Genomic DNA, 144179 nt, shown 5'->3' with positions numbered 1-144179 from the left:
ATCCTACACACTTCCTGTTGATGAAATCCTGATGTTAATCCAATGTTGTTAGAAAGGATAAACCAGAATGTAAGCCACTGGTCCGTGTAAACATTATGTTCTTGTTGGGATTCTTAGGTGTGTCAAGAGCTTTTTCTGGAATGGCATGAATCATTTCTTGTCATTCTCATGAAAGACTCTATTTGAGCTTGAACTTTCAACACTTCTCCTCCACAAAGACTCAATACAAGTCCAACATTTTAGGCTGTTTACACCCAATTACATGTTTGTTAACCTAAGCCATCTAGCATTCCCATTATATTGATCGGTTGACTCCTAGTCTATTGTCAGACTTTTTGCTGAGTTTGTGCTGTGAAAAAACACGCGTGTGGGGTAAAGACAATTTAAGGTGCTCAACAATGACAAAAATAAATCTATAGAACGTAAGAAAAAATTAAGCAAAATTAACCCTAACTCCAGATGGTTAAATATCATCAATGTCACCAATACTATTTTAAAAAGGGTATCTTCCTGTTAAAAACTCAGTGTTGTAACTCAACACAGGACTCCTCATTTGTAAGATCTTAGTTGTAATGTGACATCTGGAGGCTGGATGTTGCAACATCAGTGTAGACGGCAGCGGGCAGTTTCATAGTATACAGAAATAATTATGTATTTTATGGTTGTTGAATACCAGTCCATTGTCAGATTTGAAGAGTTCATGTCTTTGGTATCATGTTCAAAGAAATGGCTTTGAAACAAACTTGTTTTGTTTGCAAATTGGTTACCAGGACAAATCAAGTAACTTTAGGTCTGATGTCGTGCATGCATGACTTCGGCAGAAGCATTCCCCGTTTGTCTGTTGTCTGCTGATGTACTAGGTTTACATAAAAAAAAAAATGATGTAGCTGCTGATGTTTTACTTGAATGAAAATACACAGTAGGCAGAGAACTGTATTGGGAATAGTGAAGGAGTAAAGGGTGAAAAGGATAAAGTGGGAGGAAACTGGAGGATAGCGACGGTAGAGAAGGCCACAGAGGCTGAAAATAAGAGACGAAAGTAGCAAAATAGTATAAAGTATAGATGTGAAATATTAGGTTGAGCCAATATTTTCCCATTAATTTTCCCCATAGCCGTTGTTAGTTAGTTCTAACATTATCTATCAAATATTGGAATATAGGCATGTTTTAGGTTTGCAGAGAAAGCACGTGACATTTGCAGAAAAGAGGAGGAATGTGAAGAGGATTAGACAAACAGCATTTAAAGGAAAAGGGAGATGAGAGACGGGTTGAGGAAGAAGGATTGGAAGTGAGAAAGTGTAGGTGAGAAAGAGAGATGAAGAGTGGCAGTTGTGTCCTTACTGCAGAGGTGGTCATCCGGTGCACACAGATTATCGGCCGTGGAGTTGGATGACATGCTGGAGAGGAACACAGATAGGTCAACATTACTGTCAGTTGGAGGAAGAGATCAGCATTACCTCTGCTTAGCAGCAACCCTAAATCCTCTAAGCTTAGACTGAGCGATGCAGCATCTGCTTCTAATAACTAAATACAGTAGTAGCTGGATGAAGTAACTGGTTCGGATTTTAACTGGGCTTTAGGAGCTATCAGTGAAGTTCAGTAAACAGCAGGGCTCACGCCCAGAAGGATATCAACATTTTAGACTCTGTAAATATTTACTATGGCCATTTTTATTGACATTGTACTTAAATACATAGCAAATATTATCTGTGACCTTTTTTATCTGAACTCACACAGCAAATTTAAAAAAGGAGTGCTCAGTGACTTGTTTTCTATGTGTATAGTTAACCAGCTGTCAGTTACATAGATAATAGAGGAGCAGGGATCAGCATTACCATCGCTCAGCAGTAACCCAAAATCCACAAAAGCCTGGAAAGGATAGCCTGGCCTTCAGCAGCCCATTAAACTTCTCAAATCACACACATGATACACCAGATATATTTTATCTTAACATTTCCTTAGAACTGTTAATGTTGCACACCAGTAGTGTTATATTTACCATACAGTATATTGCCATTTTGAATGAACACCTCTGTATAGGGAGTAGCTGAGTTGGTTGTTAGATTTGAGGACGACTTTTTGTCTTTCAAAAATGGTTTGTAGTTGTGAGCTTCAGAGAGAGTCTAGGATCATCACTTCATTGTTTTTCCTAATTAAAACAAACTTGGCAATAAGGCATTTGTCCAGACAGCTAACTGGTAATTACAGACATATTCAGGTGAAAGTCAGCAGCTAAAAGGGATACAAATTGTCCTGGATTCTCTCTGCTTTTTCTTGTTGATAATGTGAATGAGCAGTGTGAGCCAATCATCTTGCTACATCCTGTGTGATGTTGCTACTGCATGTACATTTCGTAGTGATTTATGTAACAAAAAGGCTCTTGAAATAGTAATTTTTTTGTTATTGTTTTGTAATATGCCAGGTTTTTTAGAAACTTTTCTATGCAGGGAAAACCCTTGACACTGTGCTGTTATGGACAATTCCACATCACTCATTCTTATGTAATCAAATGGAAAGGCTCCAATCAGACAGAGCTGCCTAACCCTAACCCTGTTTGCAGGTTGCAAAACTTGAGGTGCACCACACCTTTTTTGTGTAAACCTACAATTTAAAAAAAGAGCAGGGGCGGGTTCTAGCTCACCCAGTAAGAGCGTTTGGCCCGTGTAGGCTGAGTCCTTTGCAGCGGGCGGGGGTTTCGAATCCGACCTGCTGCCCTTTGCTGCGTGTCAGACCCCATTTCTCTCCCACTTTTCTGTCTATCCACTGTCACTATATAATAAAGGGAAAAGCCCCAAAAAATTATCTTAAAATAAATTAAAAAAAGAGCAGCTTACTTCTGCTCACCACCGCAGAAGGCCTGCCTTTCAATTCATTCGAAAAAGTGCTCCGTCTGAATGTGGCCTAACTTTACTAAGAAATGACTATTAGAGAAAGACTGTAACTGTAAATCAAACTCACTCTCTCTCTCTCTTTCTATATATATATATATATACACACACATATACATACACAGTCATGTGAAAAAATTAGGACACCCATGCTAAAGTTGACTAAAAAGAGGAATAAAAAAATCATCTTTTGGAAATTGATCTTAATGCCTTAATTTAAAAAATGAGGAAAAATCCAATCTTTAACGACACCAATTTTCTTTGTGAATGAATAATGTAGCGTAAATAAATAAATGTTCTTCCTTAAAATACAGGGGGCATAAGTACACCCCTGTGTTAATACTGAAATACTAAAATACTAAAATCTGCCTGCCTCTATGGGAATTTAACATAGGGGTGTACTTACTTATGCCCCCTGTATTTTAAGGAAGAACATTTATTTATTTACGATACAGTATTCATTCACAAAGAAAATTGGTATCGTTAAAGATTGGGTTTTTCCTCATGTTTTTAATTAAGGCATTAAGATCAATTTCCGATAGATAGATAGATAGATAGATAGATAGATAGAGATATATATATATATATATATATATATATATATATATATATATATATATATATATATATATGAAGTTACAGGGGAAGTGAGCGTGTACTAAATGCGAAATTTGGTCCTGTGTACTTGAAAGTGTGACCCAGGTATTTTCAAACAAATCTATTTAACACAATTCGTAGATCTTATATTCAGGAGGTAAATCAGGAGGTTAAAAGGAATAGCACATTTAGGGACGCACACTGCTGCTACCTGGATCCCCTGGAAATCGCTATGTACAAGCAGAGGCACGTATACAGTTGTCCTCCTGTTGATCTAATTTGTTTAACAAATGTAGCCATGAGTCTGTCTGTCAGACTGGTAGAATCAGAACACTACTTGCCTGACATTCAGCGGTTTACAATTCACTACCTCAGAATAATAAGGTTCTATCTGCGTTCAGATCAGTTTTGAGATATTGAGGTTTAAAGTTTTAGCATTGGAAATGAATTGTAAATTAGGATTTTTGAAACAGGTCAATTGTAGATAGAACCTTTTAGTTCTAAAAACTAACAGCCGCCTTGGAATTATAAGGTTCTATCTTCAAAAACAGAAAAGGGAACAATGATTATCAAAGAACATTAACAATTTACTTATACATACTGTTGGACTGTTCAATTTATATAATAAAAAGTGTCTTTTTATTGGTTAATATGTTAAATCTTGATGCATTCATGCGCTTACTGTGCAACACAATATTTTTCCAGTGCATAATTTTTCCTTTCATCTTTCTTATTCAAGGTAACAGTAAGTTAAATGTAAATGAATGATTCTAAAAATGCATGGTCTGATGCATGTCAGGTCCTTCCGTTTTATCTTTTAGTCTTTTCAGTAGAAAAGCAAAACGAGTTGAATGAATATTTAAAATCTGTCTTTATTTTAAAGGTTTATCAAATAATTTTTAAACAATTTAAATGTAAAACGCGTCATACAACATTTCATATAGCAATACTCATTTAGATAAAACTGATCAGAAATGTTTTGCTTATGAACAACATATTTCAAAACCAAGACTGGTTACTTAAAATGGATTGAGATACATGCTGTTACTTGCAATGAGGAGATAATCACTACCAAATAGGCTATCTTAACAGGCTATTGATAGTGTGCTAATGTTAATTTAGTAGCCTACATGTAATTTAGCCATCATTTTGAGACAAGCCCTAACCAACAATGGGATTATGTTGAAGTTGGATATGACGTTTGGCAAGGAAATGATGGGATATGACTGAATTTCCACTTGTAGTTGTATTATAGCGTTTGGATTTTGCTGAGGTCAACTTTTAGACTTCATGTTAGGTAATGCTAGCTAACGTTAGCTAACGCTAGCTAACGTTAACTAGCGCTAGACAACCTGGCACCATGAAGAAACAGTATTTGATTGGTCCTTCTGTAAATACAGATAGAACCTTATAACTCCAAGTCTGAGTGTAAGTAGATAGAACCTTTTTGTTTTCTGAATAAAACGCCCAAAATTAATTTTATTTTTAAAAAACACCTTAAATAATGTTCACAAGTTATACCAGAGTAAGAATATGTAAATAACTCAATTTTGACAAAAATGTCAGATAGAACCTTATTATTCTAGGGTAGCGAGACCATTTCACAGTTGTAAACCTAAACATTCTAAATGTGCCCAAGTTGATTTCCTGTTGCAGTGTATGTGAATGACATCATATGAGAGTTAACAAGGGTCCACCAATGGCATTCCATTGAAAAGGTCTATAAGGCCAACAGTTTAGTTTAGCCGTGGACAGTCTCCTTTAATTAAGATAAGATAGACTTTAATAATCCCACACTGGGGAAATTCCTGTGTATATGTGTAATATGTAATATATGCACAGTAAAAGGAGCCGCTTTAACCTCTACGGCTAATTTCCAGCTGTAGCTCCCAGCCAGCTGACAATAGGCATCCTAAAATACAATGATTAACAAATTAAGATAAATTGCATTTCACCTATAATGACAGCAGGTCTAAGCAAAAGGGATTAAGACATAAAAACAAGTGGCACACAAACAAGCAAGCACAGACAAAGGCATTAAAGCAGTACATGCAGTTAAAATAATACAAAGGAGACAAGAGAAAGGAGAATAGTCACAGAGGCCACAATTAAAGCATATACAAGACATAACATGGAGGCAGGCAGCAAAGATTGAGCCAGCAACAATGACTGTCGCACAGTAATGCTACAGGTAGCCTCCTCCCTGATAAAGAAACCGAAACGAGGTCAAGCTAACAGATAATTAACCAGTGTTAAATGTATACATGTTATCAGCCTGGGTAAATATCAAAGTGTTTAGAAAATAAACTTAGTTTAACCACAGATGAGCGAGACAGGCAGCCTCCTCATTAAAATCTGTTTGCTTTGTTTGTAAAATTAATTTAGGTCTGATTGGCCATTACACACATTTTGTGCCTGTTGTGTCTGAATAAATGATGATTTTTTGTTATGTTTTTATTTGGCAGTGACTTCTTAAAATGTGTAACTTGGTCACTGCAGACTGATAAACTATTAGGTTACTTATCGCTTTAAATGAGTTTTATGTGTCAATGAAATACACCAAAACACTAACAACTGACAACTTAGTCCCTTACTTTACTATTTTCTTTGTGGTGAAAAGGATTTATTGAAAAGTTGGCTTTGTCTATTAGCAGCTTATATGTTGTCAGTCAAATAATACTTAAGAAATTGTTTTCATGCCTACCTTGTCCTTTTCTGTCATCGGAAGAACTGTTCAAACAGTTCAACACATGTAATGTACACTACAGGCTGAGGTGATGTAATGTTATTGTTAGCAGTATAGTGAAGACACTTGCTCATGACAAAAGGACACTACAGAACAGGTTCAAAGCGTGTTTTGACTTGTTTCTTGTGGTAAAAATGCAGCATCATCCTCACCTCTCATGGCATGGAAACAATCTTATTATAAAGTTTACTTTCGGTGTGACACATACACACTTCCTTATGAAGTCACAATAGTATGTAAGAAGCATTTTTAGACAAAACACTGTCCTTAACTCTTTAGAAAGAATGTATGTCAATGAACCAGTTTGTCTGCATTGTTCTTTCACATTCACATGTGGCAATTACACCCCTGCATTAAGACATACCTGCATGAACAACAAAAGACGCCATCTCACACCCACACACAGACATGCACGCACACAACACAAAAACAGATACTAAAATATGCTGTTAAAGACACACAGACGTGTAAAATATACAAACAAAACGGTGGGTCAAAACGCACATTAAATGTGTAATGATGAACATCAGATGGGATGATACCACAAACAGTAAAGAGATGCAGAGATAACCATCTACTCTCACATACAGTGCCGTATGTAGATGTGCACTTACATGTACACATAGACACATACGGAATATTGCAGTGCATAGACACAAACGCATATTGTGATATAAACTTTCATATTTTGTCCTGAGATAGATTTCAGCAGGAACGTGTTGAAACAAACGTGGAAATCACATCACAAATGAGTGATTTGGGCACTGTTAAATTGCAGACTAAGTTTCAGTCACACATCCACAGTATTTAATTTGCCTTAACAGTTTTAGTTTTGTTTTCCATCTTACCTGGCCGACTTTTTGCGGTTGTCCAGGTGTCAAACTCTGTGCGCTCCTCTTATCCAAAACGTGTAGTTTGCTGTCCCTGCGAGCCATATAAGTGTAGAGTTGCAAGACAAATTAAAGTCCATCATCTCAGTTTTCATGTTTTCGTAGTCAGTCTGCAGTATACCGTGACATCCAAATGCTACACAATTTCCAGTGAAGATACTGGTGATGTTAGAATCTCTTTCTATTTTGTTGTCATCACCACGGTGTGATTTCTCACTCGTGTCTTTACTATCTCTCTCTCTCTCTCTCTCTCTCTCTCTCTCTCTCTCTCTCTCTCTCTCGCTCTCTCTCTCAGGTTGGCCACACCTCACCCTCCTCCTTGCCACCCTTATCACCTGCACACACCTTGCACTCAGTATTATATTTGCTATTTGCATGTATGTTTGTGTCCCTGTTCATGTGTTTTAATGTGTGCATCAAGTTTACAGACAGCTGGCTGTATTTGTCATCTTGACAGACTTAGGGTTACTAGGTGAAGGTGCAACAGGATGTATTTTTCTGTCACCCAGGACACGTTTAACGTTGTATCTTATAATGGTCGAGGTGAAATACCAAAACCAAAGAACTTCTATACAAACAATTGAATGTACTGTAATGTGATTCCCTAAAGTAACAAAAGGAAAAATGTTAGGAACATTGTCAAGATATTATTAGAATTGTCTTCTTGCTCTTATTGTGTTTTCTCAGTGTGGATAAATTGAGACATTTTCATTAAGTGACCAAAATATGAGGCCTAGAGTTTGAAGTTTACGTGCATCTACTGTAATCAAACAAGTGTACTGTGTGTGTGTGTGTATATATGTGTGTGTATATATATATATATATATATCAGTGTTAATTTTGACAGCAAATTCTGATTTAGTCTTTTGAATAACTAAAAATAAAAAACCATTTAGTTTTAGTCTTATTTTAGTCATCTGAAATTTTTTAGTCTAGTTTTAGTCGACTAAATATCATAAGAGTCTTAGTCTAGTTTTAGTAGACCAAATATTAGCAGATTTTAGTCGACTAAATCTACAGTGGATTTAGTTGACTAAATGTTTCTCCAGAATTTTTGGTCATTGGAAGTATCCATCAGTCTGTTATGGAATGGTATTAAGGTTTGAATATGCAATACAGACACAGATTTAACGGTTCGTCCTAGACCTAGCTCTGACATTTCTGTTGTTCGTGAGACATGTCATTGCCCTCGGACCAGGTGCACTGCAAAACATTAGCGTGTTGCTAACGAGCGAAGTCAACTGAAATCAGCCAAAGCTGTGTAACTAAGACTGTACAACTAAACACAACTAAGTATAATGTAAACAACCTTACTGACAACAAAAAGGTTGGTGACATTAAAGAACGGCTTGTTTATTGCTAAGGCCATATGGTCAAAATGAAATGATTTAATAATAATGTATAACAATAACTAATTTCAGTAGTAAATTGCTGTTGAACCATCAGATGGGAAAAGGACATTTACAATAACTTCAAATGCACCACGAGGCTGTAGTTTACCTGTTTCATTGAACGCATCGTCTCTGTTGTTTCTCCGACGGCAGCTGCAGATTGTTACATCCCGGTGTTGAATCCTCTACAGTAAAACACAGTCACACTTTACACCGTTTAGCGTTAGCTGTCAGCATTTTAACCGTGTTTAATCCAGCTACTAGCTAGAGGTAGGCTAACGTTAGCTGCTGTCGAGTATAGTGTTAACTAGTGTCACGTGCAGCGGTGTTTATGTTTCAGAGCATCAGAGAGAAGCGCAGACATATCAGTGGCACCAGATTTCGGTAGCCAGGGTGCGCAGGAAGAAGATTTTTACAAGTAAATGTTCCAATTAATGATCCAGGCAGAACATTCTCATCTCCCTCATTCATTTTACAGTCCAATGGTGGCTAGAACAGTCAATATGGAATGGATTAATCTGCGTTATTTTTTTTAACACGTTATTTTGACAGCCCAAATATATATATATATATATATAATCCTCATCTCAGTTGCTAAATGAAACCGAGCACAGGTAGAGGATTGTTTTGTTCAATGATTTCGTTGTCAAAGAAGTTTTTTGGAAGGTTTTAGTCTAGACCCTTTTAGAGAAAAGTGTTTCACAATCATGACTTTTCACCTGCTGCATCATCTCCACCCTCTTTCCTTTATAAAGTCAAGCTGGTGCTGACACACCCAGTCCCTGCCAGCACTTTGGTCAGGTTTCACAATAGCCACCACATTGATCTTTATGCATCTAATTTATTTAATGGACCTTCGTGTTTCCCGTATAAAGGTTATACTTGGGCACCCCACCCAGGTAGATAAAATCCAAATTACATTTTCTTTCCCAATCAACAATGTCATTTTATAGCACACAGACCAGCAGCCTCCAGCCCCTCCCCGTTGTGAAGTCGCGCGCCGCATTCATGTCACAGTGTCAACAATTCACTTCAGGCTCAGAGGCTCGAGTAGTAGCACGCTGCTGGTGGTGTTGTGGCTTCCCGTAGGATTAAGTGTACTGATAAACTGTAAAAACACTACGGCCACACCGCTGTGAAAGCTCCCCGATCGTCATTTAAACAGTCGGGTTGTTCAGCCTCTCCGCGGCAGTGTGTCCGCTTGAGCTGATCTATATTTGGAGTTAACTGGAGCTAACCGGAGCTAATGGTTGCTAATGTTCTCTCTGAATAAAACCCGGCATTTCATTAAGTTGGCTGTAAAAGTTTTAAACTACGATTCAAAATTGTTTGAATGACAGAAATCTGTGCAAATGACATCTTAATGAGTGCAACACAGACATGTTTAATACAAAACAGCTTGTTTTAACGTTATTAGGATCCCCAAAACATGGATTAAAACACTTTAAAAAAAATTAATGATCTATAACAACCAAAACGACAAGACTTAACTTTGGATAGCCTTAGTGCCTACGTGGTAGTATATGATATGATGAGTATATGATTTAAATTCTCAACCTGTGAGAAACACTGGACTTACTGTTTTGAGTATTTGCAGTGTTTGTGTGAAATGTCATTTTAGTGACCTTGCGGTTACTTGTACAATCCATCCTACGAAGGCCACAGATGCAATTCTCATTATCAGCCAGTTTTTGTTTGTTGTCCTATTAAATACTATGAAAGTACTGTGGTTTGCTTTGGTTTAAAACGGCTGTATCATACCAATCCTCTCACTGTATTGCTATTTAACTATCTATTTTTCTTTTTTGAGGGCATACCAAATCATAAAAAAGAGGAAGCATTTTTTTGCTTTGGTTGCATAATCATGTTTCTTCCTTTTATTTGAGAGATCTGGATTTTTTTGTGTGTCTGTTTTATAGCCACGTTGGTTGTCGTTTGGTTTTTGAAAAATAATGTTTGTTATTGTTCACGCACAAACGTGTTAGTTTTTCTGACAAGCAACCTTTTTGTTGTTTGCATGACTGTTTCTTAGTCTTCCAACTTTTTTGTGTGAATATAATCACTTTGTACGCATTTGAGTATTTGACTCTGCAAGGTTTTAATCCCACGTGTCTTTTTATGTGTCCGAAGGCAGTTTACTTTAACGCTTGACTGCTGAGGAACACACACAGGGATTTGGCGCCTGATCACATATTCTGGAGGCAACGGTCTTCCCCACTAAAGTACGTTTGTAGCTCATAAATCTAAAATGTAAATGTCTTTAATTTTACCAGATTGCCTTTCCATAATCCTGTGCAACAAAGACAGGTTTATTTTATTCTTGATGTTTGGTGGAACTTAATTTTTCCACCTTCAGTATCATGGTAATATTAAATAAGTTTAAAGGCATTGATAATGCATGTTTTGCCTTGACATCTGATGTGAACTGGAGTAACTACACAATCACTTGATCTTTTCAGTTATGGCCCACATACGAAGCACGTCTGTATATAAAGCACATCCAGGAATGTAGAACCATCTTTTCCCATGCTAGTAATAATTCCTGGGCTAAAACCACTAATCTTGACCACTGGAAATTAATTTGGTGATGTAATGAAGAACACAGTAGGGAAGCAAACATCCAGGCACACTATTAGATTTGTCATTGCACCGCCCTTTTCCTGTATCGTGAATCAAACCAGGTATCCAGATCACTTGATAGATGATATGGGACAATGGAAAACTCCTAAGTCATTCCTCATTAACAGCTGGGAGGCAAGTGTATGTTAAAATTATCAATCGACAGCACAAAGTCACCAGTTTTTCCACATGCCAGAAAGGGAACAGCATAAACAGAGGTTTACGCTGTCCCACTATTGCCACTTATTTTCACACAGATACTGACCGGACAGTAGGAGTTGCTATACAACTACGAAGAAATTATACCTCACTAGCTTCACACATGCAAAAAGTGTAGCTGTGTTTGATGGAGCTCCTGTACAAGCCAGAAGCTGTGCTGCCATGGATTGAAATGTCTTTGCAGCAGTGGGCGATTGCTTCACCCCTTCCAACCCATGTCTCTAGATGTTGAGCAATAAGTATTTGGTACAGTACTTTGAGTAAGTTTGACATTTCTGACATTTAGTTTTCTTGTCCATTGCTGACTTAACTTCACAGGGGTGGGCAGTTAGCTTGGGGCATGGAGGGTAACCCCTGCTGGAGCTAGTTTACACCATGTAAGAATGTGTGTGTGTGTGTGTGTGTGTGTGTGTGTGTGTGTGTGTGTGTGTGTGTGTGTGTGTGTGTGTGTGTGTCCATGCATGTGTATGTCTGTGTGTGTGTGCGCGTGCCTGCGCGCGCACGCGAGTGTCCTGGCTGGGTATCCAGCGCAGTCCTGGTAATGCTGAGACAGACGGTGAGCGGGTGGGTTTATTTTTGGGACAGTGACAGTGTGTCAATGGCCGCAGATGCGTCGGAAAGGAAGGCTCTGAGATACAAGCAAACCCTGGTCAGTGTCTCTCTCTCGTTCCCCTTATGCTTTCTCTCTCTGTCTTTCTATGTCCATCTGTTTTTGTCAACGTCAGCCATTTCTGTCATGCTTATTTCTCTGTATAGTGTGTCCACGTTGTTTTCCCCCCTGGATCACTCATGCCATTCTTGCATGACGCACCTGTATTGGCAGTGCAAACTATGTGCATGGATGGAGCCTGTCTAACTTATTGCGTGTGAGCCTATTAATGAACCACAATCTGTTGTGTGTGTGAGTTTGAGACATGGTGAATACCAATTAGCTGATGTATAACAACAGAGTCATGCACATGGTCACGTAACAGGTGCTTAGACACTGTGCGCCTCCTTTGCCCCTGATCTTGGCATGCACATAAACCATGTGCACAGTGCACACACATATACACACTTTGTCACTGTCTTGCTGTTTCTTTCTTTCCCGGCCGGCCACCTGTTTGCTACCCTTTCTGCGCCTCGCTTCTTAAGCCCTGGTTGGTCTTAACACATCTAGGAATTATTTTTGTGACATGTGTGACACAGCATGTTTGAATGTTGTTTGTACAGTATGTGTGTCCTTCTATGTATGTCTTTGGCTGCGTATGCGTTTGTGTTATTACCTCATTTTGTGTGTAGGGTTCTTGTCCATGTGTGTTCTGAAAAAGGAAACCCGATCATGCTTTTGCAGTGGTGCTAATCTTCACCAGTCATGTAGTTAGATGTATGTTTTCGGGGAAGGCAGTGTGAAGGGTGTCTCAGAACATCTGGAGGATTATCATTATGGCTTTGGGATGATCTGGTATAGAATGTTCTCAGTGTTGTTGAGAGACCAAAAAAAAATAGAAACACTTGTAGGTTGTCAGGCAATGGGATACAATAGCCCTGAAATAATAAACAATCACTTAGTTTTTCGTGAATGATGAATCATTCTGAAAAAAGATGTATAGCTGCAGAGCCTCTGCAGTGTTGATTGGCTGGTATGTGAGGGCTGGTGATCATGGTGACCTATAGAATGTAATGGTTGTTGAAACCCTATTCCTATGAGTAGTCCAGGAAGTGCAAAGTCATTTAACCTGTGTATGTGTGTGTGAGTGCAGTTTTGAAGGCCATGTTGGCTGGGGTAATCCTTATGTTTACTCTGTCTCCCATGGGAGCAGAGCACAGAGCAGAGAACAATAGGTTCGTGTCACTTACTTATTTGTTTTTTCGTAATTATTTTGTGCATTGTGGGTGTCTTTATCTCTGTGTACGTGAATGTTTGTGTGTTCTAATCATTGTATAGATAATAGTCCCTTGAAGATAGATAATTTGATACATTGAGAAAACACAAATAAGTCATAATAATAATAATTATAACTCCTACTGCTATCTGCTACACATGAATGGGGAGTTAGCAGTAGAGGACTGCATTGGGTTTGGGATCCCAGGGGTCCCGTGAGACCTAACACAAATTTTGCGGGAGTGGGCGGTTTAAACAGGGGCTGCAGCTGGGAGCGGGCGGTCCAAAAATAGACCGCGAGTCCCGGGATTTAGGAGCGCTGCTCCTGATCAGTGCTGTAACCGACCGTTAGCTTCGCCTAGCTTGATTTCATTAGAAAATCAGCAACGCACACGGTGCATCCAGTTAAACACCACTCTACTCCCTCTCTCTCACTTCTTTCCCAGGGCACTGAGGGATCCAATCAACAGGGACTTTAACATGAAATCGGTTAGAGAGTGCATAAAGACAGGAAAACGAAAGGAAATTAAACAACCTGAGCAAAACAAACCACAGCCAACAACATGTTCTAAAATAAGTGAAATAAATAAATGAATACAATGTCACTTTGCCCTTATATTGCACTAGAATAACTTGTATTGCACTTGAATGTAATTATGCACTAGAATGTAATTTCGCTACAATATTACCGACAGATGTGCATATTTATTAATACTACACAGTAAAATAACGAGTTTCCCTGCGGGAGGGGAGAAGACACAAAATCAATGGTCAATCTATTGACAATCAATCTAATGTTTGCTGTGCGGGCGGGACCCAACACACAAGCTGCAGGAACGGGCAGGAGCAGAACACACACACACACACATACACACACACACACACTGCGGGAACGGGCGGTAATGGTCAGAAATCCACCGGGAGCGGGCAGGAGCGGAATTAAAACAACAGTATCGTGCAGGGCTCTAGTTGGCAGTCATGTAGAGAATGTATGGAGTTAAACCCTTTTCTATTTTAGAAGACCTTCATATGCATTAGGTTTGACTTTAAGTGACAGATTATAATGGCGGCACTCACATGTAGCTCTGTACAGAGGTATGTTTTCTCATTATTATTTTTATACTGGCTACCCATCAAATTTAGACTTCAGTTCAAGATTCTGCCTACATGAAAGTGCTACTGCAGCCCTACATCAGCAGCAGGTCTCCGAGGTCCTCTGATTAGGGTTTGTTGGTTGTCCCTCGCTCCAGGCTCAAAACAAAAAGGAGACTGAGCTTTTAAAGTTGTAGCTTCTAAAATTTGGAACTCTTGCCCATTGGGCTTGAGCTCTTGGAAAAAAGCAGCTGAATTCCATTTAGACTTTTTTTTTTTTTTAATGCCTTTTATGTTTTTAGCTTGATGTCTGCATTTTATGTCTGTTTTGTCTTTTCCTTGCTATTTTGTCTTTTATTGTGAAGACTTGACGTCTGCTCCTGAAAATAAAAGTCATTGATTGATTGAGTGAATGTAGGGGTGTCTCCGACTAACCATTTTCATTGTCGAATCAGAATTGTAAAGTTTTGCCTGTCTTCGACTGATCGTCAAATCGTGTGGGTGGGGGCGACCGGCGTTCATGGATCATGAAAAGTCAAACTTAAATCTGTCATGGGGCGGTTGGATCTCTTTCCCTACTTTTTAAATTGATAAAAGCTTTAAAGATTTGGGATGAGCAAAACCGTTTTAGAACCTTGCAAGGAAAAGTTGCCGCGGTCTGAACCGTCAGAACCGACCCGGAGGCTCAACGAGCGCCCGCAAGCACAGTATATGGTCGAGCGACCTACAGAGTAACTGAAGAGAGTGAGCGCCGCCAAAATAAAGTAGTGAATAAATAGAGAAATAAAACATCGTTTTTGCCGTTTCATCACTAGAAATGCAGCTGTAGGAAGTATCTAACTATCACTAACGTTATCCACATTCATATTTAGACGCAACAGATTATATCCAGCTACAAAAAAGCCTGAAAGTCGGAAGTTAGGGCGGAAGTACAATGACTCGTGGTGCTATGGAGAAGATACACCGGCTCGGTTCGTCTCATTGGTGTAAACTGGCAGCTTTCAGAACGCTGCGTTGCAAGTAGTTGCAAGTTTACACTCGTCTCGTCCAGAATCTTTGATCTGAACTGGACTTGCGCTGCCAAGATTTAACTGTGAGACTGGCAGTTAGAGCCCGACCGATAAAGGATTTTTAAGATAAATATTTTAAAAAAAAAATCCAGAAACGCGTAACAAAACATAAACAGATTTCCCTAACATTAGTTATTTGTAGTTATTTATGTGTCCTCACTAAAATAATATGATAATGCAGTTTAAAAATAAACTTGTTTGTTTTATTGTCACAACAGAACAGAGGAACATCAAAATATATTAAAGCTCTGATAAATAAAATGTATAAAAATACAAACTTAAGATATGAAACTTAAAGGGTTAAACATGAGCGTTGCCAACAGGGAGGTTGTAGAGCGCCCTCTGGTGGACAAAATATGCAACACCTACACTCAGAAGATGGTTGAAGGGGGTTTCGTCCGTTATTATTGTATTTTTTAAATATTCATTTATCGGCCATTATAAATGCCGATACCGATAGTTTGGAAAATGCCTGATATCAGCCGATCGCTCTACTGGCAGTCGAATCAGCCTCTTTCCATTGAAGCATTGAATATTTGACTATTGGGGATCACCCCTGAGTGAGTGATTGATTGAAAGGTGCTATATAAATTCACGTATTATTATTAGTATTATTTGGATATCAGATGGCCGACTAATGATGTCCAATGGAGTTCATTCTCACAATGGTATATAATCCAGTTTGGATAAACATCATCCCATATCACCATCACGACATCATCAATAAATATCTCTAAACATCTCTCAAAGCAGAGGGAATCCAGCTGACTGTTGACAATATAATAACAAAACAGTAGCCAGGAATCTATCCAAATGTACTGCAGTGCACATTTTAAATTTAAATAATGTATTTAATGTCCAGAAAAATTGCCAAAATAAAATACAAATGAATATACGTTTCCATCCAACTCTTTTATGTGAATATTAGCAGTTGTTAGAGATAGAAAGTTGGTGGTCTAATTTACCTGTCGGATGCCATTAAACCATTGCAGAAGAAGATGGTGAATACAAATATCAGCAGTCAGACCTCAAATGGTGAAAAACAACATGAGATCAAGTGGAAGCTCCAGTGGACGTTTCAGTCACATGCGTCATGTACATTATGATCCAAGTTTGTTTCCAATTCACTTTGTTGTCTTTTGCCTTTATTAATCCACCAACTTTTTCCACCTCAGCCAAGCGTAAAAACCTTTTCTGCGATACTCTTCACTTTTTACATTTTTATTCTGTTTCCACTCTTTTTATCTGTATGATTAATCATTTTATAAACTAATGAATTCATAATTACCTTGCTATGAATCATACATCCGGTTGATTTATGTTTACTGATATTTATATTTGGCAGTTTTTAACGACTACCTGGACAAACTCCGTTCCATCCCTCTTTACCCAAAATCTTTTGACCAGGGCTGGGTTTCAAACCTCAATACTTTTTTTGTACCCACTTAAATGTGTCTATAGGACTGACTGCGTATTATTAAAGGTGCTCTAAGCGATGTCGGGTGCAGGGGTTCGTACGGGTGCTTGAAATCCTTGAAAATGCTTGAATTTTGATGTTGTGTTTTCAAGGTTTGAAAAGTGCTTACATTTTGGATAAAATGCTTGAAATTGTAACTGAGTAGTTTGTTTATTCAATGGAGAAATGAAATGTTGGAGAGCCTAAAATGAAACCTGCTCGTCTTGCATGTGTGACTGCGATCTGCCAGGTGTGACTCCGCCCCCATGAAACCACTACTGCACCATGCCGGGAGGCGATATTACGCAAGGTAACGTAACCCCATTTGTATAATTCGGCTATCCAAATGCCTAACCCCAACCACTCAAGCTGCTTCGTAGGGCGGGTCTTGGTGTGGCCATAGTGGGATTCGTAAATTTGCTGCTGGGAAGTTGTCGTTTGAATGAAAGTTGGCTGGAAGATGAAAAGTACAAATTATGGATTAAACGGGGACAAACTCCACAAGCCTCTTGTAAAGTCTGTAAAAAAGACGTGCAGCTTTTCACAATGGGCAAGTCTGCGCTCTCGAGTCACATGAAGTAAGTTTCAAGTAAGCCAACTGAAGTAGCCTACTGTACCCTTTTACTGTCTATGTACTGTACATGTTAGTGCCTATTTGTTTACGCTAGTAACTGCTAGCTAGGAATTCGCAGGCTAAGTGACTGAGAGTAGGTGTGAAAATGTAATGTTAGTATTGCATGTCCGTTATGGCACGTTCATTTGTGGAATACGCAGTGAACATATATAGCCAAAGTTACATCACAGTAAATGTAACGTTAACTACCCGCAAATTAAAACCTGCAAACGTTAGTCCAGTGCATAACAACAATCGTTGATTGCTGAACAGAAATCGTGTCATACAAGTAGCCTACTGTAAGGTTGAGGATGGCCTTATGCAATATTTACACTATTCCAGTAGATCAATATGTCTTGGCAATGAAATAATTTTTTTTCTCCAATTAATATAGGCTATTTATCAGGCAGGTGCCTGTGCACTGTCAGAGTCTTCTGGGTTAAAATGGAATTACAGGTTGTTGTTGTTGCATTGTCTCAGATTTTGTTCAAACCATGTCTATATCAAGAATGTGTCCCAAAACCAAGGCCTGTAAAATATTTCTGTTCAAATTTTATGGCTTCATATTTTCAGCCCTTGAAATTACTTTAGTTTTACAGCCTGAAAATCACATTATCTGACAAGCAATATTTGGACATTAATATAATGAAAAGTATTATTCATAGGCAGCCCAAACTTTGTAGGGTGGAAGACAAACATGTCAATATGACTGAACCATTACAAGTTTGCATGGCATGCCCTAGATTTGGAAGAAAGTGTGAAAAGACTGACATTAAGAGTAGCATACACTTTGAGCAAAATCTAAGAGGGTGCAGCAACAGTTTTCCTGGATTTAGTCTGATTTGACACAGAATGACCCAGCTGCATGCCATTTGGCTCAAATCCTCCCACTCAGTGCTCCTCTCCATAGCTTCCTGTCTTACTGTATGTTATGTTATGAACCATGAAGATATCTGATCCTTCTGCTATTACGAAACACAATTTTGGCTGTTTATAGCATTATCTCTTTTAATGTGATAAAAACACTAAATAATAATTTTGACTATGTATTTGTATTTAATTTAGGGTGGTGTAAGTTGCTGGACAAAGCTTTAAAATGGACCTTGAAAGTGCTTGAAAAGTGCTTGAATTTGACCTTGGAAAAGGTGTACGAACCCTGTGGGGGACGGCACTTCTTGTTGACGTTCGAAGTATTTTCAAACAAAACGAGGCTAGCTCGCTCCTCCCTCTCTCCTCATCCCGTCCCCTCTCCCTCCCTTCCATGCTTCCGCGCACTAACCCCCCAACCCCCATCCCCAAATCCTTCTTGTCGGAATTTGGCTGGAACGCTGGAATACTGTTTGTTATGTTTGGTGGTGCAGATTGGCATAATTAGTTTTTGTTACAGTTTGTAGAGCCTGGGCTGTCTACAGAGACCGTGTTTTTTTACAGTGTGTTCAGGGGACAGGCAGCTAGCGGATAGTGAGGAGATGTTTGCTGTATGTGACAAAAAATGTTGTAGCCTAAAAAACGCGTGACATCGCTTAGAGCACGTTTTACACTGTTGAGTACATAAAGTTAGCATTGAATGTCTGGTCAGATGCATTATCTTGTTTACTTATTCTCTGATCAGAGGCTTTTTAATGTAGGCAACATTCTTGTATGACTGCTTGTACTTTGACACCATTTAACATTTAATTGAAGACGTTTTCGCTTTGGTTTACTTTGAAAAACATGTTTATAAAGTATAGTATTGTTGGTGCAAAAACTCCTGTATTGTATTAGCACTAGTATTCAAAACATTACAAACGATACCCAGCTCTAGTTAAGACTGCAGAAGTGTCTATGAGCAGGGCACTGACTGAACCCTTCCAATGGGGCATTGCGCTGTACCTGACCCTCCACTAGATACATACATTAGTATGTCTGCGCTGTGTAGGATGGGCATAGGAAACTATAACTGTCAATTGGCAGAATACTGGGGAAACTTGGCTGTTTGGAGTAGTTATCAGTTCATACTTCCTCTCCATAAGTTCTTGAGAGACTAAAAGACAGCTGGAAGGACAGAGTGAGAGAGACGCATAGGAAAAACTGGGGAATATGATGAGGCATTGAAAGATATACTGATGGTGAGAGAGCGAGGGAGAGAGGTGTGGGAAGTGTAATGAAGAATATTGGATCACACCGGTACTAAATTTAGCCCCGAGTAGTGTTTCAGTAGTGTCGGCAGAGAGTAGGGGGCACCGATGGAAGGAGGTAAGTGATTAGTGCAGAGTAGAGTTTCAGAGGGAAAACAGGAAGGTGGAATGAGGTAAAGGAGGAGAGCGTAGCAAGGATGGATTTCTGACAACATAACATACTCTGTGGTGACCATGTTGGAGGTCCTGTCCTGGCCTGCATAGCAGTGAACAGCTGATTGCATTTCGGAACATGCAACTTGGGTGTCTCAAATAGAGATGTTTTAATTTATGTGAATTTGGAGAAATAATTATGTTGCTGCACGATATTTTGTTTCATCGTCTACATTGCGATGTGTGCATGTGCGATAGCCGCTTGATAGAAAAGTAAACTTTCACCGTTCTCCTTTTTTCATGATTGTTACCGGCCGACCCTTCCCCTTTAAGACAGGAGGCATGTGGGCAATGTGTGCATGCTAGTCGACCACAACCTGAAATTTAGAGGAAGCAACATGCATGCATTATTAATCTCATTGACTTTAGCCTGGATTAATATTATATGAATACAATGGTGGCACAAGTCAACCAGTGTGTTTAACTACCTAATTTCCCTCTCTAAAATCACATCAGAAGAGTAGTCACAGCGCTTACTTGCTTTTGTGTTTGTAAAGCATTAAAGGAGAATTCCAGCCAATTTTTACATTAATCTTGATCGCTAGCTACGCGAGTACTTTCGATTAGAAAAAACCCCGACCCGAATCAGTGCAGGTAACACAGAGAAGCTGCAGCTACGTACTACAAGCGTCCCCTGAGCTAAAACGGCAGTGGTCGGGGCAAGTTTTAGAGTGCCTTTGTGCCTCTTAACAGACAAGAGGCACAAAGGACATGTCAGGAATCCTACATGGATTCCTGACATGTCCTGAAAGCACATCCTACTACTGCATGAAACATCTCTTTGAAGGGTCTTGTGCATTTTATTTTAAAAATACTTTTTTGTTTTGCTGATCAACAAGATTTTTAAGCGAGACACATTGTGTGTTGCAATTAACATTGAACACATGAGCACTGCCTACCCAATCAAGACATATGTGGCTTCTATTGTTTGAGTCTGTGTTGGCATTCAGTTAAAGCACATTGTGTATTATAGTGCTCAAGTTTCACTGTGTGATGACTGGCATCTCTGCTCACACAGCATTGCCATCACTGTGTGTGTGTGTGTGTGTGTGTCTGTGTGTGTTAATCCATCCATCTGTCCATGAACCTGCTAAATTAGAAGCTGTTGAAAGGTTACTGCCTGGACGTCTAAAGTGTCGGCACCAGACACAACTTATCAGCTTGTCCGTTGTATTCCTGGAGTTCTATTGTCTGCTGGTGATGTACCAAGAACAGTGTTTCCCACAGAATTGGAGTCTATTTGTGGCATGATTACATGTAACCTGGAGAAAACGTCTTCTGGACCCACATCCTGCTGCTCCGAAGACAGCAAGTATGTTAAGTCTGTTTCTCTCTGCCGTTTTTCCTGCACAGAGAAAGTTTTGGCGCCCCCCCCCCCCCAAAAGAGATTTTAGCTAGTGCCAAAGGAAAATCACGAGCGCCCAAACGTCTGATTTCCAGCAGCTTGCCTCCCTCTTATCCATAGCCGCTCTATACACATGCAGCTGGCGCTGAATTGACTGGATCTGAATGCTCCACTGTAAAGCTAGCGCTAATGGGATCGCTGTTTGCATAGTCAGGTTGTACCGGACTCTCGCGGTGACCATTCTCAGCCTTCTGCCGGTGCTCCGAATGCTGCCTGTCCGCGTGGCGGCCTGCACTCCCGTTGATCAGTATTAAATTGAGGTTTCGTAGTCGTCGCGTTAAATAGCGCTCCATTCTATGTTTTGAAACAGTTGTTTTTAACACCTGATGCGAGCTGTATGGGACTATGTATGAAAACCACAGTTATGAGCGCTTTTTTGCATTGACCTGACTCCCTGAATAAGCTGCTGAGGTGGCGCTGGCAGCCCGCTCCGTCTCTCTGCTGAGCAGTTAAACTTTATTCACACTATGATAGTTCAATTTTTAATTAATCTGCGGTTCACATGCATGCCGAACGGTAGGGGCGGTCCGTTACACTACTGTATCACTGACAATTTATTTATCAGTATTTCAAAATAGAAAACATTAGGCTTTCACCCATTTTTATATTTAAAAGAAAATGAATATGTGATGGGCTGCCACAAATAAATGAATGTATGGGAAACACTGAAGAATATATATGAGCCCTCAGTGCTGGATTATTAGACAATGCTTCAGTAGTGTAGATAAATAAATACGTTGTGATTGTGAGTAGTGGGAATGAGGAAAATAACTCAGGGCTCTAGAGTGCGACCAAAATTTGTAAGGGTGCGACTAAGATTTTTCCTAGGTCACACCGGTGCACCTAACGTCCTCGCATCTGCTGCCTCTCCACGAACAAAGCGATGTCGTTTATATCGATATGGTTTAATGTTGCGTTACATGACCCATTCCTTCTGTAAAGCAGTGCCTGTGTTTGGATCTCTACTTTTACTCTCCGCGCAGCCCCGTCCCCATTCACGCACACACGGCTCCGCTGCTGCTGACATTTGTCTACAGTTTTAATTGTTATTAACACAGCTGTATATTGTTAAGTATGAGAGGGAAACCTGTATTGATACCAGTGTTTCCGCTGGTAACTCTCTGTTATTGCGGCCGCCACGACAAAAAACACATTAGAAGTTATTAAATGCAACTAACTTCAGTTGGTTGAGTAATAGCGTGTGAGACGGAGCCTGCTGGACCTGGGCGAGAGATGTGACCCATGGGCAGAATATCCTAGTTATACAGACATTTCATAGCCTACACAAGACGTGTGTAAGGCCGCTGACCCGCCAAAGTGCATTCGACCCGTGCTGGACCCATTCATAATGAGTCAGTCGTCACTCTGTGAGTAGCATACACTTCAGTCCGTCGCACTCCCCCTCTCTCCCCCTCTGTCTCCCTGTCTTTCTGTCTTTTTTTTTTTTTTTTTAAAAGACTTAGGCCTTTATTTTGATAGGAAAGCTGAAGACATGAAAGGGGAGAGAGAGGGGGGAATGACATGCAGGAAAGGGCCGCAGGTCGGAGTCAAACCTCTATATATACCATCTGAGCTATTCGGGCGTCCTCTCTCTCTTTTAAGCAGTCTGTTATTGTTGTTGAAAACAAGTGAATGAGCTTTCTCAGAGATATATATTTTTTTAAATATGTCCTAGGCTATTTATTTCAGATAACTTTCATTTACATGTGTTGCAGCTGTATATTTTCAAACTGGGAAGGAAACCCTTTCTTTGCATTTTATTTGAATCACAATCTGTTTTAATGAAAGAGTTTGTGAAAAGTGGCTTTGACTTAAAACTGAACAGTTAGCCCACTTTGTAAAAAAATACAGAGCTATATATTGTGTATCGCCATTCAGCGTTAACGGCGACGCAAGGAAAAATTTGGGTGCACCTAAATTTTGTGCTGGTGCACCTAAATAGAAAAAGTTAGGCGCACCAGTGCAACCAAGGCAAAAAGTTAGTCTGGAGCCCTGTAACTTAAGTTAGGTTCTGTGCTGACAAAAGTATAGCTGGCACATATTTAGAATCTATATATTTGTATGGGTATCAAATTCATCAACATGAAAAAAGAAAGCATATACTATATTTTGCAGCTTATGTTGGAGGTGTGTGAGATAGCTTGTGTTTGATGAAACTAATCCAAGAGGGAATCTCCTACTGAAAGAAATATTTGTGCTAGTGAGAAAGATAGATGAGAATTGATCTCTTCCCCATATGTCCCAGGCAATTTTTGTGTAGTCTGTCCAGAGTTGATAAATCTAGAGGCAGAGCCCATGTTTCCACTTCCATTAGAGCTGTTTGGGTCAACACGGGCTCCAGTCTATTTTTAAAATGGACTCTTCTCTGCCAGCGTGCCAAAAGGAGAGTACTATCACACTCTACATTCTCACTTTCTCAGGAACTACCTGTACATGTTCATGTCTAATGAATGAATGCTGGACATTTGCGTGAGATGTTCTTATCCAGACTGATGAATGGATTGGTTAACTTAAATGATTGACAGCTCTATGGGGAGTACCAAGAAAACCAAGGAGGCTCCGGCAGACGGGAGGCCACACGCCTGCTGACAGAGAGACAGATCAAGAAACATGGCAACCATCCCTGCAGCCATGGCAGGACACGACATGGCCGGCGTGGCCATGGTCAAAATGGATGCCACAGTCGACATCAGCACGGCTATCACAGCAGACAAAGGAACAGGCATCAGCCTAACATGGAGGCAGAGGCTGATGAGCCAGATGAGCAAACAGCTGACCTCACGTCCTCTATGAAGAAGAAACGCTCCTACTCCAAATGTAGAGGTGAGCAGTCCTGATTAAAAAAAGTAAGTAAATAAATAGATTTCCTTATTATTTCTTTTTTTTTGTGAGCTTTTGAGTTTTTTGGTTTTGTCAGACTGTATAGCACGGGTGCAGCGATTCCTTGTGACTAGGTTGGGAGAGGACTGGATCTTCCTTGTTCTGCTGGGCATCACGATGGCGCTGGTCAGCTGGACAATGGACTATGCCAGCGCAAAGAGCCTGCAAGGTAAGACTACAGATCCCATAATGCATTGCGGCAGTCATTAAAGTAAAGGAAAAGCTAGTGCAAAACGATATTTGCATTTTTCTCTTCCTCTGTGAATTTACTTTTATGCCTGTCTCATTCCTTACCTTCTGTCTGCTACTTCTGTCTTCTATTCTCTCTCTTGCTTTCCTCTTTCATCTGTTTCTCCTTACTTCATCCTACACTCCTGCTATTTATACTTATCTTTATCTTTTTAATCTATCATTCTTTTGTTTTTCCTTTTTTTTCTTCCACCTCTACCATATCTTCCCTCCCTCCCTCCTTCCCTCCTTCAGCCTATAAATGGATTTATGGGGAGCTGAGGGGGAACATCCCCCTGCAGTACCTGGCCTGGGTTTCATATCCCCTGATCTTCATCCTGTTCTCCTCCCTCTTCTGTCACCTGGTCGCTCCTCAAGCTATCGGTCTGTACCCCCTTCCTCCTCGTGGCTATGTTCTCATCTGTATTTAAGGCCCTGACGCACCAAGCCGACAGTTGGCCTGGTTTGTGCAGTGTGTCCCGTCGGCCTTTTTTCGGTCGATTCAACATGTTGAATTGACGTCGGCTGTTGGCTGAACAGCCAACTCATCTGATTCATCTTGGCTGTTAGGCTTGAAAACGAGAGTGAGGAAATCAAACAAGTGACTGTGACAGGCATACAGAAGGCTCCTTTCATTTTTCATCTCATCTGATCAATCCAATACACATAAGAGCTGTCAAAACTGGTCAAAAATAACGTTTGAATGTTTCTTCTAAAAAATACACAGGTTCGAACGATTGTCTTAGATTTTGGTAATATGGCCTAAGTGGTGTCTTTTCCTGGTTTTAAAGGCTGCATTACAGTAGAATGATGTCATTTTCTGAACTTACCAGACTGTTGTAACTGTTCTATTATTTGCCTTTACCCACTTAGTCATTATATCCACATTACTGATGATTATTTATCAAAAATCTCATTGTGTAAATATTTTGTGAAAGCCCCAATAGTCAACACTACAATATCGTTGCTGTATCAATATCGAGGTATTTGGTCAAAAATATCTTGATATTTGATTTTCTCCATATCGCCCAGCCCTAATGGAGAGTTATTTCCTCTCACGCAGGCGTAGAACGTCCGTCGGCTGTAGTCTCTGCGGTGTGTTCCACTGCTAACTTTTGGCCAAGACAAAGGCGACGAGGGCCAACGAGAGGTCGCCACTAGTCCCCGGCCATCGGCTTGGTGTGTCAGGGCCTTTAGTCTCTGATAGAATGCCTGATTATTAATGCATATTAGACAATGTACTTTTGTATGCAACATCACATTCTAGAATAGTCATCCCTGCAAATCAGTGAATTCAGATGCTGTAACTTTTGATTGGACTGAAACCCAGCTGAGTCTAAGCCCTCCAGGGTGCATGATTACCTATCTCAGGTTCACAAGAATACAAAATAACGTTTTTCACATTATCTCTTACCTTTTTTTCACATGAGGTGATTACTAATAAGCCATTTCTCTGCAAATCAAGAACAAATGGTTTGGAAACGACACTATTTCATGCAGAAGAAAACCCTCAACAAACCAGGAAGGTGTAGCTTCTCTATTTAAGGTTATGGAAGTACTTTAAATTGGATTGTGCATCTGTGTGCTTTTGACATGCTTGGTACTGTCCGGTTGCACCAGCGTCAACAGGAATTTTCCATAAAATGTTTGAATTGTTCTTTAATTCAAACCTCTTTGTCCCCCCTTCTTTCTCAGGTTCTGGCATCCCAGAGCTGAAGACCATCCTGAGAGGTGTGGTACTTAAGGAGTATTTAACTCTCAAGGCCTTTGTTGCTAAAGTCATTGGTCTGACTGCTGCCCTGGGCAGCGGCATGCCTGTAGGCAAAGAGGTGGATGATCCAGATTTTTTTTACACAGATTAATTAACCAACCTCTCACTATACATTTTCACTCAATCTAACAACCAACAGCATCTTTGGTGTGGTGTTTGGTCTTACTGTATGCACTGCTATAGAACATCATTTAATTTAATTAGAACATCATTTAATTTAATTTTCCTGCTCATCTGCTCCACTCAGGGCCCGTTTGTTCACATCGCCAGTATCTGTGCTGCAGTTCTCAGCAGGTTCATGTCCTGCTTCTCGGGAGCTTATCAGGTAATCTGATGTTGAGAAACATTTTCATTTACTTGCAACTTTTAAGTGGGACTATAAAAAAAAAACGTATACTGTATGAGACATTCCTCATCTATATGTTGTCTTTCTGTCATCTCAATCCTCTTCTTCCTCTCTGGATCAGTAGAATCCATACTGTTACACGGACATCCTGACAGTAGGCTGTGCTGTCGGGGTGGGCTGCTGCTTTGGTACTCCACTTGGAGGTACACAGCCCTTTTCTGTTCTGTGTCCCACTCACACATTCAAAATTCACACTCATATGATATTTTATGTCAATAAGAAAAAATGGAGCTTGGGGGAACTTGAAATATCCACCAATTTTTCAGGAAATATCATGTTGTTAGCATGTACTAGTCTTTAGCTTTGGCTTAGTGCATTGCTGCCTGTTTAATTACTGGTTATTTCCTTTCACCAGGTGTGCTCTTCAGTATAGAGGTAACATCCACATACTTTGCTGTGAGAAACTACTGGAGAGGATACTTTGCTGCTACATTTAGTGCCTTCATATTCAGAGTGTTATCAGTGTTCAACAAAGATGCAGGTATGGATTGGAGAAAAGTATTTATCAAGATATTTTGTCATTCAAATGTTGTGATCAAGATTGTGTCACTTTCTCTTTATCAAACAGGCACTAGAGGGCGCCTTTACTTCAATAATCATCACCGAGCAACTCACATCTTTTTAGTGGCACTGATATAATGTATTTACTTTAGGCACATCATGCAATTTCCACTAGGTGGTGTCCTCCTCCACCATGTAGCTGCGGAGTATTGTAATGCCTGACTCAGCTTATGAAAATGTCTTATAAATAATTTAAGTGAGTTCTAGAGAAACCAAGAAATATCTTTTCTCATTTCACTGTGCCAACACTTTCCCATGACCTTCCAAAAGGAAGTTAATCAGTACTTAATAAATATATATATATATATATTTATTTATTTATTTTATTTTTATTTTTTTAAGATTATTTTTTTGGGCATTTTAGGCCTTTAATTCCCTAGGACAGATGAAGACATGCAAGGGGAGAGAGAAGGAGAACGACATGCAGCAAAGGGCCGCTGCGTCGAGGAGTAAACCTCTATATATGTGCTCTACCAACTGAGCTAACCCGGCCACATGTACAACATTTTTAATCTACAGACTAAATAAATATTATTTTTGAAATTCTGTAAATTTCACCTCTTCGCCTTTTCTTCTTCTTTCAGTAACCATCACAGCTCTGTTCAGGACAAACTTCCGCATGGATTTCCCTTTTGACCTTCAGGAGCTGCCGGCATTTGCCATCATTGGGTGAGCGACTAGAAAACTGAGCCAAAGACATATATGGCAGCGTGTGTGTGTCTGTGTGTCTGTCTGTCTTCTGTCTTCCTAATAGACAAGATGGAAAATGTTAATAAGCCAAACTTTATGCAAATGTAGCATTTAAAAACATGGAGAGTCCAATTAATGGTTCACCTCAATAGTTCTTCTCAGGGAAAGAGAGAGACATAGAACATGCAGGTGTGACGAATGAATAGATGACTTAACTTGGCTAATTTAAGTTTATTGCTTTGTGCAGGATCTCCTGTGGGTTCCTGGGGGCGTTCTTCGTCTATCTCAACAGACAGGTGGTGTTGTTCATGAGACGACCCAACGCTATGACCCGCTTCCTGACCAAACAGTGAGTCTCATATTTTTAAAATATTTTATATATATATATATATATATATATTAGGGCTGTCAAAATAACGCGTTAAAAAAATAACGCAGATTAATCCATTCCATATTGACGTTTGACCCGGAGCCGTTCTAGCCACCATTGGACTGTAAAATGAATGAGGGAGACGAGAATGTTCTGCCTGGATTATTAATTGGAAGATTTACTTGTAAAAATCTTCTTCCTGCCAACCCTGGCTACCGAAATCTGGTGCCACTGATATGTCTGTGCTTCTCTCTGATGCTCTGAAACAGACGATACTGGCAAAACAAACACCGCTGCATGTGACGCTAGTTAACACTATACTAGACAGCAGCTAACGTTAGCCTACCTCTAGCTAGTAGCTGGATTAAACACGGTTACAATGCTGACAGCTAACGCTAAACGGTGTAAAGTGTGACTGTGTTTATTGTAGAGGATTCAACACCGGGATGTAACAATCTGCAGCTGCCGTCGGAGAAACAACACAGACAGGGCGTTCAATGAAACCGGTAAACTACAGCCTCGTGGTGCATTTGAAGTTATTGTAAATGTCTTTTTCCCATCTGGTGGTTGTTTTTGTCGTTCAACAGCAATTTACTAGTGAAATAAGTTATTGTTATACATTATTATTAAATCATTTCATTTTGACCATATGGCCTTAGCAATAAACAAGCCGTTCTTTAATGTCACCAACTGTTGTTTAGTACCCTTTTTTTTTTCTTCTTTTCTTTTCTTTTTTTTACTTTCTTAAAAAGTATCGGTTCAGGCACCGTTAATTATGTATGCGATTAATTTCGATTAATTAATCACAGTATGTAATTAATTAAAATTAAAATTTGTAATCGATTTACAGCCCTAGTATGTATGTGTGTGTGTGTGTGTATGTGTGTGTGTGTATATATATACTAAAGGGTGGTATGGCATGGGATCTTAATACTTGAGCACTTAACATTTATTATTCTAATGAATTTTGATTAATGAATTGAATTTCGTTTGGATTTTGATCTTTAGAGATATTTACTAATTAAAATAAATAACCTTTTTTCCTGTTTTCCCTCCCAGCCGGCTGATCTTTCCAGCTGTGGTAACGCTGGTCATCGCCACCTTGACCTTCCCCCCCGGGTTTGGACAGTTCATGGCAGGAGAGGTCAGAGCTCATATATTGTTATAAACAAGGACGAATACAGGGCATGTAAATCTGTTTGTACCTGCATGCAGTGCTGACAGCTACAGAGAGCTGAGGAACAATAAGCTGCAGCAAATGCCACCCCACAAAAGCGAACAGCGGTAACTAATTTACATGTTTTAAAACACCACTACTCACAGATTATTTATGTAAGAGTACACTTGCTTTAAAACACCACAGAACAGTTGTGGTGTCCAGTATCTGTCGACAGGCCATGATGTATCATAAGCAGAAAGTAAAATCTCTTAGATCTTTTATCTCTTTGGACACATCACAGACCAGTAGACTTGATAAATACAGGCCTGCTGTGTTCCCTTTACTGACCCTACATCACAGGATTTTTGCGTATTGAAGTTGATCTCGGTGCCACAGGGAGTCACCAACATGAACATTTGCCTCGTGCACCTTTGCGGGAAAAACAGCAACAAACTTCGATCTGGCAGTGGTATTACTGTGCTAGGATGAATTCAGTTAAGGGTGTTAGAAGCTCACAAGGGCTGTCCACATCAAGAACGATCACTATAAATATATAGTTTTAAAAATCGTTCTAACTCAAGTGGATGGCGGATAGGGCTGCACGATTATGGCCAAAATGATAATCACGATTATTTTGATCAATATATTGATCACGATTATTTGTTGATTTTAACCAAAACAAATTTTATTGTCACATAGGCTAATTATAACTGCTTTCACATCCATATTGTGCTACATTCCTCCTTTGTTGAAGGATACTATGAAGGAGTATGCCATTTCAGCTGTTGTGCGACTGCTTTCCAAACATGCGAGTTTGCCGTGAAAAGATACAGGCAACGCAATTTTCTGTTCAAGTTAACGGCGCATGTTGAAATCCGGTGCCAATAGGGCACCGGTGCCCGGTATCTACCGGACCAAATAGCAACGCGGATTACGGTGCCACTTAAATGTCTGCATTGCGCTCTGATGCTCCAAAACAGACGGTAGAGGCAACAGAAACATCGCTGCATGTCACGCTAGTAAACACTAATAACACGTTACACAGCAGCTAACGTTAGCCTACCATTAGCTACAGTAGTAAACACGGCTAAAATACTGACAGCTAAACGGTGTAGTGTGAGCGTGTAGCGGGACGTACAACAGTCTGCCGCTAAAGCTATGAGCTAAAAGACTCAAACTAGCACTGGTCACTGCTGTTGTCTGAAAAACAACACAGACGGGACAAAATGTTGCGTTTACTGGTAAACTGGTAAACCTCATGACGATTTATGACCGACTGCTATCTGTTGTGGAATTTTCCTCATGTTACTCTGTCCTCTGTGACTGTCTACGTCTAAACTAAGCTGCGTGGTGCAGGGAACAACTCTGATTGGCTCATGGAGGCACGTGATCAGAGAGTGGTTTACGGAGCTTTGGAAAAAGCAGAGCGTTCTATGAACGGAATGAAGTTACTAAACCAACAGGTAGGCTACAGCATCTGCACAGGCACTACTGTGCATTACTGAGGCAAAATCACATCACTACCAGTGGTGGATGAAGTATTCAGATCTTTTACTTCAGTAAAAGTACTAATACCATACTGTCCTGCATTGAAAATGTTACTTAAGTAAAACTATGCAAGTATCATCAGGAAAATGTGCTTGAAGTATTAAAAGTGAAAGTACTGAATGTGGAAAAATTCTCACATTTTTTAAACAAACCAAACAGTTCTGTCAATCAACTAAGTGTTTAATTGGCTAAACATTTCAGGTGGACTTGTGAGGTGCAATTGTTGGGTAGTTTAATTTATTATAAAACATTGTATTGTTTAAACTAGACCTACATGTGTTTTGTCTGCATAAATCTTAATGCGTAAAGTAACTAGTAACTAAAGCTGTCAGATTAATGTAGTGGAGTAAAAAGTACAATATTTTTCTCTGAAATGTAGTGGAGTAGAAGTAGAAAGTGGCATAAAAGACTCTTATGGGCCAATTAGTTTTTTTGTTTTTGTTTACTCAAGTAAATTTAAAATAATAATAAAAAATGGTCTGGCCAATCCGGGGGCCCTGCACACGTGGGGCCCCTAGGCTGCAGCCTACGCAAGCCTGTGCATTACTCTGGTTGCAAGTGTGGTAACACTTTTCAAAACTCCACGCAGACAGAGTATATAACGGCGAGGCGAAAGCGGTCGCGGTATGGTTAACCTTAGACTTCCTCTGTGACAGGCAGGCACCACTGTGTTCACTATACCCTATTGACTGACTGACAGGCTGAGGTTGTAGGGCAAGTAAAGGCAACAGGCTAAAATAGAATAAGATACAAATACAAGAATAAAAGATATAGTGCAGTGTAAGAAACGAATAATGATTAGTTTGGGAGGGGAGAGGGAGGTGTTTTATTTTGTGTGGCGTGTAAAATGTTCTAAATAAATAACAAGGTTAACAAGCGTAAACCAAACAAAAATCTATACTTGAATATTCTGTACACCATCAATGTATAAATGTGCATAAGAGGCCTTACTGTGATGTCAGTGTCCGTGTTTCGGCACGGATGGAAGATACATGCCTTGTAGCCTACTGTGCCACAGAAGCAGTTTTAAGGTGAAAGCCAGACAGAGCCATTTACTGTATCAACAGCTCACCTACCAAGAGCAAATCATGTGTTTCACAGATGCTTAGAATAGACACTAACAGTGTGAAGCAAGTGTGTGTTATACACTGTTGTAAATGCACATGTATCCATCTGTGTGCATATGTCAGTCAGCAGCACCTGTTTGTTTGTCTGTTGTTTGTTTGTTTTCCATGCCCCCAGTGCATGCCTTTCACACTCTCATTGTAGAAATGTCTCGCACCTTTTATAACAAACTCAAAGCCATTGTTTTAAAAAAGCAGGGGAATGGAGTGATATCTACATTTAAACAATTTCACTTTTCACCCCCCCTCCCCCCAGAAAGTGTCTATATAGCTTTTGGGGAATTAAATCCTTCCAATCCAACCTGATAGCACAGTGCAGAGTGACAGAAGCAGCAGCACAGTGAGAGGAGATTAAAAGCTACAAGGGTTCTAAACAGGACGTGAACCCACCACTTCAGAAAGGCACAGGAAAGCCTATTACTACATCCAGCTTCATCGAGGCCAACAGCAGCCTTTCACAGAGCGGATCCTCAACCTTTCCATTCACACACTAAATAATACATTTCAGGGCCTCGATTCAACCCTAGCTTAAGCAGGAAGTGCAAAAGTAGAAAAATCTAAATGACGTTGGTGTTGTTTTTCCCCCCGCAACGGCGTTATGCAAATACGCGATGTGCTGCAATTTGTCCCTGTGAGAAAATTCGGAAGAGTCAATGCAAATGTGCAAAATGGTTGGAGTAAATTAGTCATTCATGACTCATCTAAACAGAATGAGTCATTGGACACAGCCACACGTACCCGTCTGATTCCAGCTTTCTGGATGACTTCCTGCCTGTTTGTCTGCCTGTTTGTCCCACTTGACTTTCTTCCTCTCTTCACGTTTTTGTCCCCCTGTTCTTTTTCAATCTTTCCTTTTTTCCTTTTGTTTCTCCTTTATCATCCTTTCCCCTCTGGTCTCTTTTCCTCCCTTGATAAACTTCATCCCCCTTCCATCCATGTTTCCTTCTTCTCTTGCTCTCCTATGGTTTCTTCTCCCCACTTTTCTTTACACTGTCCTTCCCTTTTCCCTCTTCTTCTCTTCCAATCTCTCTTTCTCCCTGTGTCTGTCACCCTTTTACTCCCTTGTTTCTTCCCTTTCTCTCCCTATCCTTTCTCTTTCCATTCTCACCCTTTTTTTTCTCCAGTTTTCTTTACACATTCCCATCTTTGTCTTCTTGACTTCCTCCCTTTTTATTTCTCTTCTAATTCCCTTTTTACCTCCACCCTTTCTCCCACTCTACCTCCTTTTTTCCTTTTTCTTTCTTTCTCCTTCTTTGCAACGTCTCTGACCATTCCTGTTTTCTCCTCCCCCTCCCTTTTGCCCTCTGTCCATCTCTCTTTGATTTATCTCTCTCTCTCTCTCTCTCCCACTCACCTTTACTCCACCTCTTGTCCACCTGACTCACATCCTAATCTTCCCTCTGTACTCCCTGCCCTTATCCCTTCTTCCCTCTGCTTTTGATTCCTCTCTGCCCCTCTCCAGCTGATGCCAAGGGAGTGTATCAACTCCCTGTTTGACAACTTTACGTGGACAAAGATTTCGGGATCACCTCCTCCGGCTGGTCTGGGCCTCTCTGCCGCCTGGCTGCACCCTGATGTCAGTGTCTTCCTCGTCCTGCTGCTGTTCTTAATTATGAAGGTCTGTGGCTGCCAGTAAACGTGTGTGTGTGTGTGTGTGTGTGTGTGTGTGTGTGTGTGTGTGTGTGTGTGACGTCAGCATTTTCGTCATCCTCCTCTTCATTGTATGTCACTCTTGTTGTGTGTCGGTAACAGGGACATGTGTGGGTGGGTAGGTGTGGGTCTTTGTCTTCTTCATCTCTTCCTGTCCAAGGTCAACAGTGCTGGCAAGCTGCCAGATGGATCATTCTTTTCACACGCACACGCACACACACGCACACACACACATACACACACACACACACACATACACACACACACACACACACACACACACACACACTGGAGAATTTAATGTCTTGCTATCTCAGTATTAGTATCGTCATCTACACAAATCTGGTCAATCTGGTGCTGGGTTGACTGTGAATACGCAGAGGGTTGATAGAACTGTCTGTAAAAAAATCTCACAGCATATACACAGGTGGACAAATGATCACTAAAACAGTATGAACAACCCCATTAAAACTTGATAACTAAATCACAATAACAAGGCAGCTATATAGACCATAAGGAATGCTTATAAGGAGCATGTATCATCTTAGATTTATATGTGAATCTTCAAAGCATCATCATCATCAGGCAAATAACAGGTTCAAAGAGAACAAGCAGCGTGATGTTGCTTGTAGCATCAGTTTAAAAAACTACCAAGGACCAGTCTAGAAGATCAGACAGTAAACTGATACGAAGAAGCTGTCTGATGTGTTTGTCATAGGTCTTACCAGTCAGTGTAATGTCCAAGGCCATTTTTTAAAGTTCGCTCCGAAGTGCAGTAACTGCTCCCACCCATAAAAATGAATGGGTGGTTTAACATCCAGACAATGTCAGAGTAGAGGACCTCATCCGAAAGGAACTTGATGACAGTCGGACCCGATCGGAATAGCAATAGCAACAGTTATAACCAAGCCAACATTTCATTCAACCCAAGTAGAGATAGAGCACCAGCACTGGCAGCAGCATGATTCACTATCAATTCAAAAATAAGTAGCAATGCGTATAATTTTTCATGGTCCTTTTCTGCCTCAAAGAATATTTTTCTTCTGTGATGATTATGACACATGAGTGTGCTTGGGTCCTCTGAGGGAAAAAAAACACATTGACAAACAGATGCAGTACTTGAATGGGTAAAGCGGACCCTACCAGACCCAATTAATTTAAATATGATTTGGTCTTGAATATTAGGAGCTGAGTTGACCTGTGAAGAGCTCCATGTTGTGTCTTTACGCAGCTCATTTCAGTAGATCTGACCATACAACCATGTCAAATATACCACTGCAGACATTTCAATATACAGTTTAACCAGACAAGAAAGATTGAGGTTGTTCCAAAACCAGTGGGTAATTCATACCTACTTAAGTTGTATTGACATACTTCTGTACTTGATGCTATAGATTTGTTTCTGACCGTAAAGCAGTTAGGTTGTCATCCAGTTTATATAATACTGCCCCACTGAAAAATAACAGTGTAACCATCAAATTAAAGCTATCAGTTTGACTTGAATTGTAATCAAGACCGAAACACAGTCTGTTTGCTGCTGCAGAAAACAGCACCAAGCTGTTGCTGCCTCCTGTTAGATGAAAATCTGCAGCTTCTCAAGAGCTCAAGTAGAGAAAAGTGATGCTGTGGGAAACTGGGGAAACAGATTACCTTTCTGAGTAAATACAAAACCAAACTTTTCAATCTACATGGAAGCCACATTACACAAAGTTCGGTTCACACCAGTATTTGCTGTCTTTCTCAAAATCTGACCAACAACAACGTAGTATTGGTCAGAGTTGTCAGGTTGTGAGTTTCTGCCAAGTTAAACCACTAAGAAGCTGGGATTGTTCTGTTCTTTCCTGGGATTCCAACTGGAGACAAACCACTCTAAGGGCCCTATTTTAACGATCGAAGCGCACGGCGTGAAGCGCCTGGCGCAGGTGCGTTTTAGATCGTGTCCAAATCCACTTCTGCTAGTTTGACGGCGGAAAAAAGGGTCCGTGCACCAGGCGCATGGTTCAAAAGGGTTGTACTTAGCTTTGCCTTCTGGCTCAGCTCTCTTTTCGTCACAACGGTGCGATAAATTGAATGTAATACCGCACCTGCTGTGCCGATTCTCCGACCAATCTCCCGCTCCATTGTCCCCTCACTCGCGAACAAGACCCCAAGGTACTTGAACTCCTTCACTTGGGGTAAGGACTCATTCCCTACCTGGAGAAGGCAGTCCATCGGTTTCCTGCTGAGAACCATGGCCTCCGATTTAGAGGTGCTGATCCTCATTCCAGCCGCTTCACACTCGGCTGCGAACCGATCCAGTGAGTGCTGAAGGTCACAGGCCGATGATGCCATTAGGACCACATCATCTGCAAAAAGCAGCGATGAGATCCCCAGCCCACCGAACTGCAACCCCTCTCCACCCCGACTACGCCTCGATATCCTGTCCATAAATACTGCAAACAGGATTGGTGACAAAGCGCAGCCCTGGCGGAGGCCAACTCTCACCTGAAACGAGTCCGACTTACTGCCGAGAACCCGGACACAGCTCTCGCTTTGGTCGTAAAGAGATTGGATGGCCCTGAGAAGGGACCCCCTCACCCCGTACTCCCGCAGCACCTCCCACAGTATCTCCCGGGGCACCCGGTCATATGCCTTCTCCAGATCCACAAAACACATGTATACTGGTTGGGCATACTCCCAGGCTCCCTCCAGGATCCTTGCGAGAGTAAAGATCTGGTCCGTTGTTCACGACCAGGACGGAATCCGCATTGTTCCTCTTCAACCTGAGATTCGACTATCGACCGAACCCTCCTTTCCAGCACCTTGGAGTAGACTTTACCGGGGAGGCTGAGAAGTGTGATACCCCTGTAATTGGCACACACCCTCTGGTCCCCCTTTTTAAAAAGGGGAACCACCACCCCGGTCTGCCACTCCTTAGGCACCGTCCCAGACTTCCACGCAATGTTGAAGAGGCGTGTCAACCAAGACAACCCCTCCACACCCAGAGCTTTAAGTATTTCTGGACGGATCTCATCAATTCCTGGGGCTTTGCCACTGTGGAGTTGTTTAACTACATCAGCAACCTCCACCAGGGAAATTGATGCCAATCCCTCCAGCTCTGCCTCTACCATAGAGGGCGTATTAGTCGGATTTAGGAGTTCCTCAAAGTGCTCCTTCCACCGCCCTATTACCTCCTCAGTTGAGGTCAACAGCGTCCCATCCTTACTGTACACAGCTTGGATGGTTCACCGCTTCCCCCTCCTGAGGTGGCGAACGGTTTTCCAGAAGCACCTTGGTGCCGACCGAAAGTCCTTCTCCATGTCTTCTCCGAACTTCTCCCACACACGCTGCTTTGCCTCTTTCACGGCAGAGGCTGCAGCCCTTCGGGCCCTTCGGTACCTTGCAACTGCCTCCGGAGTTGTCTGGGATAACATATCCCGGAAAGACTCCTCCTTCAGTCGGACGGCTTCCCTGACCACCGGTGTCCACCACGGTGTTCGTGGGTTACCGCCCCTTGAGGCACCTAGACCCTAAGACCACTTGCTATTATGATGGCGGATTTGCACCGTAATATTTGTAATCTTTTGCATGTTTGTGTGTGTGTGTGTGTGTGTAACAAGCATAGTGTGCGTGCGCTGTGCATAAGCCTAGGCGCATTTTACTAATTTGCTGTTAAAATAACAATAAAATGCTGCATTATTGACTTAAGACCAGGTTTTTGTTGGTCAATTGTGCGATCACTTCCCGCTGCCTCAAGATAGCAATACGCCAAGAAATCACCTGAACACACCTCCCTGTAAGACCAGCACGCCCATGGGCGCAAAGACGGGTGCAGGTGCATTTGCTATTTAAAGGACGCAGGTGCTGGACGGGAAATTGACAACTGCGTCGGTCTTAAACTAGCAAAGACACTTGCATCGGGTTTTGCGCTGCGCCGGGTGCAAGATAGGGCCCTGAAGCTTACATCTTCCCAGCACCAGAAACTGCTGTCAGTTAACCCTAATTTTGACCCGATGAATAGAAATATTTAAATGGTCCTCCACAAAATTTGTCCTAGATCCACTCTTCGTTATTAGATTTCCAAAATAAGTTAAAATCCATTTGCCTTTTTAGAGTTAACCTCAGTCTATTTTTTCTGCAGTGTCTAAAGTTAAAGCAGGCATAAATGCCATATAAATAATCCTATCAACAGTGTTGGAGCCATTATACAACTTTGTTTTGTTTATATACCACGTTGGTGATGCTAATTAATCTGCAGTTTTATGTTTGATACACAGGTGTGTGGCTAGGGGGAAAAGCATTCAGCTTTTCACCGTGTTGTGTTGTGTCATGTCATTCGGATTGATTTGTGTGCAAAAGAAAATTAATGGAACTAAACCAGAAACTCAATGAAAAGGACTGTATTGCTTGTGCTACGGTGAGCAGGCCCGTGACCGAAATGCAGACAGATTGTGGACATTGATTATTGGCACCCAGAACTCGTGTTGAGGCAAGTTCTTCCCCGGTCCCACCTCATTGGCCTAATGTAGGAGTTGGTAAAAGACTCTACAAACAGGATATTAAAGCCCATCACTCAGCGTCATACACTGCCTTGGTTTTGTCGTGGTGTTTCTCAGTTGAGCAGAGAGGCTCCCTGCAGTGAAAACTTAATTCAACCAAAACTGAGAGCAGCTGGCTGGTAAAACCTCCTTTCACAACACACGCATACTGTGTGTTTTTTGCTTTCTTGTCGCGTTCTGCTGCTGTCAGCCTTTCTCTGAAACCTACTCAAACACACACTCTGGATCTTTCGGCCTCTGTTTCCCTATCTCCCTTTGTCCTACACATGATCAGACTTTCTCTTTGTTTGTCTGTATTTCGATCCACCTGCAAAACAAACTGTGTAGGTGCATTGTAGTGAAGCAAACGTAGAATATTTTTTTTATATTTGTGTACTTTTGCTTTGATTAAAATCTAGGACCAGTTTGGCTAAAAAAAAAAAGGTAAAATGAACCCTTTTTCCGAGTAGGGGTGCAGGCTAAGAAACCCTAACGATCCACCCCAATAAGGTGTTCTGAGACCCGCTCTAGTCAAACAGTCAGAAGGTACTGTAATCTCAACTCCAACAGGAAGACAACTGGTGTGCACGTCATGGTGAAATAAGTAACAATCTTGCAGAAAATGGCAGAGATAATTATCAGCACCATTATGGGCCCACCACCTGTGGGAGGAACTGCTGGGGTCGAGTGCGCTGCCACATGGGTGGCAGTGAAGGTCAGGGGCCTCGACGGACCAGACCCGGGCAGCAGAGGCTGGCTCTGGGGACGTGGAATGTCACCTCTCTGTGGGGGAAGGAGCCGGAACTTGTGCAGGAGGTGGAGCGCTACCGGTTAGATCTGGTGGGGCTCACCTCTACGCACAGTCTTGGTTCTGGAACCATACTCCTGGATAGGGGTTGGACTCTTTTCTTCTCCGGAGTTGCCCAGGGTGTGAGGCGCCGGGCGGGTGTGGGGATACTCACAAGCTCCCGGCTGAGCGCCGCTACGTTGGAGTTTAACCCGGTGGACGAGAGGGTCGCCTCCCTACGCCTGCGGGTTGTGGGGGGGAATACTCTGACTGTTGTTTGTGCATATGCACCAAACAAGAGTTCGGAGTATTCGGCCTTCTTGGAGACCTTGAGTGGAGTCCTGCATGGGGCTCCAGTCGGGGACTCCATAGTTCTGCTGGGGGACTTCCAACGCGCACGTGGGTAATGATGGAGACACATGGAGAGGCGTGATTGGGAGGAACGGCCTCCCTGATCTAAACCAGAGTGGTTGTTTGTTGTTGGACTTCTGTGCTAGTCATGGATTGCCTATAACGAACACCATGTTCGAACATAGGGATGCTCATAAGTGTACTTGGTACCAGAGCACCCTAGGCCAAAGGTCAATGATCGATTTTATAATCGTTTCATCTGATCTGAGGCCGTATGTTTTGGACACTCGGGTGAAGAGAGGGGCGGAGCTGTCAACCGATCACCATCTGGTGGTGAGTTGGGTCAGGGGGTGGGGGAAGACTCTGGACAGACCTGGTAAGCCCAAACGGGTAGTGCGGGTAAATTGGGAACGTCTGGAGGAGGCCCCTGTCCGACAGACTTTCAACTCACACCTCCGGCGGAGCTTTTCGTGCATCCCTGTGGAGGCTGGGGGCATTGAACCCGAGTGGACAATGTTCAAAGTTTCCATTGCTGAAGCTGCGGTGAGGAGCTGTGGTCTTAGGGTCTTAGGTGCCTCAAGGGGCGGTAACCCACGAACACTGTGGTGGACACCGGTGGTCAGGGAAGCCGTCCGTCTGAAGAAGGAGTCTTTCCGGGATATGTTATCCCAGACGACTCCGGAGGCAGTTGCAAGGTACCGAAGGGCCCGAAGGGCTGCAGCCTCTGCCGTGAAAGAGGCAAAGCAGCGTGTGTGGGAGAAGTTCGGAGAAGACATGGAGAAGGACTTTCGGTCGGCACCAAGGTACTTCTGGAAAACTGTTTGCCACCTCAGGAGGGGGAAGCGGGGAACCATCCAAGCTGTGTACAGTAAGGATGGGACACTGTTGACCTCAACTGAGGAGGTAATAGGGCGGTGGAAGGAGCACTTTGAGGAACTCCTAAATCCGACTAATATCTATGGAGCTGGAGGATGAGGGGGGATTGGCATCAATTTCCCTGGTGGAGGTTGCTGAGGTAGTTAAACAACTCCACAGTGGCAAAGCCCCAGGAATTGATGAGATCCGTCCAGAAATACTTAAAGCTCTGGGTGTGGAGGGGTTGTCTTGGTTGACACGCCTCTTCAACATTGCGTGGAAGTCTGGGACGGTGCCTAAGGAGTGGCAGACCGGGGTGGTGGTTCCCCTTTTTAAAAAGGGGGACCAGAGGGTGTGTGCCAATTACAGGGGTATCACACTTCTCAGCCTCCCCGGTAAAGTCTACTCCAAGGTGCTGGAAAGGAGGGTTCGGTCGATAGTCGAATCTCAGGTTGAAGAGGAACAATGCGGATTCCGTCCTGGTCGTGGAACAACCAGTTCCATTAATTAGTAAATCGGAGGCCATGGTTCTCAGCAGGAAACCGATGGACTGCCTTCTCCAGGTAGGGAATGAGTCCTTACCCCAAGTGAAGGAGTTCAAGTACCTTGGGGTCTTGTTCGCGAGTGAGGGGACAATGGAGCGGGAGATTGGTCGGAGAATCGGCACAGCAGGTGCGGTATTACATTCAATTTATCGCACCGCTAGATGAAAAGAGAGCTGAGCCAGAAGGCAAAGCTCTCAATCTACCGGTCAGTTTTTGTTCCTACCCTCACCTATGGTCATGAAGGCTGGGTCATGACCGAAAGAACAAGATCCAGGGTACAAGCGGCCGAAATGGGTTTCCTCAGGAGGGTAGCTGGCGTCTCCCTTAGAGAGAGGGTGAGAAGCTCAGTTATCCGTGAGGAGCTCGGAGTAGAGCCGCTGCTCCTTTGCGTCGAAAGGAGCCAGTTGAGGTGGTTCGGGCATCTGATAAGGATACCCCCTGGGCGCCTCCCTAGGGAGGTGTTCCAGGCACGTCCAGCTGGGAGGAGGCCTCGGGGGAGACCCAGGACTAGGTGGAGGGATTATATCTCTGGCCTGGGAACGCCTCGGGATCCCCCAGTCGGAGCTGGTTAATGTGGCCCGGGAAAGGGAAGTTTGGGGTCCCCTGCTGGAGCTGCTACCCCCGCGACCCGACCCCGTATAAGCGGATGAAGATGGATGGATGGATGGATAATTATCAGCAGAGAATAAGATTAGCAATATTTTAATTTTAGGGAGGATAATGTCAGAGTGGCGCTCAATTTGACATGCTGCTCATTTAAGTTGTTTTGAGTGGCTCCACCTGCCTGTACATCGCTTTCCATTTTACCTGCATATGGCAAATGAACCCTCGACTTTGTTTCTCAGCAGCAGTGGTAAACATCTTCACTGTACCACAATTAAAAATTAGATGTACATTTTAGCCTTATGTAAATGAGAGCAACATTTGCCTTGAAGTGTGAAAAAAAAGATTGAGGAAAAAGGGTGTGGTGGTGGAACAGGAAATAATATAATATTATAATATTATTGTTAATATTAATGGACAGAGCATGTGTGACGTCACCCATTGGTTTGTGGAGATCTGCTATCCGTCGTTGAGTTTGCCGTTACGTGCGCAGCCATCCTGGTTGCGGATGTGACGATTTTAGACGTGAGGGAGGAGTGAGGCAGGAGCCACGTTATGTTACACACTTTCACTGGCAATCACATCATAGCCACGCCCTAAAACACCCTCTGCTTTATCGCCGATTTTAAAATCAACGAGACCATAATTCAAAAAATGAACATCATTCTGTGTTGCAGAAGACTTGAAACTAGCGATCGAGACCATAAACTCATTATGAAAATGTTTACTGAGGTAATAAATCAAGTGAGAAGTGGCTCACTTTCTCATAGACTTCTACAGAAACCAAACTCCTTTTGCAGCACTTCGCCGAACCGGATGCATTGTCTATTAATATTTACAGTCGATGGTCTTTACCAGCTGTGGATAGATATCTGTGGAGGAGTTGTCCCTTGTTGTCCCTTGCCTCCAAGGTAACAGACAAAACAAGAATGAAATACTGCTTGGCACAAGCTCATGTGAAGAGTTGGAGAAGGCTGTAGGTTGCTTATTTATTTACACATTTGCTTATAAAGCATTGACCCGACGACAAGCGAGACTTACTCGAGGCGATAATGTGCAATTTGTTTGATTCCAGTGGGTCCTTAGTGGGGCTCAAACTCAGGGTTAGGACAAACAATCCCAGGGTGAAAATCTAAAAGAAACATAGGAAGATGAGCGTGAACGTTCATATTTGACATTTAACGTAGTAGTTTATTAGATTATTTTGTCAGCACAACATAAAAAGAGATTTTCCAGACCCATATACAGTATATTTTCTACATATATATAGTGTTACATACAGTTATATACAGCTTTTAAACAAAACCCCAAGCAGCTTATTTATTGGATAGTTTTATCTGTCATAGGATTACCTTTTTATGACCAAGAACGATGAGTCAGAGCTCTTAACTTCAGTCTTCATATTTTCAGTCAGACTATAACTGTCTGTTTTTTTACTTCCGTCTCTGTCTGTCTTTATTGCACATAAACAGGCACCCACATTTATTTTCACTCCACGTTGTACTCTATCAAACAGTGGAGCCAACTCTGTGTCTCAGTCTTTCTGCTCCCATCTATCTCTGGATTTGGGCCACTGATGAAAGTGTGTGCTGGACGCCTGTGTGTGCCTTTTTTTGTGCGCTGTGTGTTTCTGCGTGATTGTGTTTGACTGTCAGGATTAAAAGAGAGAAGAAGACTGTGAGCGCAGTCCTCTCTGCCATCAGGATAGCAGCCACCCAGCGCGAGACGTGCTAATGAGTTTTTATCTTGTACCACAGTAATTAAGTTCTCAAAACGATGATGACAAACGATGTGTAGAATGGTAATCTGGACTGTTAAAATATCATTTTAACAGTCCAGCCTGGGAAGGGACACACACACACACACACACACACACACACACACACACACACACACAGGTAATCATTATCGCCGATGAGCTGATGATTCTGATGAATACAGAAACAAAGACAAAGTGCAAGTGACAAACAGTGCAAGTGACATTTGAGGTTGAGTTTAGCTTTAAACTGCGGAGGAGTTTGCATATTTGATTTGTTTTTCACCCACTCAGTCACACAGCCACACATTCATCTGGAAGCCGCCCAGTACAGCTGCAGCACCATGCATTGCAGCTTCACTGGAGCAGCTGTTGATTAAGTGCCTTGCTCAAGGACACACCAAGGGTGTGATTGGTTCCCCTTCCCCACCACATGCATACACAAATCTTCCTGATTCTTCACTTTTGTTGTAACTCCTCAAGCTGTGACCAAATAGGAGATTTTTTTTCTCCCACACACAGTCGAGAGCTCTAAATGGCGAAAGGACTTTACATCACTACGTTTGATATGCAACACAAGCAATCTGATAACCATTAAGTGGGTAACCTGCAGCAACAAAGGAGATATTAATGAAAACAGAAGGGAAAAAAAGCTGCTTACCTGTTTCTCGAAAGAGAAGATGGGAATGAGACTTGTTTTCTCCCTGACTGTGGAGCAGTTTGACAGCTTGTCAAACTGAGAATGGGGACACGTTAAGTTCAGACACAAACTTCAGCCACATTAACATGACATGTCCAGAATGCAAGACATATAGGGCCCAATCTGGCACCCGGCGCAGCGCATGCGTAAAGCCTGACGCAAGTGTCTTTGCTAGTTTAAGACCGACGCAGTTGTCAATTTCCCGTCCAGCGCCCGCATCGTTTAAATAGCAAATGCACCTGCGCCCATCTGTGCGCCCATGGGCGTGCTGGTCTTACATGGAGGTGTGTTCAGGTGAATTCTTGGCGTATTGCTATCTTGAGGCAGCGGGAAGTGATCGAGCCATTGACCAACAAAAACCTGGTCTGAAGTCATTGTTATTTTAACAGCAAATTAGTAAAATGCTCCTAGGCTTATGCACAGCACGTGCACACTATGCTTGTTACACACACAGGGAAACGCAGCAGCACACACACACACATGCAAAAGATTACAAATAAAAATATTGCGGTGCAAATCCGCCATCATAATAGCAATACTCCAAGGTCCAAATGCACCTGGCTTTTAAAGGGAATGGGAGATGACACTCTGATTGGTTTATTGCATGTTACGCCCAAAACACACCTATGAATTAATGAAGACACTAAGTACAACCCTTTTGTACCATGCGCCCGGCACACGACCCCTTTTTTCCGCCGCCAAACTAGCAGAAGTGGATTTGGACACGCCCTAAACGCACCTGCGCCATGGGGCCCATAGTGTCAAGTGCTCAAACATGGTTTGCTGGCCTATATTTTAATGCCGTTCACATCTAACATTGATGAAATGCTGCATCACCATCAACCTATGGCACACTTTGTTTTTATTGGATTCCATCGACGAGTTCTCTTGTCTGAACAGTGTTGCACGTTTCTTGTCTTTCAGTTCTGGATGTCTGCTGTGGCCACCACCATGCCCATTCCATCTGGGGCTTTCATGCCTGTCTTCATACTAGGTGAGCAACAACACCTGTAGCCTTATATACTGTAGATGGGGTTATATAAGGATGGCTGAAATGATGGTTATTTTGGGAATGTGATTAGTGTTGTGAATGATTTGTGTTAATATTTAAAAAAAGAAGCTTTTATTGGTCAGGTTTTGCACTTCCTCAGTAGAATTCAATTGTTTTCAATCATTGACGTAATACAGAAGTTTTATGACTAGGAACTGAAATCTTGAAATATGCTGTATGCGATTAATTGTGCTGCCAATTGGCCCTTTTCACAGCAGCCATTTTGACATGTCATTGCAGGGCAAATACCGGTGGAACTGATCAAATTAATTATCGTTCCAAATAGTGTGTCACAGACATTCCAGTGAGCTAGCGCCTGCATGCTAACCCCTACCAGGGCCTTGGCCCACCTTAATGGAACAGGGCCATAATTAAATACATGCGTCTGCCCCGTAATTACATCTAACAATTGGCTGCTGTGAAAAGGACCTATTAGTTATATTTGAGCAGACTATTTTTATGTTTCAAAGGTTCATTAACTTTAATATGAGGTATCAGTTTCTTATTATTCAGATCAGAATTGTAGGAATCAGTGTTTAATTGCAGTAGTTTGCAGTTCATCTGTTATTTTTGTAGTGTGAAATGTTTTGGAGCGTGGCCATTACCAGTGCTTCACTTTAAAACATTCATCGTTAACAGCCACAAACAACTTGAAATTAATGAACCCAGCTCTAGATACCGTGGCTCATGATGATGATGGTGTGTGCGTGCGTGCGTGCGTGCGTGTGTGTGCGTGCGTGTGCGTGCGTTGTTTCTATTTATTTTGTCTGCCATTCAGAAATGTATCTGCCACTTTTGAAATGTGCTAAATGAATGTCATTTAATGTAAAAAAAAATGATATCATTCAATGTTGGTTATATTTTATACATATATATATATATTTACACAAAAAAAACCTAAATGCATGGTAAAGTGTTTATTTTACACCGTGACTTGCAGGAGGGTGGAAGGGTACTGTACACAGGCACGCACATTTCAGATGTGTAGCTCTATCCAATCATACGCTAATCTTACTAAACGTGTCTTTCAGTTTTGCGTTTTCCCTGTCTGCCAAAGTGATGGATGGCCTGACAATTTTACACGCCACTGCCAGCAATTTACTTGCATTTGGGGGGTGCAAATTGCGGACCATGGTTGAAAGTGATTTTTTTCATTAGCCTTTCCACCATCTGCTGTCACTAGAAACACTGATGACTTGAGTTCTGTTTGCTCTGGTAATACACATCGGGGGAAAAAATCAGTTTAGATTCCAACAGAGGCTGACAATCTCATTGGTGATATTCTTGTTTGTCTAAATTATTCGTACTGTACACATGTCTCAGAATTAATAATTTAACTACAATGCTACGTACGTAAATCTTTGAAGGTACACATTTTTTATTTTGAAAGTATTTTTTTTTTTACTTTTCTTTCCTCTCGTAGGAGCTGCATTCGGCAGGCTGGTAGGGGAGATCATGGCCACCCTGTTTCCTCATGGGATCGTGTTTGATGGCATCCTTTACCGTATTATCCCTGGAGGGTACGCCGTCATTGGTTAGTCTCCCTTTCTGTCTCTTAGCAATTTCCTTAGTTTTATCACATTTTGTCAGCATATTGACAGCTTCAACTTTTGTTCACCTTCCTCCAACCCTACAATTATGACTAGTTGTTGACATGGCAAGACTAACACGCCTGGGCAAAGTTTAAGAGCCAGCAATTAGACCTACCAGTATGTAACATAAACAAGGTACATCCTCTCAAATAGAAATAATAACTGCATATTTTAAAATCCATATCATCAAAGCCTTACTGTCAAGCTGTCCATGTCCCCTCTGCCTCCTCCCTGTCCTCCTCTTTCTCCTCCTTAACTGTCAACCCCGGCTCGTCAGCAGTGGTCAAGATGTCCTCTTCCTCCTCTCCTGTCACTTCTCTCATCTTCTTCCTCCTCCAACTTCTCCTCCTCTCCTGTCAACTTCCCTGGCCCTCTAGTTGTCACTCATTGTCAAGTAGTCCCCCCCACCCCACCCCACCCCACCTAATCTTCCTCATCTCTCTCCCCTTCTTTGTCATCCTTTCCCTCCTCCTCCTCATCCTATCCCCCCTTTCCATCAGAGCATGTGGCCACTCTGCTCTGACAGTTAAATGTCACAGTGGGTTCCCTGTGCTGTCCTCACCTCAGCCACCGACTCAGACACGTGGCCTTCCTTCAAACACCCCTCTGCTGCCCTACAAAGCCCATCCCTCCTTACTTCATTGTGTTACTCCTTCCCTCCCATCTCTGTCCTTTGTTGTATCCTTCTCTCTCGACCCCTGTTGCTTCCCGTTGCCTCTCGCATATCTTTTTATTAATCTGTTTTGAACCCTTTTATTGCTTCCTCTCACTGCCTTTCCCTTTTTCACTCAGAAGTCTTTTTCTCACCACTTCTTTTTTTTTTGATTATCTTTTTTTCTCTTGATGTGATTTTTCCTCTCCAGTTCCTCCTTCATTTCCCCTGCTCACTATCCCACAATCTTTTTCTTTCCTTACTTCTGCCTTTTGCTTCCTCCCCCTCTTTCTTCTTTAACCTCCATCCCCCCCCCCCCCTCATCCCATGTCTCTGACAGGAGCAGCAGCTTTGACTGGGGCTGTGACTCACACGGTGTCCACAGCGGTTATCTGCTTTGAGTTGACAGGCCAGATCTCCCACATCCTGCCTATGATGGTGGCAGTAATCCTGGCCAACATGGTGGCCCAGGGCCTGCAGCCCTCCCTGTACGACTCCATCATCCAGGTCAAGAAGCTCCCGTATCTGCCGGAGCTCGGCTTTGGACACATGAGGTTCGTGCAGATTTCACACAGCAGACAGCAAGCGGTCAACACTGATTGGCTTTTTATTAGCAGATGGTTGCTTCTTGCATGTTTTTTGCATCTTCACAACCTTGGTCTGATGTCCTGCATGAACGCAACAAGCAAACTGTTTTTACTAGGGCTGGGTATTGTTCTAAAAAGTTTGATACCGATACCAATATCAATACCGTGACTTCGATACCGGCTCCTGAACGATACTTTTTTCGATACCTATTTCATAGGGGTGGTACGGTTCATGAAAAATCATCCGAACCGCTCGGTCCGCTTGTCCCGGTTCGGAGCGTGTGTGTGCCGCACGGTTCGACGCATGCGCAATGTAACCTCGTGCCCGTATGTGACCTCAGACAGTGTGTTTCCCTTTCGCGCGAAAGAAGAGGTGTGGACAAGTTACCAACAAAACGTACAGCTAAAGACCGTGCAAAATATTTCAGACCGTCCTGCCAACCTGTTTACATTTTAACATCAATGTACTGTAACGTTTTTTCACTCTAAATTCGCTGAAGAGGCTGCAGTTTAGATCCTGTCGGGTCTCTGCAGCGGGCGGGGCTGCTCAGTTCTCCCCGCAACTGACGCGCGCACACACACAAAAGCACACACAATCACACACGGTGGATGCAGAAAAAAACAGAGATTAGACATATACAGGAGGACCTGACAGCTACGCCCACTAAGTGCAATGATAAGTCCAATAAGTACTTTATCAAACTGTATGACTGTGTCCCAGCCCAGGCCAGGATAGGAAATTAACTAACAATGTTAACTGTTTTTATGTTTAACGTATTCTGACTTATTCAAAAGACGGAGCTTTAAGAGTTCCTCTCTTTTTCTTTCAAAGGATACATTTTTGTAAGAGCTACACTGAAGTTGGCAGTTTGATAAATGCAAGTTATTTCAATTGATATTCTGTAATATTTTAATCTTTGTGTGCTAAAAAGGCACATAAGTTCCTGTAGATGGCAATACACATTCTCCTTGTTTTTGCCAAATAAATGAAAAGCTTGTTGAAATCATCAATGTCTTCCCTCTTGCTGTATCAACATCTCACCTAGCTTTCCTCAGAGATGGCCCCAATAATGTGCTTAAAGTCAAGTCAAATTCAGTTTGTGCATGATTACATGATATAACTATATAATTATTTAATACTGTATCCTACATTGTGGATAATTAAGCTATATATCATATGCTGAAGTATATTTCTGGAGTGTTAAAGATTAAAAGAAAAAATAACAAGAACCGTACAGAACCGAAAACCGTGACCCTAAAACCGTGATAGGAACCGAACCGTGGGTTTTGTGAACCGTACCACCCCTACTATTTCATGAAATCTATTTTAACAAAAAGAAATTACAACATTACACATTACGGCACAAATCTTTTTATTTATTTTTCAGCTCCTACTACGTGAGCCCTGTCTCTGTGTAACGTAGAGTTTTTCCTGCGTGTTTTTACGACGTGTAACGTTAGACAGTCAATCAGCAGCATTACATTTAACAATTAAGTGCGTTCAACCTTGAAGGTGTAAACTCCAGACAACAAGTAGTAAGTGCAAGTACATTAGCTCTAAATAGGTAATGCTACAAAGAGCCATATGAAAAGTGCGGTATCAAGAGAGAGCTATATACACCATTTTTTTTAATTTTAATTATTTATTTTTTTCTTCATTATCCGAGGTATAGTCGGAAGAGATGTGTTTTTAGCTTTCGGCGGAAGATGTGTAGGTTTTCGGCCATCTTGATGTGAATAGGGAGCTCATTCCACCATTTAGGAGCCAGGACAGCAAACAGTCGGGATTTCGTTGACTGATTATTAGATTAATAACATTATTCGATCTTGGTAGAAGCATGCTGCATGCTTATGGCTCTGATGAGATTTACTCCTTAGGTATTGAAATTGTGTATTGAACATACCTGCAAACTAGTCGTTTTTTGGCGAAAATCGCCGTTTTGAATGGGAAAATGTCATCCACGTGAATAGTGTAGATCCGAAGAGTTTTTATGTTGTGGGGGGGGGGGCACCGGTCCCTTAATGACCGTTATCTACCGGACTGAATTGCAACGCGGATTTAAGTGCCACTGAAATGCCTGCGTGAAGTTAGAGGCAACCTAAACATCGCCGCATGTCACGGAAGTAAACACTGCACTTGACAGCAGGTAGCAGCTGGATTAAACACGGTTAAAATGCTGACAACTAAACGGTGTAAAAGTGTCTGTATTTCACTGGAGAGCAACGTATGACAGATGTTGCGTTCACTTGAAATTTGCCTCGCCAGCCTCGTGCTGCATTCAAAGTGATATATATATATATATATATATATAGGCACTGTTTTAAAAAGTATCGTTTTAGCACCGGGAAAATGTTGTTTTCCCTTTATTTTCTTCTCTGGGGAGGGGGGGCGGTGCAACCTTTTTTAGCCCTTCTGAGTTTGCAGGTATGATTGAATGACGAGGCATTTTTTGATACTCTGTACTTTAGAGGCAATTCAGTCGGTGCCTAAAAGTTTGTGAACAATTATCCTGATGATAACTGATAAAATAAAATACAGGCAGAACGGATGTAATTGTCACAGAGATGTAAATGCTATACTTGGTAGAAATGCAGTTTTCAACTTTGCAACTGTGGCCAGACAAAAAAAGAATGCAAATGAATTGAAATTGTGTACTTAAGTCAGGAAGTAAGTGAGAGGATTTCCATCTTACAATTTCAGATCAGGAAACTTTCCAGTTATATAGGCCTTTTCAATGGAATTTCATTGCTAGGCAAAAGCCTGGCCCCTTGTTAACTTCCTGTCAGTTGATATCATTCACATACGCTCCAACAGATAACATTTAGAATGTGTATGTTTACTGTGAAAAACTATGAAATGGTCTAGAAGATCTTAAAAGCCAATTTACCTGTGTCCTGCCAATTAAGGGTCATTTGCTTGTGCAGTACTCTTTTAAGGATGCATTATTATTTTCCAACTTGATTAGCACATCTTTCGTTAATTTGGGTAAATCTATGTGTTTGCAAGTTGTTTCAGTCCACCGCCATCTGTGTCTGTCCTCCTACAGTCAGTACAACATCTTTGTGGAAGACATCATGGTGAGAAAGGTGAAGTTTATATCGTCTCAGTCCACATACAGAGAAGTTCAACTCCTGCTGGACTCCTCCTCGCTCAGTTCTATCCCACTGGTCGACTCAAAAGGTAAAAGAGTTCATTAATTTAAACCTAACAGTTGTCGTAAAACAAGATGGAATGAAAAATTGGAATGACAATTTGTTACGTCTAGTCCAGGTTGTACAGTTATTACCATCATCTTCACTCTAAGCTATTCAGAACTAGGGATGTAACGATTACCGGTAACGGTAAACCACGATAAAAATGTTGACGATAACAATTACCGTTGTCATTTAAAATATCATTATTATCACGGTGGATTACCACGGTGTGGAAACCGCGTGTTTAATCCTTCCCAGCTTCATCCAAGTCTCCTGAAGTTGCCACGCACTGCGTTGCCTCCAACGTGCGTTTCTTGAAGTTGGAATCATGGCGGAAGGAGGAGATGACAGCGCACAGGACATTTATCAGCTTTTGATAAGGTTTTGCCTATATTTTTTTGTAATATAATAAACACTGTTACACTTTTTGAAACTATTTCAGCTTGTGTAGGTCTATCAGTGCTTTCTGAACATATTGAACACACTTTTAAAAATGCCGCGATAATACCGAAAACCGTGATCATTTTCGTCACTCTAACCGTGAGGTTACATGTTCATAGCGTTACATCCCTATTCAGAACCCAATCTTAGTATCTTTGAGAGACAATTTAACCTACTTAATGTTTTTGAAGAATACTTTTGTCAAAGGATCAATGAACATGAGCAGGGCAGTTCAGCCACTGTTGAAGTCTGTTTGGTAATATTTCTTCCTCTTCCTGCTTCCAGATTCTATGATCCTTCTGGGCAGCATTGACAGATTGGAGCTTCTGGCTCTCTGTGATTGGTGGGTGTCACCGGAGAGAAGGCTCCTGATGCAGGTGAGGACAGTCAGAGACTGCACTATAATTGTCACTTAGTGTTCAGTCTTATATAATACAGTGTTATAAAAACGTCATGTGTACACAGTGGGTTGTTTGGTTTGATATGAAGACAATGATGCAGATATAAAAGTAAATGTTTATTTTACAATATTTCCCTTAATTTTATTATGTTTATTTTTTATATGTCGATAAATTATGCTGCTGGAGTGCCTCTTGTTTTTAGCGGAAGCTGTTTTTGCCCATTTCCATGGAGAGACAGACTGAAATTGCATGTATACAGGGCTCAACAGTAACGGTGCGCTTGGCAACCAGATTGATTGATTGATTCGTGGCCTCTGGTTGCCCCCTTTGGATACCACCTGTTCAATATTTGGGGGGAATGGTACCATACACAGGCACGCGCATTTTGTCCTCTGAACACCACAGGATGGCGCTAACACACACGCTGTAAGACGTAAGTTATACTGCCCCTCTTAACTGACTTTGTTTCAGAGCGAATAACGTTATCTCACCTCCTGTTCGCTGTTCAGGTCACCACTTCAGGCTGCGGCCGACCGTAACGTTACACGTCGCGGATAAAATTGTTTGTAAAAGTCATTGTATTGTTTTGGGGACAATTACATGGCTGGATAGCTAGCTTGTCTTGTTGTTCAACATACTGTCAGGTTATTTTTACTGACTGCCAACTGTACACAATGTGATTGACTTTGGATCTTGCTAGCCTTACGTTAGCTTTCCGGCTTGTAGCTGAGCGGACTATAAATATCTCCCGTTGCTAAGGGAGGCAAGTCGTTTCTAAGGTCCTTCATATTTCCTGGAGGAGTGAACAACGTTTGCATTGCATAAGAACTTTTTAGGATGGGAATGATTGTTCCAGGTATTAGTCAAACCGTCAGGCGTCACCAGGGAAACAGAGTTATTGTTTGTAAAAACTTTAGATTTCGATTGTAAAACTAATTAAAATATAAACTAATGTTTTAAAAATATATTATTTGGCAAGTGACCATGGTATAAGCGATGTTAATGCCCTTCGAGGTGTCCATTGTCAGGTATTAATAGACGGCTGCGCGTCGGATGGTTTACGCTTCGCCGTCGTCCATTAATACTCGACAACGGACACCTCGTCGGGCATTAACCCTTACATAAAGCACAGGGGTTGAACACAGTATGATAGTTTGGACTTCACACTGAATTTGATTCTGATATTGTGACACCACCAGTCTGTGTTGATGTGTTTACCAGAACCAGTCTCAGAAACACAGCTGGGAGTCCTTCGCCTTCGTGGATGAGGAGGAAGAGGAGGACGGAGAGAAGGTGGGGCTCTGATTAGTTACATTTGTTTTCAAGCCATCAGTGAAAGATTTTTTTGCTGCTGGCCACCATCATTGTTGTTGCTGCTCTGTAGCCATCTGCTTCAGTTTAAATGCCAAAAGTTACCTTGTATTTGCTGAAAGCACCGTCATTAATTTTGATTTCAGTATAAGCAATTGCCCTTGAAATAAGGCGTCATTGTGTTGTCCATCACCTTTTACCATTTGTTTTGAAAGGTGCTTTATTAATAATGTCTACTTAGTTACATGTAGTTGTCTTCTGCAGGGCAGCCCGGTGCTGGAGGAGAGGAACGGCCCGCTGCCTCCTTCAAAGCCTCAGGAGCCCTCCTCAAACCACACTGCTCCTGTTCCTGGTGAGCTGAAAGGACTTATTCCTGAGACCTTTTTTTTATTTATATCTCAGTGTTTAATAGTTATACATTATCTCTGCACTAGCTGCTTCTGGGGAAAGGAATAGATGGAATTATTGTACTTTTAATAGGATGTGGTAAATGCATGGATAACTTTCTCCCGGTTAGATTCAAGATTCAAAATCCTTTATTAATCCTACATGGGGGAAATACACGCTGTTGCAGCAGCAAGGGATGGGGGGGGGGGAGTACAAGACACTCTATAAGATAAACAAACAATAAAGAAATGTAAGTAAAGAGAATAAATAGCAAACAGTTGTATTAATAGTAGATTTTCCGAGGTCAACGTCAGAAACGCCCCCCTGACCTCAAGCTCGAAACTCAAGACAACCTTCCGAGTTCACCTAGCTCAAAGTCCATCAACAGTAGTGAAAGCTGTAGTAACTTACAGTTTATTAGCACTTTGCTCTTAGTTGTGTCTCACTAAATCAGTCGTACACACAGTCCTGTCCAACTTCTATATGTGGACATGTTGTTACGCTGTTTGTAAGCACACAAAAAAACAGCATAATGCGTTGTTATTAATGCTGTCAGTTAAACGCGTTATTAACGGCGTTAACGCAAACCCATTTTAACGGCGTCAATTTTTTATCGCAAGATTAACGTTCTTTTTGGCCTGGCAAACTTTGTAGTTTTTTTTTCACATGCTGTTGCAACAACTAGTAACGTTAGAAAAACTACAACACCACACCGGATCTAGCTAGACCGGAAACAAAACAACAGGCACGCCGCACACCATGCATACACACTTGTTTGGGCTTGCGAGCTGGCCAAAGAGTAGTAGGCTAATGTTACGTTTTGAGTGGATGGCAATCGCGAGACACAGAAATGGATGCCAATAAGATTCTGAATGGAAAGTTTACTTTTAAAAAGTTTTCGAGGGGGACAGTAGTTTCACGCATACACAGCCGCAGCTGCAAAGTGCTGCAAACGCTGTCTCATTAACCGGTGATCACTGGACGTCAGTGAGTAATCAAACTTATTTAGAAGTTACTGCACACTATATTGACTATCAGCATACGGTTTTAGGACTGTGTTGTTTGTATCGCTTTTTTGACTGTTTTTGACATTGTCCACCCCCTTTTCTGTCCAGGAGAATTGTTACATTCCTTATTAGAAAAACACGAAGGTTACAAATGTCCTGCTGTGGCATCTGGTTTTTGGAGCATTTTGTTTGTACTGTATAAGCAAAGTGTTAATGTTACATCTCAGTTAGGTCAGGTACTTGGAAGAATTGTGCAATAATGACAAATTCACACGTTTCTTTTGTTTATAGTAAATAAAAAAAATAAACAAATACAAATCAACAAGTCAAGTTCAAAAAGTAACTTTCTTTGCATTAATTTGATTCCCAATTAAGATCCACTGGTAAGAATTGCTTTCCATTGTTAATATGTACTTAAAAACAGATCTGAAATGCAAAATAATAGAATTATTAAAAAAAAAATGTAATCGTTTGACAGCCCTAGTTGTTATCAACTGGTATTGCTTACAATGGCTAACCTGGCTAGAGCTAATGAAAACAATGAAAATCTGAGTTGTAAATGCAACGCATTCAACTTGGTTGTGACGTCATTCCCAGCTCCGGCTTCCGAGTTCCGAGGTAAGTGGAACGCACTATAACGGTATTGCACAGTCACATTATGATTAGCAAAGGATAAAGATCTTCCTCGGTCCAGTTTGGCAGTCTTCATACCACCTACATGTGAGCCCTAAAATCAAGTTTCAATCATCAAGTTTCAAAAATCAAGTGCCACTCTAATGTGTAGATTCATGTAGAAACAAATCAAACTTTGGAGTGCAGTGACAATTTGTGATCTCTCTTCTATAGCTCTGTTACACTTGTGGAGTTGTGTGGCATGGAGTGGAGGCTGGCCAACGACAGCCTTATGGGGCTTGTCGTAGTAATATTGATTCCTTCAGACATGTTTTGCACACTAGGGTGATGTGATAAGATTTATTCTTTGCTCTGTCTCTCCTACTTCTCCTCAAAAAAAACATGTCAACTGATATGAAGACGCATTTAGTCAGAGCCCAGATGGGCTATGAAGCTCACCAGGTCCTCATATGTGTTAAGCACATCAGTGCCCCGAGGACACAAACACATCTCGTTGGTGCTTATAAGGAATGAAAGGAGAAACCATGGGAACTAATCTAATCATAAGGGATGGTGTTATTTCATAATATCTGTAGAACAGCAACAGTAGCCATATCATTTAGTTTTTTTTGTATCTGTCACTTTGCAGAGTTGGCTAAAGGTAGACAATTTTTGACTATTGGTGCTATTGAGCAATGCTTTGATGAGCTGGTCACCATTTTGTTGAATCTTGTAACTCTTCTGACACGCGCACAAGGACGCTCACGTTTGTGCATATGGATGTAGGTGATGCGATAGACATTCCTGCTGATCGATCCCACTTAAAGGGGAAGTATGCAGTTTTTTTTAAGCTTAATTTACCTTAACTGAACAGCTTCGGAGTCATTGGAATGGTTATATGACTTTTTTCAAGTTGAATGGTGGTCGTCTCGCTCTCCCCCTAGCGCCTGTGAGCGGAAAAACCACCCTTGCATCTTTCGGCTGGCGAGCCTCCGACCTCAGCGTCAGGAAGTATCACGTAATATCAGGTCTCACGATGTAACGAATTGCTTCATGGCACTGCACACATACGCCCATTCAGGAACCGGGTAACAAGGTAGCGATGGAGTTTTTCACACTATCGTCATGGCTGAGCCGGCAAAAAAGAAGCAGAAAGCTAGGAAAGCATTGTCAGAGGAACAGAGAAAGCGGAAACAGCAGACTGACCGAGGACTCAGACACAAGTAAACATAGGAGCTGTCAAATATCAATTCCGAAGCTGTAGGGGGAGCTCTATAGAGAACCCTGCCAGCAAAAAGTGAGAAAACTGAAAACTGGCCCCGTTTGCTGTGGAAAAGCACCAAGAAATGCTAATAGAAGACAAGAATTCCTACCAAGTCGGCCGCACCCTGGAGCTACTCATCTGTCCTACCGGTTAAAACTATCTATTTATTTTTAATTGGTCAGCATTTCACACTGTTTACCAACTTGACTTGAACAAGTCTGTTTGTGTCTGCCCTCAATGGATGACAAACCATTTTTTTTGCAACCCTAACAGCAATGAGGGAAGGTTTGGCAGCATGTTCACTGAGAGTAACCAGATGGTGTGTGTATATCTGTTGTGACACAGTTAACTTTTCAGTGGCCAACCACGCACAACAGACTCCGTGAAATCGTATCCAGGCAACAACAATAAGGAGGTGCATGGGTTGCCGCAGTCTCTCAAACCCTCCATTTGCAGTTAGGTTATTTTTACCAACCGCTTTAGGACTTTAAAAAAGCTGCATCTATATAATTTATTGACCTTCACCCACTTCATCTCCCCCCTCATCCCTCTCTCCCTCTGCCAGAAAAAGGTCCTCTGCAGTCTGTGAGGAAAACCCTCAGGAATCTCTTCACCTCAAAAAACAGGCAGACAGAGGGACAGTTGCAGGTGTGTGGATGCATATTTTATTGCACGTCTATCCGTTCCTAAGCAGAACTGTGTGTATACTTTTACAATAGAAGCGTTGACATTCTGTCTTTACTCTTGTTGGTAATCGTGTTCACTAAAAGCTTTGTATGTTTCTACATTGTAAACCTTTGTGCCCTTTTCTCTCTTCAGCAAACTATTTAGAGATGTCTGGAGTGTACTCAGTAGCCAAGAATTTTCCCCTTGTGTTATGAACCATTGAAATGCAAATAACCACCCATCCTTTTGGCAAAGTCGTTCCCAAACCACATACTCACACTGGCACTGATGGGGATATAAATATTTATCCATAATTTTGTGCAGGTTGAATTTTTCATTATGGGGTCTGCTTTCTATTCAGGCAGATACACACTTATCTGATTGACAGACACGCATGAATACACAACTGCTTCCTCAGACAAACTCCCTGAAGTTGAGCGTCTTTCTTTTAACCTTCTCATATGGAAATGGAGAAGCCAGACACTGGAGGTAGAGTTATTATTCGGCTTGGCGGTTAGCCTGGCTCACAGGGAAAGCAATACATGTCATCTGTTTACACGAGCAGAAATGAAAACCACATTGGAAATAAGCATATGCTTGTAAGCTTGCAAGATTAGAATTTCATTTATGTTGTGCCTACTGCTGTGCCTTGTGTATTACCAGTCTGATTCCCTATTATGTTTTTGGATTCGATCCTTTTCCTGCATGGGGATTGTTTTTACAGCAGCAAGCCACAACACCACAGCCCTGAATATCAAATAGACACACAGTAGGAAATTGCCACTGGCCATCAAGCCAAACCATGGCTGAATTCTGGCTGTGAATCAGGTGTTTGTCTACTTTACCAGATGGCAGGTAACCAGACACTGACCTTTAGAATATTATCTGGCTGGTGCAATAGTGTCAGCATCTTGTTAATTCTTGCATTAGTATTATTGCTGTGCTTGCGGTGATAAAGACAAAGGGAATACAGCTACACAGAATGCATACATGCTTTACTCAGTTGTACAGTGAGATAAAAAAAATAATAACAAGGGACCTTGTAAAAATGTCAAACCTTTCAATCTTTTGTGTGTATGTGTTTAGCAAAAAAAAGGTTAGCTCCCTGCTGCATTACATGACATAAAAAAAAACCTCACACTTGTTGCACTCTGTAAGAAAGTTGACATTATTTTTGTTGCTTCAAGGACAGAAGTAGCATAATATAAATGCTACATAATGAATAATATAGGATGCATCGCTAATAAATTCAGTTTCACAAAACGTCACAGCGTGTAAAACAAGTAGTTATCTCTGTAGACAGTTTAAAATACAGATTAATCACGTCATGTATTTGCTTGTAATGTTCAAACTTATATTTTAATTGGAATGGATTATCTGTTACAGATGACTGAAATACATAAATCCAAAAGCAAATGAGTAATCGGATTGTAAAACTGAACTGAACTTGTCTGATGAAGTGGATCGAGAAATACGAAACAGATTGTGCGTTGAGTTACTTTCCCTTCACTCCCCTCATGTAAGAGGTGAGATCCAGCCGGGTTCAGAGTTACAGAAGCGACAGAGGGTCTTTCTTTTATTTCATTATTTTTGTTATAAAATCACTCACAAACATGTCTCATCTCTTATCTGTCTCTTCCTTTTTGGTCTACAGGAGCCCTGTCCGCCTCCCCTGTCGGACACAATGACAACAGAGGAGGTATGGTAATGATGGAGGGATGGTGGTTGCATGGTTTTATAGAGATGTCTGCTTAATTGTCTACAGCATGGTGATCAATACACACACACCTGTGCTGAGTCACAAAAGGAGTCCCAAGTCTTCTGCATCAGAGTACAAGTGACTGAGGTGGAGAAACGTTTTGCCTAAACAATAGTCCTTATACAAATGGTTGACAGAAAGGTCCGTGAGCACCTCAATCAAAATTATATTTGCCTGCAGAAATCTTAAAGATAGAACCAGGGAATATAAAACCAAACCTATCTGCATGACTATATGGAAAGACATACACGTGACCCTGATATGAAATCCGAAATGACAAGCATAACCTGTATCTGTCAGCAATATGAACTGACATTTTAAAACGCTGTCACTACCGTGCATCACTTTGCAACATCCCTGCGATCCCTGATGTCAGTTCTAGATTAGAGGCTGAAGTAGCCGACAAGAAGCTGCTAACGAGAGACTTCTGTAATGTCAATACAATAAAAATGGACCTACATAACGAAGTTCGTTCACTGCTGGCTACAAGTTAGCAATCAAACACAACAAAGGCTGTCGCTTGAATGGTGTTTTGAGCTTACGTTAGTTATCGAACAAACACAGATAGCTAAAACGTTTTTGAAATGATTTCCATATTCTGTTATTGTTTGTAATGAGAAAGGTTTATTATTTTATGGATTCCCTTGGCGTTATGCCGTAAACCGTTTAAATCTGAGCATGTGCAACTCACATCTGCACTCGACTCACATCGGGTAGTGACAACACATTTGCAGAGTCGGGCAATGACAAACTTATGGTGTGAGCTTTTTAGTTTGGAATCCATGCTTCTGCCAACATTTATCAAATAAAGTCGTTTTCTCCTTGCCAAGTGATACAAGGCACCAAAACTATAACAACAGAGTGCTCTAAGGTTTACTCATTATGACGTCAACGCTGGCAGATCTCTTCACATACAAATCCAGGTCACATATAGGTCACAGATCTGTCACATTTGAGGAGAAAACTCCGAATTGGGTCACTTTTTAACTGCAGTGTGAACACTGCCAGAATTTGAAATGAGACGTCTCTTTTCATTGGAGAGCGCCAAAACAATATTGTGCCCTCCAGTCCTCTTCTGTCTGCTGCTCTCCCTTTACTCTTCCTGGCACTTTCCCAAAATGCCCCATAACATCGCCCTGTAAATTCTACATGACTGCCGGTCCTGTCACAGCAGGCGGAGGCTTGTAGGTAAAATCCATAGAGAGGCTAAAAGGTGTCAGACATCCTAAATCTCAGAGGGGAGACCGGTGACATGCAAGGACACAACACAAGGTTTCAAGGTTTTTCACAGCTGCAAAATTCTCCTCTGTGGTAGCAAACCAACCTCCCCCTCCTGCACATACTGCTCAAACACACACCTTCACTTTTACACCAGCAAACAGCTCAGTGTTTGGATGATTTACGTAACAGTTAATATTGTTGCCTAGGGGTTTCACAGAATATTCAACCGTCAAAACTACTAATCGACACGGCGGATTATTGTCGAGTATTCGTACATCTGTGTTTTTAACACGGGTCAAAGTTGTGCAAGGCGCTAAAGCAGCGAACACTAATGCATCCACGGAGCAGACTTTTTTGTTTTTTAATGCTAATCAGTAGTGCAAAATAAGGACTGTATCGACAGTCAGTTACATGTTGTGTATTTTCTATTTTTGCACTTTCATTATGGCGTTTCATAACCTATTTTCTGTTTACACTTACCATCTGAGGAAAATGTGTTAATAATCTGTGTCCTTATGACAGCTCATACCACTGTGTGTCAGCCACTATTGATGTTTTTCAATAAATTATAATATAAAATAAATTATATTATTATTATATTTTTTATATATATATCCTGCGATTATTTAACTATTTAGACTTTTGGGGATTAGTTGATGACTACTAAACTACACTATTGGTTAATGCCCTATTGTTGCCTGATATATTTAATCATCATTTATGTATATATCCTATCATAAAAACCAATCCTGATGTTTCCCTCTGGCTAAATTGCTACTGCAGATCAAAGCGTGGGAGGAGGCAGAGATGGACAAGCCGATGGAAATCGATGAGATACGAGTAGACCCTTCCCCTTTCCAGCTGGTTGAGAGAACATCATTACACAAGGTTGGTGGTGAAAGACAAAGATAAACATGCGTCACAGATGTCAGCTGAATTTTAAATCCAAGTATAACAGCTGCTTTGAGAACACCTTCCTTCCTTACCTTAATCTAGTTTCTATGAAAACAGGATTTGGGCTCGGGACACAGTATGGAAAACACGTACGCAAAAATGTGAACCAATAATCAGTGAGAGTAAGACAGTTTTATCTGAAGAAGAGGAGGGGTTGTTAAAAACTGATGTGTTATTAGTTGTGAATTTTAAGGTACCCTGTAAATAAACAGTCCTTTGTTTACATTGAGTGTTTCTCACCAAATCACATGTATGTAAAAGTGGCCTAGCTCATTAAAACATTGCTCAGTAGTGCTATAAGTGATCAAAAACTCAACATTATCAAATTAGATGGACATAGAAACTATTAAAAACCTATTTTTATATCATATGTACATTAATTCAATGGTAAATCTGTTTGTCAAAATTTGAAATTCCCCAACAACTCATGTTCAGTGGCCATGGTATCACTTCAATGAATTTGCCACTGGATTTAGTATTGATTTATGATTTAGTGTCACTGGAAACGTCAATGACAATAGTCCCTTATGCACACCAGTCACCTCTTTAAACAGCAAATGTTTGTGGAAATCACTTGTCTGTTGTAGTTGTTAAGTAATTATTCAATGTTTGAAGATTTTTTGATAGAACTTTAAAGATGTTGTATGACATGACAAAACATGCTTCACTCTAAGCATCTGGTTTCCTGTTCTGTGTGTTGGATATGAAAATAACAGAACTGTTCAAGTGGCTCCTTCTGGGATTGCTGTTTTGCCACCGGAAATTGCGCCAATCAATTTCTGAGGACTATGGTTAACTGCTCCTCTCTGCAGGGTAAATCCAGACAGCTAGCTAGACTATCTGTCCAATCTGAGTTTTCTGTTGCACGACTAAAACTACTTTTGAATGTACACGTTCCCCCAAAACAAGTTCCTTCCCGAGGCTATTTTGCAGAGGTGCCGTGGCTCTGCCCGGTGCTTAGCGCCGCCCAAGACGATTGTGATTGGTTTAAAGAAATGCCAATAAACCAGAGCCCGTTTTTCTCCCATTAGGGAATGCTGTGTGGACTAGCCAGACCCTCCTCCGCAGCGCTGTGGAGGAAGGCCTGGCAAAGCAAGAATACATGGACAGTAACAGCACGTTTATATGAACCTGAGGCAATTCTTATTCAGCCAACAACTTCATTTCCATCAGCATTTCTTGCAACGTTACTTAATTTAAAAAGGAAAGTATCTCAAGCAAACCTAAAAACATTCTAACAAACTGAGGAAATGTTGTCAATTCCTTCTGTTTTGATTCAAATGTATTAATCATTACATCATCATTTGCGTGAAATTACTTGGATTGATAGCCTGCAGCTGATTTTATTTCAAAGCGCAAATTCACCGTGGACAAACATTCATTTATTTTTGTCACAGGTATTACACAAGCAAAGTCACATACAAATGGAGTTCAGCACCTCGAGCACTCTTTGGTTAATGCTCCCACACTCGGTGAAGTTGTTTACTTCTGTAACATTTCATTCAGCTGAGGATGTGGATCAACTCTGCACACTTAGTGAAGACTTAGACTTATTCACATAGTGACACGGTGTCACACTAAATCATTTTTTGACTGACATCTTATTTACAGTAGTCAGTAGGTGGAGGTGTTGTTACATAGACACCCAAACATACTCTATATTTTAACATTATATTTGGGATTTGGTGTGTTGGTTATAGGTGAGGAAAGTTTTCGGAACAGTCAACTTTAGCTTGTTAATGTAACATACTTAACTTACTTACGTAACTAAAGTAACAAACATACTTCATTTTACCCAAACAATTATCTTTTTTTTTTTTTTAAACCTAACCATTACATAAATTTTTAGCTGATGCTTTTATCCAAAGCGACTTACAATTGCTATATATGTCAGAGGTTGCACGCCTCTGGAGCAACTAGGGAGTAAGCGTCTTGCTCAGGGACACATTGGTTGATGTATCACAGTGGGAATTGAACCCAGGTCTCCCACACCAGAGGCATGTGGCATATCCACTGCTCCACCACCACCAAACGAGTATTTTAGTTTTCATTCACAACGTTAATCGCGTGTGTAAACAGTGAGCGTTTCATAACGTGTTTTGTATAACAATGTTTTCGTTATATGGGAGTGTAATTTTTTAGGAGAAATGGTTGTGTCTTTTTACCAGCCAAAGGTGCTGGGTTACATTACATTATTAATAATATTTTATTTCTTATATTGATTTAATAATGTTTCCAATTTCCTTCCTTCTTTCCGGCATTGTACAATCGCTGTGAGACGCTCACATCCTCATTATGACAAATCTGAGGCTGATGCAGGATTTGCAGATATCTGCAGGGTGCTGAAGCGGGTAAACAGCTTGTACCATTGCTGTTGTTTTTTTTGTCAACAGTGTAATTTCATTCTCATGGTAATATCTAGAATATCATGCGTATTCATGTGCAAAAGAGGGCTTTGTGGTCGAGGTGTGCTGATGCATACAAAGTGCGGCCTTAGCCGGAATATGAACACTGGACTTTTTTCTGTGGTTCAACTTAGGCCTTTAGGCAGTTTGCTTTCATCTTTCTGTCTCTGTGACATCATGTCTACACAGAGCTGACAGAGAAGCACAGAACACTGGAAGTTGTCACAGTCAGATGTAAAATGGCAGTCCTGCTCCGAGAGCTAGAAGTTTGTTGTAATTTGACGCGGGACCTTTTCACTCTCTCTCCACAGACCCACACCTTATTCTCACTGCTGGGGCTAAGTCATGCTTATGTGACCAGCATCGGCAAACTAGTGGGAGTGGTGGCACTGAAAGAGGTAAGAAACTTACATTTCTGCCTGTGTGAGTTTTTTTTTTTTTTTTTTTTAAACTTAAACTCTGTCTGATGAAAGTCACCTGAAACCAAAAGCAAGCATTCCATTTAATTCAATTCCCATTGATCTAAGTCTGAAAAAGCCATCTTTCTTTTTTTTCTTTTTAATACACTTGCCTTTTAGAAGTCTTCCCTTGTCTGTTTGAACTTTAGAGGAAAACCAAATCCAATTGGTTGGTTGGAGTCTCATAAAGCTTTTTGAATTATGTTTTAAGTATTGTGTTGGCATAATCCATATCCCCTCTGTATGTTTTAGGTTTTCTTTGACTTCATTCCAGGGTTTTCCCTGCCATTATACCTGTTTTTGCGCACCACCTAAGCATGTGAACCAAAGACTGTATAAAATAGTATGAACATTACCATGTGGAGAGCATCTGGACGGGTGTCCGCTCAGTGTCTTTTGCACAAGTGGCGCACGGTGGTTCGTGTACACAGTGGCACAAACGATGTCGCAGCCCATACATTAGTGAGGGTGCAGTGATAGAGAGGAAAAAAAGAGAGAGGGAGGTGTGTTTGTCGGTGAGTATACAGTTAGCAGTAACGTTAAAGCTGTGAACATAGCAGTGCAGTCGGTAGACAGTTCATCTGTCGGCAAAAAAATGCTACAATTCCTCAAGACCCAAGCCAAGTTCTCGTGTCTTGCTTGCTTCTTGCTCGAAGAAGAGAAAGTGAAGGGGGTTAGCCACGGAGCTAGCGACAACTTCAGCTCAGGCTCACTAACTTAAGGTGGGCCGGCTTTAAGGCGGATCAGCTATTCCTATTTTAGTGACAAGCCACTCCTCCAAATTTTGCTTTAGTAATCTCTCCCTCGCTACAACGAACAACCACTGTTCGAAGCCGAGCTACCAGTCTCTTGACTGGTAGCTTTACAGCTATAGGAGTGGTACCAATCGCATACCAACTATCCCTCAGCAAGAAAGTGAATAACTAGATTTCACAAAACATCAAACATTCCTTTAAAAATGTGCTTATTGCTTAATGCAAATAATTGCGCGATTATGTCACTAATATGCAAATCACAAAAACCCTGCATTCATTCTGTCTTCACCCGTTATTGTCTCCATCTCCACCTCCTTGTGTCACTCTTCCACGTTATCTATCTTTTTCCCCATAACTCACTGACCCCTATCTTAATCCCTTTTCTTGCTAACCACCGTCTTCTCCCTTACTTTTTACCCTCTTATTCCTCTCTCTTACTCTTTTGCTGTCTTTCTACTATTGTTCCATGTTTCTTCCTTTTCTCACATTTCACCCCTGTCCTTATCTATTCCTCTTCCTTCCTTCCTTCCATCTTTTTCCTCCACTATTTTATCTCCTCGTCCTTTCCTTCCTCCTCCTCCTCCTCCTAATCCTCCAGCTCCAGAAAGCCATTGAGGGCTCCACACGCTCTGGTGTCCGGCTCCGTCCTCCGCTCGCCAGCTTTCGGGACATCATCAACCACAACTCTGTTCCTAAACCTCCACCTTCTTCTCCCACTGCTGTTTCCTCTCCGACCTCCTCTCCCTCAGCACCAACTGCTTCCCATCCTCCGTCCCCCTCTTCCCCTCAACCCCACCATCATCACCACGAGAATGAAACGGAGGTATGGATAGAGCGCGTGGCGACGGAGGTGGAGGAGAGCAGCAGCTGCAGTGCAGGAAGTGGCGGTGTTAGCAGCAGCGCTGGGGCCTGCAGCTCGGCCAGCAGGAGTTGCAGCTACAACAGCAACCTCACCCTCCTTCTCCCCGCCACTCCTCCCCAAGTCCCTTCTTCCTTCACTCCTTCCTCCTCCAACCTGAGACCCTTACAGAGACTCCTTGAGGGGGATGAAGACAGTGATGATGAGCCAATGGTTTAGATTAGACAAGAGTGATGGTTATGTTTTTATAATGGAAAACCTTTTTTTAATGGTGTAAGTTTTTTCTTCTGTTCTTAATGTGTTTCTCTGGTCTTTGGACACCCATTTACCTCTTTTTTGTCACCACGTAGCTAGAGCAAAGATGTCAATGCTATGTAGAGCTGGGCGATATGGAAAAAAATCTAATATCACGATATTGTTGACCAAATACCTCGATATCGATATTGCGGCGATATTGTATATTATATAATAAAATGATATATAAAGTATTTACACAATGAGATTTTTGATAAATAATCATCATTAATGTGTAAGTGGGGTAAAGGCAAATAGAAAAGCTAGAACAGTAAATTTACAAAAATGACATCACTTTACTGTAATCCAGCCATTAAAACCAGGGACAGATAACACGATATTACGATATCCAAAATCTAAGACGATATCCAGTCTCATATCACGATATGCTATGCCAAGCTAGTCATAATTTCTTTTTTTTTTGAAGACAGTTTATCCCACCCTTACTGACCCTGTCTGCTCATTTCACAGACCTTTACTTACCCCAACATCTCTGTCTTTTCTTAATAAGCTCTGTATGTGTGTATGCTTTTTGATACTAGTCCTGCCTCACTTCCTCCTCATTTTCTCTTTCTTGTTGATTTTCACACAGTCTCTAGGGTACGTATATATATATGTATATACATATATATATATTAGGGCTGAAACGATTCCTCGAATAATTTGATTACAAAAAATCCTTAAGCTTCGTTAAATCAATGTTACCAACGTTGTATCGCTGACGGACGGTGTTTCCGCACGGATCATTATTACTGTTGCACACCAGACGCTGCTCAGTCTGCTGCTGGCGACACATGCCAGAGCGTAAATAGTGCTGGGCTAAGAGAAGAGACAGGCTGGAGAAAACGACAGAAAGTGTCCAAAGTTTGGAATCAGATCAAACATAATTAGAACGAAAACTCTGTATAGTGTTCCTACTGCAAAATCTAATTAGCTTACCACAATAATAGCACGACGTCAACGCTTCAGCATCTCAACAGAAAACATCGAGTCTAACTTAATCATCCATTCCACGAAGTGGACCCGACAAAAGTAAATCATAGAGTCGTATGGACGATGAAACTACACCAAACACAACAACTAGCAAAATCAAAGACAAGAAAATATGTAGTGGTGACCACAATCTGATCTAAAGAGCTGACATGTTGACTATCCCTTCGGAAAAACAGCTGATTGTTGCGCACCATTTTTTCTCTCTCTCTCTCTCTCTCTCTCTCTCTCTCTCTCTCTCTCTTCACTGAGAAACAGCTGATCAACGATCTAATAGCATACGTGTAACAGAGCTGTGTAGCATTGTAATCAAATATATAAATGAAAATAGGTTGAGTATAACTAATATTTACATATAGGCCTATATACAGATCAGTCTCAGGTTGAAACTTGTAGTTCTGAAAGTTAAGTTGCACAACTTAATGTTTATGTATGTTTAATGTATGCCTTAGTTTGAGGTTGATATCATTTGAAAAAAAAAAATCTTTAAAAAAAACAATGTAATATGGCACTTAAATGCACTTAATATGTTTAGTTTTTTGAGATATGATATTGTAAGCAATGTAGGCAATAAAAATGTTGCTTTTTCCGAAAATTTAACCAAACTATTGTTTATTATTGCTCTTCAATAAAACAAAAGTATTTCTTATCCGATTACTCGATTAATCGATGGAATAATTGGTAGAATACTCGATTACTAAAATAATGGATACACAATACATGCACACAGTGGCAGTTCTATCTATTTTATTTCCGCTGTCATCATAGGTAACATGAAATCCAAAATGTTCCCACACACCAGACTTATACGACGCTGGCAGCCTTCCTTTTCTCTCCCACTTGACATTTCTACACGTGACGTGACCTGCAGCACTCCACACTCCACTTGAGGAGTGGTCGGCCCGGCCCGGCCCGGCGCGTCTCAAAATCTGACAAAAACCTATTTCTCGCTTAAAATGTTTTCAGAAACACGTTTCGGTGAACTATTTTCATAAAATACGAGATCGTATTCAGAACGAGACGCCATTACAGTCTGTTTTGAAATTCGGGAGCAGCTAGAACCACGTGACGCGTTCGTCCAATCAGCTGCCATGTGTTGCATTCGTCACGCTCATCCCCCCCTCGTCGTTTCCAGTAAGTGTTTTAACATAGGTGTCGAAAGTGGGCACTACAGCAGTAAGTGGTTAGTGCACATTAACGGTGCACTGACGAACCGTGCGATGCACACACGCTCCGAACCGAGACAAGCGAACCGAGCGGTTCGGATGTTTTTTCATGAACCGTACCACCCCTAATATATATATATATATATATATATGTAAGTTGCTGCCAATATCCGCTGTTTTAATTTTTTATGCCAAAGAATTGACTGTTTTCTTCATGATTGTTTTCTCGTCGGGGTAATAGCATCCCAAACAGCATGAAGACATTTATGGCAACCAAAACTTACCATTTAATCCCTGAAAAATAAATGATATCATTCTTAGTGGCACCTTACGGCAAGAATATATATACATTACACTTTTTTAATCATGAAGAATGAGCTTAAACATAATGTACTGCTATAATTTGCACTGTCCACTTTGAATTTAAATTGAAGTGAACCCAGTGAACCTCTGCACAGTAGTTCTGCGTTACCTGATTGTGTATGTCTTTAAAAAAGGTTTTTATTGGATGAGAGCGGGAGCTATTGAATTTTTGAACTGGCAACAGACCATCTGGATAGCAGAAGACTAATGGAGCTGCTCAGTCCGCTGTGCAGCCTGAGAGCTCATCTCATCACGGTCAGGTTGATAGATGGTGCAGCTAAAGGCGACTGACGACAGCCAAACCCTGCTGTGTAGGTCCTGGACATCTCTTCCCATTTTCCCTAACATTAATGCCTTCCAGAGTTTTACAAATCACACATGGCTACGTAAAAAAAAAAGATTGTTGACATAGAGATATTTGCCAATTAATGAAATGAAATGATCTCATTAACAAAACTATTTAATATAGACCTGTCATGATGATTATTGAAGCTGCTCATGTGAGACTTCCTTCTGGCTGCGGCTACAAAGTTTTATTCTAGTTCTTAAAGGTCCAGTGTGTAACGTGTTTAGTTGTTCATTCTCAAAATCTGTGTTGCCCGTTCACAAACTTGTCCTTTTTCATGAATATTTACCACCACCATCAATTCCAAGTATTCATTTTGGCTTGAAATTTTACATTTGCATTCGCATGAACTGGGGTAGACGCTCCATATTCATGCTCCATCTTGAAATACGTTAGCCGGTAAGGGACATACTGCTCCGCCTTTCACGTTTTCGCTGTCACATGATAAATTCACAGGTGCTGCTGATGCTGCTAATGGGTATTGTTGTTTCCCGGCCCCGGCAAGTTTGAAGAAGGAAACATGGAGGACCACACGTATTCAAAATCCAAATTTCAGGAACAGCCGTCTTCTTCTTTTTGAAGCGTGAAGGCTACCGTAGCTGTAATACGTACTTTATACAGCGTGGTGTGAGAGAGTTGATTGCGATATATGATCTCAACGCTAGATGGGAGAAATTCCCACACATTGGACCATTAAAACCTAAGGGCAACCACAGAAATGCAATTGCTATTTGAGCATTAGTGCACATATGAAAAGCCTTGACTTTCTTTTGTAGGCTACAGTAAAATAACAGCAGTTAATTGACTGACATGACTGAGAGCAGAAACTCAGCCATACCAGTTAATGAACACATGGAAAAAGGAAAACGATGACCTAAAAGAGGCTGAAAGCTGCGTAGAGGTTCCGAATTGGGTGTTATTTCTTGAGTTAAGACACTGACTTTATTTTTTTTGTATTCAATGTTAATGTTTAAACGTCAAATTAATCAAACCCAACGTTAACTCAAAGTGACTGTTCACCAAACTTGCCTCTTTGTGGACATCTGATTGATGAACTTTTCCTTACAATCTCGAAGGTCTCCGTTTCGTTTTGTTTTTGGCGGCAAAAAAAAGTTATTTAATCTGAAGAGCTGCCAAGTGACTACCTTAATAATTGCATTAATGTGTTGTTGAATGTTGTTTCTTGTGATGCATCCTTTTTTCATTCATCCCTCCATCTCCTCTTAACACTCTTATCTCCTGGATTCAGTTTCTCAGGTGCTGCCTTAAAAGTCTTTAAAACCTGCAGATAAACAATAAGCTTTTTCTTTATGTCTGTGTGAATTGAAATAGTTTGTCCATTTCTTAAGAGGGCTCTGTTCTAGTTTAAGTGCCGGTGTCTTTTGTCTCCCTGTGGTTGTAGTAGAAATGTATGCATTTATTTATCTTCTAGTAGAGTCCAAATGTTATCTCAAAATTTATAAAACTGTGAAAGATTTAGCAAAATAAAGTTTTATTAAGTGAAATGCTTGAATTGTTCGCTCATGTGTTTGAATTTGATCTTTATTTATCCAGGTTAGGTGCCTTCTAAAGGCAGACCATGACAGGGGGAAGGCAGCACATTTTAACTGCAGACAGACATCTGCAACAACAACTGAATTCAGTCAAGGTAGGGAATAAATATAGATTTTTTTGCTTTAGAAATCATCTTTAGAGACATTTAAAAATCCTTTATTTTTTCCCCCCACTAAGACATTTTTGGAATACTATGGTTTCATCGCCAAATGCGGGTACATTTTGCAATTGGCGGGTATCACTGTCAATCGGCAGGTAGCCAATGAGAATTGAGTGATTCAGACGCGTAACTATCGGTAAGCAGGGAACGCGGTTGCTTACGGGCCTGGTCCAATCAGGGGCCCGCATCACTGGAAGACATTGATTGACAGCCGGGGCCCCCTATCGCATTACTCACACAATCCCAGCAGTCCCACGTGCAGCCACTGACCAAGCTGGAGAGAACGGGTAAAATTAATTTCCTTGTTTCTGTTATGAAGGCGAGACGTGTGACTCGAACATCTCACATTTACCAACAAGACGTACAGCGAAAGACGGTGCAAAACATTTCAGACCGTCCTGCTAACCTGTATACATTTTAACATCAATGTACGCTGTAACGATTTTTCACTCTAAAGTCAGCGACTGCTGTTTCAATCTGTCGGCTCTCTGCAGTGGGCGGGACTGTTGCTCCGTTTCCCCCGCGACTGACGCGCACTCAATCACACACGGTGGATGCAGGAAAAAAATCAGATGACATGTACAGTTTGACCTAAATTGAGGACAGCTGCGCTCGTTATTGTAAGTGCAATGATAAGTTAAAGACAAATAAGTACTTTATCAAACCGTATGAATGTGTGTCCCAGGCCAGGATAGGAAATTAACTAACAATGTAAAGATCAACAAGCCACTGACAATGACAGATATGTTCATATTTGATTAATTCAATAAATTATTATTTTGTGTCTTAAATCCACCAGCCGTTTTCATATTATACCAACATTTGCAGCATCCTGAGCCTTTTTTTGGTAAGGTTCCTAGAAAATATCAGCCCAGAGTAATTCATTAATAGTAATAATTATTATTCTACCCAAAACAAGTTTACTTTTTTTTTAATTTTTTTTATTTTTAAGAACTATACAAAAAAAATTGCAACTTTTTTGCAACAACTCGTGTTATGGTGCGCATTCACCAGTGTTTTTGTTGTGGTGGTGCGCGTAGGCTACTCCTGATTTTGTCAGTCCTCTCATCTCTTATATGCAGTGGCGTAACGAGCCAACACCGGGCCCCTATGCAGGATTATCAAGGCGGGCCCCCCTAGTACAGCACGTGATGACGGCGCAATGTCTACGAGTAGGCTACCATCAATAGGACAGGATAGGATCATAGAGACACAGTAATTCCTGTTTTTCACCTTTTATGAGGCAAAAAAAAACAAACTGGCTCGTAAAAAGTTAACTTCATGCCCTGCTAGAAAGTACATGCCCCGTTCTCTTTCAGGGTAACTCCTAGTCCCACAGTGCCAGAGCTCCACAGATCTCCACAGTGCTCTGTCAGCGCTGGAGAAAAGTCTGGCTGCACGAGTTATCATTCTAGTATAGGGGGAAAACCGTTCTGGCTTGTTTGTATTTCTTTACATCAATTACAATCGTCTTGGGCAAGCGCTAAGCTCGGGATGCAGCAGACAATGCCCTTGCAAAAGAGATAGCGGAAGGGGAGGAGGACGCTGGCTGAAATAGGCGACCAATGGCAGGCTTAATCCCAACAGTCTACATCCCCTGAGTCAGACTATATTACCACTTCATGAACATAAAAGTAGTATCACAGCAAAGGACATTTGATCGTCCGTCATATTAAACTATTTTGACAGGATGACTGGATTTTTGTATCTACCTGTGGCTTCTTACCTTAATTGCTTTTTATCTGATGTTATTCTGGGACAGTGGGTGTCACCTCTGGATATCTCATTTTGAAATGAAAGTCATTTTAGGCATTTAGTTAGTGCTCTTCTGCAGACCATTATGCAGTGAGGGATTTAAAAATGATGTCTATGTCACGACAGGTTTTCTAGTACCTTTGTTGCATGGACTCCACAGAAGTGAGTAAAGTGATTGAACGCCAGTCTAATTATACAGCATGACTGACATCGCAGTTATTTCAGTTGAACAAAAATTGCCATAATAAGTTTCACCTCCACTCAAAAAAACTATTTTGTGGCATCCCTCATTTCCTATAGTCAGGTGTCACTTTTTTAAACTTGTGTCTCTCGTGTGCTTGGACACCGAATGATTTAAAGGATGATATCTCTTAGCAACAAGAGGACAAACGGAGGACAGATGATTATCACAGCGGCAGGGGCATCGTGGGTCTTGATCACTGGAGTGTAAAAGTGAATTGTCCTCTCCAGCAAATGTAGGTAGAATCCTTTAGAAGAGATTATGTTAAAAAAATATGTCACAGTAATGCTTGATTGAAGTCACTAAAGCATGTTGCTTTAAATGAACACGCCGACTTATTGGGACTTTAGCTTATTCCCCGTATCCCCCAGAGTTAGATAAGTCCATACATACCCTTCTCATCTCCGTGCGTGTCGTAACTCTGTCTGACGCCCCCACCGTTAGCCTAGCTTAGCACAGATCCTGGAGGTAACCGGCTCCATCTAGCCTACTGCTCCCAATAAGTGACAAAATAACGCCAACATGTTCCTATTTACATGTTGTGATTTGTATAGTCACAGCGTGTACAAATAACAAGGTCACATGAGACACAGCCATCTTCTAACCGTACACATACTGGGAACTATATTCTCAGAAAGGCGAAGCACTGTTACTCTCTGCTCGTCACCACGGGGCTTCTCAGGTGCTGCATATCACTCCGCCCAAGTAGCAGAAGTAGCAGCTGCTTCACCTTTCTGAGAATATAGTTCCCAGTATGTGTACGGTTAGAAGATGGCTGTGTCTCATGTGACCTTGTTATTTGTACACGCTGTGACTATACAAATCACAACATGTAAATAGGAAAATGTTGGCGTTATTTTGTCACTTATTGGGAGCAGTAGGCTAGATGGAGCCGGTTACCTCCAGGATCTGTGCTAAGCTAGGCTAACGGTGGGTGCGTCAGACAGAGTTCCGACACGCACGGAGATGAGAAGGGTATGTATGGACTTATCTAACTCTGGGGGATACGGTGAATAAGCTAAAGTCCCAATAAGTCGGTGTGTTCCTTTAATGGACTTCTTCTATTATGCAGCATTTCTTCCTTTTCTGTATTTTGATGTTTTTGGAAACAGTATTATATGGCCCAGTTTAATGAATAAGGCTGTTCTGGTGTTCACAACACTTCAAATGTTTTAGTGGAATTGATGACTACAAGAAAACTACGACTGCTCTGTGAAGAAAACCTCTGACCTTCAAAGTGACTATACAGCAGGGTCTTTAGCTCATGCCCGTCCTTTGATTCCTTTGTTCGTCTGTGTGTGATGTTTTTGAGGACCTATTTAAATTTTACTAGACGATTAGAGTGAGAATCTATTTGGAAAGTGATTGCATTTTGGCTGTTTGACTGTGAAGACTTGGTTAGGAATAGGATTGAATAAATTAAGTTAAGCCAGGCACTTATCAATACACAGAAAAATGTGCCACCAGTCAGGTGACTGGTATCTCAACAGGCATACTGGTTGTGTGTGCTCTCATATTTCTATCTTTGTGAGGGACCAATGCATGACCTTGCGTGTGAGGACATTTTTATCTGGCCCTCACTTCTTAAAAAGGCTGTTTATGGTTAAGACTTGGTTTTAGGGTCAAGCTTAAAATTACAGTAAGTTTAGGTTGAAGCTACTGTTAAGGTTTGGACAGTTAACAGTATGTTAGGTAATACATATAAGAATATGTGTGTATGTACTTTTGCAACACATGGAGGAACAAAACAGCACCAAGAATAATCTGTTTCCCAGATATATATATATATATATATATATATATATATATATATATATATATATTACACACAAACAAAGCTACATTTATACATACATACAGTCTTACTTTCATACAAATACATATCAGTTTATTGGAGTTTCTTTCTTTTATTATAAAAAGCAATTTTATATATTATTACTTTGTATACTGTGTTATACTGTTAGGGATAGGTCACTGTTAAAAAGCATGCACTTTCTTTTGGTTGTGTTCAGATCAAGTTTTTGCAAGTAACTCCCAAGTGTGTGCCACAGGTCACTCTGAGTATCAGATTGGACTGGGTTTATCTCAACTAGGACGCAGACAAGCTGTCAATCAAAGCAAAATGCATTACTACAAATCCAACAGTTCTTTGTGACCAGGTAAAGTTTGTGTTTCTGCAGGATGTTTTCGGTGGTGACACGCTACACCTTAACCAACCGCTCAGAATTATTTGCAAATACTGTTTTGAATATGCTTGTTGTGTCCATGTTTGTTGTATTGCACTGATACAGATTTTTAACTAGACCCTTTCTTCTTCTCGCCCCACCTTTTTCTTCTTCTCTTTATTTTCTTTTGAAGATTTGACATCCGTCCGTTTGCCTACTGGTCGGCTTTTAGTCCTGGTTCTTTGGTCCGATTGGTCCAAACTTGTTGTGAATTCATCTGATCCTCACACAGCTTGTTTCAGCAGTCACTGAAGTCTCTTATCTACTTTAAATGTTATGTGTTCATTGTCACATACGTAATATTCCACATTTCCCACAGTAACTTGGGGGTTTGGGGGGGGGGGGGGGGGGCTTCTTGGCATTTAGTTTGTGTACATTACATCCCACGTTTTCGTCTGAAAAAGTCTTCGCTCATTTCCTCTGACTCAAAGTATAGTTGGAAGGGGGTTGGTGTTGGGATAGAATAGCTTGATTGATTATTGAAGTATTTATTTCCATTTATTTTTTTATTTTTTTTCAGTTTCATTCTGACCCTACGATGCAGTTGGTCGCAACAATGGAGCCCTCCCCCGCCTCTTCATCTTACTCCTCTCGTGATTGGATGATGCAGGGCGTGACTTCAAACGGTTTCTTCCCCACGACAGATTCTGCGATCTGAACTGACAGTCCTGGGCTTGAGCCTCTGGTTGAGGGGACCTCCTCCCTCAGCGGGGATGGGGTCAAAGAGCACGGCTCCGGCTCCAACGTTAATGTTACCTCTTCTACCTATAAAGACAGGAAATTAAGCATTTAAAAGACAGTTTGGGATTCTACAGTTGTACTGTGTCAGAGGCAAGTAAGGCCCTGTTCTTCTTTTTATTAGGCCAACTGTTTGCATGTTTTCTCACTTATATGACTTGGTCATCTTTTTTAAATGATTATTTTCATTTTAATCTAATAATGGTGTATCTGTTTTTAGGACTCTGGGATTGCGGCAGAAACCAACACCAAGGATTCGGGGCTGTTCCAGTTGAAAGAACTCACCTTTGTCAGCTCCTCTTCCTCATCATGCTGATCAAGGATGCCTTCAGACTCAGGCTCTGGCTCCTCTCCGACTGTCTCCACCACTCCTCCCACCATGTCAGCTATCTGTCCATTCATCTGCCCGACGATCTCCACCTGCAACCAGTTAGGTGTACTGATTTAATTGCTTGCACCTATTTTAAACTGGGAGAGGATGCAACATGTTAGTGGCATTTCAACGTATGTTAGATCACAGACTGACATCAACCCTTCAATTTCAGGTCCTGGTTACAGTCACAGAAAGAAATAAACAGAGACAGAAGGCAGGAGAGAAGGAAGTTGAAATAGCAGAATAAGAGCTCCTATGTCCTGACCCCAGCTTTATTTGCCGATGCACGACATCATAGAGACAAGACAAATACTTAGGTAGGTACAACAGACACAGATGCTGAATCCAAATGCCTAGAGTTGTAAACTTGCGGACTTTACAGCATGCCACTCTGGAGACAGGGCGGATTTAAGGATGTCCTTTGTCAAAATTCATCAGGTCCGCTAAAGGCTGTCATGCAGACTTTTGGCAGTGCTCCATGCAGACATTCAGCCTGTCTCCTACCTTGCCGACTTCCCTGGCAGTTTCTCCCATCATTCACTGCACTACAGATGTGTGCTAAATATGCCTGCTGATATAAACAAATCCAGATCCAGAAGACAAAAACAAATTAGCCAAGATGAGTGTCAAACGCAATGGAAAATGGCTAAAAAGTGACTATTCCTGTGCAGAATATTAACATCAACGTGATATTTCTACGATTAGTGCACTATTTTCACCTTTGAAGACACATGCCTGACATCAAAGAAGATAAACCTTGGCTTCCTACAATAACAAGAGAGTATTAAATGCATAATAAGACATGCTGTCAGTACAATGATTATTGTTGTCTCACTCATTCTGTAACAATGGCTGAATGGAGATGCCTGTCGTCTTTGCCTACGACTGTATATACAGTCACACACCCCTGTGCCCTTGCAAACTCAGTCAGAATATGTTAAACCACCGTATAGTCCGCAAAGTCTGTATTCCGACCATTTGGATTCAGCAGAGGTGTGCCTACGTGGTGTGCCTCGACCTGCGCAGCTCCCCACAGGTCAGCTAGCCGAGGATGGGTGGGAGGACCGAGACTGTGGATGGTGCTGTTGGGAGTGGCTTGGAGGGAATGGGAGGCACTATGTAGCCTGTGCTCCATAGACTGTAGTCAGAGATAGGAAAGGAAGGAAAGAGAATTAATGAGGATTCACTGTAAAATAAGGTTTTATTTTTTCAAGGGGTGGATTTGGATGTTGATCACAAAACCAATGACTCAACAGTAACTTGGCCAGTGGCCGCATCTCATGATTTCCAAACTTTTGTTTTTGTCGGAATAAAAATATCGTCAGCCACTAGAGATTTAAAGCACAACAAAGCCCTGCAGCTCCTGACATTTTCAGATTCTTTAATAATGGACAACAATGCTACGGTGAGCTGCTGCATCACAACACATTTCAGCAAGGAAGGGTGAAAAGCCTCGTCACGCAAAAACACATGACGAAGCAGTTATATTCTTCCTGCATTTAACAGTTTTTTGCCAGAGACTTGTGCAGAAGGATACTTTTGCCAGTTTTTTTCACTTCCTTCTAGTCACTAATGATGGTGTACCCCTTTAAATGATCAGTCAGGGATGGTGTTGCATAGAACAGTGGGAAAATGTCTCAAGCGCTTATGCTCAGAAAATTGATTGATTGAAAGCTTTATTATAAATGTAATATGTTCAATAGTCTCCTTCCTAAGGGAAACCGAATAATACACACAGTAAAGCTAACAAGCTCATTTCTATTGTGGTCTCGGATCACTACACCTTTTTAAGACACAGTCACTGACCTTTTCAAGTTATTATTTCATAACCCTAAGTCATTTAATGAGCTCTGAGATGTACCACTGCTAGAGCATTGGTACAAAAGTCTTTGGCTGTCACAGTTCATCATGACTCACTACATCAGCAGCCTGAGAGCTGGAAGTCAGCAGCTGATTTAAAGCACTCAAAGCCACACAGCCTGCACATCCAACCAGTGTACGGGAGGTGAAGCCTGACATTTAAACGTGGAAGCATGTAAAGGTCCATTTTTATTGTTTCAACCAGTCTGATCACTCGAGAAGCACGTAAATACCTTGTGTGTATAGGGCATGTTAGTATTGGTGCCAACAGCAGAAACGTGTGCCAGCAACCCTGTGTCCTAAGAATTACTTTATATACTGAACAATTTCAAGTCAGCTAGTACATTTTGGAGGAAACCTGATGCTCATGTTTCAAGTCAGTGTTAACTTTTTCGGTAGACCAAGGTCTTCCCCCTAACCTCAACTAGACCATAAAAACCTTAATCATGCATGACCATCATAGTCTCCAGAGCATATATTGTAGGGAAAACAAATTTAAAAAACATTGACAATGAACATTTTACGCATACATACAACATGATTTAGTAGATTGTACTGTTATGTTGATACCAAGACAAGAACAAGCGGCAACCTCCGGGGCTGAAAAAATGAAACCAACGCAGCTCTGTAAAGCTACTAACGTCATGTTTTGGCATGACGAGGCTTTTTAACCTTCCTAGCTGAAATGTGTTGTGATGCAGTATCTCACTGTAGCATTGTTGCCCATTATTGAAGAAGCTGAAAAAGTATAGCGGCGCTTTTAGCACCTTAGTTTGGCGTGATAACAAGCACTTCTAACGTAGAAGCACAGCTGAGACTCATGGGAATGGCATTAGTTTGGTCATAAGCCAAAGTGAGTGCGCAGTGTACCACATTTAATGAAGATTCCTGTTTAGGCATTTAGCTAAAACAACAAATGTAAATCTCACAGTGGTGAAAAGTCAGGTTTCATCAGAATTAACCATGAGATACATTATCTGTGAGCCATGCAAAATACTGTGGCAAGATATTCTATATCTATATAAGATAGACATATTTCACTGGATAATCCAAACCACGAACATCTACACAAAATGGCAATCTGTCTAAAAGTTATTGTGATGTGATTTAATTTTGGACCAAAGTGGTGGACCGACGGTCTGACAGATGTAAAGACAAGTAATAACATTTTCCATGTGGTGTTTATTTCACAATGTATGAGCTGATGCACATTAGTTGAGAGTTGGTGCTGAAGCTGTTACTGAAACATGCTATGGATACAGTCCAGTAGCTGTTCTATTAACCAGGGTTTTGCTCTAACTATATGTATGCAGTGCTAGTATTCTAGTACTAGTGACCTGCTGTTGCCTCTGTAGGCAAATTTAGATTCCCAGCTGTTATTGCTGGTAGACCTGATGCTACTCATTGTTAGTGCCAGACTGAAACTGCATAAGTGAACAGTCTTATTACCACTGACCTGGGATTGTTGGTACTGCAGAAACTGTTGCTGCTGGTACTGGTGAAGCTGTTGGAGCTGTTGGAGTTGGTTCTGCTGCTGCAGGGTGAAATGAGTATGGTGCTGCTGTAGGTACCCGCCTACCGTCCCCTCGAACCCCTCACCGGGTGTACCCGCTGCTCCACTGCCGCCACCTGGAACAACCAAAAACACTCAAAGACACAGTCTAGCGTTCATAGGGGCAGTGTAAGAGAGAAGATTCAATTCTCACCGGCAGCCATGATGTAGGAGCTTGCAGCAGGTGAGGCCATGCCCGAGGGCTGGCTGGTGATTGGCTCCCAGGCGTCAGTGGACGACAGGCAGTACAGGCCCTGTGAGACGTAGGTGTGAGGCCAGACGTCCGCCGAGGAGTGGTGGAGAACCTGGTCTGTACGGAGTGAGACAAAGGAGGACCGTTTAAGAGGAAAAGAAAAAGAAATTAAGAGACATGGATGTCAAAACCATTTAAGGAATGAGTAATGAAAAAGCAAGACTGCACTGGGAAACGTGTTGGAACAACAAGAGGAACAACCATGGATTCACTAAAACAAGAATTTTATGAATTCCCCTGCTCACCTTTAGATTGAATTAAAAGTATTTCAGTCGTTTTCTTTCAGACCCTGAGCTGTGGATTCAGTCATTAGCAGCATAGTATAGATGAAGCCATTCAAAGGGATGAACCTGCCCTCATCCAAAAGCAACAAAATGTATTAACTTTAATAGGAGTATGATTAGTCTATCTGCAGCAGCGTTGTTATTATAGAGCACACCTGTGCAGGCTGAACACTTGAATGGACTATGGAGGAGAAACATTCCCTCAGTCCTAATGCTGATATTAAGCAGTATTTTAATCGCTGCTGTGTGTGTATACTGTACATGTGTGTTGTTGTTGTTGTTGCAAGCTAGATAAACCACAGAGCAGAGCCCATATGGTGTTGGTAATGAGAGCAGCGCTTAGTCCTTGTGCTAACCTACAGGGTCCCTCAGGGTTTGGACAGCGCCCTGCTTTGCTTAACACCAGCAAAAACTAAAAAAGAAACAGTTTACAGTGTTGTTAGTCCATGTAACGTGAAAGCGGCACACAAGTCCAAGTTTCAAATTCATTTTAATCTTCTTCTTTTTTTTAAGAGCCAAAAAACAGCCAAAGAATTGTTAGTTTTGTTAAAATCTCTATGAAATTATACGGCTGTCCCTGTGAGGTTGAATGGGGTTTCCTTTCCTTATCTTGCTTGAGCCAATTGCTCTCTTCCCTTCCTTTCTCTCTGTTTTATCATCCTATGTGCAACTAAACTGAACCGACATCTTACCACCTGAGGCTCAAACCAAAAATCAGGGTATGAGTTTGTTTCCCCAAACTGTTTTTTGCTTTATTCAACCAAGTGTAAAGTGAAATCCCCATAATGGAGTTAATTTCCTTCTTTTAGATTTGGGGTGAATTATCTTGCCCAAGCACTCATGGCACTCCATCAGAATGTGTTCTGATGTTTTAGAAATGACAGGCTGTCATCTGGATTTGTCATTTGAGAGGTTTTGAACAAGTGCCCGGAAGCAGTGAAAGGCAGAAATGTGCAGCTGTGTGCCCGTCCTCCAAAAGTCCTTTACAGCTGGTTGGCAGAAAAACTGACTTGGCTGTTTTTTTAGTTTCCAGCTGGGCTCTAATTTTCCCAAACTATGCATCTACTCACAATACAAAACATAAGAGTTTACTGTGTGGTCCAAAGACAGGAGTGTGAGAACAGTTTAGCGCTGTTACACTTGGCAAAATGTCTACAGTAAGAATACTGTTTCTGTAGTTAGGCTTTAACGGTGTTCGTGGTTTAGGCAGATAGACTTTAATGTTAAATGAATACAACTACACTAATGACGCCTCCTCCCTTATATTGAACCTCTAAATGTAGGTTTATGACAGTAACAGTAACAGATCCTTGCAATTAGGGGTGGGAAAAAATCCTTTGACCTATCGTGATTTTCTTTTTTTTTTGCACCGATTTTTCTAAAATCGATTATTTACCCCAGAATCAAATTTTTTTACCAATGATTCACCCTAATATTTTCTGTTCATACAGTCCTGCGACGGCGACTACATCATGTCTGCATATCCCTTTCCAGCAGAAAATTCTTCTTTATTTCTTTACAAATGAAATGAATGTCACAGTGACTGACCGACATGTAATTTGCATTCTTTTTAGAAAACAATTAGTTTTTAGATCTCTCTCACCTTTGCAAAAACAGGTTAGAGGTCAGGTAACGTGACGTAACCATTGTGACAAATTGGAGAGGGTTGCCTGTGTGCTTGTTAGAGTTTGTTGAATTGAACAGAAAGGGACAAGGATGGAGGCTGAAACGCTGACAAACCCATATTAATAATTAAAGCCATTACTCATCTCCTGGTATAAATGTCACACTGACTGACTGACATGTAATTTGCATTCTTTTTTTTTGTTAAAGAAGGAAAAGAAAATTGCAATACTCAACACTATCGGATCGCAATACTTCTAGAATCGCAATAAATGAAAATGGCAATACAAATCGAATTGGCACCCATGTATCACGAAAGAATCAAATCTGGACAAAAGCATATCGTCCCAGCCCTACCTGCGATGGTTCCACACAATCTGCCACTAGTAGCTCTTTGCAGAAAGGCTTAAACTGCAGTACCTCTGCTGGTGATGCTCTCCTGGTTGACCTCACTGAGGTGAGCAACACTGCCCTGGTTGGAGCCGGCTCCCATACTCTCCCCGTCCACCGAGTTCCAGCCGAACAGAGTCATCTCGGAGATCGCAAACTGCTGCATGATGCCTAGAGACAGAGAGTAATAATAACAGGGAGATCTTTTCACTATCCAACGATTACAGATACAGTTCATAAAACAAGTCCCAGATTTGCTAACACATACAGAGTTAATTAGGAGGTGGCGGAATGTTTATTCACAGCAGGAAATCTGTAAATGTGTAAAAATGTGTATAAATTACAAATCACAAATAATTTATTTAACTTTGCTAGACGTACCAGATGGGCCAGAACCAATTATATTTTCCAAGCAGTCAGGGAAGAGAAATGGTGCACCAGTGGGTAGCACAAATTCATTTTCAGTAAAAAGATATCAGGGTGGGTCTTCCCTTTGATGAAAACTGTCCATTTTGGGACACCCTCAAAAGTTACAAAAAGTTGTCTTTTTCACAATACAAATTTCAAAGATGCTTTCAAACCATGCAGATAACTGGTCTAAAACACAGCTAAACTCTGCAGGACTTGTTTCCTACTGGTTTTGCATGTTGTATTTATACTAAAGAAAGTGTAGCATGTGAACACTCAGTACCCAGATGTATCCTCACCTGCAGCAAAGCGAGCCTCCTTCTCGCCATCACTAAGGTCGCTGTAAGCATCGCTCTCAAGCCTCCTTTCCTTTTCCCTCTGCAGGTTGTTAAGACCCACGGTCCCCATCTGCCCCACAGATGGTGTGCCCCAGCTCTGCCACTCGATCATGTGGGCAACGCGACCCTGGGCCATGGCAGTGGGCTTGGTCACTTTGTCCTTCATGGAACGAGTCACGCCTACAACAGGTATGTGGGGAGCAGGAGGGACACATTCATACACACACACACACACACACACACACACACTGTCAAAACTACGTCTGGCCTCTGTGGTTAATGACCCCTCCAACTGAGGCTCGGGGGGAAAGTAGAATGATAATGAGAAACTGTGGAATGTTGTAGGGAAACTGTTTAATACATGAAACTATAATAAATAATGTCAATGGGGTAATACATGTACTGGAAGGGATGTGTGACTCAGAGAGTGACTGGGTATGACAACATGGGAAGAAGCTTGCAGCTACTTAGCATTAAAAGTGTTTGAAAATACATTTAGTAGTCGATAAAGAAAATTATTTCTTTTCAAATGTCAATATTTTATTTATAATTTCAAATCATAACAGAAGTTATGTCAGGACACTTTCCAGATTAAGTAGGTCTACACCACACTATAATTTACAGAGACCCAACAATTCCCACACGAGCATGCATTTGGTGCGACAGCAGCTAGTAAAAAAACGTCCTTTTAACAGGCAGAAACCGGACAGAACATGACTCTTGGTGGGCGGTCATCTGACGCAACCGGTTGGGGGAGAGGGAGAGAAATATGACTCATAATAATCATAGTAATTATATTTCAAGTTTTCAAATCTTTATCCAAGGTAGGTTTGTCGAGTACTGCTAAGTATGCTCTGCTCTGCTCAGTACAACCTCTGTCTTATCTAATGAGCCCTCCAGCTGGAGTAAAAAACACAATAGCGGTGTTGATAGTTATCTGTCAGTGGAACGCAACCTGCCTCTAACCTTTGACCCACTGCTGCTTTCAAACTTCCGTCAGTGAAACTAAGCCCCAGAGTATCTACCAGCCAATGCGCTCATCCAAACATTTCAAATGTGTTGCTTTTCAGTTATTACCTGCATGCTAATCATCAAAATGAGTGACTGACATTCTCCACTCTCCATGTAGTCATATCAATCACATTAAATCTGCCAATTAAATGCTAATGATGCGTGTGACTGATATGGACGAGCAGAGATGCTGTAGAGCACCAGTCAGATAAATGTCACCTAGAGGTGAATTTAGAAATAAGAGCATCTTTTCTCTTAAACTCTGATATTTTTCCTAAAAATAAAATCAGTCGGTCGGGATGTCGAGATTCTGATCAAATCTGAGTACTCAGAATGTTATTCTGTTCTTTAATCTGTTCTTCCTCTTGAGTCTTGGAAGTCAAGAGTATTAAAAAAACAACAAGAATTACAAGATGTGTCTGCCGACGACTTGGCATTTAAACAAAGATGTCTTTTTGAGTTCAACATATCAACCTTTCTAGGAACGTATTAACTAAAAATTGTAAAATATTCAGATATGACTGACAATCCCATGAGTAGTTTTTTTTAATAATCAAATATATGAACTTAGGAATCTGCTACATAATAGTTAAGACCTTTACAAAACAGGTTAGAGGTCAGGTAACGTGACGTAACCATTGTGACAAATTGGAGAGGGTTGCCTGTGTGCTTGTTAGAGTTTGTTGAATTGAACAGAAAGGGACAAGGATGGAGGCTGAAACGCTGACAAACCCATATTAACAATTAAAGCCATTACTCATCTCCTGGTAAACAGAATAAATGAGATTCATTAGACTTTGCGTAATTAGAGGAAAGTAATCCTTGGGTGTAAACTGAACATTCAGAAGGGTCCACTGGCAAGTCTCTGCCCAATTAAGATGCAAATACAGGATTGAAACTAGGGACAAATACTCTGTGTCAAATGCTTGGCTGATCGATAAAAAAATTAAATTAAAATCAAACAGGAATGACTTAAACAGCTCCCCCGGTCCAGTAGGCAAGTTACATGCTGAGTTATAAATAGAAACAGTTTTTCCCCTTAGACAAAGAGAGCCAATCTCATTTTAAAAAATCAAACACTCCCTGCAGAGTCTAATTGGGGTTTGAAATAGGAATGGAAAGAATGAGGATGACGGAGGGTGTTGGGTTCTTGGCTATTCAGAGGCTCAAAATAGAATACCAACAAAATTATACTAACAGATTTATTTGAAGTGCAAGTAGACACAACAAAAAAACACAGACACTCTGAGGTGCTACACTAAAACACTACGAAGGGCACTACAGTTTGAAGCAGAAAGCACAAGATGACGGAGCACACAAGAGGCACCAGCCACTGCACAAAAGAGTCACTACACAAATATCGAGCCACACCACCACCAGCACTGCCACGTTACAAATACACTACATGTCCCAACACACCTGTGGAGATGCTTCAGTAAGTAATCGCACTTACTTTAGTTTCTTTGAAATTAAAGATCTGATTGGATTTCCATCAATGACTCTGCGAAATGTGTCTGTCATTGACGTCTGCTGTTGATATCAATGGAAGAGAAGGGAGAGTAGGGAGTGATACAGGAAGGGGCACCCACAGGGGCGAACCATGTTGGTTCCAAGCTCCTCCTCCGGCTCTGGAGTGAAGTTGTCTGTTGAGGCAAGGTTTGATTCACAAAATCGCCATTTATAGCAAACGTGTACAGATACTTCTTGTTTTTCCACGTGGGTCAGATGATTGTTTGGCCAGCACGAGGTGCAGAAACCAAGTGAAAGTACAGGCAGGATGGAGTTTTTAATCAAACAAACAAATCTCAAAGAAAGAGCTGCTTTGGATGCAAAGAAATTGTGTAATTACCTTGGTTTGAGTCTGGCCAGGGACCTCTCTTGAATGTATCTCTGCCCACATTTCTTTTTAGCTTTCTAATTTGTAATAAAGGGATGTAGCGCCCTAAACAGTATTTTTTTTTAAACGTATTGCAGCCAAAGAACCTGGCCTAACTGGCAACCTTAAATGGTAAATCTAATTTAAAATCTCCCAGATGAGGACTTTTTATTTAATTGTGACCAAGGCTTTCAAGATGTTGTAAAATCAGCTATTTAATAAGTGGCTTCTCAATTAGCTTGTTTTGATCACTATGGACTAATATGAGTATTTGGAGCATGGATGGTAAGCTAACCCAGATCTTTTTTTTTTTTTTTTTTTGCAAGAGCAGTATAGTATCCTCCTTGAATCTAACTTTTTACGTTGTTTATTATTATAAATGATTTATTTTGTTTGTGTTAGGCTACTAAATTGGATGGCATTTACCACTTAAAAGTTCTTCTATTTAGAGACTTGTGATGTACAGTCCAACAATCCAACTAATATGTTCATGTTGCAGAGTAATCTACCTGGCATGTACACTTGCATGTATTTGAAATGCCAACAGTGTATTCCTAGATGATGTTGCATTTGCTTCCAAATTGGGCCCGATTAAAACTTAATTTCCTAACAACTGTGTGTTTTATTTTTAAACTCCATTCTGCAAAGTGGAATGAATGGTTTGGTTGTCTAGCAACAGCCATACAGACCGCAACATAGCTGAGCTAATGCTTAATGAGTGATTACACTTACCACATTTCAATTTCAATCATAGTCAATACAAATTAGTAATATATGCTCCCCATTTTCTCTCATTTATAATGTAGCAGCTCTCTCAAAAAAAAAACGAGTTCTGTCTGGTGATTACTGTTAAACCAAACCACACATTGATCATTTGGCTGCTGCACAACTCTGGCACCCAATAACCATCTGAATACCACACAAAAAGAAAACCAAAAAGTATCTTTGACACAACAGGGAAAGGAAGTTAAGCCCCTTTCACTTCCCAACAACAACTTCACCCTTGACCCTCTGAGGAGCACGTGGAGGCAACATGGGGGCTGTTTTACCATCTAGCAGCACAGACACACACCTGACACACCTGTCAGAGAGGACTTAGCCAGGGCACCGATCCCATAGGCCTGGGCCGGCTTCATCTTGAGGCGAGGCAGAATGGAAGTAGTGTCCTCCATGGACAACTAAGGAGAGAGGGAGGGAAGTGAGGTGAGGTGAGGTTGGAGCAGAGAGGGTGAAAGAAAATTAAGAGAGATGAGAGAATGCAAAAGGAGAATGTAGAAAAAAAGAAAAAAATGCATTATGACAGAAATTACAAAATAAGAATACATGAGAGAGAAAGGTAAATGCAAGAAAGAGAGAATGGAATAAAAAAAAAATGGAGGCGAAGAGAGCAGATGATTAAGGATTCAGAAAATAGTTTGTGAGAGATAGAAGAAGAGAAGGGAGGTTGTAATAGAGGGAATAAAAAGGAAGGGTTAATTATTCAAATACCTTGTAAATGGCTTACAGGGATCATTGCTTGAAAAGAAGAGAATCATAGATAAACTGTGGCTAAAAGGAAACACTAAAGTGAAAAAAATGTGGTGAGCACAGCAGCTGGTAATTTGTGCAAAATCATGAACAACTTGATATGGAACAATTACTGATTGATCTTGTGTTTTAACTAGTAGAATTTCTTATATACTGTACACAGATTAGATGGGTTAATAGTGGAAACAGCGGATAAGAGATGTATTTATTCAGACAGGTATGTTTTAGACAGATATGCTTATATGATAATGAAAAAGAATGTGTTGCTTGTTTTGCTCAATGACCCTTCTTCAGGCCAAGTTTACCCATCTTGAATGTTAATGAATTGTTATAGTTATCTCCATCCTTTGATTGTTAAAAACTGAGAGCTCATGTGAAATACATATACATTGCCAGTCCTTACAGTCTGAAATGATGTAATATTTAGAACTGTTCAGTATTGACTTATTGAACAAATTCCACATGTTCGTTTGCCAATAACTTTTAAAGAACTGACTCAGTGTTTAAGGAAGTACGAAACTACTTTTTAAAGCCAGTAAGAGGAGGTTTCGAGACACTAAGACCAGCTGCACTCGCGTGTGCAGCACACTAACCTGAAATTGCTCATGCTTGTGTGATTTCTGCTGTACTTCTTGGCGCCAGTGCTCATGGCAAACCAACCAGCAAACTAATGAACACAGAGACAGAGCCCGGCTCCTAATGAGGTCCTCCCAACAGCTAATTACAGTGGGAAATAGTAGGAAAAACATGGACTCTGTTACACTGGGGGATTGTGTGATAGAGGTGATGTAATATTTTGAGTTCAAGTGAATTATGTCTGTATAAAGGCAAACTGAAATCTGATCTCTCTGTTGACTTCAAGTGGAGTATCACCTATGTGTTATCATATATGATGCTTTGCATCAAACAGTAATATTATATAGTCTAGCAGTACAGCTGTACGTACAGAGTGTATAGTTATTATAGCAGTCTATGATCATGGATTTCTCTTCTATTAGTTGTGTTTCGACGAGAAGCTTGTTCGTTTTCAAATGTAATAAACCAGAAGTGATCTTGTATTTGGAACAAACAGAAAAACTGAAATTTTCTGTGCGTTCCAGTTTTGCACAGTCCCACTAATGTGCAAAACTAAAGCATTCTGGAGACATTTAAACACTAAGTGCAGCAGCATTGTTGACACTCATCATAATTCAAACAAGTTAAGTATAAGCAGCTGTTTTCAGTAAGCACTACCTGCCCACAGAGGCGGAGCCAGACGTTGTGAACAATCTGGGCTCAGCCCAAAGCTAGGTAACAAATGTTGACGATGACTCATTTTTACTCCTGCCACCTAGGCAAACATTTTCTGATCTTACTACTTTTAAATTCTGACGTAGGTAGGGTAGAATTTAGCGTAAACGGCATTACTAATCTTAAAAACTATTTTTAGTAGAGTTCACAGAATGAATGTCGATATTTCCGCAGAACTTTTGCTCCATTGATTAGCTGGTCCAGTCAGAGAGACTGAGGGTTAAATGACACAACGTTGAAGTTATTTTAATAACTAAAAGATTTGGGGCGTTTGAGAAAACATTCAGGGCTGGAGCACCAGAAGCCAAGCCCCTTGCTCCGCCCCTGCCTGCCTAGCACCAAACAGCAGACAGATAGAGTTGAATTGTGTGACTAACTGGTCAGGTCAAGTTTATTTATATAGCACATTTCATACATTCATCACAGGCATAGACTCAATGTGCTTCAACATAAAATGCAAACGATCATGCACTACATGACAAAAACATGTAAGATAAGACTGTATTATTATTAAAAAAGGGAAAAATAATACTGATTCTAAAATAAAAGCGTTGCCTTTTAACCACACCTACACCTAACTAAAAGCTTGTGGAAAAACATGATTTTAGTCTGCTTATATAGAAGACACTTGCAGCAGACCTTAGTTCATGTGGGAGAGTAGGAAGGCACCGTAAGATGATTTAGAGTTTTTTTTCTAGGTGTATATATTGATTATATAAGGGATCTGTTCAGTGTGTATTCAATGTCAACGACGTAGGAAAGAGCTAAGCCATTTATACATTTTAAAACAAGAAGTATTTTAAAATCAGTTCTGTGTTTTACTGGGAGCCAGTGAAAAGAAGTTCAAATAGCGAGTGATCTGTTCAAACCTTTTGGTTTTAGTTAATACCCTGGCTGCAGCACTCCAGCAAAAAGTGCAATACAGTAATCTTGTCAACTGGAAATGAATGCATCAACCAGCTTTTCAGAATCTGACAGGAAGCATCATACTTTACAGTATACAGTGGCACTCATAAGTTTATGAACCCATGCTAAAGTTGACTAAACAGAGGAATACAAAAATCATCTTTTGGAAATTGATCTTAATGCCTTAATTTAAGAAAATGAGGAAAAATCCAACCTTTAAGGACACCATTATGGTGTCCTTAAAGGTTGTCCACCAGTATTTGTGAATGAATAATGTATTGTAAATAAATAAATGTTCTTCCTTAAAATACAGGGGCCATAAGTAAGTACACCCCTATGTTAAATTCCCATAGAGGCAGACAGATTTGTATTTTAAAGGCCAGTTATTTCATGGATCCAGGATACTATGCATCCTGATAAAGTTCCTTTGGCCTTTGGTATTAAAATAGCCCCACATCATCACATCCCCTTCACCATACCTAGAGATTGGCATGGGGTACTTTCCATAAGATCATCTCTCTATCATCTCTTTATCAGGATGCATAGTATCCAGGATACTATGCATCCTGATAAAGTTTCCCTTGGCCTTTGGAATTAAAATACCCCCACATCATCACATCCCCTTCACCATACCTAGAGATTGGCATGGTTTTATTTCAGTTAGCTGGTTTGATTTGCATTGAGAGATGATTTTATGGAAAGTACCCCATGCCAATCTCTAGGTATGGTGAATTTATTTACGATACATTTTTCATTCACAAAGAAAATTGGTGTCCTTAAAGATTGGATTTTTTCTCATTTTTTTAATTAAGGCATTAAGATCAATTTCCAAAAGATGATTTTTATTTTTATTCCTCTTTTTAGTCAACTTTAGCATGGGTTCATAAACTTATGAGTGCCACAATATATATATATATATATATATATATATATATATATATATATATATATATATATATATATATATATATATATATATATATATATATATATATGCAGTATTGGAGATCTAAAAGGCAGTATTGGAGATTTGTTAAAGAGACCAAAGCAGAGCTAAAAAGAAAAGGAGAGTTTGACAAATGTATTTACTGTTAGTGAATAACAAGAGGAAGCCTTCACTTGGTTTAAGGGAGAAAATGTTTCCAGAGCTTTGATTCAGAGCCAAAGATACAATTTCGGCTGCCTGCCAAGTTTGATAAAACTTATTTTGCTAAGACATTTGCTAGCTTTTCACCAAAACTAAAAATGGAAATGAGGTCCACCTGGGTTGAAACACAAACCACAAGTCCAAGACTTCAATGTCAATCTCAAAGTCAAAACAGTGCTCCCTTTGGGTCGGCAAGGAAGTGTGTCTGTGTGAGATTATTTGCCTCCGAGCATATTTGAGTCAACAAAATTCACATTGCGCAAATTAATTCTGCTTATGGCACAGAAAAAGTTGAGGAGTGATGCACTTCATCATGCAGAGCTTTCAGTAAAAACGGGGACTTGTACGAAGGCTTCAGCTGTGGCTAAGCTTATTACAGCTTTCATCTATGACTCTGTATATGTATGTGTGTATATGTGTGTGTGTGTGTATATATATATATATATATATGCATATATATGTATGTATGTATGTATATATATATATATATATATATATATATATATATATTTATATGAGGCTTGCAGTACAGTAGATTAGCACAGGGAGAGTTTATGCAGAGAAAAAGAAAAACATGGATAAGAAAGAGGAGGCGGGAGAGAGAGAGAGGCAAGAAGGGGTGGAAGGATAAACGCAGTATGATGTTAACTTATTTACTCAAAGCCCAAACTTACGTAGTGGGTGAGTGATGGAGGGGGAAATGACAAGAAGAGGAGGAAAAGAAGAAGATTTAAACCAGGAAACTTACATTGACTCCTTCCCAGTAAAACTCGGTACGGCCATGCTGGGGGGATGAAGGAGGGGTGAGGGAGGGAGAAGAGGCGAGGAAAGGGAGGAGAAAAGTACAGGTATAGCAAAGGCGGGAAGAGTAGAGGGAGATTTACAAATGAGGGAAGAGGAAATTTGTGACATTGAAACTGGACTTAAGCCTTAGTCCTAAATTACAGTAATTTGATTACAATGCTTTTACAATTTGTATATTAGGGTGTCAGCAGTTTCCTATTCTAGTTCTGTGTGGAGTTCATTCATTTCTTGCAATTTAGAACTTGAACTACTACTATATTTTAAATAAATCTGCTTTTAAATTGAGTTAAAAATGCAATCTTTCACCCCTGCATGTATTATTCATTGACTCTGGTAGACTCAGTTCAGTTCAGTTGTATTCAGAAATGTCCTAATTCATGGTAGTACTTTCCCCATTTTTCAGTCTACATAGTGTTTGTGTATCAGTATCTAACCAGAACAATAAGCTTAGGAATGATTATTCTGTGATTCAAACAGGCGTGAAGATAATCTACAGTACGAGCTGTGCCGTGTGGATGTAAACATGCGATGCAGTAGCCTCATCTCATGAGGTTTAAAGGTCCCATGGCATGAAAATGTCGCTTTATGAGGTTTTTTAACATTAATATGAGTTCCCCCAGCCTGCTTATGGTCCCCCAGTGGCTAGAAATGGTGATAGATGTAAACCGAGCCCTGGGTATCCTGCTCTGCCTTTGAGAAAATGAAAGCTCAGATGGGCCAATCTGGAATCTTGCTCCTTATGACGTCATAAGGGGAAAGGTTACCTCCCCTTTCTCTGCTTTGCCCGCCCAGAGAATTTGGCCAGCCCATGAGAGAGAGAGAGCGACATCATGGCTTGCAAACGAGTGAAGCATGACAGTTGGTCAAGGCCACACCCCCACCCTCCACCTTGCCCCCTCCTCCTCAATAGCATTTAAAGCTACAGACACAGAAATGGCACGTCCTAAGTAAAGCTGATTGTGGGACTGGCTCTAGTGGCTGTAATTCTGCACCAAGGCTTTTTGTGTGTAGGACTGTGTTTGTGTGTGCTGCACCATTCCTCTTTGTCCATCTACAATGCTCAGAATGTTTAGGTAACCAATGGATACCATTCAGCTGTTGCCGGGGGCAACAGCAAATCTGATGGGTGACCAAACCTGGACACCATTTATTGTGTCCTCATATTCACACACACGCACGTACGCACGCACACACATGCACGAACACACATGCACAGACAATCATGCATATTCATCCCAGTGTCCAATGGGCAGAAAGGGAGAGAGGAAACATTTTGGAAACTGCGGTCGCTCCAGAGAATTTAAATACACTGCTGTCAAAAGGGATTTTTTTTGGTTTTCATTTTTTAACATCAGAGTTTCTCCACTGGCACTTTAAGTTTGTTATCATCGTTGTACTGTTCAAGGCCACAGATCACAGACTGCATGGGAGGTGACAGGGAAAATGCCCCAAACATTATGTCAAAATAAATGCCAAACTTTATTCCCTGTCCTCAACAAGGCTGCTGCTGCTGCTGCTACAGAAGTGGTTGGAGACATCTAGGAGTTTTGTTTATGTTTATATGAAATGTAAAATGAATGATCCTTAATCTTTAAAACGTGTTTTGTTTGTGCAGGGCAGCATCTCCATCAATAACACAGCTTTAGTCAAAATAATTTGTATAGCTAACCCTTTAATGCAGAACCCTCTCTACAATGTCATGTGACATTAGTAAGTGTAAAGACGATCCTAAAATCTGCACATTTGAGTCAGACTTTAATGCTTTGGCTTTATTCTGTATGGGAAATGCTAGGCTGATTATATTTGATCTTATTTTAACCTGCATATTAGCGTTTATTGTGTCAACCTGACTAACTGAAAGTTTCTCTCTAACTACTCTATTTAATATGAAGGAAAATAGTGGTCACATAAGTGCTTCTGGTGTCTCTTATACCCACTAATGGGTATAAAGAAAGAAAAAGCCTTGATCTGTGGCTAGGTTAAAAAAAATCCACTTTCAGGCACTCAAGTGGATGGTTAAGAATAAAAAGGTTTTAATAATACAGGCTTTTACACTGACAAAATACTGAAACCATACTGGCATACTTGCCTTGTTCAGGGTGTCTTGTCTCTGCTGTATTTGTAGCTGCTTTCCTTTAAAGAAACTGTAAAGCTACACAGGGCCGTTTTGCTCATGTTGATGTATTCATTTTAGGTAACTGTTGGAACGTCAACACCCAAAAGTCCATCTAATAGATGTCGACAAGCTGCTAACAGCACATGTAAACAAAAGGGTCTGGATCGATCTGGATCGACATATCAATACATATCGTCTTTAAGGTGCGCCTTCTTTTAAATTCCCAGTTTATATTTATTCTTTTTATAAAAAGAATAGTTTTTTTTTTTTTCTTAAATGTCTGGAAGAGCTCAGTTATAAAATCGTCAAATCAGATTTTAGTTGCTTTTTGTGAATTGATATAAATGTAACTGATAGAGTGGACACATGATATCGTCTCATATCCCTCGCAGGCCCCTGAATTCCATCGAATCGTAATCGTATCGTGTCATACTTTGTTATACCAGTAAATATCGTATCATTGTCCAAAGAATTAGTATAATATTGTATCATGATAAAAGTTGTGATTTGCACCTCTAGTAACCAACATAACAGGTCTATCATGCTTTATACCAAACATTTACACTGATGCTTGTGATTTTGGCTTTTAAATAGACCCCTGGCTCTCTTCATTATGATGTCTTGATTTGTTAGTTTCAGCCAGCAGAGAAGTGACCACAGCCAACAGTAATAACAAATTCATAACACAGATGGATTGAATCAACAGCATTTCATTGTGAGGGAAGGTGTTCCTTTCTTATTGCACCCTCAATTGTGTGATTTCTGATGAATAAGAGATGGATTTTTACATATAAATCTCATCTCGTTCAGCTGTAAAGGTGCATCATTCATTTCCATAAGGTCATCTAAAGAAACCAACCAAATAATAATAAAAATGCTAATACAGTGATAACATGGCTGGTGGAAGATGGACAGCCGCATTTGAATCTGACAATAAGAGAATAAGTACAGAAAGCAGCGTGGCGATAAAACATTAAGATGGAGCTGTGTCTTTGTATTTATTCATGCTCTAATCAGCAGCTGCTGGACTCAGAGACTTTATAACGAGAATTTCTACATGAATGAATGAATATGAATTTGGGTCTGACTTGGTTCAAGGCATTAATGCCCTTATTGGCATCCTTCATCTGGTGTCAAATACAAGAAATGGTTACCAAATTAAAACCATGGGCAAGCCGAAACTGGAAGCTAGAGTTAATTCTGTCTTCCTGCAGGCCCTTTTTGCTTTTTTGGAAGCATCTATGTAATATTAATGTTAGACATGTTATTTTTTTCAGGACAAGTGAATGAGAAATAAGAATAATCCTCCTTTAACAAAGCAGCCGCTGAGATGGCACAGGGATTTAGGGAAGCCCCGCGCAAGTCACCAGTCGCCTCGTGTTTTTTGTCTGATTCACATTAACGAGAGCAGGGAAAGATAATAATTCAACACCAACTTCACCTGAGCAAAACTATACTAAGAAAAAACTTCAGTGACATTTTTTTAACCTGAACAAACGTGTTGTTAATCATTAACACTCGCTGTATAAAACTCACACAGCTGACATTCTCAACTGAACTAATTGAATAATGTTTTATTTAATCTCAAAAGCTAATGAACAGGCTCAGTTCATTTTTCAACAACTTAAATAAATCACTCAGAGATCCCAGGGAACCAAATCTCATTATTATTTGTTTGATTATGACTCATACAGTAAGAGAAATATACTCAAAAACGGCATTACATAATTTTTTTAGTTAAAGTATATTTAGTGTTAAAGGGACATTGAGTCATGTATGACCCTTGTCTTGTGGAAAGTCAAACAATATAATATAAATACCTCCTGTTTGCATGGAAGTGTTGTACTTTTAAGTGTTTTAACAATACTTTGAACTGAAAAAAATAAAGAAATTGGTAGCTTTATAGAGATAAGCCATTACGAAGCATTGGTAAATTATTTCTTAACCATTGATTACAGCTCATAAATGCTCTATAAAGAGTTAAGAGAGTTGAGTAATTAGAATGTGCTACCCAGATATTGTTACATAAGACTGAGAATCTACAGCCATGTTAGCGGCCCTGTAAGGTTGTGCTTAGGCAGAGCAGTGCTATAAGCTAAATGCTAACGTCTGCATGCTCCAATTGACAATGCTAACATTGATTCTGATGTTGATCATGGCTGTGTCCAGAATGATTCACTTTTCACGTTTAGGTCTCTATTACGTGGTCAGCCATTTCTTCTTTAGTGTCCGGCACTTATTGTTTCCCACAATGCACTATAATAGAGCTCAACAGTGTGGTTCGGAAGTAAAAATCCAATTGATTTTCTCCATAAGGATTTTGATTATCAGCCATAATGTCTAAATCATCCGAGGTAGACTCACCACGAGCTGTGAGATTGTGAAACAAAAGTTTCTGCTACTGTTGAAACCGCAAGTATGTATGAAATCAACCTGGTTTTAAGAAAAACATGTTTTATTTGTGATCTTATGGAGAAATACTACACTAACTTGCTGTTACTATGGAAATGTTTACAGAAACTGCGGAAGGCTAGGGCGAGCTGCTACCACTGAAGTCTATGATAGTTTCTGTTCACAGTCTTGTACATTTGCCTTTTTTGTCGTTTTCAAAATGTTTTTTTTGCGCCAAATCAAATGTTTTATGGTCACGATTCCTCTCGTAGCTGGTGTTGGCTTGCTTCCAGACTTAGAACTCTTTGTATAAGCAATTTTTGAAACGTCAGTGCAACAATTGAATGGGGAAAAACACTTTCAAAACCAGAGGCGTTAAAAAAGTGGGCGGTCACTGTTCTATATCGATGCTCTCTACAATATTAAAACTATACCACAATGCATTGCGAATTTCTGTCACTTCAATCAACAAGTAACGTAAATTGATAAATATGATGTGTTTGCTGGCTCTTCCTGGATGTTTTTTGGAAGAAGGTAATGTGAAATAGAGTTGTCAATCTTCCTCAATAATACCATTTGAATTTAATTTGTAATTTTTTTTAATATTCGAATAATAATCAAATATTCAATGCTCAAATGCAGCCTGTTATTAATATGTACTACACTACTCAGGCTTATGCATTGCCAATGCCACTATAAGCATGTGGTTGTTGTTACACGGTCTGTCCACTAGAGGGACTTCCAACATCAGACTGGCCTTGAAGGGGCCCTACGTCATGGCGCATTGCATTTCTGGCACCCAACTTTGTTTACATTCATTTTCCACCACGAGCACACAGCGACAAACACAAATCAACAGAGAATTCTGTAATGAAACGTTATCTAACAAATGTAGTGAAGCGGCTCTGTTGTAGAGGCTAACGTTGCTCGGTTAGCACGACATCATGTTAGAAAGCACAGCCAAAACGATTTGTCATAAACTAAGCAACAATAGTTTTAGCTACGATGCTAATGGCATTAATAACTAAGCCAAACGATGCTGCCACTACTATTTTAGTGATTTATAAGCAACCCGTTTCTTGCAGATTGTCACGTCACTGAGAATCCAGCTGTTAGAAGGTAATATATGAAGTGAAAGCTAACTCTGACAGCTGTAGGGCAGCTAACATTAACTTTAGCTGTCTCCATGAAGCTCCCAGCTAAGCTCCTATAACTCGCAAGCAGTTAGGAAACACGAACAAGCTAGCTAACTAATGATAACATAAGCATTTTGGGTCGGTGGATGATGATGTTAAAGTCATGTTATAACTATTTCCCACCCTCCTTCCGATTTCCAGCCGCAGCCTGTCATTTCCACTGTACTAACGTTACTTGGCACGTAACGTTAACGTTAGCTCCGTGATCTAAAGACCTCACAATGCCTTGTGTTTCTCACTCCCGCTAACTTATTGTTAATCAGATAGATTTTTTTTTACTATTCGAATTATATTTGACTTTTGGAATTCGTTCCAACAGCCCTAATGTGAGCTATCATAGGCAAACCATGGATGTATTATATTTAAGGCAAACTCATCTTTCACTTGCTGCCATAGCGACGGTATGGATGTTTAATTTGTGCAACAGCAATCTTTTGGCACAGAGAAAATGACCAGTGTAGCGTCCGGTAGTGTTTTTTCAGTTTGCCGATGAGGTTACTATGTAGTACTCTACATAGAACTCACATTATTAGCATTGTGTGCTATAGAGAAGAAAACGGTACATATTTTAAAGTAAAGTGTCCTGGGTTAGAATGTGGCTTACATAAAGAATTAATAACTGTGTGTGTCGGAGGTTTCAGTTATGATTTATAATGGTCAAACGTGTGAGGAGTTTGTAATGCAGTGCCATCTCTGTCCTTGGACTCTGTGTGTGTGTGTGTGTGTGTGTGTGTGTGTGTGTGTGTGTGTGTGTGTGTGTGTGAGTGTTAACACAGCTTGCGTCAGAAGTCGCAGGATATGGATTCAGAAGCACCCCTCAGTGTGTGAATGTAAAGCTCTCCTGGTCAACCGAGGACAAAAAAATCAGGCGTCATCACCATTGATGTAGTGGTGTGCATATCGTATTTTGTAGTTAGATAGACTCCATAAAGTATACAACAGATGAGCTCGTCCCTGTAGCCCTGCCAATAGTGTATTTACCTGAATGGAAGAGAGACGCAGCAGCATTGTGCAAGCTCAAACTCAAGTCCATTCAGTCACGATAACATTGACGGTCTCTCAGTAAACTGACATTTACAGCTCAACATTTACCTCTGCCCCCAGCTGGTTAAATCAGCTCTTTATGCTGCCTTAAAGCATTTTCCTGAAGCAGACAGTTTACACAATAATAACTACCTATCCATATGTCCATTTGCTATATTTATTTATCCTGCTGAATGGCACAGGGTGCCTAAATGTATCCCAGCATGCACTGGACCAGATGCAGGGTACATAACTACTTTCTCTTGTGGTTTTTCTCTTCTTTCTTGTAATATAATGTACTACCGATATATTGCACAGTCATAGGTACTATGCTGCCTACATGGCAATAAAACAAATTCTGATTGGGCTTTGTGACAAACACTTTAAACCTAATCTTACAGTAATAACAGCTGTTGATTGAAATGAAGAATATCATATATATGGAAAAGTTTATCAGTGGCTCAGTGGGACAATAAGTCATGCAAGGAACAAAATAGTGCATAATAGAAACCAGTCATAGAATTTTGTACTACATGCAAGATAATCAATTAATTTAACTCTTAGAGCTGTGGGATCATGTTGCTTAAAAAGCTGCTAATATTAAAAATGTTTAAAGTTTTGCTGCCACATGATGCGGAAGTGCATTTTCAGAAATATTTACACTTTAAAAACATTTAAATCCTGGTGGGAAACATTACAGATTTCCCATTAAACAGGAAACCATCAAATAAATTGAATAGTGGTGAGATATCTAGCAGCTTTCAAGAAAATGTCTTTGTGGCATCATCTTTTGGAAACTCATTTGAAGTCTAAAATCCTGGACTGAGGAAAAACACTAATGGCGATAAATTAAGTCTTTAGTTTAGCTGCAGCTCAATCTTAGTCAGATCTGTTTGTGTTTTCCATCCTTTTAGTCAGACTTGTGTGAATTTGGAAGGCTTATATCCTCTGAGGAGATCTGATAGGAGCACTCAGTATTGATCTGACTTTTAGTGGAACCACAAACAGGCTGATGTTTCAGCTAATGTGCCTTCCACTGAGCCTAATGCTGCAGGGATGTTTCCTCGCTTAAGTTGACATTGTTGAATGTGCGAATGTGAGTCCAGCATGATGAGCTCATACCTTTGATGCCTGCGTTCTTGTAGTTTGTGTTTTTAAGGGTGTTTACCTGTTGAGTGTAGGGTTGGGTATCGTTTAGGGTTTTCTGGGTACCAGTGGTAAAATTATACTTTTCAAACAATGCTGGTACTTTAAAAGAAGAACAGCACAAAATGACAGTTGGCTACATTAGTTTATTGCTAAGGCCACAAGTTCAATTTAAATAATTTATTTAAAATTGGATAACAATAACTTATTTCACCAGTCAATTACTGTTAAAAAACTTAAAGGAGAGCCACTAGATGGCAGAAGTTTCTCAAGGTGCACTTGAATACATGAGGTGCAATTGAGCACACCATTAAGTAACGTCGGTATTGTTTCTCCGACTGTGGCCACAGTGCAGCTAGTCTCCTCTGTGTCTTTAGCTGCAGACTGTTGTACGTCATGGTGTTGGAATCCTTTCGAATGAAATACAGCCACACATTAGAAAATTTAGCTTTCAGCATTTTGACATGCTTAAGCCAGCTACTAGCTAACGGTAGGCTAACGTTACCTGATGCCAAGTGTGATGTTAAGTGTCACATGCAGTGATGTTTCTGTTGCCTGTAACGTCTGTTTCGGAGCACCAGAGAGCAGCGCAGGCATTTAAGTGGTACTGAAATCTGTGTCGTCATTCGTCCTTGTAGATCCGGTTGTATAGGAATATAGCACCGGGTTTCGGTAGCCAACCCTAGTTTAGCGCAGTTAAAAAAAATTATAAATGTTCCAACAAAGTGTTTTTTAGCCACACTAGCTGCTAGGGATGGCATTGTCCGTCTGTCGGGAGGTCCACCACTTTTGGTCCAGACTGAAATAACTATTGGATGGATTGCCATGAAATTCATTACAGACATTCATGGTGCCCAGAGGATGGATCCTATTGACTTTGATGATCCCCTGACTTTCTCTCTGGTGCCTTCATGAGGTTTACAAGTTTGGGTTTTTAGTAGCCTTGCATTGCTAGACCCAGATCTGAATCAATCTCCACAGCGCTGTGTTGGCTCTGCAGGATGGTCTGGCTACACCGCTTATCTATTTTGGGATTGGTGGGAAAAAAACAATCGCAACTGGTCCTGGGCGGTGCTAAGCCCCGGATTGCAGCGACGGTGCCCTTGCAAAATAGATAGCAGAAGGGGAGAGGATATCAGGATTTATCCCAGCTCTGTACATCCCGTAAGCCAGACTGACTCTTTCTGTTTAGTATTTATTTTGTCCATCAGTCTGTAGTGTTTTGTTTGTTGCAGTTGGTTCATATTCCTCTGTTTCTGAGTCTGAATCGGCTCTCTGAGCTCCTGTATTTTACTTTTTTAAATCCCTCTCCACCTGCTAGCCTCCCTCTCTGCAGGTCTATAAATTACACAGAAGAGTCATGTTTGTGGAAGAAAACGACTCGAGGGCTGCCATGGGATCAGTGCTCAACAAGCAACACTTAATCAAAAATTAATTCCGCTACTGATGCCATGGCCATGAAGTGTCAACGCTGAGCCTAAAATATGTGCAATATTTTTAAGTTGTGTAAGATGTGTTTATTCTCCCTAGGCAGGAAGCAGGGAGAAAGCTACAGGTTATTTACATCTTGCTCTTTCACTTGTAAGCTACAATTAACCTAGCAGTAATGTTAATAAATATACCTTGTGTATACAGAACTAAAGAAAACTGCTGGTGTATGTCGGCCTTTCAACCCTTGTGTAGGAGGAAAAATGGCAACACTAAAGAAAAGAAAGCAGGAGCCAATGATGGAAAAACAATAAGATGGATGTCTGTGTTTTTGTATTTCTCTCTCTCTCTCTCTCTCTCTCTCTCTCTCTCTCTCTCTCTCTCTCTCTCTCTCTCTCTCTCACTCATTCTACTGCTCTCTCTCTCCCCAGGGTCTACAGCTGAGAAGTGATACATGGCTCAGTAATATTCTGAGCCCCGGGGAGAGCGGCTCTGTGGCCTTGGTAAGAGACTATCAACACACACACACACACACACACACACACACCCCTTCACAGTCAGAGTGCAGACATACAGATTAATATTCTTAAGACAGTGACATTTATTGTGTCTTCTCTGTATTGCAGCACATTGTATTTACAGTAACATAAAACAGTGAGGGTAAAGTGCTGACTTTCATCTTTAAGTTGATGGTATTCACATTTAAATCAGGTAAACAGTGAAGGAACTGTAGCCCTTTTTAGGCCCAACTCTCCTGGGCCAAAAGTAATTACACACCCTTCAAATTCATCTATAACTGCTCATCGTGCCTTAGCCTTTCTCATTGGGTGAGAGACAGGCTACACCCTGGACAGGTTGCCAAGCTATGACAGGGCTGACACGTACAGACAGACAACTATTAACACCTTGGCTAATTTAGAGTCCCTAATTAATCTGGACTTTTAGACTGTGGGACGAAACCGGAGCACCTGCCGGCCCGGGACAAATATGCAAGCTCCAGCTGGACGAAGGATTCAAACCCAGAGATAAGATATTAAAAGTGCAGTAGGTAAGACTTATAAAACTAACTTTCTGTCATATTTGCTGAAACTGACCCTATGTTCCAGTAGAACTACATGAAGCAGATCATTAAAAAAAAAAATCCAGCTCCTCTGGCACCACCTACAGCCTGTAGTGCGATTTGCAAAAATCCACAGCTCCCTGTTCAGATACACCAATCAGGGCCAGGGGGGGGGGGTCTAACTGCGTGTCAATTACTGCTCATGCACACGCATTCATTCTCCCTTGTGGGGGGAGGGGCTTAGGAGACCGTTTGGGCTTTAGCAGAAAGGGGGGAGGGACTGAGAAGTTGTCGATGTTCACATTTTTTGGCTAAGTCCTGGATCTTCACAATCCTACCTACAGCACCTTTAACATAATTGTCATTCTTGGACAAATTAAGATCCAATTTGTCTTCATATATAGTTATAAAATCATGTTAAAGGAAATTATTGCCTTGATTAGACAGTTGGTTGTATAAAGACAGATGAGGGGGTAAAGAGACGGGTCTGACATTTAACAGATCGAAGGCGGAACATTGCAGTTATATGGTGTGTGCCCTAACCATTCAGCCACCAGGACTCCCCATCACATTTAATATTTCAGTCAGACTGTCGACTCACAGACATCCCTTGTGATGCTCGGCCAGACCTGTACAACAGCCAGTCAAGAACATCCCGCTTGTCTGGCCAGTAACACTTTGGCTGCTTTGTCTATGTTACAAAGATTGTCCTGGTGCATTGTCTTAACATTGGGGGATATACATGTAAAAAATGTGTGAGCATCCTAAACACCCTCAAATTAAACAATGGACCAAAAGATGTATGCAGCAGAACCACCATCGTCTTTTCCTACATTACCCACAGTTCACTCAGAGTCAGGTGTGTTATGCTAGTAGCTGCTGATGTAGACTTGAATCTGCAGCTGGGAACTGAAGAAAGAACATTGAAGAAATGACACTCTCACACACTGCCATTTCTGTCTGGAGACTGGACAGGAGATCTGAGGACACCGGCAGTGTCTTTTGTATTCTGTCACAGTGGCTTTCAGCAAAATGGGAAAATAGATTGCAGAAACAATGGGGGCATTAAAAGATAATAGCATTTTACCTGATCTCCATCTTTCTGTACCGGCACCGCATCCACTGCTGGAGAGACAAAGAGAGAGAGAGAGAGAGAGAGATGAATTAAAGATAATGTCATTATCACAGGTGCTTAAGTAGCTACAGGTTTCAGACCATGGCAGGAAACACAGATTCAAGAAGACACAAAATATCAGTCCAGAATGCACAATTGCTTTGTCTCAACCATCCATGATAGGAGAGGGCGAGCGAGGGAAGGCGAAACAGGAAGATAGAGGGATGAGCGAGGAACACTGACAGAGAGAGGGAGAAGGAGATAACAGTATGTCAAACTTATGCAGCCTTCAACACACTCGCTGAGGGAAAATGACAGCGCTGTCCACTATTTCTCTCTCTCACACACTCGGACGCAAACACACCATGCTAAAATTAGATTCATTATCCACGCCAAGCTTTGGCACACAGAGGGCACAACCAGTGTGAGTCATGAAGGCCAGAGATGATTCTGAAATATTTGAGGGTGATGAAAAGGGTAAGCCACTCTATTAGTAATAGAGTGCTATTTTAATAATGTAGTGGTAAAAAAAATAAAAATAAAACGGGCTGTTGACCAGCCAGAACCTGAAGATTATTTTTGATGATGATGACTGACTTAACCCTCTCCTCCTTTTTTTTTTTTTCTCCCTCTCCTTCTTTTACACGATAACTTTGAGTCTGACTTTCAAAGTAAATGAGGTTATTCACTGCAGCCTGTGAAAGTACATGTAATTATAATAATAATAATAAAAAAAACTTTATTTGTATAGCACCTTTACAAACAAAAATAAAAAAATAGTTTAGAAAGTGCTTTGACAGTAGAAACAAAAGCACATACAAACTAGTACACATATACATAGATACACATAATTGTAATCGTGAAAATAGAAGACGCCGCGACGTGTAGTTACAGTTTTTTGAGAGGTGCACGTCACGCTACAGCGTAGGGTCCGGCGTAGTGTCGGTATCTCCACGTACCTACATATGTAGCCACGGCGTCGATGTAACGCAGAAGCATAAATCTGCCTTTACTGTATCTCCTCGGGCAGGTCGTTCCAAAGCCGTGTTGAAGGCAAGATCACGTCTGGTTTTGAGCCTCATCTTCAGAACGGTTCGATAGGGCCACGCCCGAGGATCTAAGGCTGCGAACAGGCTCGTACAGGGTCAGCATTTCTGTGATGTGGTGAAAAGCATTAATGTATCCCTGATAATTCAGTTCTCGATTTTTATGAGGTTTTTTTGTTTTTGTTTTTTTTATAAAGCACAGGTTGCTGTGCCATTTGTAGACTAGACTTTTATGCAATATATATCTGACCTTTTGTTCACAATGTACCACACTACATTGTCAAATTTAAAACATTTAACAACATAATGTAACAACTTATATCTATAACCTGCCATCTAGTTTCTGTTTTGCAACTGCAGTCTTCTTCACAGAAGATGACATTCAAGTTCACAACAAAAAAAAAACCAATACAACAGCCATGTCCATAGTCTTCTCTGAACAATTAAGTGTCTTCCGTACAGTTGAACATATACCACACAGATTATCTGCCATGTTAGTCTTGCTGCCAGTGGAAGAATATGGTACACGCGCATAGCAGAGCTTGCAAACTGTGGCTTTTTTGTCGACAACGCGAACATTGTCAACATAACTCACTGGAAATCCAAAATACTTCCACACCGGCGACTTCAGTGAAAGAGGAGGGTGTTCAAGTTCTGTCGATGGGTCTCCTGCATCTGCAGTTGCCATGCTATCTTTTGACTGGCTGTAGCTAAATTAGAGGAGGTTGACTGACTCGCAGCACTTCAACACGTGTTGACGAACTGACCGAAGAGTCGGTTAATTAACCAGAGTAGTGTCACTGAACCGGGAGAATGAACTGACTCACTCCTGTTGTTTTACCTCATTCGTGCCGACAGCACTTTACTCAAGCTGAGTGTGATGGGTGTATGCTCCGTTGTGTGTAGCTGGTCTTCTTCTGCTACTGTGTGTGTAATCTAACTCATTAGCGCCTCCACTGGAGTGGTGGTAGAATCAGAGTGGTAGAATACCTTGCGCAGGCTACACGTGTTTTTTTTTTTTCGCTTGGCAAGCCGACATGACATGGAGGCGTGGCAGCATCAACGATTCCATTTTTTTATTCGAAATTCGAGATTGTGACTTAATTTCAGTCTATTTCATTTTACACGCATTTTTCTGACATTGTCTTTGTGTTAGCAGTGTCTAAGCAGTCAGTCATCCATCGATGCATCCGTCTCGTCAACTTCATTGTCGGGACAGAAGCTGTCTGCAGAAGCGGTTGCCAGGAAGAGAAGTTAATTTAACGTTTGTCGTTGTTGATCGAAGAAGATGTATTTCTCTGTAAATCAACTCACATCAACCTGTGCATCTGTGTCAATCTTATCCAAGCTTGTCACAGTTTTTATGTTGCTGTTTTCTGACCAGGGAGATGACCCATCAGTAATCCATCCTACAAAGCTCTGATTGGCTCCATTGTTTTTCCAACTGGGGAAACCTACATGTATAAAGAGCACAAAACCAGTAGCCTGACAAGCCAGACCCACGTCAAGATGTTGGGTCTGGGAACTCACCATTGGCAGGGCTCAATCTGAGGGGCGGGATAAACGGTTGTCTTTCAAATTCCCTCTGCACGCAATAGGATAGCGCTACAACCAACCAGAGCAACGCTAGTTGATAGATTAAACTTTTGCCGTATCCGGTCGGCAAAACTCTGAACACATCTTCCTTTTTTAAGAATGACTTCAGTGCCGTTCTTTGTTCTTTTCTCAAAGAAAAGCTTAACTTCAAGTCTTCCAGAAGACCGCTGTTCCCAGCAGCAGCAGCCATAAGCCCGCCCACCGACTCTATACATGATATGATTGGCCTGACTAGAGTTTGGTTTTTCCAGCTCGCAAGCCTAGACTCCCTGGCTGCAAATTAAATTTGCTGCCGCTAGGGTGCGTCTAGATTTCTAGGCTACAAAACCAGACCAACAGTATTTGAATCACTTTCCATTTTATAAATGGTTGTTGATTTTTGTTATATGAGCTGTAAAATCCCACATTTAAATAATGAAATGATTAAATTAGCTATTTTCGATCAGATATACAACATATTTATCCCTTGCAAGTGATATTGAGCTTTCGATCAACTTCCAAAATATTCAGAGATAAAACATTTTTACAGAGCTCAGTGGATGTTCGAAAATCAGTGGACTTATAATTAGTAGGGCTGTCAACAAATATTCTACATTTGAATCTATAATATCGTTTGATACTATGTGTTTTTTTTGTAGAATGAATATTTAAACGTCATTTTTGGCCAATTTTGACAGCCCTAATAATTAGTAATTAGTCATTTCTTTACAGTTGAATTACTAAATTGTTCTTTCAAATTGCTTAATTAATTCCCTTTACAACAAATGCTACAGTTATTGTAGCAGTAGGAATTGAAGAATCACGTTGTTAGCTGTCTTTTAATGCAGAGGTACTATTATTTCAAATGAATAGTGTTCACAGTAATTTCCGTTTGTCCTTGTCCCTCGGGTCTCTCGTTCTCGTAGAGTTTCGATGCCACATTAGATGTTGTTTCTCTCTTCCTTGTTTACTTTTTGCTGGCCAGCGTTGGCTGCTGGTGCACACATGCTGCTGTGTAATGCAGTGCAAAGTAAACAGTCAAAGTTATCATGGACAAAGTAAATGGGTTTCCTGAGTTTAATACAGTTTCAGTCTGATTTTAGACTGAGATATGTAGAAATACTTTGTGTTTTAGCACAGCTTTCTGTTATCTTTGACATCCTTTATGTGTATTTCATGGGATAACAGGTAGAAGTCAGACAGAGAGAGAAAGACAGAAGTTTTGTCCCTGAAACTTGCCAGGTCACGTACTTTTAAGTATGCTTTTGTCAAATGTGAAGACATTATTTCTGCCACAACGCTCACAATGACTGAGCAGCCCATTTATTATAGATGGCGTAGACAGATGGATCATTCTACTCAGTCTGGAGAAAAATGACCCCAGGATTAATGTGGTGTGTGTTAGCGGTGGAGAGATAACGAGTCGGCGTCAGTTGTGGCTCAGACAGTAAAGCGGTTTGGATTTTTGAGTCTAAGGTCAATGGTTGGATTCTCAAACTAAGAAGGTAAAGTTGGAAGAGGAAGTGAAGTAGAAGCAACCAAAGATCAAGAGGTTAGAAAATGAAAGAATGAGTATGTTTATGTGGACAATAGTAATCCATTAAGGGAGAATCCTGTTTCTGTTTGTATAGGATTTGTAAAGCATCAAAACCAGATGAGTCATTATCGTTGGTTTGATATTCCTGAATATGTGAGTTGGTCTTTTACAGGAATACTTAAGTTTATGATGACATAAGCATGTACTGTAATTGAGTCACACAAAGAGGAGTAGTATAAGTCAGAAAAACTAATTGTATGATTAATGATATACACTATTCAAGTTATTGCTTGACTTACCCTAAAAACTTGGCTCTAAATAAACGTAAAACGTCTTGGTGAATCTGCAAGTGGGAGAGCAAGCCATACATGTTGTGTTTGTCTGGTTTAATTGCAATTGACTAGTGTTCACAGTAATTTCCGTTTGTCCTTGTCCCTCGGGTCTCTCGTTCTCATAGAGTTTCGATGCCACATTAGATGTTGTTTCTCTCTTCCTTGTTTACTTTTTGCTGGCCAGCGTTGGCTGCTGGTGCACACATGCTGCTGCGTAATGCAGTGCAAAGTAAACAGTCAAAGTTATCATGGACAAAGTAAATGGGTTTCCTGAGTTTAATACAGTTTCAGTCTGATTTTAGACTGAGATATGTAGAAATACTTTGTGTTTTAGCACAGCTTTCTGTTATCTTTGACATCCTTTATGTGTATTTCATGGGATAACAGGTAGAAGTCAGACAGAGAGAGAAAGACAGAAGTTTTGTCCCTGAAACTTGCCAGGTCACGTACTTTTAAGTATGCTTTTGTCAAATGTGAAGACATTATTTCTGCCACAACGCTCACAATGACTGAGCAGCCCATTTATTATAGATGGCGTAGACAGATGGATCATTCTACTCAGTCTGGAGAAAAATGACCCCAGGATTAATGTGGTGTGTGTTAGCGGTGGAGAGATAACGAGTCGGCGTCAGTTGTGGCTCAGACAGTAAAGCGGTTTGGATTTTGAGTCTAAGGTCAATGGTTGGATTCTCAAACTAAGAAGGTAAAGTTGGAAGAGGAAGTGAAGTTGAAGCAACCAAAGATCAAGAGGTTAGAAAATGAAAGAATGAGTATGTTTATGTGGACAATAGTAATCCATTAAGGGAGAATCCTGTTTCTGTTTGTATAGGATTTGTAGGCCAGGATGTCTCTGCACCGCAATACTTCATTCAGAGTGGTTTCGCCCCCCCTGCGATTTGGATATTGCACTAGTCCATATTGCGATTTCAATAAAATCGCGATTAATTGTGCAGCCCTAATTAAGACGCTACAGAGGTGACAGACTTATTTAGATGACCAACCCGGTGCAGGCAGCAGACACTGATCAGACACTTTGAGAAGTTGAATCAGAGATGTACAGTATGAAGAACTCGTTTGTCTCCCACTTTGTCTGCTGAGCTGTCCTTGTTGCTCCTGGTATGATTCATAAGCTTTGGGAGCACTGTCCGCTGCTGTGGTTCACCTGGTCATCCTGTGGAAGGTTATAAAAGCTCGCCCATTAGCTCATTTTCTCTCTCGCTTCCAGCTGGCATCCACCGTGTATGCTTTCCCATTTTGATTTGGCAGCATTCAACACCTAACACAGCACTTGTTTTTTGGATTAATGGGTGCGTTGTTCAGTTATCAAACGTCCACATCTTCAAATTACTTGTTTGAAATGACCACTATCAACAGAAAAAAAGGAGCAAATCCTCACATTTGAGAATCTCGAACCAGCTAATCTTTGGCATTTTTTTCTGCATTAATTAATTAATTTTAACATTATTACTTTTTAACTAATCATGTCAGCCCTACATTCACTGCTGATTTATCTCATTTTTACACTGTTATTTACCTACGTTTAATAGTTTCTCCTTTGTGTAAACGTCTCTCAACTAGTTTGTGACATTGTGTTCCATGTGACGATCCTATCCCAAATATCAACAAAAACAGAATATGACTCATAACGGGGACAGCAGCGTGCATGTAAACGTCCTCCGTCTTCTCACGTTTCTTGGAATCACCATCTTTTATCACATCATTAGAGTGAGTGAAAACAAAATCTCTGTCCAGTAATAACACTGCCCGGCTAAAATTAGATTCATGATCCACACTTTGCCTTGGCACAGGGGGGGGCATGACCTGTATGAGTCAGCGAGGCCTGGGATGTTGAAGGATATTAGATTTAAGTGGCGATGAAAGGAGAGGCCTCCCCCGTGTTAACACAAATTATAACCTACAGTACGTCGCTAATATCTCGTGGTGAGAACTGAGATAAAATGCCGCTTTTCTTCCTCACAGCCCCTGTTGGATCCAAAACAATGCAGGAGACACTAAATACTTACAGTCAAGTGTTTTTGAAATTAATCCAACTTCAGCTACAAATTACACAAGTCAAGATGAGGGTGCTTATGTAGAAAATTGCTTAAGTTGTTGAATATCATTCCAAGATTCTTTCAAGAGGGAATAATCTTGAGCTTTCTACACTCTCATCATTGTGGACTGCGTGCATGGGAATGAAATACAATATAAATGTATTTGAATATATTATAATATATGAATATTAGGGCTGTCAAACGATAAACATTTTTTAATCGTGATTAATCGCTGAATTTCTATAGTTAATCGCGATTAATCACATGTTTTATCACATGATTAAAATTCTATTATTTTGCATTTCAGAACAGTTTTTAAGTACATATTAACAATGGTAAGCAATTCTTACCAGTGGATCTTGATTGGGAATCAAATGAATGCAAAGAAAGTGACTTTATGAACTTGATTTTAAGAATTGTATTTGTTTATTATTTATTTATTTAGTGTAAACAAAAGAAAAATTTGTGAATCTAGTCAGACATTTGAATCTAGAGTCAATTTAGGTATTGTTAGGTATTGTATTTTTTCGATACCGGTGCTAAAGGGGTACTTTTAAAACGGTACCGGTGCCTGAACTGAAAAAAAAAGAAGGGTACTAAACAACAGTTGGCGACATTAAAGAATGGCTTGTTTATTGCTTTATATTATGATCAAAATTAAATGATTTAATAATAATGTAATAACTATAACAATAACTTATTTCACTAGTAAATAGCTGTTGAATGATAAAAACAACCACCAGATGGGAAAAGGGCATTTAACAATAACTTTGAATGCACCACGAGGCTGTAGGTTACCAGTTTCATTGAATGCACCATCTGGGTTTTTCCGACAACGGCAGCTGCAGATTGTTGCATCCCGGTGTTGAATCCTCTACAGTGAAACACAGTCACACTTTACACCGTTTAGCGTTAGCTGTCAGCATTGTAACCGTGTTTAATCCAGCTACTAGCTAGAGGTAGGCTAACGTTAGCTGTTGTCGAGTATAGTGTTAACTAGCGTCACGTGCAGCGATGTTTCTGTTGCCTGTAACGTCCGTTTCAGAGCATCAGAGCGAAGCACAGACATATCAGTGGCACCGGAATGAGGCACCGGAATCCACGTTACTATTCGGTCCGGTAGATAGCGGTCGTTAAGGCACCGATGCCGCATAAACACCGGATTCCGGTACCCAACCCTGTCAACCCGTCCGGGAGTTTTGGAAAATAAAAAGCGCCATTCAGAATTGTGTTGCTACTGTCTTTTTCCATCATGCCTGCAGCCTGCAGCAGCAGGAAGGCAAAGTGCGGCAAAGGGTCAAAATAGTAGCCTGTTAGGCACGACGCGAAGCCAAGTGAAGTGTAAAATAAATTAATAAATGGCGACATGCGATTAAACAAAATTAACGCGTTATGCTCTGCCCTTAATTGCATTGCGATTAACGCGTTAATGCTGACAGTACTAAAGAATATGTAATATATTTAAGTCCCTAAGAGAGTCAGAAAAGTCGCCTAATCTAGCGAAAAAGTCGCCAAGTTGGCAACACTGACCACAATGTTACTGCTGCAGTTAATTTTGACAGCCCTAAAAATAATAAACTTTTTTTATTTATATATATATATATATATATATATGTTTTTGAAATAAGTCCTACTTCAGCTACAAATAAGCGAAGTCAAGATGAGGGTGCTTATGTAGAAAAATTGCCTAAGTAGTTGAATATCACTCCAAGATTGTTTCAAGAGGAAATGTTTCTACACTTTCATCATTGTTCAAAGCTTAAAAAGCCTCCTTTAGCCCACCACCTCTCTTTCATGTCCCTTTTGATGAAAGGCTGATTGAAGTGGATTTAACAGCTGAAATCAATACGGCAGCCCGGACTCACTTATCGGTCTTCGGAGCCGATATTTCTTATGTATTGTAGTCTCAACATATAGGCTCGACATCCTCATCGATGCTGTCCGCATTGATTTGGTGCTCTCTGCCAGGTCCCGCCCCCGCCCAAGAGAGCGCTGCCACTCGTCAGCGCCTAAAAATACCTCAGCCTTCATACTCCCTTCAGTGGAGACTGAAGCCTTCCATCCAAATCAATATCAATAAACCCTTCTAGGCAGAGGGTGGGGGTGGTGGGGAGGGGAGGGGTAGAAGATGCAGTTGGGAGATGTTGTACTTTATCTCAAGGGACAAGAAATGACAGCTCCGTACCAAAAGTCGATCCAAGCAATCGATTTGTTTAGTAAAAGAACCAACTGTTGAGCTAAAAGGCTTGATTCCAAAATGCTTTGTATCCATTTGGAAAGAAAAATACTTCAAACAGGTATATATTCTCTAAAAATGCTGCTAGTGTCTAAAATTGTCTAAACCAAAAATATATACACTAAATGCTGTGTAAAAACAATTAATGAACATCAAACTGGACATATCTGGCCATCGTGACACATAGTGGAAGGGATGTAATGCTTTTTGTTTGCCTTCAGGGGGTCTTTACTGTACTTGTTTTTTCTAACCCAACTACTTCAGACTTTGCTGCTTAACATAAATCTATTTTTCTTGAATAAACAACAATGCTGTTGTTTTTTTTCTGGTGAGGGCAGCCTCTAAAGCCCAAAGATGAAACCAACACATTCAGACCTGTTTCCCAGAGATTGTCTATAAAGACACTCTGTGTAACACGGAGGGAAAGGGTGTTTACACAGCAGGGAAAATCACAACAGAAAATGTCTACTAAATGTAGTTTAAAAATGACAGACTGGCAGTGTACGAGTATCACACGAAGGAGGTCCTCCCCCTTTCAAACTGTTTAGTATTATAATCTTAGCTGAAGATGACATAATCAGAGTTTATCAAAAGTTGTCTGATTTGTCTGGTGATTCCTGAACACTTGACAAATTAATACTTGTGTACACACATACATGTGCACATACATGTACACGTTTCATGACACATTTTTCAGGCCTGACCCAGTACTTTGGGTGAAGGACAACACTTCTGAGAGTGAGTGATTCAACTTATTAGACATGCACTCTCTCTCTCTCTCACTCTCTAGCTCTCTCTCTCTGTGTTAATGAAAGGCATGCAGTCTTAGTCATGACTCGGCTCTCTGTGAGTACATTTGAGATGCGACCCAGGGGATCCTGGAGGCCATTTACTCCTCACAACATACCCACACGCATGGAAGCACATACAAACTCATACACGCAAACACAAGCAAGTCAACTACACACACATGCACGCACACCGGAGACCTCTGGAGTTGATGGAGCTCCCTGCCGGAGCCACGGGGGGAAAAGGAGAGGGTGAGAGAGACACAGAGGGAAGCTAAGGGCTCTCAAAATAACAGAGAGGGGGAAATATTGAAGAGGGAATGAGGAGGAACAAAATCGAGAGATTGATCGATGCTCAAAACCACAGGGCGGAGGGTATGTCGAGGAGAGAACAGCAAGGGCTGCTGGGAGAATAAGATAAAGCAAAAAGCTGGAAAGATAAGAAAAGGAGGAGGCGTGGAAGACGAAAGGACAGATATGTAGTGAATAAAATAACACTAGCTGGTGATCACTGTGATGCAGGTTCCGTCTACTTGACACCAACTACAATGACAAATCTGTCAGCGAATCAGAAAAAGTTACATTTTTCTAATATGCCAAAACATATATGAATAACCCAAATCAAAGAAACAAAGACAAAAATGTTTCATTATACACTGCGATCAATTTGATAGCATACTAGTAACATGAAGTTTGCATGCATTATATTACACGAGAATAAAAGAGAAACAAAACATCAGTAATACAAGAGGAAACTATGGAGGAAAAGAAATGAAAGAATCTTTAAGTAAAATGACGCCCACAGCAGCATCCTGTAAAACAGCTGTTCGGACTCACAAGTGTAACTCCAAACAGCTAGCAGGATCATGCATCACATTTAATGGACATTTACCCTGCAGCACCTGGAGGAGATGCAGCCTGCTTCCCAGTCATTACTGTCACTCCGAGTCAGGCGACCTAATGACCATTTACACTCTGGCTTACCAATTCTGCACTGTGCTACCACCACACCAAATTCCGTTCTTAAATTTAACACTTTAAAGTTTCTTTACATATCTCTTTATTTTTGGAAATCCACATGAACCACTCTTCTCATCGGCATAAACTAGATCCAACGTACAGCGCTTTGGTTTGCTGGTTATTTTCTTCTTTTATAACAGTGGTGAAGAACTCCAGGAGCAAATGCCAGGAGTTGAGTTTTCGTGAAAACAAAACCATGACTGGTGTGTTAACTGCATGCCAAATTAATCAGAGCACACAAGGCCAAATTGCCTCTTACGTTACTGTATGACCGGTTGCTGACAAGCAATGTAGCATTTAATAGGCTACTTTTTAAATGGAGTGTAGTGTTCACTCCACAAAAAACTGTTGGGGGGGGCATTTTATCAGAATACAGCATAGAAAATCTGCTTAGAAATGTAGGAAATATTGGATAGGATAGAAAAACACAATGTAATTCCGCTAAATAAAACACATCACATTCATTATTAGTTTCACTTGTTTTCATTTTGAATAAATATATAAATAAATAATAATAAACAAATTGTTAAAACTTTTTTTTTTTAAAACAATTCCAGTGCTGGTTCCATGGTATCAGAATTTTGGATAGTCGTCATGGAAACATTAATTGGTCAAGGTTGGAAAGATTGGCAGAACAGGCAGCCAAGTGACAGAACTCTGATCCAATAGAAATCACAATTGTCAGATTGACAGCACTCTAGCCCAATGGATTGGGGGGGCACCAGGGGGGGCCAATCATTATTTTTAGCCCCGCCTCTGGACTATATGTGTCTTAGCTTAAAACACAAAAACATCAAACTGTCAGCACGTTAGCTGGTCGCTCACGACCAAGCCTGATTGTAATCGGTAGACTACTCACCACATTATCTTCACTTCACCTGTTAAACTGACACTCGGCTGTCCTGCTGTTATTACAGACAACCACAGGCAGTGGCTGCAGAATGAAAATAGGGGAAACACTGCAATGGATATTTGCCGTTATTTTTGGCTTTAAAATGATACGGGAATCAAGTCTAACATCAGTTTATGTGTATCCTGATAGATTCAAAAACATGTTATGCTCGTCTCATGCTTTTAAAACATCTAAGACTGCAGCTACAGTTCATTTCATTGGCAATTAACCTGCTGTCTCAATTATTGAATCCAAAACCCCAAAGTATTCACTTTAAAGTCACTTAAGACAAAGAAAAGCTGGAATGAAACTATGGAATTTTTACTTTGAAATGATTAATTCATTATCAACGTTGTCTCAGATTAATAATGAAAGCACATAAATTATTGTGCAGCGGAGGATTTTTCCAAGAAACGAGTGTTGGGTCTGGTGTCATTATGTTGGGTGGGGGGGGGGGGGCATAACTCAGCATAACTCTGATTTGAAAGATGCTAATTCTTGTTTGTTCATTGTACTTGGTAATTAATCTGATTCCGAGTCTGATTATAATGTGTATTGGGAGGCTGCAGTGTAATGTTTGCTTGTTAGACTGTGAAGCTCTGAGCGTCTGTGGTGGTTTGGTACAGTATGTGTGAGGCTACTGGCCTTTGAGCAAAAGGTCATTTGTGTTTGTGCACGTAACTAAAGTCTCTGCGGTGGAGTCCAACAAAAACAAAGGACCATCAGATACAAACAGTAGGCCTTCTTCATAACCGTAGATGTTCTTCACAGTCATGTAGGTTTAAAAATAGTTAAGAGCTGTGATTTCCATTATAGTAAAATAGCTCATGAGTGATGATTTACTGTGGTAATCAATTTGGTTATGATTAGAAAACAATCACTTTCTGCATACAGTACATCATTGGATTGTGATATAATGTAGTGTAGTCCATTCATTTGCACCGTGATAAGTTACACTAATAAAGCAAAGTAATAGAAGCAAAATCGGATTTTGTGTCGTGGGGAAAAAATGTAACATTTCAAAACAAACGAAACAAACTTTAAAAAATGTTCACATTAGTTTCTGGATGCAGCTAAACTTCACTTCACAGACAACGCAGTTGAAAAGATAGTCCCTCCAAGATTTAGCGGTCTTTTTTATAGATTGTTGCGGCCCAAAATGCCTGATTTTGCGGGAGCTTTTGTAAAAAAATTGTGATAAAAGTTGCGTCTTTTGTATGTTTGTTGCAATGAAGTTGCGGGAGACAGTGAAAGTTGCGAAAAAAAGTTTTTTATAGTTCTTTAAAAATAAAAAGGAAACTTGTTTCGGGGAGAATAAAACTACTCTGGGCTGAGTTTTCTTAGTAACCTTACCAAAAAGACTCAGGATGCTGCAAATGTTGGTATAATATGAAAATGGCTGGTGGATTTAAGACAAAAAATAATAATTTATTGAATGAATCAAATATGAACATATCTGTCATTGTCAGTGGCTTGTTGATCTTTACATTGTTAGTTAATTTCCTATCCTGGCCTGGGACACACATTCATACGGTTTGATAAAGTACTTATTGGACTTTAACTTATCATTGCACTTACAATAACGAGCGCAGCTGTCCTCAATTTAGGTCATCATGTCGTCTCATCTCCGGTTTTTTCTGCATCCACCGTGTGTGTGTGTGTGTGTGTGTGTGTGTGCCTGCGTGCGTGCGTGCGTGCGTGCGTGCGTGCGTGCGTGCGTCAGTAGCAGGGGGAACTGTATGAGCAGCAGCCCCGCCCACTGCAGACAGCCGACAGGATTGAGACCGCAGCCGCTGACTTTAGAAAAAAAAACGTTACAGCGTACATTGATGTTAAAATGTATACAGGTTAGCAGGACGGTCTATAATGTTTTGCACCGTCTTTCGCTGTACGCTTTGTTGGTAAATGTGAGATGTTCGAGTCTCGTCTTCATATCGGAAACAAGCGCTCTCTCACTCCGGCTTGGTCAGTGGCACTCAGACGTAAAGTCTGGCAAGTGGGACTGCTGGGATTGGTTGAAGTCGCGGGAAACTCCGGTTATTGGTCAAATTTGCTGAAAAGTTGCGGTGATTGGTTGAATTCGCGTGAATTGGCATGATCGCGACATCGCGGAATCCTGGAAGGACTGAAAAGGAGCAGGTTAGGTTTCCATTGTAACACTTCCAACCAACAGTTTTTGTTTGGATTGATTGCTGCTGTCCTGATACATTTTCCTCGGGCTATTCTTCTGTAGTCTGCAGATTACGAGGCCATCGGTGTCTACGCTCTAATCTGTTTGGCACCGACGCAGAAGATCTCAGGGAAATGAATTTGAGACATCAAAGTATAACGGAGAAGTGCTGCCTGCCAAATAGCCTGCTGGAGCTGAACGCTTCATTTAGCCAAGAACAGAGTTCACCTCAGTCAATCTGCTCGGCACTTTTGGCAATGTAGTTGTGTTATTTACTTCTGAACCGATGAAATATATTCACATTTGTCTTTGAAAGAGAGATGTACGCAACTTTATGTCATCTGTCTTCAAAGGTACACCAGCAAAGTAATTTATGTAGAATTGCACCTGTTTTATGTCAGAAAATGAAAATAAAATGAGGAGGAGCAGCAGTAGAGAAGACTGTTCCATCTCCACTCGCTGCACTGCGTGGTCATCGCTCTGCTCACAGGAAGCTAGGAAATTAAACCTAAAAGTTAGGAATTAAAACCAGAAAGCAAAAATCCAAACTGTCACAAAAACATTTTTGAAGCATTATTGTTATCTGTTGCATCTCACATCTTGTGTTAGGAACTGCAAATTGTTATTTAAGTTCTTAGAGCCCAAGATGACGTTTTGAGCAACAGTCAAAAAACCCAAAGACACAAAGAAATACCGTTTACATGATATGAAACAGAAAGGGCAAAAGATTGTTGTATTTACTTACTAAATGACCTCATCAAACAACTTGTTTTCAAAGTTGTTAATTCATTTTTCAATGATTGTCTCAGCGCTGTTTGTGCGCATTGTTTGGTTTTCTTTGAGAGCAACACAGACACGATTTGTTATGGTGACCATAAATGTCCTTGCTGTCATTTGGGTACAAAATAAACTAGTCCAGCTTTAACTTTGCAGGTTATTTAAGATCAAAAAGAGAGCAAGAAAAAAAAAACGAGAGAATGGTGAACCAGCACCAGCGGAGGAGGGGACAAAGAGATTGAAAAGGTGGATTTGTGTCAGAAAATGCTTTACATTTGAAGTACTGCCTTGATTTAACTGCTCCATGAGGACTAATACAGCTGCATTACTGCACTGCAGGGACACAGGTGGGAGAGGGAGGGAGGGAGTGATGAAACACAGGCAAGGACTGTAATGAAGATGGAAGGAATGAGTGGGGGAATTAGGGAGAGAAGATAACTTGATTGTCTAGCTGGGAGTTTAAATTCAGGGTTTTGTATTACAGGAAGAGGAGGGATGGACGTCAGGGAGGTGAAAAGGTAAAAGGAACTTAAAGGTGATCAGCAGGGCGGAAAAGAGGAAGCTGCCACGAACAAGCCATTTCCACAACATGTTACACAACACATGGACGCAGATTCACACACACGCACATAGAACCAGACTCACACATACGGGCACATGGACACAGACTCACACACATACATACACAACTGAGGGACAATAGGTCCTGACGACTCTCTAGCAGACCGTCGCCTGTCTGCTGCCATCACTCTGGGCAGTGTGTGTGTGTGTGTGTGTGTGTGTGTGTGTGTGTGCTTCTGTGCGTGTGTTTGTGAGGTGACACGACACATGGCCTGTGACAGTTATCTGAAGTGAAGTCGGGAGTCTGACTCACCTCCGCTTCAGCGGACGCTCTGCGCCGACACCAAACACTAAGGGAGTCCTGCTCACTATGGCTTGTCGGGGTAATACCTTCATCCATCCATCCGTTCATTCTTCTGTCTGACTGTGTGTGTGTGTGTGTGTGTGTGTGTGTTCTTGTTTAACTACATTCGCGGGGTCCAAAAACTGGGAATACAGTATACTTGTGGGGTCTGGACAGCTTTGTGGGGCCAAAATGCTGGACCCCATAACTTCAAAGGGCTGTTTGAGGGTTAAGACTTGGTTTTAGGATTAGGGTTAGAATTAGGTTCTGGTTAGGGTGAGGGTAAGGGTTAAGGTTAGGCAATCTACAGCTACTAGTACACAGGGCCGGCTCTAGCCCTTTGGTTGCCCTAGGCGAGATTGAGTTTTGCATATTTGCACATATTTCCTGCATTCAGGTGAATTTTTCTGCACCTATTTCTACCTTTTTCTGAATCAATTTATGCTGGAAATATCTTACAACCTTGATTACAACCCAAATATAAAAACATAATGGAATATTTAGCAGTAAGGCTCTCATACATTCTGTATTGCTTTTAACTATTTATTCTCCTGTAGATCGACTTCTAATTCTATCTGAGTCACCACACATGAAGCCTAGGCATCATTTACTCCTCCCTCCTTTTTTGCTTTTTTTGTTGAGGAAGTAACCTCCTTAAATGCACATATGACAATTATTCACCTCAATGATACATGAATTAATTTTAATTTATTGATAAACCCCTGGACTGTAATATTTCAGATGTTTTAAGATTTCTGCTCATGTTCAAAACTTTGTGCACATTTAAAATATATCTCATCTGTGCTCTCTGGGATTTGGTAGTCGTGATATTTTGAGAAAGATAAAGTGATAATAGGCTATTACAGAGAATAAAGTCACAATATTTCTGAAAATAATCTATAACTGCACCATAGTCTGCTGTGCATTACGTGATTGCTCTGCTGATACGGTAGATCTCAGACCTGACAGACACAGAGCCCCGTTTGGGTCTCTGAATGAGAGAAAGTTTAGGGAAGTGGCTGTACGCTGCTCTACATCGGAGGTGGAAAACCAAAACTACGGCAGAAATACACAGAGCACAAACGCGACAAACTGCACAGACCACGGAAGGCGAGCTGCAGCAGCTCCGTGGTCTGTGCTGCTGCTCGTCTCTATTGTTACAGCGAGAGTGGACGCTAAGCGACGCACAGGTCTGCTTCAGAGCTCCATGTGTTTGAGTCTGACCCATGGACTGGAAACGTCACGTCACGGGAACTTCAAACTAAATCATTATTATCATTATCATTAGTTTTCCCCCAATTAGGAAATGATTGACAGTAATCATCAATTCAATCTAATAATTAGGGTTGACATGAAAACGTGTGGCTGAGGGGGCGCCCTAGGATGATCATGTTTAATAAACATGTTTTATTTTGCTTGTCATTCCAATTCTATTATTAATGAGAAGTAGACCTAAGGGCGACACCGCGCCACATTTGACGCCCTAGGCAATCGCCTAATTCACCCTGACTGTACATCTTCACACTGACAGAAGCCTTGTTGGTACAATTTGCAGACTGATCTTATGAAGTGGCGTATGTATGACATGCCAATTCGTATGCCATTTTTGGCGTGTTATCAAGACGCATACTCGCTTTTTAGCATGTTTATCAACGCCGTTTGGCCTCCATTGATTTACATTACCTCGCGATTGCGTGTGAATTGACTCCGTAGCGAGTAGAATGAAAGGGCGAAAATCCGCGTTGGGAGGTTGGTCGGGGTGAAGGATGGGTCAAACACAGGACTTACACCCAGGAGAGAGGGAGAGTAACACACAAATACTAAGCTGTGTTTGTGTCTGCTTGTGTGGTTCCCAGTTAAACCTCCTGTAATTTGATTTGATCTTTTACAGTCTTAGTGTGGGGTTCTGTAAAGACATTTCCACACCCGGGGGAGAAAATTCAGTTTTAGTACATTTGTCTTTATAAATTGATTGTTTCAGCTTGCTCTTCTGCTTTCCTCGAGGCATACTGTAATTCTGTTTTTTAAACCCCCCTCCGCCCCCAAAAAAAAAAAAACAGTAAAGCTTTATCCAGGCAAGCAGCTTAAGAAGACTCAGAGTCTATGCTGATGGCTGAGCTATTTTGTGGGGTTTCTATAAACAAAGACTGCTTTCCAACATGGATTATTACTGTAGGAGACAAGGGGAGACATGCAACTTTGTAACAACAGTTTGTGTTTGACCCGTTCCTGTTTCAACATGACAATGACCCCCGTGCACAAAGCCAGCTCCATAAAGAAATGGTTTTCTCAGTTTGGTGTGGAAGAACTTGACTGGCCTGCACAGAGCTCTGACCTCAACACCATCCTTTGGGATAAACTGGAACGAGTCAGACTATCACCCAACATCACCTCACTAATGCGTTTGAGGGATGAGCATGGGATGGGAGCAAATCTCTGCAGCCAGGCTTCAAACTCTGGTGGAAAGTCGGAAACTAGAAGAGTGGAGGCTGTTAAAGCTCAAGATGCACCGAACAATCGGACAATTCCGGTCACCGGCAACAGGTGTCTGCACAGTACTGGAAATGGATTGTATGCTGTAGTCTGGTCACAGTTTTTTTTTTTTTATTATTAAATAAGATAAATAGATTTTTTGTTGTGAAACTGTTGGATATTGAACTTTTTTTTCTCTCTCTCTGCCCTTCAGGTCAGAGATGCTCATGGCCACCTATCAATCAAAATATTGACCAGTTGCCTCACTCCGTGTATCCATCACCCTCTGACTTGGCTGGCAAGATCATACAATCCATCTACAAAAGTGTATGTATGTTTTTCTTCACACAAACACACACACTGCTTAGCGCACAGGTCAGTCGATCCATCAGCAGAGGCAACATACTTCAGTCAATACTTTGGAGTTGGGGAGGGAGGAGGGTTGTCCTGTGTAAGGTGATACCTCAAACACAATCGACAGAAAAAGCACAATGGAGTGGGACTTTGTTTAACTAGAAGGCAGCTTAATTAGAATAACTGTTAGAGATTATTAGGGCTGTGTAGAGAAGATGAAGTGTAAAGTTTTATTTACTCATTATCTCTCATTTATGGCCAATACGTTGTGTTGTTGTAGCGCCGCCTAAATGTGCAATGCTAAAATAAAGTCTCCTTTTTCGTTTGTATAAAACAACGCAGACCAGTTGTGCGGGAACTATTGAGCTGTGTGCAGTTTACTGACGCCACCTTACAGAACGTTTTGAGTACTGAAATTCAAGCCGTTACCTTTGAGTGCCATTTAGAAAAATGTGAAATTGCCCGGTGCAGCTTTAAGTTACTTTCCAAGCAGCTTGTCACATCCCTACTAAAGATTCATGGGGCACGGCCGCTTCAGGCATCCATGTTGAAAACCTGGATCAGGGACGTGGGCACAGAGACATTGTGATGTTAATTTAGAGGGGAAATGAGGAGACGAGACACCTAAAAAAGAAGAGCCTGAAGGAAGCATCGCCTTCTTTTTCCATTACTGGCCTAAATCGATTTGGCTAAAAATAAAACCGGCAGGACTCCGCTCTGATCGTGTTGCATTCACGTATGACCGCACCGGCCAAGTGTCACATCAGATGCATAATCCAACCTGTGTTTATTTATGTGGAAATGGAGCTGCTGTCTGCCAGACTGTGAGTCTGTTCTTTACTCTCTTTCGCCATTTCCTGCCAACTGAAACACAGAAGCCCAAACAAGACTACACTTGCAGACTAATGGATCAGATTACATCTCAGATGGCACAAACATTGACAAACAAACACCTGCGTAATGTATAGATTTCATTATTAGTTTCCTATATTGATGTTTGATGACAGTAAATCTACACAGCTGATTGTCATGAGGCAACTTTTGGAGGAACAACGTAATAGTTTTCATATTTTCGTGTCATTGAATCTTTTTGTCTAATTCAGCACGTTCAGCAATATGAGCATGTAAATTGTGGCTGAGCGGCTAACCTCAGTAGCAATATTACTGCTCATTGAGCCATCCGATGCTGTATAACGACCGTTCTGAAGCGGGAAATCTGTTAATTAAGGGCTTCGGGGTTGAAACGTGAACAAAATATTCATGATTTCCACTCAGAGTTGACTAAATCCTTTACTTGTTTTTTTGTTTTCACAGCTTTTTTTTAAAGTGCTTGCAGTAAAATAGGAAAAAGTCAAATTGTTTAAGGGCGTTTTCACACCTGAAAGTCTGAACCAAGGTTCATGTTTTTGTTACATTGTATACATTTGATCCGGAAAGTTGTGGTTTCACACTGCAGTTATGCAAGCGCACTAAAGAACTACCTGTGAGAAAACTACGTCTTCACATACGTGAGCTGCGTCTCCCGACAGTTGTAACTGATTGGTTTGTAGACGGGCTTCCCCGTCCTCTCGTATCCTCTCTCTTTCTGTTTTGTTGCATTGTTGAGAAGCAAGACACAGGAACTTTACTTACTGGTTTGAGGAGCTGCAGCATTTATTCAGAGACAAACTGAAACCTACGCTGTACATTTACTACCACTTAACAAGTAAACTGATTTATTCTCTGCTCTGTTAGCCGACAGCTGTCTGCTCTGAGCACATTTACCGTCACTCTCACATACACGTAAGCTTGGTTCGGATAGCGTTCACACTGCACTTTGTCAAACACACCAAACACTGTAAAAAGCAAATGTCACGCGGTGGAAACAGTCGCTGGTCTATTGGACAGAATATCCGAGTGAAACTCGCCGACACTTCTGGTCTCAGAAACAACGTCAAACAACGGTTTTCTGGTTCTGCTTTAGTGTTTCTAATATTTAAGAAGAAGGCGAACAATATGAGCAGCTGACAGACAGCGAGTGAAGGAGAGGGAGAGAGTTGATGATGTTTTGTCCCACGGACGATCAGCAATGTATGGTCATATTAGGTTATGGATCTGACAGTTATCATCCTTTAAGTATATAAGTCCGTATTGTGCAAGGTGGAAATGACGGCTAGTAAATGCACAGTTTTAGGTTCACTTCCTATATTTCGGGTCGGAATGAGTTCTCACCTAAAGTGATCAAACTCTAGAGCACTTGGAAGCGAACCGAGACCCCTGTTTTCAAGCGAACCAGAGTTCAGTTGTTTGGTCCGCACCAGAGTTCGAATGAGTTTGGTTAAAAAGGACCAAACAGCTCAGGTGTGAAAGCAACCTTATATTTGTCCCCATTAGAATGAAACGGCTGGCTGACTGATCAACATGTGGAGCTATTTCAGAACATAACATGTTAGACATCACTGCACTAGGACTGAATCGTAAATAACAGGCTACAGTAAGAAGATTTCCTCTCTCTGCTATAAACAAAGTAACTTGTGAACAAGACAGACAAGAACAAACAGCCAATGTACTGATTGAACAGACGTTAGCTGTAAGGTAGTCTGGATCAACGACGGTTCATTAACCGGATAGTTTCATCGCCGCTGGAAGTTCCGCTGGATGTCCCTCACTTTCCTCTTGCTTTTTGGCTTTTTCCCTTTCTTTTATTGTGCTGTATATCTTTTGTGTGCGTGTTATAGGTTTACAAAGTGAAAAAGCCCAAAGTCCACTTCAAAGGGACCATCTCCAACACTGTTCACAAACTGCTCCAAACAGCTCTATTGTAGTCCAGCCTTTACTTCCGTGACAAACGTGCGTCACTTTGTAACACACGTTATAATGGTCGCCTAGCTGCTAGCATGGCACGCCCTCATACTCTGCTTCTGACTGGCTAGTAGTCCTTACCTAGCTACTGCACATGTGCGACTCCCAACAAAGATGGAACAGTGAGAGGTCTCACTCTGTAGCTAAAACAGAGAGCTCAACACACAGGGTGAAAAGAGGAGCTGCAGCAATGTGCAGTACAACAAAAATATGATGTTTTTTGAAAATTAAACCATGTAAACCTATCCTGGTACAACCTCTAAATACAATTATGAACCTGAAAATGAGCATAATGTAAGCACTTTAAACTCCGGTCGAATCAAACAACATTAACCGGAACCTCTGAGCAACGTAACACACTGAAAAAGGAAGTTTTGGAAAAAAATGTGGATCGTGTCACAAGGCAGGCCTGCTTGTTTCTTTCAGGGAATGATTGTAATGATTTACAAAGAATATGTTGACGACATTTACTCTCTAAATGGGACGTTGTGGGACCGATTGTTGGGATTGCTGTGGACGTAGTACACACAGCAATACACTAGTAAGAGCAAATGGTTTAACCATGTATCCAGCTAATTTAAATAGCTCACGTTTCTGTATTATGTTAACAGTTAACTTCATTTAATATTGTATGTGGCGTTTTCTTTTGCGGGGTGCAAATGTTCCACCGAAAACAAGTTCCTTCCCGAGACTATTTTACAGAGCCACCGTTGCTGGGTCCGGAGTTTAGCGCCGCCCAAGAAGATTGTGATTGGTTTAAAGAAATGCAGGAGTGTATTCTCCTGTTGCCAGACCTTCCTCCGCAACGCTGTGGAGATAGGTCTGGCAGTGTGAGACTAGCTGTAAGGCAGCTGGAAATGTCCAAACTGATCATGTGTGTTGAGTCTCAGCCTCCAACCAACTCTCACACTGTCTCACACTGAATACGAGAGAACCTCAAAGCCACTTTTAATGAAAAATGTGTTGTATAGGCCTCCTCCGCACACAATGTGCACCAGGATTAGCTCCACATTTCAGCACCAATATTGGTCCATAAACATTACAAAGAAAGCAAAAATTCAGAATCAGTTGTATTGGTCAATTGTGCTTTTGCATACAGGGAATTTGACTCTAGTTTCTAGTACTTTCATAAATATCATCAAAAACAGAAAATATTGGGCAATAAATAATAATACTAATACTATGATTAGGTGAGAGAAGACTGTCTGTCTCTGGTACTGGGCTACAAGTCTGTCTTTTCCACAACTTGTACATTAAATTCTTCACTGTCAGTCCCTGGACTGGGACAAAGGACTGACTATAGTAGTACTAAAGGGAGAAACACAATTGCTAAAAATGCAATTAGTTGATCACAAAACACCTTCCGTGTATGTTAAGTCAATTTCTGTGCCTCAGTTTAAACCGCCCGGGATGGATTCCCACCCTCTCAAATCTTTGAATTGATTTTTTTTATATTTTTTGCAACATCTGACGTTTGTTTTGCATCCATCAAAAGATTGAAACCTTAACTCATTGGTTTTCTTTTGGCCATTTGGGTGCAGCACAACAAGCTGTAAACACATCACTAACCAGTTGGCTATTTACTCATCCCGATGAATGTAAGTCAAGTATTCACTCTTCTTTTAGCTCTGTCTCTCTAGCTAACTCCTCCTTTAGCTGCTAAATGCTCCATTACACTTTGTTCACCAGCTAATGTAAAAATATTGATTAAAGTAGCTTTACGTAGATATTTAGCTGTCTTGATCAATTATGCTTATGACTGTAATGCAGTTGAAATGATAAGATGTTCTTAGTTGAAGCATATCATTTATGTTGAGTGTCTAGATTACCTAGACTGGATTTTGACAACAGCAAAACACTACACTATCAACTGCAGTGTTAGGTAAATACATGAAGAGACTGTGAACCATCAAAACAAGCAAAGATTTTTTTTCTTTGGCACTAAGTGACAGTTAGTGCCAAAGAAATTCCCAACGCCTCCAGTGTGAAGTGATAACACTAGGCACTCAGTGAGAACAACCAGTCCTACTGTGCTTCACTGTACGGTATGACCTCATGCTTTTTTACAGAATGTATTATGGAGATCTGTATCTCTTTTTTTTTTTTAAAGCAGCAAAATATGTTTTGATGTTGAATGAAACCCTGTATTCTGTTCTGCAGTGTCCAACTCCAGCTGCACTTCACTACATCAGCACAATTATTGTAAACAAAAAGAGCAGCAGCGAAGAAGAAGACATCCAGCCTCAAACAACCTCCATGCTGCGCTGCTCGTTGTCAGCCACTGGCTCGGATTTGGAGGGAGATTTGTTGGAGTGAGAGCGATTGCTGGAAGCTGTTCTTCCAGACAAAAAGGCTCAGGCTTTCAGAGTCTCTGATGAAGACAGATTGTGAAAGAAGTCACCCCCAACATGTTTATTCTCGTCAGAGGGGAGCAGCCTTTCTGCATTATTTTTTATTTTAAACGACAGAGGTATTATCAATCATTTGACAGTGCTCACAACCACCTCTTTCCCCCCATGTAGATATTTGCTGCTAAAACCAAAAACACCTCAAACCACAAATCAACCATTTGATTTGCGAGGCCATTTTTTTGCCTCGCAAATTTCATCTGCTTTTAGTCGTGTTGCTGGAAGCAGCTAGAAGTTAGAGCCATGCCCAAAGACTTCTGTGGTGAGTTTTGGCGATACGTCTAGTGCAGGGGGGTCGAACTAATTTTAGTTCATGGGCCACATAACCCTAATTTGATCTCAAGTGGGCCAGACCTGTAAACCACTCCAGAAACTTTATCTGCCACAGAGTTTCTTGTCAGCTTGATGTTGGCAAACGCAAGTTGCTTCTGCTACGGCAGCGTTCTAAGGCCATTGTAGGAAAAAATAATTATGTTATGGGAGAGAGGGGTAATATTCCGAGAAAAAACTCATAACTTCTAAGATTAAAGTCGTAAATTTACGGAAAAAGAACTCGGATATTCTCTGAGATTTAAGTGTGTAAATTTGGAAGTGGAATAAATGACTTGTCTGCAATTTTTTACACTTTGCAAAGTCATCCAGTGGGCCTGATTGGACCCATTGGCAGGCCCGTTCTGGCCCACGGGCCGTATGTTTGAAACCCCCGGTCTAGTCGATAAAGCTCTACTCTGAATAAAAAGGGAAGACAGAGAGGTGCTGAATTTCCTGCACATTGGACCTTTAAGAGTCCCAGTATTCACGTTTATAAATCCCCTCCACTCAAAAATGTGTATGTCTATACAAAGTTTGTCACTAGAGAGTGTTTTACATTCCTCTCCTGGAGGGGGAGATCTGTGTGCACTTCCCTGAAATCTGACACCCTTCTCTATCTCTGACCTAACGTACTTTTAAACTGCCTTTAAATCTGTCATTCACCAAAGAAAAGAGCAGATACTCAGCATCTTGGCTCAGCCTTTTATCTTCATTGTCATCATCTGCTTATAGGCTAAACGACGGTGGCTGGCCTTGGTAGGAAGCTTCATCTGAATGCTGTGTCCCCCTCAGATGCATTCAGTAAGAAGGGTCTAACATAAATCCATCCACAAATGCTTAAAAAAAAGGGTGTAATCCCATTTATTTTTCCCTTTCAAGACTGTAAAATAACTCCCAAATCCTCTCACCACTAAACGTGAGTCCAAGTTAGCGAAGTGATTGAATTTTGTGGTTCTTTCACAGTCGAATCCGATCAGTATTGATCCGACACATCTGTTGATACCACTCTCTGATGTGCATGAGCTTTGTAGTAATTATTCCCTTTCAAGACTGAAATTACACCATTTGGTCGAATGGCGGCCCAGACCCACAGAGCCGACGGCCAAACGTCGGCAGAAAAGGCAGTTGGGCTGATCAGTCTCCCCAAATTGGTCAAAAAAGTGCCTCGGAACACACCAAAGCAACAGGACGTAATACGTCTCCATAACAGCAGGCGGCGCTAATCTGTATTGTCGATCAAAAATGAAAACCGGCAGCTGATTGGACGAACGGGTCTGGTTCCTCCGGAAATTCAAAGACAGACTTGGCAGCTTGGTTCAGAATACGATCTCATATTGTACTAAAATAGTTCACCGAAACATGTTTCTGAAAACATTTTAAGCGAGAAATAGGCCATGCAGTTGCTGAATCTGTCTTCATTTCAGATCGACAAAGGTCAGTTTAAAAGATTTTCGGCAGATTTTGAGAGACTCTAGTCACGCTCATTCCGCTCCCTGTTTCCTGGTTAGCACTCCACCAATCAGATGGGTCATTTGAGTCCGAATGCCGGCAGTGCCCGCCCCGCCGATTATACATGTCAAATCGGACAAAATGAAAGACGACGGCCCCTCGGACGGACGACGGCACGGAACACACCGAACAGACTCGAGTCACCGACCTCACCAGACTGTCCAACAGCCGATTATCGGCTCTGTGTGTCCAGGCCTTTACCGACGTTACACTGCACTGCAGCACAGATTTTGTTTTCCAGGTAAAGCGGTCTTAAATCTGCTGGGAAGATCTCTCACAGCCTTTAAGCACATAACAAATGCTACCATACGAGCTTCTGCCAGCCGCAGAAGTCATCGCCTCTGTTTTGCCCTGATTGTGGATCGTGGAGATGCAACTATAGAGAGATGCCTCTCTTTGTGACTGCCCTGCTGTCTGAGTGATGACTGCTAAACATCAGCTCTACTGTCACTGGAGGATAACTGAGTGCAATGGCAGGTGATGATGCTTTGGTTAAAAGGCACGCCACAGGAAAACACCCAGCACTGAGCAACCCAACCATGGTAGTGCTGCAGCATCACTCAGGTAATAGAAAGAACTGGAATACAAATTCACATGAATGTTAAATGTTTTTTTTGTTTTTTTTAATTCATTGTATTTTCCACAGATCACCAGAGAGAAGACTTTGCTTTGAGAAGAGGAAACAGGGAAAGAGAGAGAGAGAAAAAGAGAGCTGTTGACCCATATTTACTGTAACATTTTCCCTCTCCTCTCCTCCCTCTATTTCTCATTGACCTCCCTCTTTTACCCCAGATCTATTTTTAGCAGCAGCCGCTCTCACTCAGGCCTAATACAAGAATAGATGCAAGAAACGCAGCAGGAAATCTTCTGCAGGCACTGCATCACAGTTTTCAGGCGTGTCTGTTGATCCCTGCAACACTTAACTTCAATACTTCGATCGGATTTTTAGGGGCATTCTGGTCCTTTAACTGTAGGAGGAGGTTTTATTGAACTATAAATCACTTAACAACAGCATCTCGCTGATGATGATGGGGCTCTATCGCCTTCTCTCTCCCCAGCAAGTCCATCCTCCACGTTCTTGTCTTTTTTTTTGATGCAGACGTTTATTCGGGCATCACTCTTTTTCTTGCAATGCTGGCTGCACAATGACAATACTTCAAGCTGTTTGGTTTCTGAATATCAACCATTATTCTCACTCTGAATGAACTAGAAAGAATGTGGCCTAACCTCTGCATTATTGTTGTAATTATTACTTTTACCACATCTGAGTTGGTAAATCGTTGAAGCCACAAAAAAAACAAAAGTATCTGATGGTGCTGTTGGGTGCAGGGAAAAAATAACCGTCAGTGCAACATTTTGCCTACAGGGGCCCATCGAGGACATTTTTTGCTTTCATTTATGAATATTTGATCTGTCAGCGAATAAATTATGAGCAGGATTAAATGCCCAAAGGTCTTGTTTTATAGGCATTTTATGAACCTTAAACGACATTCTGACCCAGGTTCCTTTTTTATATTGCCAATTTGAAACTTTTAGTATATTTTGACCTTGTATTATTTGTTGGGTAGTCAGAAAGTATTAGAGCAAGTTATGTCATATACAGTGGCACTCATGCTTAAGTTGACTAAAAAGAGGAATAAAATAATCATCTTTTGGAAATTGATCTTAATGCCTTAATTTAAAAAATTAGGAAGAATCCAACCTTTAACATCCAACCAATTTTCTTTGTGAATGAATAATGTATCGTAAATAAATAAATGTTCTTCCTTAAAATACAGGAGGCATAAGTCAGTACACCCCTATGTTAAATTCCCATAGAGGCAGGCAGACTTTTATTTTTAAAGGCCAGTTATTTCATGGATCCAGGATACTATGCATCCTGATAAAGTTCCCGTGGCCTTTGGAATTAAAATAGCCCCACATCATCACATCCCCTTCACCATACCTAGAGATTGGCATGGGGTACTTTCCATAAGATCATCTCTCAATGCAAATCAAACCAGCTATTAGGCTAACTGAAATAAAACCATTTTTATTCCGTAACTTTACGGAACAAACAGCGCTGCATCACAAGAGTAACCGGATGTGAAGTAACGTCTGATTTTAAACCAAACCACAATCTTTTTCTCAACTTAACTGAGCCATTTTTGGGCCTACCATGGGTAGGAATAAACAATCTATATTGGTGTATGGTTTGGAGCACAACAACAAAAAGCAGGGCTCCACTCAGAACAACTGCTCCATGGTGATACCAGAGGGGGAAATCTCCAGAGTCAGATAAAAGAAGACTGTCCACTGTCAAACTACGTTTGTTTATGCTTCATGCTGAAGCAGGAAGTAGCGTGAATAATAGTGAATACTGTGAACGAGGAGGTTGGGATGATTGGGCTTACTAAGTGTTTGAGGGACAGAAAGTCAATAAAAACTACAATAACAATGTCCATATCGATGTCTTTGATGTCCTCTGTCCCTGTGAGCCAGCACCGTCTGTGTTTTCCTTAAGTCCTACGATGCACTGGTCCCAACAATCAAATCCATCCGTAAAAGTTGTTTATCTCTTCATCTCTGTTGCTAAGTGCTTAGTGATGTGGTTTATGGCGTTTTTTCATTACATGGTACCGGCTCGACTCAACTTGTTCAGGACTCCCCCGTCTGTCGCTAGCGATGATGACGCAGTTATTAGTGACGATTCTCTCCAACCAATCAGTAGTCTGCGGGTTTTCACGTCACCTTTTTGGTATCGCCTCAGCTCGCTTGGAACCTTCGACTGAGGTGATACTAAAAAAAAAAGTACCTGTTAGCAGGTACCAGGGACTTTTTTTCATAATGGAAAACCCAAAAAGTAGAGTCGAGGCGAGTCGAGCAGGTACCATGTCATGGATAAACGGCATTAGACATTACCTAACAGTTAGGGCGGCACTGATGTCTTCTACCTTTGATTTTCTGTTCTGTTCCTTTCTGTAGGTGGCTATTGCTATCCAGTTCCTATTCTTAAATATTCCTTCCAACAAACTGAAAATGTAAAACACAACAAAGGAAGACACTCTAACTAGACTGGATCACATCATTAGGTTGCAGATACTGTAGAAGCAAAACAAAAACTTGCATGAAATGTCCAGTAAATGTCAAGTTAGCGACAATCTCATATGAGCCGATGCAACCTGTGCAACCTGCGTTGTTTTTCTACTTTTCCGTCCTGGAACAACACCACACTTTATTGCTCTGTCTCCCCCCATGTTTTTAGTCCTGATTCATAAGAAAACCTGAAGCTTTGCTGCAGATTCAGTCGAACTCACTCTCCGCTCTCTCCTCACAGCGTCTGGAGAACACTTTTACAAAATTTTTAATATCAACCGGAGTGAGATGATGTGCCTGCCACACAGCTAACGTAATATGCTTTGATCTACTTTTGACACTGCAACTAATGGAGAGAGAGACAGCCAGATTTGATAAGAGGAGAGGAGAAACACAAAGGGGAAAAGACCCACTTTTTTCTTGGCTCTTCACACCACAAGCTCCTGTCACAGCAAACCCTCCACTTTCTCCCCGTCCTTATCGCTAGTCACCAACCACCTCCATCCCTCCCCTGATCCCTCGCCGTCCACCCGCCCGGCTCAATGACAAACAAAGGTCAAATGTTCCCTCCTTTATTTATTGAAATCTCCCAGCAGCCACCATTCTCATAAAGGAGCTGATGAGGCTTTGATGCAGCGTTTAAAGACAAAGGGAGGTGATCGTCCTCTGGTTCTTACTGTGTGTGTGTGTGTGTGTGTGTGTGTGTGTATCTACATACATGAGCGTGGGAAGGCAGGACACACCAGCTGCATGCTTTACTTATGATGATACACACACACACACACACACACACACACGGAGGAGTGACCATGCTTTCCTTGAACTAGACAGCAGAGCAGTTTAAAGTGTTTAAAGCTATTTCTTTGGGTCTTAGTGTCTGTAGTGAAGAAGCCTCTGTAGAAGATTTAAAGCTGTGTGTGTGTGTGTGTGTGTGTGTGTGTGTGTGTGTGTGTGTGTGTGTGTGTGTGTGTGTGTGTGTGCTGTTGTGCTTCCATCTTTGTGAGGACCGGATTTAGACCTCGAGAGTGTGGACATTTTGTTTTGGTCCTTACTTATCCCAAGACATTGATTATTTTAACGTTGAACGGAAATTTTAATTCTCATTTTTTGTATGAAGGAATACAAACTACTAAATGACACTGCAGCTATCAGGTGTAATTTTCCAGTTTTTAATATAGCACAGAACAGTTGTTAGACATATTGCAGAAACAGCGTCTAAGCTTCAGGACTCTGGGTGGCGGTCAACTGATGTTTGAGAGCCAGTGTTGCTAAGCGAAGCGTCGCCAACTTTGCTGCTCGTGAATGGCACATCATGGCTGTGTATAACCTTCGAGTGATGATACAAGATATTTTTTTTCTCCTATAGAGCTCAACAGTGTGGTTTTGGAAGTAAAAATCGGATTCATTTTCTGAATAAGGATTTGAAATAGCCCATATGTTTAACCATCCAAGGTAGACTGACCACGAGCTCAGGTCTCTGCAGGGTAAATCCAGACAGCTAGCTAGACTATCTGCCCAATCAGAGGTTTCTGTTGCACGACTAAAACAACTTTTGAACGTACACATGTTCCACCAAAAACAAGTTACTTCCCAAGGCTATTTTGCAGAGGCACTGTGGCTCCGTCCAGCGCTTAGCACCGCCCAAGACGATTGTGATTGGTTTAAAGAAATGCCAATAAACCAGAGCACGTTTTTCTCCCATCCCGGAATGCTGTGTGGACTAGCCAGACCCTCCTTTGCAGTGCTGTGGAGGAAGGTCTGGCAATGCGAGACTAGCCGATACCCACAGCCCAGGTATCGTAACTGTAGGCTGTCGGGGGTGAAAAAGTTGGATCGGTGTGGGCATCCCTAATTATGTACCGTTATCAGTTAAGGACATCTGTACCTTTACAACATTCAACATTTTGGAGGACCCAATCTAGGTTAAGTTTGCATTGTACTTTGAAAATAGAAACTATCTAGCTTAGCTTGCTAACGTTAGCACTGAATAGTATTTTTTTTTGTTTCTCTTCAAGATGGACAGTGCATAGTGATGTGGTTTAGAGATAACCAGTCACAGTTAGGGTGGCACTGATGTCTTCCACCTTTGATTCTATGACTCCCACTAGACGTTACTTTCCATTGACACTCTGTGCTGTATTTGTCCCTGATTGGTGCATTTATATACAGTGCTTCTGTCAAAGAGCTTTGTCCCTCTCATTCACACCGATGGCAACGAGCTACTGAAGCGCTGGAGAAACCATTGGGAGCAATTTGGGGCTCAGTGTTTTTCTCAAGGACACTTTGGCATGTGCTATTAGGAACTATTTTAGAGCCCAGACACAGATATTGTACCAATCAAGTCACCAGTAACCTATTGAGTCAGTCTAGTAAGTTCACTCACACCTGGAGGAGACTAATGTACAGTAGGGGGCGCTGTCACTGCCGGAAGACCAATACAACTGGAAGGAAGTTCTTGTTTTTGGTAATTGCAATGGAAAAGGATTAGTGAAAAAAAATGAGATTTGTTTTTCAGAATTGTGTCTTTAAAAAAAATGTAAATAAATGTTTCACACTGGCCCTAAATCCTCTTCCCTATTGACCGAATAAGTAGAGTAGGCTGCACAAGTCACAACAAACCAATGAAATTCATTAGCAACAGTGCATTTTAATTTTAGTTGGAAACATAATGTTTAAGTCAATGCATCGATGGTCCTCACAACTATATGTAGCATATAGCAGCGTGTATGTAGCTGCTGGCACCATTGACTTTGCAGAATTGACCTACATGTGCAGAGCGTTGAGACTCACACCTGAGTTTACCGAGCCCAGTTCTGACTCATCCTCTGTGTGTGTGTGTGTGTGTGTGTGTGTGTGTGTGTGTGTGTGTGTGTGTGTGTGTGCGCGCGCGTGTGTGCGTGTGCGTGTGTGTGAGAGAGAAACCCGGTGTGCGCTGCCTGCGTCTTCAATTTATTACGTCGCTGTATGACGCACAGTAGCGAGAGCCAAGAGAGAGGAGAGGAGAGGATGGAGGAAAGGAAGAGGGAGAGGGCAGAACGAAAACAGGGGGAGACAAGATATGGAGGAGAGGGGGATTTTCTCAGACACCCAGCATGCAATGACCTTAGTTTTATGTCAAGGCTGAGGCCTCTTTCTCTCTCTCTCTCTCTCTCACACACACACACACACACACACACACACACACACACACACACACACACACACACACCCGGTGTCATCCATGTGGACACGAGGACGTCATGCCGCGTCTTATTCCGCTCACATCCCTGCCGCTTGTCTGTCCAGCCTCTCCCCTCCGCGTCTCCGCTCCAACACACACACACACACACACACACACACACACACACACACACACACACACACACACACACACACACACACACACACACAGATGTAATCCCTATAGTAAACTACGGAAACTACACCCCCCCCCTCCCCTATGTTACCGTCAAAGAGCAGGAAATAACATTTGAAGCTCTGCAACTCCCCGCAGGATTATTCTAAAAGTGTTAGCAGGAATATTGTAGGCTATAGAAATATTGATATACTATATTATTTATAGAAATATCTTCTGACCCTTTTTCTTAACATCTCCGCCCTGCAAAACACACACACACACACACACACACACACACACACACACACACACACACACACACACACACACACACATTCCTCTGCCTTTGATTCTCTCCATCCATCCATCCCTCCACATGGCAGAATAAAAAGCGGTGTGTTCTTACTGATCGTCCGGGATCCTATGCAGCCCATGTTGTCTTACAGAGGCTTGTGCAGCTCGGGGAAAATACAATCCATCCGTCCAGTGGTCATTTCTCCCCGGATTTCTTTCTTTCTCTTTCTCTGCGCTTTCCCCTCTCCTCCTCTTCTTTTTCTCCTCCTGTCTGTCTCTTCTTCTTCACTGTCCTCCTCTCCTCCGTATGTGAGAAAGAGAGAGGGTGTGCATGTGCTTGTCATCCGCGTCGCTTCCTTTCTCTCTCTCTTTCTGCCTATACCGTCGTCATACACTCCTGTTCCCCCCCTCCGTCATTGTCGATGTCGCCCTATCATTCTCTCTCTCTCTCTCTCTCTCTCTCTCTCTCTCTCTCTCTCTTTTTTGACGCTCACATATTGAGACACACATGAAGGCTACACACAAATACAGTCCAGCTGTCAAAGGTAGATTAGACACACTCATATCAAACACACACTGGCTGAAGTAAGTCATTTGTAAGTAAGTAAGTTATTTGATATTGCACCTTTCACAGACAGAGTCACAAAGTGCTTCATACAAAAGACATTTGCTATAAATACAATAGAATCCAAAACAGAAAATAAACAAGCAACAACAAATGCAATTCCAATGAGGATTAAAAGAATAAAACCCAAAATTACAGACATTAGACAAAAGCCAGTTGAAACAAGTATGTTTTCAGTTGCTTTCTGAAAGCGTCAACCGAGACTGCAGAACGTAAGTTAACGTTAAAGGAACGATCACCTTTAGTCTTTAAACGAGTGCGTGGGCCCACCAGTAGTCCCTGGTTAGAAGACCTGAGTGACCTGTTAGTGATGTACGGATGGAGCAGGTCAGAGATACAGACGTGGAGTGCATTTTATGTACCCATGCTTAAAAAAAAAGTTGTTACTTCCTGTAAATATTCTGCAGTTAAAGTAAAAATCTTCTTTTGAATAAATGTCACATGATAGCATGCTAACTGGCAAAAGTACAGCTGCGACGGAATGTATGTTTGTTAGGTACAAACCTGTAAAAATCATAAAATTATTAAAATCCTTCAAAGTTTTGGCGAAGTCTTGGACTTTTGTGTTTAATGAAATGAATTGTTACGGTAGTCTTCCGTGGATAACCTTCCACCTATTTATTTTCTGTAGCTGTTGACCGTAACGCATCTCTAATACGCGTTGCTACGTGACGGTTGTTCTTTTGCTGTCGCGTACGTTTCTCCGTTGTCGTTCCGTCTCTTCCTCCGTGTACGGCAGCTAGCCGAAATTATGTTTGAAAAGAGTTTGAATCGGATATGTTTGAATAATGTCAGGTAAGTGTACATTCAATATTTCATGACTTCTCTATAATGGAAGTCATGAAAAAGTTTTGAAATGTTTGTCCATGAAAATGTGTTGGAACCCTGCAGGTATTAATTCTATTATTATAAATATTGGACTTGATGCATGAAAAGTTAATAATCTGGACGATTTTGATTTAAATAAATATGTGTTACTGTTGCATTTGCAGTATTGTGAACTGGGTGTCTGTGGCGACATTCCCTGAAAAAAACTCACAAGCGGCGGCCAGTTACTGACGTGTTTTCCATCACCCAGCAGTGGTTGGTCCGCCAGAGAGGGTAGGCGGTGCTTACGCGACAGACTCGCTCTTCAACTCACTCGTGTGTGTGACGCAGCGTACTGTTTTTTCCGGTCCCTGCTATGCTATTGCGTGTGAACGGTTACTATGGCCGAACAAACACAGAAAAGAGCGACGACTACATAGACGATGAAACTTCAACAAACGTGAAAGTGAAAAGGGAGATCTTAAGAGTAACTTAAGGGACCAATACATAAATACACTAGGTCATTATAATTATTATCATTATATACACCTAGTTAAAACCAATGCCATCTAAAACAACAGTCCTGCAACAAATCCTCTCTTCATGAAGGTTAAAATGATAGGATTTTTGTTTAATCTTGCTTTAGAGAGGCGTTAATTCAACAGGCTGTAGTTTGCGGTGCTGTTAAGTTGCGTTATACTGACAGGTGTTTCTATTATTTTGTCCACCCCAATTATATCAATAAGGGTAAAGGCTAAATACCTGAAACACCTCTCTCCAAGGATTACACAACAGAACAGGCCAAACCAGCCTTAAAGGCTTGAAAAGGTGGTTCTGACAAGTTTGCATCTCGTTCTTTTGTGGAACAAAAAAAGCAGCAAGTTAGCCGACGGCCTAAAATGTAAAATCCACTCAGCGACATGCAAAGTAATAGCTCTGACAGCAACATCCTTATTCATTATCCCCTCTCAGAGGCTGCCCCCTGATTAACTTACTCACGTATCATTTTTGTATCCATTGCTGGAGGATTTGAAAGTTTTATTCTGCCTGAGTGAAAGCAAGCGTTAATGCCAGCGATATCTGATGCTTGTAATATGCATACACGCTTCAGCCTGTTTAAATCTGCAGCTGGGCTTTTCCTCTCTCTATAAACAATGCACTACAGCTGTTCTCCTCCAAAACATGCCTGCCCTCCTCTCTGTCTCCCTCCATCTCAATCTCACACCATATGAATATGAAAACACAAAGTGATTCAGATCTAAGGAGTGCAGGCGGCGAAGGATGGTGCTCCCGACTCTATTAACTCTATCTCCATCTCAGACGGAGAACAGAAGTGAAGCCCTGAACTGCACTCTGTGAACTGCACACTCCCTAAATCTACAGACGACTAGGCTGCAGAGACACACCGATGACTCGCAGAGTTTTACGGCTTTGAAAAACATGAAAAGACTCCTCACAGTTTATATAGAAAGACTTCAAGGTCCTCCAAAATTACAATACATTGTTTGTAATTACCCTCCAGAATGAGCATTTCCTGATCATTTGTCTGTGCCTTCAACAACGGTTACAAATCCCTCTTGCAAAAATAAAAATAGTTTTCTGATCTGTTACTGGTACAGTTAAGGTTTGGTTTGGTTGAAACACAAAACAACTAGGTTAGGGTTAGGAAAAGATGGTGGTTTGGGTTTAAAAAAACGACTTGGTTCAGCTAGTTTAAATAGCTTACATTACTGTATTGTGTGTTAACAGTTAACTTCATTTAATATTGTATGTGGTGTTTTATTTTGCGGGGTGCAAATGTTCCACCTAAAACAAGCTCCTTCCTGAGACTATTGAGCCACCGTCGCTGCGTCCGGAGCTTAGCACCGCCCAAGACGACTGTGATTGGTTTAAAGAAATGCAAACAACGCAGTGCGTTTTTTTTTCTCCTATCCAGGGGTCCAGCAATGCTAAGCCGACGTCACGACCAAATGTTAGCGACTGGTTATGGCAGATCCAGAGTGGCTCTGGGCAGATCCAATAGTTTTAAACTTCAACAGAGTACCCGCCTTCAAGGAAGTTAACACTTGTCAATGGAGAGTGGCCAGACTCTGTGTACAAATGAAATGTACCAGTCTGGTAGGACCAGGCTAAGAAATGATGGCCAAGTCGACAAAAAAATAAGACCCACGTTGTAGTAAACTGGAATTCTATTGGCCTAGGATTTCAAATACTCTTCAGCCATAAAAGGGCATTTAATCCTTCAGGTTATCTGGAAACATGAAAGTCACAAAGGTAGGAGATTCATGGTTTTAAAGTGTAACATCAAACCAAACAATCCCCAAACTAAAATATGCCTTTACATAAACACAGTCCATGCAAAGACACGTAATGCATGATGCTTGTGTCACTAGTAGAACAAATAATAAACATTACAAAAGAAATGTCCGTTTAATAACTGAAGACATTTTATTTTTAAATTCTATTCAGCTTTATCACATTATACTCTGTATTCATTTTGAAGATTCAATTCAGCAGAAACAAAATACTCTGTCTTAAACTAGTTCACGTCTTCCTCCAAGAATCGTACCGTAAAACGCTGCATCATCCTCTCTTGTTTTAATAAAGCGGCCTGTTGCTGTGGCAGCACTTCATCTTGACTTTTAATTACAGCTGCCCAATCAGACCAGGCAGTATAAGTCTCTCTCCCTATATACGCCAGCGCACGGTGCCAAAATGTGTCATCCCTCCTGTCGTCACAGTTGTACCAGAACAGTCTTAAATGTTTGACAGATTTACAGTCTTCGTTGCAATCCGGACGTCATTGAATGGGGACAAAAAAACTGTTTGCTTCACTGATTCAGCAAACTCTGCTTCACCTCCATGTCAGACAGCAGTCATTTCCTAAAGAGCCCCTATTATGCTTTTTTTGATTTGTTTCCCGTCTTTTAGTGTGTTATATAGCTGTTTGTGTATGTAATAGATGTATAAAGTATATTTTTTTTTAAATGACGCTTTCTCTCCCACATACAGCACTTTCTCAACCACCTGAACAGTTATTAACACTTCTGTCTTATTTATCGTACAGACAGTGCTGTCCAACTTCTATCTGTGGACATGTTGCTACGCTGTTTGTATGCACAAAAATGGCGTAATGCGTTGTTAACTACTGGTATTGCTGACAATGTAAATGGAACGCGTTCAACGTGGGTGTAGTCTCGCTTTGCCAGACCCTCCTCCAAAGCGCGCTGAAGGAGGGTCTGGCTACTCCACACAGCATTCAGGGATGGGAGGAAAACATGCTCTGGTTTAATGGCATTTCTTTAAAAATAGTCGTGCGAGACAAAACTCCGATTGGACAGATAGTCTAGCTAGATGTCTGGATTTACCCTGCAGAGATCTGAGGAGCAGTTAACCATAGTCCTCATAAATCCACCGGAGTTTAGAACGCCAACACAACGAAAGCGGAAGGAAACAGAAAATACATGCATCCGGCGGAATTTCCTGCAGCACCGGAGCAATCTCGGAAGTGGAACGTGAAGGATATAGACTAATTCGGGTTCCGATGTAAACGCAACACACTGTAATGTCACTGGTTGAGAAAGCCAGTCCAGTTTTTCATCTGTGCTGCCCATTAGTGCTGTCTAAGCAAGCACAGCCTGCCCAGTGGCTTGTTTGAATTTGGTTGACCAATCACAACAGAGTAGGCCAGCTGATCAATCAGAGCAGACTGGGCTTTTGGGAAAGGTGGACGAAGAGCTCAGACAGAGGGTTTCAGGTGCAGGCGATGCAGCAATGGGCAGTATGTTATTACAGTTTTTTACAATCACTTTGCTACTAATTTCAGAACCTTGACGTCTAGACACAAAACTCACAACCAATGATCAAAAAACACTTTTTTCAATTGCTTGGATACAATACACATAAACCAAAGATCATTTGTTCATTTAACAAAGATCACCTGTTCAATATGACACAACTTAACATCAAAGTACTATTTCAAAAAGCAATTCACACATTACATTTCAGATGATTGTCTATTCATTTTATTACAATGATCTATAACTAAAAACTAACGAACTATAAATCGATACAACTACTCAAAATGATAAGTAACTGTTGCATTACTCTTAATGCATAGTTGTATGGAAACAGACAAACAATATTCCATGTTTAGATCATGAAAGTTTCAAGATAACGAGATTCATTGTCACCAATTAGTGTGGAGCATGAACCAATTAGACTACATGATATATGGATGTAATATTTCATCATCATTCTTTACTGTAATGTACTACTGTTTATCAGACACTGTTTCTATGGTCCCATGTACCACCTTTAAGACTATTCACTGTATTGACAGTACTGCACTGTAATGGATGCAAGACCTTGGAATTCTGCCAACTCGTTACTGATGATTGAGGTATATAATTTATATATACTTTATATATAAAGTACTGTGTATATATATATATATATATATATATATATATATATATATATATATATATATATATATACACACTACTCAGTGGCCAGCAGATCAGACTGTGGTTGTACTGGGCAGCTTCCAGGTATGAATGTGGAACTGTGAATGTGACAGTAAATGTATATATATACTCGTACCACATTGGTCTGTAGTATTCTCTCTACTACTGCAGTACTTTTACAGGGATATATTTATATGTAGTACCATAATGAAACATGTATCACCTATTTTGTACTACAATATTTAATGATTGTACGAACGATCACCCAGTGAAACTATGGGTAGCTTGTGTGAGTGATCTAAAGTAACGTTTCAATGGTATTTCACAATAAATTTGTTTTTTGAACCAATGATTGTGCAAGTGCAATATTTCTTTAAAGATATGAATGCACAATGCAATGTTTTGAACATTGGAAAGCCTGTGTTACAAGTGATGACTGTTTTGTGTCTAGAGTTTTGGAAAATGACATCAAGGTTCTGAAATTAGTAGCAAAGGGATTGTAAAAAACTGTAAGTAGACCCCAAGAGTAGGGGGCTCTTTAAGAGTAGAAGATATATTTTTTCAGTTCAATATTCAGTCTTTGTTCCCTGTATTTCAGTGTCTCTGTCTTTATTCTGAGCTCAGAGACAGCCAACAGCTGAGAGTTGCTCGGTGGATCCTTGGCCTTGTGATGCCTCAGTGTTCCCCTGCCGGCTCGCTGGGATGGCTGAGATGTTGACAGCAGGGTCCACACACACACACACACACACGCTGCATGTAGTCCTTGTAAATGAAATGTTGTTTTGTCATAGTTTTCGTCACCCATACTGTTTATTGTCAGTTGATCTCTGGGGAGAAACTCCACAATGATAACCACACAAAACAAAATCAAACCAGACTCACTTTCGCTCACCAATTTTCCACCATATACAAAATGCATCTAATTTAAGGCAATAATGAGACCATGATTAAGCCAAATAAACATGAATTAGCAATTAAAAGTATTTATGTTACCACTTGTGATAATCACTAGGACTTGTAGTAATGAAGTGGGTGGGCGATTTGTTTAAAATCAAAATCATGTGCAGGCCATAGACATAAAACTAAATTCCAGTCCTACTGAAGGCTCCCCCAGTGGTAATATAAAAAAGGGGGGTAATGCGTTACTCTTTCCAATCAAAATCACAATACATTTGTGTTCCTCTGTACACATTACAGTAAGTCACACTAAAGACTTAATTTGTGTCGAATGAAAACTTAAATGACTCATTTTGAAAAACACAATAGGATCATTGCAGCATTGAGAAAAACACATTTCATTCCGTAACAAAAATGTTGCTTGTGAATTCAAAGTAAAAGTCCTTTTTGGACTTTATCTAAGCGGCATCGACATTTTCACTCTTTCTGTAGCTGATTTTAGAGTCCCACTTCAACAACGGACTGCAATTGTCCAGGAAGGAAGGAATGAGTCACGTCACTTTCAGCTTAGAGCTAAAAATAAATGTATTGAATATTGGTGAAATAGATGTTATTTGCATCATTTGTCTAAAGAGCATCTAGACAAAATCACAGACAGACAACGCCATGACAGCATAATGTCATGTATACATACGTACAGTGGTGCATGCAGAGACCTCACGGATTGCCTCTCCAAGAATATTTGCAAAAGCAGCACTTAACTCTGATCATAGTCAAATTGTGATTCAGATTTTAGTCATTTAAAGTTGTCTTTGGGGAAGAGATGGAGAGCTTGTGGGGGTTTTACAGTAAAAAAGAGGGTAAAACCCAAGCAACCGTGGATGCTCTTCAAAGAAAAAACTTGCCAAGAGCGGAGGGATGTAAAGTCTATGAGTCACGCTGAGAGATGAGGACAACGAATTCACGCAGAGAAAATTTATGGGAAACATGAGCTTCTGAAGGAATAAAAAAAACTTGAGATGGAGAGAAAGAGGGAGGAAGGAGGGGGAGGAGGTTTATTAGTATTCTGGCAGAGAGAGGAGAGGAGAGACAAGAAAGAGAAGAGGGGAGGTTGATGGAGGAGGAGAGATGGGTGAGGTAAGGTGAGAACGAGGGAGAGAAAGATGCTGGAAAAATAGAGAAGGCTGACAAGAAGGAGAAATGTCATGTATCTGCATATGAAGACAATCACGGAGCTTGCTATTTATATCTGTGTGTGTGTGTGTGTGTGTGTGTGTTTGTGTGTGTGTGTGTGTGTGTGTGTGTGTGTGTGTGTGTGCATTATGATTGTACAGCTGGTTTATTGTGTGACTGTGTGTGTTTGTGAGTGGACGTTTGAGGACAAAGGAAAATGATTAAAGGCTCTTCAGTGGACAATAGTTGTCAAATTGCTTTTTAGTTGCAAAACAAATAGGAAAACCACACGAAAACGAGAATGCAACCTCTGTGTTAAAGCACTGTCCGATTGTTTTTGTCCTTTCTTTATCCTGCAGGCCAAATGTCCTCACAAGGATAGAAATAGGAGGAAAATCCCCCATCATTCAGCTTTATATAAGACTGAGGTATGGCTGGTGTTATTCTATATTTGTCTTCTTGTCAGCAAATTCCATGAAAAGACCAAAACCATTAATGTGTTATGATGGATTTATGGTTATACGTAGGATCTACGTAAGTGGAGAACAAAGTGTCTCACCTGTGTTTTTCTGACCACGGTCAGAAATCTGTAGCATCATATTCATGGAGAAGGACAACCCTGAAATGAGGCAGCATGTGAACGTGCTGGCCAGTAGTTATCTGTCCATGAATCTGGGGGGCGGAGCTTCTCAAGGGGGGGTTGTATTTGTTTGGCAGTTCAAAAATCAACAGTCTTTGCGCAGCATCGCTTACTGCACCTTTAATCTACATTTGGTCCTGTACTGAGTATTTGTGGCAGCAGGATGGTGTATGTGGGATTGAATCAAAATAAACTACAGTGTGTGTGTGTGTGTGTGTGTGTGTGTGTGTGTGTGTGTGTGTGTGTGTGTGTGTGTGTGTGTTCATGGTGCAACGGTGTGGCTCCTTGATGTGTTTAAACAACAATGGAGTGTTTTGGTTCTGCAGCTGCACACTGTGTGGTCGAGTCTTACCGCTCTTATAACCCAAATATAAAACCATGAGCAGCTGTTTTCTTATAAACCCACTGAACACTACCTGCTCAGCAGCAAAGAGCAGCTAGACACAGTTAGCTGGTGAACACAGTGCAGCATTTAGCAGCTAAAGAGTGATATTTCTCTCAGGAGTTGGTGGAGACCAAAAACAGAGCTAAAAGAGAGAAAATATTGGACTTTAGTTCATCAGGTGGAGACAAACACAACTCCAAATGAGTGATAATGTTTCTCCTTGTCTGCAGATAGATAGCTGTAAATAGACAAATGCTATGTTCATGGTATAATGGGACTGTGTTTCTGTGTTTATTATTTAGGAATTGTTCTGCCCTCTCGTTGTAGAAATAATTCTCTATATTTGTCCACCCAAAACATTTTTGTCAGGTTTTGTCAGTTTTCAGCAGTGGCAAGAAATACGACCTGGAGCGTTTTTCCGTCCTCGTATGTAGACCAGAAAACATAACGATGGTGGTTTTAGACACGTTAACGTTGTGACGTGGTCACAGTTTGGTTAGGTTTAGGCAACAAAAACTACTTAGTTAAGTTTAGAAAAAGATTGTGGTTTGGGTTAAAAATTAGACGTAACTTCACTTCCGGTTACGCAGAATTTACGTAGCTCCGTTTGTTCTGTAAAGTAAAAGAAAATCTTTGCCATTTACTTTTATTTTTAAACGGGACATGAACCCCGGTCTCCTGGGTGAAAGTCTTGTATTTGTTTGCCTACTTATGCGGAGTTTGGCGCTCTTATACTTCGTCATCTTGCTTTCTGCTTTGCTCCCGTCATATTCTCGCATTGCCAGACCTTCCTCCACAGCGCTGTGGAGGAAGGTCTGGCGAGTCCACACAGCATTCTGGGATGGGAGAAAAATGTGCACTTCTCTACCACAATTGTCTTGGGCGGCGCTAGGCGCCGCACGGATTCATGCATAATCTGCATAATAGCCTCGGGAAGGAACTTGTTTTGGTGGAACATGTGTACGTTCAAAAGTTGTTTTAGTCATGCAACAGAAAACTCAGACTGGACAGATAGTCTAGCTAGCTGTCTGGATTTACCCTGCA

At 41.0% G+C, this 144179-nt stretch overlaps 3 protein-coding genes across 7 annotated transcripts in view; 1 reads left to right on the top strand and 2 right to left on the bottom strand.

The window, feature by feature from the left end:
- The window catches only part of styk1a (serine/threonine/tyrosine kinase 1a), a 17763-nt gene extending 10377 nt beyond the window's left edge, over positions 1-7386 (bottom strand). The window contains exons 1-2 of one of the 2 annotated variants that reach the window (XM_078268419.1): positions 7080-7386; positions 1342-1397 (exon numbers count right to left, since the gene is read on the bottom strand). In XM_078268419.1, the coding sequence (XP_078124545.1) occupies positions 1342-1396 (55 nt within the window). In that variant the 5' untranslated portion in view covers position 1397; positions 7080-7386. Of the gene's footprint in view, positions 1-1341; positions 1398-6189; positions 6237-7079 lie in introns of those variants that run through there. The other variant, XM_078268420.1, reaches the window with a different exon arrangement.
- Positions 7387-23843: 16457 nt separating this feature from the next.
- Positions 23844-69903, top strand: LOC144529365 (chloride channel protein 1-like). The gene is made up of 23 exons (XM_078268417.1): positions 23844-24003; positions 24098-24229; positions 24544-24672; positions 25984-26117; positions 26307-26384; positions 26530-26608; positions 26821-26946; positions 27611-27695; positions 27964-28065; positions 29146-29230; positions 33380-33535; positions 44606-44675; positions 46156-46266; positions 47317-47530; positions 50611-50744; positions 51485-51585; positions 52822-52893; positions 53176-53263; positions 56753-56829; positions 58502-58546; positions 60611-60715; positions 63498-63584; positions 64998-69903. Exons 1-23 carry the CDS (start codon positions 23916-23918, stop codon positions 65475-65477), a joined length of 2778 nt encoding a protein of 925 aa, XP_078124543.1. The 5' UTR covers positions 23844-23915; the 3' UTR covers positions 65478-69903.
- A 4086-nt stretch (positions 69904-73989) lies between these two features.
- Positions 73990-134515, bottom strand: LOC144529376 (uncharacterized). 4 transcript variants are annotated; one of them, XM_078268435.1, is made up of 10 exons: positions 134252-134515; positions 102180-102217; positions 86131-86236; positions 82133-82351; positions 81456-81596; positions 79030-79185; positions 78780-78952; positions 76467-76601; positions 75376-75510; positions 73990-75117 (listed from the first exon to the last, which is right to left on the bottom strand). In XM_078268435.1, the coding sequence occupies exons 1-10, from the start codon at positions 134277-134279 to the stop codon at positions 74935-74937; spliced, it is 1314 nt and encodes a 437-aa protein (XP_078124561.1). In that variant the 5' UTR covers positions 134280-134515; the 3' UTR covers positions 73990-74934. The 4 variants fall into 4 exon arrangements, with proteins under 4 accessions (XP_078124561.1, XP_078124562.1, XP_078124564.1 ...); XM_078268436.1 differs by having other exon boundaries at positions 76482-76601; XM_078268438.1 differs by lacking the exon at positions 86131-86236.
- Between the last annotated feature and the right edge of the window lie 9664 nt (positions 134516-144179).

The sequence above is a fragment of the Sander vitreus genome, chromosome 14, assembly GCF_031162955.1.
Source record: "Sander vitreus isolate 19-12246 chromosome 14, sanVit1, whole genome shotgun sequence".
NCBI lineage: Eukaryota > Metazoa > Chordata > Actinopteri > Perciformes > Percidae > Sander > Sander vitreus.
Note: the sequence above shows the minus strand (reverse complement) of the source record. Positions and strands in the feature narration are given on the sequence as shown.

Excerpts from the sequence above, each read along its gene's own strand:
- LOC144529376 (XM_078268435.1), bottom strand. The coding sequence starts at position 134,279 with ATGGGCTGCATAGGATCCCGGACGATCA. Across the intron at positions 82,352-86,130 it reads CTCTCTGACAGGTGTGTCAG|GCGTGACTCGTTCCATGAAG; the intron begins GTGTGTGTCTGT and ends TACCTGTTGTAG. Across the intron at positions 75,511-76,466 it reads CGCAGGTCGAGGCACACCAC|GTGGAGATCGTCGGGCAGAT; the intron begins GTAGGCACACCT and ends AACTGGTTGCAG.
- LOC144529365 (XM_078268417.1), top strand. The coding sequence starts at position 23,916 with ATGGAGGCAGAGGCTGATGAGCCAGATGAGCAAACAGCTGACCTCACG. Across the intron at positions 24,230-24,543 it reads CAGCGCAAAGAGCCTGCAAG|CCTATAAATGGATTTATGGG; the intron begins GTAAGACTACAG and ends TCCCTCCTTCAG. Across the intron at positions 26,118-26,306 it reads GCATGCCTGTAGGCAAAGAG|GGCCCGTTTGTTCACATCGC; the intron begins GTGGATGATCCA and ends TGCTCCACTCAG.